This window comes from Bos javanicus, chromosome 2, assembly GCF_032452875.1.
Source record: "Bos javanicus breed banteng chromosome 2, ARS-OSU_banteng_1.0, whole genome shotgun sequence".
NCBI classification, from domain to species: Eukaryota; Metazoa; Chordata; class Mammalia; order Artiodactyla; family Bovidae; genus Bos; species Bos javanicus.
This window is the reverse complement of record NC_083869.1, coordinates 16,418,810-16,562,988: the sequence shown is the minus strand read 5'-3', so window position 1 is coordinate 16,562,988 and position 144,179 is coordinate 16,418,810. Positions and strand designations below refer to the sequence as shown.

The 144,179-nt window shown below is 38.6% G+C and overlaps 1 long non-coding RNA gene across 1 annotated transcript; it reads left to right on the top strand.

Annotated features, from left to right (window-relative positions):
- Positions 1–27,827: 27,827 nt before the first annotated feature.
- LOC133257673 (uncharacterized) lies at positions 27,828–142,205 on the top strand. Its single transcript, XR_009739643.1, has 4 exons — positions 27,828–28,129; positions 75,796–75,908; positions 128,888–128,942; positions 140,525–142,205. It is a non-coding gene; the product is annotated as an uncharacterized LOC133257673 (long non-coding RNA).
- Positions 142,206–144,179: the final 1,974 nt, after the last annotated feature.

Genomic DNA, 144,179 nt, shown 5'->3' with positions numbered 1-144,179 from the left:
AAAAATACTGCTGTTTTATTGCTGCCTTTATCAACTAGAATTAGCCTCATTGTTCTAAATCACCTTTTGTTAGTAAAGAGAAACCTAATTATAAGATCTGCTAAGTTAAAGAGGATGTGTACATGTCAGATTGTATCTGAAGGTGTTGCTGGGAGTAAACCCACTGCCAATGTAAATTAAATAAAAACACTTACGATGCAAAAAAAGGACAATGATATAATAAGTTTTTGTTTATTTATCATACTTCAGACTCACTCTCAAGTGAGATTTTCTTTAAAAGTTGCATTAATGAGCAAGAACCATATGGCTTGAGATGGAGATATTGCAAGAGTGGCATAAATCCAGCTGTCCATTTCCAGCACATAAGCATATTTTATTTGCTGTTTAATTGTTTCTAGTAAAAGAATTTGCTTATGTGCTAAGTATACACAAAATATTTTATTTTCTTCTTATATTGTTAATAATGGATATTCCATCACCCTTATTATTTCACGTTTACACAGCACCTTTTGTTTGAGTAATTTGTGTAATTTATAACCAAATCATGAGACCATTTATGTAAATATTTTGTTTGCCTATTTAGCAACCTTGAAGCTTGCCATGTGTTCATATTTGTGGAGTCACAAATAATTTATAAGAGGCCAGTTATAATGAAAGGGATTTTATTAATTTCATTTTATGTTTATTCAAGTTGTAGAATTGGGAAGTGGAGGCAAAGGGGGCTAAGTAAGGGAGAAACATGTAACACGTCAACCTCATTTTTCTGCTAATTGTATGAAATATATTTGTTGGGGAGGGGAGGAAAACAAAGAGAATCTATGAAATATTTTAATGTGCTCTGAATAAAAATAATGAGTTAATGTGATACCTTTATTACTTTTAAAATCCCCAAATATTAAAAAAATTTTTTTTCAGCTACCTTTTATTCCAGTGTTTTCCTTTGTGTGAGTTCTCACTATCTGATACACCCTAGGGTTAGTTCTCTGGTAGTCTAGGGTCTTGGAGTCAGTGCTCCCACTCCAAAGGCTCAGGGTTTGATCTAGACATTTCCTGTACTGTCACAGCTGGTAAGAACATCTTCAACATTCAAAGATCCTCTATTATGCCTTAAGAAAATCCTGCATTCAGGATAGAAGATGCTTGCATATTGGACCCAGGCACCAGCTTCCTCTTCGGTTTCCCTTTTTCTGACATGTTTCTGAAAACAAATTAAATGATTCAAATCTTCTTACAGATATATGTCATAGATAGTCATACAGGTGTTTTTGTTTCAGAATCCTACTGGTGGGCAAGAAGAAAAGTCCCTCAGATACAGACTAATGTCTAGGAAAGAATCTTCTACTTCAATCGGAGTTTCCCAATATTCTCAGCTACCTTTTAAACTGAGATATTAATAACATTGTGCCCTGTTCTGTACATGTGCAAAAATCCTTTATTGAGGTCCACTGTAAGAGAGTTCCAGAAAAACATCTATTTCTGCTTTATTGACTATGCCAAAGCCTTTGACTGTGTGGATCACAATAAACTGTGGAAAATTCTGAAAGAGATGGGAATACCAGACCACCTGACCTCCCTCTTGAGAAATCTGTATGCAGGTCAGGAAGCAACAGTTAGAACTGGACATGGAACAACAGACTGGTTCCAAATAGGAAAAGGAGTATGTCAAGGCTGTATATTGTCACCCTGCTTATTTAACTTATATGCAGAGTACATCATGAGAAACGCTGGACTGGAAGAAACACAAGCTGCAATCAAGATTGCCGGGAGAAATATCAATAACCTCAGATATGCAGATGACACCACCCTTATGGCAGAAAGTGAAGAGGAACTCAAAAGCCTCTTGATGAAAGTGAAAGTGGAGAGTGAAAAAGTGGGCTTAAAGCTCAACATTCAGAAAACGAAGATCATGGCATCCGGTCCCACTACTTCATGGGAAATAGATGGGGAAACAGTGTCAGACTTTATTTTTGGGGGCTCCAAAATCACTGCAGATGGTAATTGCAGCCATGAAATTAAAAGATGCTTACTCCTTGGAAGGAAAGTTATGACCAACCTAGATAGCATATTCAAAAGCAGAGACATTACTTTGCCAACAAAGGTTGGTCTAGTCAAGGCTATGGTTTTTCCTGTGGTCATGTATGGATGTGAGAGTTGGACTGTGAAGAAGGCTGAGCGCCGAAGAATTGATGCTTTTGAACTGTGTTGTTGGAGAAGACTCTTGAGAGTCCCTTGGACTTCAAGGAGATCCAACCAGTCCATTCTGAAGGAGATCAGCCCTGGGATTTCTTTGGAAGGAATGATGCTAAAGCTGAAACTCCAATACTTTGGCCACCTCATGGGAAGAGTTGACTCATTGGAAAAGACTCTGATGCTGGGAGGGATTGGGGGCAGGAGGAGAAGGGGACGACAGAGGATGAGATGGCTGGATGGCATCACTGACTGGATGGATGTGAGTCTGAGTGAACTCTGGGAGTTGGTGATAGACAGGGAGGCCTGGCGTGCTGCGATTCATGGGGTCGCAAAGAGTCGGACACAACTGAGCGACTGAACTGAACTGAACTGAACTGTGTCTCAGATCTTTATTAGACATTAGAATTTGCTCTTAGAACAAGTGTTAGTTCAGGAATCACAAGCTTTTAGTCCACAAATAGTGTGAATCATATATGTATAGTTTGATTTGCAGAGTATTACACAATTTTTTAAAAAAAAATTTTATTGGAGGATACTTGCTTTACAATGTTGTGTTGGGTTTCTGCCATATGTCAACATGAATCAGCCACAGGTATACATATGTTCCCTCCCTCCTGAATCCCTCTTCCACATCCCAGCCCATCCTACCCCTCTAGATTGTCACAGAGCACTGTTGAGCTCCCTGAGTCATACTGCAAATGCCCACTGGATATCTGTTTTAAATATGGCAGCGTCTATGTTTCTATGCTATTCTCTCCATTCGTCCCACCCTCTCCTCCCCCTCCCCCCACTGTGTCCCCAAGTCTGGTCTCTGTCCACTGCTGCCCTGCAAGTAGCTTCCTCAGTACTATCTTTCTAGATTCCATGTATATGTGTTTAACATGTGATATTTGGTTTTCTGACTTGCTTCACCTTGTATAGTAGGCTCTAGGTTTGTCCAGCTCATTAGAACTGAGTCAAATGCATTCCTTTTCATAGCTGAGTAATATTCCATTGTGATTATGTACCACAACTTCTTTATCCATTCATCTGTCAAGGGACATCTATGCATGTCCTAGCTATTGTAAATAGTGCTACAATGAACATTAGAGTACATGTGTCTTTTAGAACTGTGGTTTTCTCAGAATATATGCCCAGTAGTGGGATTGCTGGGCCATATGGTAGTTTTATTCCTAGCTTTTTAAAGGAATATCCATAATGTTCTCCATAGTAGCTGTATCTATTTGCATTCTCACCAACAGTGCAAGAGAGTTCCCTTTTCTCCACACAGTTTCCAGCATTTATTTTTTGTAGACTTTTTGATGACGGCCATTCTGACTGGTTTGAGATGATACCTTGTTCTAGTTTTGATTTGCATTTATCTGATAATGAGGTATATTGGGCATCTTTTCATGTGTTTATAAGCCATCTGTATGTCTTCTTTGGAGTAATGTTTCTTTAGGTCTTTTTCCCAGTGTTTGATTGGGTTGTTTATTTCTCTGCTATTGAATTGCATGAGCTGCTTGTATATTTTGGAGTTTAATCTTTTGTCAGCTGTTTCATTTGCTTTTATTTTCTTCCATTCTGAGGGTTGTCTTTTTACCTTGTTCTTTGTTTCCTTTGCTATGAAAAGCTTTTAAGTTTATTTAGGTTCCATTTATTTATTTTTGTTTTTATTTCCATTACTCTAGGAGGTGGGTCATAGAGGATCTTGCTGTGATTTATGTCATGGAGTGTGCTGCTTATGTTTTCCTCTAAGAGTTTTAAAGTTTCTGGTCTTACATTTAAGTCTTTAATCTATTTTGAGTTTATCTTTGTGTATGCTATTAGAAAGTGTTCTAATTTCATTCTTTTTCATGTAACTGTCCAGTTTTCTCTGCACCACTTATTGAAGAGGCTATCTTTTCTCTATTATATATTCTTGACTTCTTTGGCAAAGATAAGGTATCCATAGGCATGTGGGTTTATCTCTGGGCTTTCTATCATGTTCCATTGGTCTATATTCCTGTTTTTGTGCCAGTACCATACTGTATTGATGACTGTAGCTGTGTATTATAGTCTGAAGTTAGGAAGATTGATTCTTCCAGCTCCATTCTTCTTTCTCAAGATTGCTTTGGCTATTCAGGGCCTTTTGTGTTTCCATATGAATTGTGAAATTTTTTGTTCAAGTTCTGTGAAAAACCGCCATTGGTAATTTGATAGGGATTGTATTTAATTTGTAGATTGCCTTTGGCAGTATAATCATTTTCACAATACCGATTCTTCTAACCCAGGAACATGAACTATTTCTCCATCTGTTTATGTAATCTTTGATTTCTTTCATCAGTGTCTTATAGTTTCCTGTATACAGCTCTTTTGTCTCCTTACGTAGGTTTATTCCTAGGTATTTTATTCATTTTATTGCAATGGTAAATGGGACTGATTCCTTAATATCTCTTTCTGATTTTTCATTGTTAATGTATAGGAATGCAAGTGATTTTTGTGTATTGATTTTGTATCTTGAGACTTTATTAAATTCATTAATTACCTCTAGTAATTTTCTGATAGTATCTTTAGGGTTTTCTATATATAATATCCTAAAGATACTATCAGAAAATTACTAGAAAACCCTAAAGATACTATCAGAAAATTACTAGAGGTAATTAATGAATTTAATAAAGTCTCAAGATCTGGAGAAGGTAATGGCAACCCACTCCAGTATTCTTGCCTAGAGAATCCTGTGGACAGAGGAGCCTGGTGGGCTGCTGTCCACAGGGTCGCCCAGAGTTGGACACGGCTGAAGGGACTTAGCATCCATGCAAGCATTGGAGAAGGAAATGGCAACCCACTCCAGTATTCTTGTCTGGAGAATCCCAGGGATAGAGCCTGGTGGGCTGCCGTCTATGGGGTCACACAGAGTTGGACACGACTGAAGCAACTTAGCAGCAGCAGCATATATAATATCACATTGTCTGCAAGCAGAAGAGTTTTACTTTTTTTCCAATCCAGATTCCTTTTATTTTTTTTTTCCTTCTCTGATTGCCATGACTAGGACTTCCAAAACTATGTTGAGTAATAGTGATGAGAGTGGGAACCCTTGTCTTGTTGCTGATCTTGGTTCCATTACATGAAGGTTTTAATGCTTTACTCCTAGTGTTGGTCAAATCTTCTGACTCCCATTCCTGGTGTATTGCTTCCATATATATTTTGTCATTTTGGATTTTGAACATATGTTAGATGAAACTTCACTGTTGGTATTCTACAAGTTTGGGGCTGATCTTGTATCATTCACAAGGATCTTATGTTTGATTTTGCTCAATATCAAGAGGTTTTACCAGGCTGTGACTACTTTTTTACATTAGTAGCAAGGCTTGGGGCTCATTACCCCTGTGGGTAGTACATAGTTTACCCAACTAACCTATCATTCAAGAGGGAAGGTTACATTACATTATCAAACACAGAGAAACCAGATATTCAAAAAGTTTGTCACTGAAGAAAAGAAGAATCTGGATAGGAACAAGAATGCAGGGTCTGAGAATAAATATTAAGATTGGACAAACTTGATAAAGTTGATAAATGAATGAAAGGAAGGAGATAGTCAAGTCACCAGTAACAGAAAAGGCAAAGGAGAGAGAGAGAAGCATTGTTAGAAGAATGTGGAAAGGTTATGAGGCAGGATGGAGTCAAGATTGTGAGAGAGTTAGGATGGATGAATACATGAGTATGTGGGAGAGGCAAAAGCAACTTTGAGAAACTGAGGGGAACAGGAAAGTAGACAGAGCTGACCAAAACCCAGTAAAATAACAGATAAAGAACGCTGAGAGCCCACTTAAAGTCTTAAATAATGAATTACTTACAGCGTGACTCTTACCTTTTCTACTTTTGAAATAAGGAAGAATTAGATTTCTAATACACAGCACTATATTAATTTGAGTGAAAACTAAAAGTCTCTGACAAGATTTTTAGCCATTCAGTCTTCCTACTCATGGATTTAGAAACCCAAAATCAGTGATTCCAAAAGAAATTTGGAATGTTTGGATTTCAAAAGAAGGTAGGAATGTTTGGAGTATTAAATGATTTATTCAGCTATCTAAAATATTACTTACTTTCATAGTTGGCAGATATTACAATATTAACTTATTTTTGCTTTATTTGGTAAGGCTTACAGACTGGCTGGGATGCTGGGCCTTGAGAAATAAGCACATAGGGGAACACTCAAGGTGGTTTGTGGAGAATGTGGGCCCAAAGACTAGGATGGGAGGTTGAAATTCAAAAGAGAGATGGCTTGGGGGCAGTGATATGTTATATTTAGTTTTAAAATTTACTTTACAGTCCTGTATCTAATTGTCAATCTACTTGTGCTTGGGAAACCAAAGCAAGTGATCAGTGTGTAGTCGTTGGGACCAAGGAGAACTAAAGAGAGCAGTAGCATCATTGAGAAGCAATTACAGAATGGCCAGAGGTGATGGGGCTGAGGGTTTCCCAAAGCATTGATCTGGAGCAAGGCATCTGATGAGGATGGCTTTGGGGAGAAAGTTCAGTTCAGTTGCTCAATTGTGTCCAACTCTTTGCAAACCCATGGACTGCAGCATGCCAGACCTTCCTATCCATTTACCAGTTCCTGGAACTTGCTCAAACTCATGTCCATCGAGTCGGTGATGCCATCCAGCTATCTCATCCTCTGTCATCCCCTTCTCCTCCTGCCTTCAATCTTAGCATCAGGGTCTTTTCCAATGAGTCAGTTCTTCGCCTCAGGTGGCCAGAGTATTGGAACTTCAGCTTCAGCAACAGTCCTTCCAATGTATATTCAGGACTGATTTTCTTTAGGATTAACTGGTTTGATCTCCTTGCAGTTCAGGGGGCTCTCAAGAGACTTCTCCAACACCACAGTTCAAAAACATCAGTTCTTCAGCTCTCAGCTTTCTTTATAGTCCTACTCTCATATCCATACATGACTACTGGAAAAACCATAGCTTTGACTAGATGGACCTTTACTTCCTATTCAACAGAGCTCAATATGAATTATAGCTGATCTGGAAATTGGAGAAAAAGATGACCTTAGAAAACTAGATACTTGATATCAGAGATTTCAGAATTATCTTTAAAACTGTTTCCATTTATATTAAAAATAATTTTTTCACATCCAGAAGACTTAGAACACATAGCATACTCTATGTAGTACCTTTTTTTGATACTTAATGAACTCCTTTAAATTATACTTAATTGTATCTTCTCAAATCCTTTCATCATTCCTCTGAGTGTGTGTGTAAATCATTCAGTTGTGTCCAGCTCTTTGTGACCCCATAGACTGTAGCCTGCCAGGCTTTTCTGTCTGTGGAATTCTCCAGGCAAGAATACTGGAGTGGGTAGCCATTCCCTTCTCCAGGAAATCTTCCTGACCCAGAGATCAAACCTGGGTCTCCTGCATTGCAGGTGGATTTTTTACCATCCTAGTTACCAGGGAAGCCCCTCATCACTCCAAGATTAAGCTCTAAAAGGAGAGAAATACATTTTACTTACCTTTTATTAACCTTTACTGTCAATGACAATATTACCAATACCAGAGTTCAACTCTTGAATCAGAGTCTGCTTTTCACATTATATGTTATTTCTTTTCAATTGATTTGTTTTCAAAAACTCCCAAGTCTGCTTCCAACTCATTTAGGTCATGTGATCTCTAGTCAAATCAAAGTATTTCAGCCACAGAAACCCTTACTCCCTTGAGCAGTGTCTCTCATTTTTCCTCTAACACCATCTACTCATTTCTACCTTGGTATTCCACTCCTTCTTTTCTTGTGTCTGGAATTCTCTCCCTGATTATTTGAGTCCTACATTCACTTACAACTTAATTCCCATGTCTTTCTCACCTACTGAATATTATATATCTGCAATCTTGGGCCTTAGTGGGGAGAAATATCTTAGTGCTTTCTGTGCATTTATTACCATACTGGTACTTACTAAGACCCCCGATGTACTTAACACTTAATTACTATTTGTTGAATTGAATCCAAATAATGTCCACCCAGGCAATTCCATGTTAATAAGGAAAGGATAGCATAGGAAAATACTAATATAGCATGAATAAGCTATAGTATTCATATCTCTAATTTTAGCCATTGGCACTGCAACTACTAGATCAGTATTCTTTTTTATTCTAAATCCTCATGGGCTTGACTAAAGAAGTTTAAATTACACCAGTGGATGTCAGTGGAATCACACAACAGGACTGAAACAATGAAATTAAATTTTGCATAATAGACTTCTTTGTTCCACATTATCTTTCAAGAGTTGTTTCAGTTCAAGTAGTTAAAATGGCCACTGAGTACAGTAACTGTGAGTTTTATTAGGATTTCTGTGTATTTCTCTCTCTCTCTCTCTCTATATATATATATATATCAGATCAGATCAGATCAGTCGCTCAGTCATGTCCGACTCTTTGCGACCCCATGACTCGCAGCACGCCAGGCCTCCCTGTCCATCACCAACTCCCAGAGTTCACTCAGACTACTCACATCCATCGAGTCAGTGATGCCATCCAGCTATCTCATCCTCTGTTGTCCCCTTCTCCTCCTGCCCCCAATCCCTCCCAGCATCAGAGTCTTGGGCTACAGTTCATAGGGTCACAAAGAGTTGGACTCGACTGAGCAACTAACACTATATATTATATAATATATATAATACACACACACATACACATACACACATGTATATGGTTTGTGTGTTTATCCAATGCCTACTTATCTGGTGTATCATCTTTAGCAATAACTTACTATTAGACTGTTTTTTCCTTATGAAAGTGAAGTGAAAGTGTTAGTTGCTCAGTCGAGTCCGACTCTTTGTGACCCCATGAACTGTAGCCCGCCAGGCTCCTCTGTCCATGGAGTTCTCCAAGTAAGAATACTGGAGCAGGTTGCCATTTCCTGCTCCAGGGGATCTTTAGAACCAGCAATCAAACTAGAGTTTCCCACATTACAGGCAGATTCTTTATCTCCTGTACCACCAGGAAGTCCCTCATAAATCATATTTACAATCCCTCTGCCCAGTATCCTTCTTAAGCTACATTTCTAATACTCTTGGTTTAGTCCCATCGCTTCAAAATCTTCCCAATTTCAAGTCTCAACTTAATTCTTTCCTTCTCCATCAAGTCCATAGTACTACCTTCCACTCCCCCATATTTATCACTCACTGATCCTACATCCTGTAGTAGGAATCACAAAATTCAGTGCTGAACTGCGTAGTGTTTTCCATAGCTTTTTACTTGCTATGAGTATTTCTGTTTTGTTTTTATTATCTTATACATTGTCAGTACTTCTAAAACTTAGCTTTTTATCCCTCATTTTTTTCAATCTGAATGAAAAGAATGCATGCAATTAAATTCCTGTTGGCTGATTATTAATTAGTACTTTCTTAGCTAATAAAAATAAAGTTTACCAAAGTTGAAAATAAATAGGAATGTAGTGATGCTGCTAGGAAACAAAAAAGATGTCATCATTCTGTTATTATTATAGTGCATTATGTAAATTATAGCATTTATTTGGAAAGAAAAACAATTGGTGATGATACTACCCGAAAATTTCTATTATTCATTGTGTATTTTTTCTTATATAATCACTAGTATTTAACTTATTTATTAACGGTCAGCTTTTATTTTATTAAAAAAACCCTCTATTGATGTGAGTTATAGTATTGATTTCTGCAAATAGACTAATCATCTATTTGAATTATGGAAGACTGCACTGATCTTGTCTTGTTCTGTTTACAAGCTTCTTTTAAATCAATCTTTCAGATACTCAGCAGTCATATTATTACCAATCTCACTTTAAAAGGATTTACACTCTTCTATGCCAATTTACATTCAGGTGTAAAATGTCAAAGACAAATTTGAGTAGAGAAATTGGTGGAAGCAATTCAATATTACTGTGTTTAAAAAGAGATTACTGGTTGTATTCATATTCATTGTATTTCAGCAGGATTCTGACTTGAAAATCAGGACATTAGTCAATTCTATAATGACATAGTACCTAGAGGACTATAAAGACAAATTCAGGGCAGATCAATAGTATTATGTAAACAACAAATTTCATTAATAATATAAATATAATATTTGGAAAACATTATCAAATCAAAGGTATTCCATGTTTCCGCTAGAGCACTAAAAGTATAATTAGAATTAAAAGTTTGATAAATGAATATTATGAGCATTGCATCCAATAGATTGGGAAAGAAGTGTATTTTTGAGCCTTATTAGATCCATCTGTGGAGAAGGAAATGGCAACCCACTCCAGTATTCTTGCCTAGAGGATCCTGTGGACAGAGGAGCCTGGTGGGTTGCTGTCCATGGGGTCACACAGAGTCGGACATGACTGAAGCAACTTAGCATGCATGCGTGCATTGGAGAAGGCAGTGGCAACCCACTCCAGTATTCCTGCCTGGAGAATCCCAGGGACAGAGGAGCCTGGTGGGCTGCCATCTATGGGGTTGCACAGAGTCGGACACGACTGAAGCGACTTAGCAGCAGCAGATACTTCTAAGATATAAATAGAGACTCTTAAGATAAAATTTAACTCTAGTCTATACCATCAAGTTATATCTGTGCCATTTAGAAAAACATTAATGTATAAAGAGGGTCAATGGTCATTTGAAAGGAATCATCACTAGGAAACCGAAATTGTCAACACAGAGCAACATGCTAGTCAAATATTCTTGACCTCAATAGAAGATTTTATGCAACTTGCTATTGATATTTGGACCATCTGTAAAGTAAGGTACAAATTAGAGTTGTTTTAAAGCTGCCAAGATTTTTATTACAGAAAATGTTTGTGATAAGTTTCAATAGCAGCCCTGCTTTATGACAGAAACTGAGGGAAGCAAAGGGAACTCTATATCCAAGGTCTGTATGTAGGTCTTGCTAGAGGGAAAAACATACTCTTGGCAGAGTGGTGGGCTATTAGGGGTCTCTCAGTAATAACAGAAACTTGGATGAGGTGGTCTATAATGGCATTTTCTTCAAGTTTTAATGCTTTATGTGGTGTCCTTTATAAGTCATCCCATGAGCTTAGTGCCTGGCATGGATCTAATCTCGGAAGTCAAGTTTCTATGCAATTATTCTTTTTTGAATAACGTATTTGTGGAGATAGTCTAGGGCTTATATTTACATGAAATATGGTAAAGGCTACATTGTATTTCAAGTGCTCTAGCATGTGTCTTCCTTAGGATATTATTTTACTTAGTACATAAGCTAACTGATCACTGGGGACTTTGTTTCCTCTGAGTAGTTGTTGCTTGGCAAAGAGACATATGGTTGCATGCATTTAAATTCTTCATTAAAAATGTTTACAGGAGGGAAAAAGTAATATTCTCCAAAATGGCAAACATTATAGACGGTTGCAGAACTCAGCTTCAAAGAGTTTTATATCATTATACTACTACTTAGAAATAAACATTATGCCTAAACAAGTTGTTTATACAAACAGCAAGTAACTCACTTCCCTGAATAAATATTTAGGTTGAAAGTATTCCCCAAGCATTCCATTACTCTAATTTACATGGGGTAGAAGGAGAGAGTGTATTTAATCATACAATTATACAGAATCTTAAGGAAGAGAGGATGTTTTATTGGTGTTTTATTGTTTTAGTTGAAAAGCTATAGATTATTTTGTTAGTTCTGTGGTTAAATGTGACTGTATTTGTTTTCAGCAATTAAATAATTTGATTTAGAGTTTGATCTTAGTTAATGTGCCGTCCACTTCAGCAGTCATAGTTGGCAACACAGTTTTCATTCTGAGGTTGGTATGAGTAATTGAAGTGTTCCTCCTACCATCTTCTGCTGGTCGCTCCTGTTCATACAAAAGAAGTCAGAATGCTAAGAATGAGTGACAAAGCTAGACCAATAAATAGGCCAATACAACAGCTCTTGGGGATGCTGAAACCCTGTCTTGTATAAAAAAATATACTTTAAAAGGAGCCAGTTTGTCTAGAGAACAATAAAAAGTAGTGGTTGAAATATTTGTGAAAGAAGGAGGTGGTATTACTCTTTTTTATCTCAAAAAAAAAAAAAAAAGAAGAAGAAGAAGAACTTCAGGTAAAGTCCCAGGCACGAAGCTAGATAAGCATTTGAATGAAGCACAGAGGGTGCTGGACACTGGAATACCAGAGGGAGCTCTAATCTGGTTAAGGGTCTAACTGACGTTCACATTAGCAGTGGAATCATAGCAGTAAGTTTCTTTCCTTTTGAAATTTATGGTCCAGTGAAGATACCAAATAGAGAAACATCTCCTAATAGTCAGGGACAGAAATTTAATCAAGAGTGTGCCATCAGTTGAACTCCAGTTTTTCCACTTAGATTGCCTATCCGCCTGCTTTAAAAATAATGGTACACACATTACCCTAGGCATGGTTCCTTTTTTTAGACTTCTTCGGCTTAATAAATACCTGTCAAATTTACTTCAGTCCCCAGATAAAGCTCAGTAGTCATGCCATGAGTTCTGATGTTATAGTTTAGAATATAGGTCATTACCAACTCAGCTCCTGATTTCTAAATATCTGCTTAGCATGGCATTCAAGGCCATTTATGACCTTTGAAATAAGACAAAACAAAACACCAGAGTATCTCTAATCTCAATTCCAATTACTCTCATTAATGTTTTCTACAATCCTGCCAAATAAGTGACTCAACTTTTTTCATTTTCAAGCTTTATATGAAGGTTATACAAGTCAATATTTTAAAAGGTAGGGAAAATGATCTGGAAATATATTATAAATAAATAGAAAATTAACAAGAGAATTCCCCATACTCTGCTCCAACACATATACACATACACACCTTTCCTTTAAATAAAATAGACAACAGAGAACAATAAATTCCCGTTATGTGGGAAAAGACTTTAAAGTTAAAATTAAACAGATACAAATCAAAACATTAGGGCTGTATTTTCACTTCAGATAGAAAATATTTTTATTATTTTCTATTGTTAACCAGGACATTAATTGCAACACAAGGAGACATTCTCACACTATTAATAGAAATGCAGTGGGGTATTTATTTGGTCAGCCACTTTGGGGGTATATTTTTAATCTTTAAAATTACCCTACACCCAGTTTATATGCAGAGTACATCATGAGAAATGCTGGACTGGAAGAAACACAAGCTGGAATCAAGATTGCCGGGAGAAATATCAGTAACCTCAGAAATGCAGATGACACCACCCTTATTGCAGAAAGTGAAGAGGAACTAAAAAGCTTCTTGATGAAAGTGAAAGTGGAGAGTGAAAACTTTGGCTTACAGCTCAACATTCAGAAAACGAAGATCATGGCATCTGGTCCCATCACTTCATGGCAAATAGATGGGGAAACAGTGGAAACAGTGTCAGACTTTATTTTTATGGGCTCCAAAATCACTGCAGATGGTGACTTCAGCCATGAAATTAAAAGACGCTTACTCCTTGGAAGGAACGTTATGACCAACCTAGATAGCATATTCAAAAGCAGAGACATTACTTTGCCAACAAAGGTCCGTCTAGTCAAGGCTATGGTTTTTCCTGTGGTCATGCATGGATGTGAGAGTTGGACTGTGAAGAAGGCTGAGCATTGAAGAATTGATGCTTTTGAACTGCGGTGTTGGAGAAGACTCTTGAGAGTCCCTTGGACTGCAAGGAGATCCAACCAGTCCATTCTGAAGGAGATCAGCCCTGGGATTTCTTTGGAAGGAATGATGCTGAAGCTGAAACTCCAGTACTTTGGCCACCTCATGTGAAGAGTTGACTCATTGGAAAAGACTCTGATGCTGGGAGGGATTGAGGGCAAGAGGAGAAGGGGACGACAGAGGATGAGATAGCTGGATGGCATCACTGACTGGATGGATGTGAGTCTGAGTGAACTCCGGGAGTTGGTGATGGACAGGGAGGCCTGGCGTGCTGCGATTCACGGGGTTGCAAAGAGTCGGACATGACTGAGTGACTGAACTGAACTGACACCCAGTTTGACGTTTGTGTATGTAGAGTTCTATGAATTATAACTTGTATGTTGGTTCTTAAACATAGCATCATATTCAGGGAAAAAATTAGTTCTAATTCTCTTCCCAAACTCCTTTATGCTATCATTTACAGTTACTCCTTTCCCCACTCATAACTCTGGGAAACATCAGCAGTTCTAGAATGTCATATAAATGGAATCATACAATATGTAACCTTTGAGATGGGCTTCCTTCACTTAGCATAATGTCTTTAAAATTCAACCAAACGTATATGACAATGCTACTCAGCAGTACTCTTTTGAAGAATGAGTTGTCAATTTTTATGAAGTCCAATTTATCAGTTGTTTTTAATGTTTCATAATTTAAATTTTCAAAGGAACTTTGTGTGTACTTCAAGAAAGCAATAATTTCCCCCATGTTTTCTTTTAAAGTTTTGTACTTTTAGATTTTGGTCTTTAATTCATTTTGAGTTAAGTTTTGTGTGTTGTGTGCGTTGTGTTCGCCACATCCTCCTGCCCTCACCATTTGGATACCCTGTTTATTTAGGGTTATTTTTTTCCCAAAAGAGTCTCCTTTCTCTATTTTAATTGCCTTGATTCTTTTGTCACAACTCAGTTGAACATACATGTGTTGATGTGTTTCTTGACTCTATTCTGTTGCACTGATCTATGGAACAGAATTTTAAGAATTCCAAACTGTCTTGGTTACATGATAGCTTTATAATAAGTCTTGAAATCAGGTATTCTAAACCTTTAAACTCAGTTGTATTCTAAGATTTCTATTTTTACTTTTAGCTGTTCCTTTTCTCCAGGAAATCCTCCCAAACCAGGGATCCACCCTGGGTCTCCTACATTGCAGGCAGATTCTTTACTATCTGGGCAACCAGGGAAGCCCCTTGTTTACTTTTGAAGCTTTTAAAAAACATTTTAGCAACTGTATTTTTCAGTTTTAAAATTCTGACTCTGTTTTTAATTTCAGTTTTTTTGATTTGAACACTTATCTTACAATTCTATTGGAGAAGCAAATGGCAACCCATTCCAGTATTCTTGGCTAGGAAATCCCATGGACAGAGTCTGAGCCTGGTGGCTACAGTCTGTGGGGTCACAGAGAGCCAGACATGACTTACCAACTGAGCACACATATACAATATAAACTCAATTATATATATAGATAGTATATATATGATCATTTTCTTTATCTACTCATCCATTGATGGACACTTAGATTGCTTCCAAATCTTGACTATTTTGAATAATACTATTATGAATATTGGAGTGAAATACCTCTTTGAGACTTTCTGGATTGGCAGGGCTTTTTTCAGTATTTTGAATACAGCATGTCACTCCCATCTGTCATTCAAAGTCTCTGCTGAAAACTCTTCTCATGATCTTATGGGGGTTCCCTTGTCATGTGACAAGTTGTTTTTAATTTTTCATAATTTTAATTGTGTGTCTTGGTGTGGGTCTCCTTGGGTTCTTATTTGGAACATTTAGGACTTTCTGGATTTGTATATCTGTGTTTTTCCCAGATTAGGGAAGTTTCCAGACATTATTTCTTTGAATAAACTTTCTGCCCATTTCTCTCTCTCTCTTATTCTGGAATTGATATAATGCAAATGTTGATCTGCTGGCTGATATACCATGATTTTCTTAAGCTGTCTTCACCCTTTTTTGCTGTTTTTTCTTTTACTCTTCTGACTGGATGAATTAAACTGCCCTGTCTGAGTTTGCTCATCGTTTCTTCCTGTCTGAGTTTGCTCATCGTTTCTTCCACTTCATGTAGTCTGCCATTGAATCCCTCTATTGAATTTTTCAGTTCAGTTATTGTGTTATTCAACTGTGTGACTTACGTTTGATTCTTTCTTACATTTCCTACTTCTTTGTTGAAATTCTCACTTAGTTCATGCATTGTTCTCCTGATCTTGGTAAGCACATTTATGACCATTATTTTGAACTCTTTATTAGGTAAATTGTGTGTCTCCATTTCATTAAACTCTGTTTCTGGAGTTTTATCTTATTCTTTTGTTTGGAAAATTTTCTCTCTTCTTCATTATCCTTGTTGCTCTTGGTTGGTTTCTGGCCTTAGATAAAACAGTCACCTTTCCCAGTCTTACTGGAGTCTTCCTGTGTAGAGATGAACTCTATTATTTAGCCCAGTCTGAGCTCTGGGCTGTCTCTCAAATCATTTCATTGTGTAAACTGCCTTTTTCTATTGTTGTTTTAGTGGCTCCCAGTAGTGGAAGGTGTGTCAAAACCTGTCATTGTCTTAAAATAGAGGATATCAGTCAGCACTGAAATGCAGGTTGATTGTAAAAGAGACCCTTAGGCAGCAGCTTTTAAAGTATTCAGTTCAGTTCAGTCTCTCAGTCATGTCCGACTCTTTGCTACCCTATGAATCACAGCACGCCAGGCCTCCCTGTCCATCAGAACTCCTGGAGTTCACTCAAACTCACGTCCATCGAGTCGGTGATGCCATCCAGCCATCTCATCCTCTGTGATCCCCTTCTCCTCCTGCCCCCAATCCCTCTCAGCATCAGAGTCTTATCCAATGAGTCAACTCTTCGCATGAGGTGGCCAAGGTACTGGAGTTTCAGCTTCAGCATCATTCCTTCCAAAGAACACCCAGGGCTGATCTCCTTTAGGATAGACTGGTTGGATCTCCTTGCAGTCCAAGGGACTCTCAAGAGTCTTCTCCAACACTACAGTTTAAAAGCATCAATTCTTCTGCTCTCAGCTTTCTTCACAGTCCAACTCTCACATCCATACATGACCACTGGAAAAACCATAGCCTTGACTAGACGGACCTTTGTTGGCAAAGTAATGTCTCTGCTTTTGAATATGCTATCTAGTTTGGTCATAACTTTTCTTCCAAGGAGTAAGCGTCTTTTGATTTCATGGCTGCAGTCACCATCTGCAATGATTTTGGAGCCCCAAAAATAGTCTGACACTGTTTCCTATTTCAGGGAAAGACTTGAAAATGGCCAGTTCTGTCTATTCCCTCTGCGTTGAGCCCTGGGAGATAGATGGTTAGTAACCATTTGTTATAGTCGTGTGGGACTATACTGAACACAGTTCTGCTTTGAGTGGGCCAGAGGGAGAATGTGGAGATGGCAACCTGCTGCCCATGGAGAAGCTGAGAACTCTGTGTCCTCTTCCGAATGTCATTACACTGGGTGTGGGGTTTTTGGTAAGTGTGTCTCAGCCTTTCCTATCCATATTGATGTAGATTTGTTTTCATTTGCCCAATGTGTAGGAGTCTCTTGGCTATCTTCTGGATTTCTTTCAGAGGAATTTGTTCCACATGTAGCTGTAGCTGTTGATTTCTTGTGTCCATGGGAAGAGGTAATTTCAAGAGCTTCCCATGTTACCATATTGGATCATAACTCCATATTTTCTGTTTTTAATGTCTATTATTCTGTTGAGGAGACTTCTTTTTTATTCACTTTAAATATTTTTCATTTATCTAATGAGACTCAGTTATAATGGACTATAAAGACTTTGACTAGTAGTTTTAACATCTGGGATATCTCAGGGTTTTTATCTCTTGATTATCTTTTCGCTTGAGATTTCCCTTGACATTTTCTGCTTCTTTTTATGTCACATGATTTTGGATTGTGTCTTGGATGTTGTTCAGACTCAGAGTCCTGTTGTAGGTCTCAGAATATATTGTTTGCGTGTTAACAGGCCATCAAGCTGTCTAGGGTTGACTATACATCTGTTTGTGTCTTCTGTGGGCAGTCAGTCAGATTTCAGTTAAAATCTCTTAAGTCTTCTGTATCATGGCTTAGGTCCATCTTGTAAATGCGTTATTGAGGGTTTAGGCTGAGCCTTGTAAGGATTCATATTGAGAATTAGGCAGTCTCCTGGAGATTTCTCTCTTTCAGACTTCTTAACACCCCCCGCCCCAAACTATCTGTTCATAGAGCTCTTTTCCTGATTCAGTTCAGTTCAGTCACTCAGTCATGTCCGACTCTTTGCGATCCCATGGACTGCAGCACGCCAGGCCTCCCTGTCTATCACCAACTCCTGGAGTCCACCCAAACCTATGTCCATCAAGTCAGTGATGCCATCCAACCATCTCATCCTCTGTCGTCCCCTTCTTCTCCTGCCCTCAATCTTTCCCAGCATCAGGGTCTTTTCCAATGAGTCAGCTCTTCACATCAGGTAGCTAAAGTATTGGAGTTTCAGCTTCAACATCAGTCCTTCCAATGTACACCCAGGACTGATCTCCTTTAGGATGGACTGGTTGGATCTCCTTGCAGTCCAAAGGAGTCTTTTCCAATACCACAGTTCAAAAGCATCAGTTCTTCAGCACTCAGCTTTCTTTGTAGTCCAACTCTCACATCCATACATGACTACTGGAAAAACCGTAGCTTTGACTAGATGGACCTTTGTCAGCAAAGTAATGTCTCTGCTTTTTAATATGTGGTCTAGGTTGGTCAAAACTTTTCTTCCAAGGAGTAAGTGTCTTTTAATTTCATGGCTGCAGTCACCATCTGCCATGATTAAAAAATAAAGTCTGTCACTGTTTCCCTATCTCTTTGCCATGAAGTGATGGGACCAGATACCATGATCTTAGTTTTCTGAATGTCGAATTTTAAGCCAACTTTTTCACTCTCCTCTTTCACTTTGAGCAAGAGGCTCTTTAGTTCTTCTTCACTTTCTGCCATAAGGGTAGTGTCATCTGCATATCTGAGGTTATTGATATTTCTCCTGGCAATCTTGATTCCAGCTTGTGCTTCCTCCAGCCAGCATTTCTCATGATGTACTCTGCATATAAGTTATATAAGCAGGGTGACAATATACAGCCTTGACATACTCCTTTCCCAATTTGGAACCAGTCTGTTGTTCCATGTCGAGTTCTAACTGTTGCTTTCTGACCTACATACAGATTTCTCAGGAGGCAGGTCAGGTGGTCTGGTATTCCCATCTCTTTAAGAATTTTCCAGAGTTTGTTGTGGTCCACACAGTCAAAGGCTTTGGCACAGTCAATAAAGCACAAGTAGATGTTTTTCTGGAACTCTCTTGCTTTTTTGATGATCCAACAGATATTGGCAATTTGATGATCTCTGGTTCCTCTGACTTTTCTAAATCCAGCTTGAACTTCTGGAAGTTCAGGTTTTTTAAAGCCCACAATGACACATTACTCTGTGACTAGGACCTTTCTTAAGGGGTTACCTAGTCATGCTCACTTTGCTTGCCACATGATAAGTCAGTGAATCCAAGATGCGGTATTGGGAAGAGAAAGGGACTTAATTTGGGAGCCAGCTGACTGAGAAGATAGCAGTCTCGTGCTTCAAAATAACCATCTTGTCAGGGCCTGGATGCCAGATTCTTTTAATGATCAGACATGGGGGGAGGTGAGGAAACAAAGTAAAAAGATCATTGGATTTCTGCAAATGTCTCCTAGAATGGCAAGCCTCGGATAGAGGATGTATTAGTTTCACTTCCTTACAGTCATTTCATGGGTGGTGTGAAATGGAATACCTCCTGTTATATCAACAAAGATGTCACATTTATCTGTGATTCTGGCCTCCCCACAAGTGAATTTATGGGCCATGCTGGTAAGTAGCAGAAGAGAAATGCAGGGCATTGTGCCATTTGCCACACAAAGAATTCAAGAGAGTTACGGTCCTTCACAGGGCTTCCCAGATGGCACTAGTGGTGAAGAAAAAGTGAAAGGGAAAGTAGCTCAGTTGTGTTTGACTCTTTGTGACCTAATGGACTATACAGTCCATGGAAATCTCTAGCCCAAAATACTGCAGTGGCTAGCCTTTGTCTTCTCTAGGAGATCTTCCCAACCCAGGGATCGGATCCTGGTCTCCCACGTTGCAGGTGGATTCTTTACCAGCTGAGCCACAAGGGGAGCCCACCTGCCAATGCAGGATATGTAAGAGACATGGGTTTAATCCATGAGTCAGGAAGATCCCCTGGAGGAGGGCATGGCAACCCACTCCAGTATTCTTGCCTGGAGAATCCCATTGACAGAGGAGCCTTGTGGGCTACAATCCATAGGGTCGAACAGAACCTGGAGGAGGGCGTGGCAGCCTACTCCAGTATTCTTGCCTGGAGAATCCCATGGAAACTGGTGGGCTACAGTCCATAGGGTAGCACAGAGTAGGACATAACTGAAGCAATTTAGCATGCATGCACACACAGTCCTTCACAGGTGGGCAGGGTCAGGTTATCTCCCTGAGGCAGGTCACTATGTATGCTTATAATAACAAAAGTGGAAAGATGGGGTTAAAGTCACAGAAGCAGATCCCGCATAAATTCAAAATTAACCCTTCCCAGTTACAAAGGTAAAGCTGGGAAAGAAAATAACAGATTGGTCATTTCTCTAAGGTTTTCATTCTCCTGAATGATCTCCCTCTGTTTATTGTAGAATTTTCAACCAGGTAGTTGACTAGGTAGCGACCCCATGGACTATACAGTCCATGGAATTCTCTAGGCCAGAATACTGAAGTGGGTAGGTGCTACCTTTTCCAGGGGTTCTTCCCAACCCAGGGATAGAATCCAGGTCTCCTGCATTGCAGGCGGATTCTTTACCAGCTGGGCCATCAGGGAAGCCCAACTAGGTAGTTAGATGTTGATTTTTGTGTTTTATACAGAATTTTTAATTTCAATAAGAGGAAAGGATGGGCATTAGGGTGCTTTGCCATCCTACTAGAACCAACTCCTTCCTCTTTGGATAATTATTTTTTAAAATAAATGATAAAAAATGTTTCTACAATTGAACCATTTAATTAAGGATACATCAGTTGAAATCTAGATGTATAGATTGTAAATCTATTTATTTTTCTGAAATGGCCACCTTTTTTTTTTTTTCTGTTTTAACCTGGATTTTAAATTTGGGGGAAAGTCAGAGCTATTTCAAAGCCCCTAAATGCATATTTCTGTGCAATTTCCTAATCTTTAAATATCAAGTTATCAAGCTGCTCTCTGATGAGGCTTTTGCTAATTCTTAATTCAGATTTGCTCTCTAGTGATTTACTGAGTACTAAATAGGAAAGATTCTACTAGTGTTTTGAACAAGGATTGCCTTTTTGCATTGTCTGCTATTTGCTCTGACTTTGACTTCAGTTACAGCCAGTTCACTAGTAGGGTCTGCCTCCTGTTCCTTCACACTTGATTGTGTTTATTGCCACTTACTGTGGGGTGTTCTTTCATTAAATCCTTGGTAGTATATTGATAGCTTACCTCCTCACAACCAAAACCTACTGTAAATGCTTCATCAGTTTTTCAGATACTTACATTCTGCCTTATAGCTTTTCAGTCCACCTTTTTGCTGTGGCTGTTACTGACTGCCCCAAATGTAACCTGATAAGCCCCCTATTTTCCCAAGCCCTTCAAGTGAGGAACAGCAGCTTCCTCAGCCTTTCTAGAAGTGAGCTGCTTCCCTTTGCTTGGAGACCTACAAACTATCCTGGAGTGATAGCTACCTCACAAATGATGCTTATTGGCAACATTGTCCCTTCCCCCAACAATTGACTCAATATCATTAATTAAAATCAGAGGATAGCACAGACCAGGAAACAATATACTGACCCAAAGGACTATAAGGTTTGGCTAATGTGTTCCAGCTGGAACTATGGTAACATATGTGGGAGACGATGTTGAGGGAATTGGACCAGAGCAGGGAGATACAAGGCTTGGAAGGGAGGACTGTATTGGCAGAATTCTTCTATGACTCATGGTCTAATATTCTGGCAAGGGCACTTGGAGTTGGCCCTAATATGCTGCTGGGACGGCTCCTTGAGGCATGGACACAATGGTGTGCAGTTAACTGGAGAGAGATGCTAGCACTGCCTTGGCAGAATATTAAGAAAGGGATTTGAAGGCTTGAGAAGGGAAGATTTTAGACTAGGTTTACTATATTGAGAAGGGAGTACCCTCTAGCTGACTAGATTCCTCACCAGGGCCAGGAAGAAACTTCCTTCATTAAGACATCAAGAAATAAAGACCTGGTGAGTGTTTGCATTTCTGAAAAGCTTACAGGGGGTTGTTATCTCCTACTGTCAAGCCAGTGTTGACAGTAGGGGTTATTGCCATTTAACTAGGCTCTTCAGTGTTAGTTGAATAAATAGCCTTCTAAAATAGAAAAGGATCAAATGACAGAATTTATTTAAGGGCAGCAAGATGTAAAATAGGCAGTAAAGTCAGAGTAGCAACCAGGATGCCTTGACTTGAGAGAAACTGTGTCGATGACTAATAGACCATTATGTTCTTAGAAATGAAATAGCAGCTGACTAGATAAGGCAATGGCACCCCACTCCAGTACTCCTGCCTGGAAAATCCCATGGACGGAGGAGCCTGGTAGGCTGCAGTCCATGGGGTCACTAAGAGTCGGACACGACTGAGCGACTTCACTTTCACTTTTCACTTTCATGCTTTGGGGAAGGAAATGGCAACCCACTCCAGTGTTCTTACCTGGAGAATCCCAGGGACGGGGGAGCCTGGTGGGCTGCCATCTATGGGGTCACACAGAGTCAGACACGACTGAAGCGACTTAGCAACAGCAGCAGCAGCAGAGCTTTGCCTGAAATGTTTACCTAAAAATAATAATAATAAAAATCCAGGGCCAAAAAACAGAAGGATGATGTCAACCACTGCAATGGAAAAATCTTATCAATTACCAACTTCTAGAAATAACTGAGTTCTCATAATCACAGCACATTGATTGAAGCAATGGCAAGTCCCTCATGACTGGCAATTAAAGTGAAATAAAATGAGGTATGACTGTCTAATGAAGGTCAAGTTATGGGGTCAGAATGACTACATGGCTTTTGACAAGATTTGATAGGTAAATTAAGGAAATAGTGTTGAGATGAACTAAGTTCAGGTGTGAGAATTTGTCACTAAAATGCTCAGTACTTCAAGTTAAACTTGGGATTTCTTTTATAGAGTTAAGCGTACTATTTATTTGTAACATAAAAACACTACCTCTGTACTTAGAATTTAATCACATTCTTTTTCATTTGATATTTATGGTTTGTTTATTCCTAGAAAAAACAACTCTTCAAAGTTGAGGAGAAGGCATATTATGATTTCTGTGCTCATGTAGGGGGAGGAACAAGCTATCAGATATCTCTGGATTTCTCTCTCCTTTTACTGAGTTTAATCTCTTACAACTTACTTGCAAAGATAATAACCAACTAAAAATATAATGGCAAAAATTAATAATTATAGAAATGGCATCAACAAAGGTTATGACAATATTTCAGAATAAACGTAACAAAAGTGGCCAGGGTCTATGTAAAAATGGTTGTAGAATTTGAGGCACAAAAGAAAACATTCCTTGATACAAAAGCCTCAATATTTCAAACATTTAAATCATCTGTAAATTATGCATTTAAGTACCTCTCATTCAAGACCCCAGGTTCTTTTTTTTTCCCCAAAGAAAACCTAATATTATAATAAATTTTGCCTAAAAGAATAGTGTAATCATGGCTTCCCTGGTGACTCAGACAGTAAAAAATCTGCCTACAAGGCAGGAGACATGAGTTCAGTCCTTGGGTCAGGAAGATTCCCTGGAGAAGGGAATGGCTATCCACTCCAGTATTCTTGCCTGAAGAATCCCATGGACAGAAGAACCTGGCAGGCTACAGTCCACAGGGTCACAAAGGGTCAGACACAACCAAGCAACTATCACTCACTCATGTATATTGTGGCTAAAAAACCAAGTATTTTATAGAACTTGTGCTCTTCCTCTGACTTGGCCCCTTCACCTCATCCTGTCTAGCAAGCATTATGTTTTCCATTCCTCATTTAGAGTTTTCCTGAGAGATCAATGACTTTTACTTCAATCCCAATGTGGCAGTCCTCCCCTGAGCCTCTGACCCCTGTCAGCACTTCTGTTTCTATGCGCAATTTTAGATCAACCCTGATAGAACAAATGGGTTCATGATTCTGCCCCACAGAGGTGAGAGCTATCCCCATTCAGGTCTCGCCAGGCATACCATCAAAAGGTTAAAGTGGTGGCTTGAAAGATATACATCAGATTGAAAGCTAATGTGGTTATTTGAAAGATATATGCCAGAAACCATGCTTTGTGATGAATATACTAATTAAAAAGGAGTGATCAGGAGCTTACTTATAACTAGAAATTGTTTCACAAGAATTTAGATCCACAACATCCATTACAGTTTTCTATTTGTGCAATATTTATTTGACTTTTTTGCTCTGAAGATTGTCACATCTTCAAAAAAGTTAGCATTTGGCTATATTTGCTTTATCTTTTTTCCTTTCTTGCTTCCTATTTCTTTTCCCTAGAATCTATCCCTGATTACTTTAGGGTACGTGTCCTAAGTATAAAGGCATTTTTGCACATAATTTTCAGTATTGTATCACACCTAAGAAAATAACGTCAGTCAGCATTTAGTGCAATCCAAACTTTCCCAATTTTGGGAAACATTGTTTTTCCTTCTCAAAAACTTTTGTTCAGAGAAATATGGGGAGGAAATAACATTTTTATCTTGGTGTTACCTTCTGATGTTGTCTGGAGCAGATCTCTTTACTTCTCTCTGGTGGTTTTAATTTCTTATTTCTACACAGAGTTAGGACTAGATGACTAGAAGACAGCCATGATGTGCGTTTCCCATCTTTTGTACAGGAATATCTCTGTGTGTTAACTATCTGTGTAGGGAGACTTGAGAAAATGATGCATGATGCCTGTCCTCTGACTCAAAAAAGAGGAAAGAATCTGATTTTTATTCCTAGTGCTCTGGGCAGATTTGAGTACTTATTTCAGATTTACCTTGATATAACAAATTGGTTACGCAATACCTCTCCACGGACTTTGAATCTCATCAAACTGCCAACAATAAACATTTTATATCTGGAGGCACTTTGGACATTTGTGGCGTTTTTCTTTATATAAATTGAGTAATATACAGCTTAACTCCTTCCCATGGCTGACTGCAATGTCTTTAAAGCTTATGTTATTTTTTTGCATCATTTTTTAGTTCAATTCTTACTTTTGAAAGTGTCATTTTCCCCCATACCTTTCTTTCCAGATGCTTTTTAGAAAGGGTGCATTTCCTCCTTGCTAGAATATTTTCCTGAAAATGATATTGATGTCTACTTTTGTGATATGTGAATTTTTATTTTCTATGTCTTTTAAAAGATTTTGGAATTAAAAAAAAAACACAAAGAAGGAGAATAATTGCTAATTTTAGAATAGAATCATTTGGAGAAATGTCAAGGTTAATTTGCAGGAGAAATTAATGGTGAGACCATTGGACTGTGAAAATAAAAGGAGAAAATTTGACTTGGTTAAATATTCAGCTATGACCTTGTAGAATAGCCTTTCAATTTGGCACCTAAAAGACAGATCAGTGACCCAAATTGGACTCTTCTTATAAAAATTTTCTTAGGACTAGTGGAGTTAAATTATGATTTTCCTGAGAACCAGCCTTTCCAACTTAAGGGCAATTATGTGATTTTTAAGTAGGCTCAGCTTTGGCTCGTGCAGCAACTGAGCCTCAAATTGAACTTTTTACTTTGAGTATGGTAATAGGATTAAGTGGGAAGCTCTTAAGAGAAGCAAATAGTAACAGCAAACATAAGCTTGAAATATAATGATGCACATTACATTTTAATACAATACTTTAATGATATTTGAGCTTTGGCAAATGTATTATAGCATTTCAGCATCTGAATGGATTGTTTGTTCTCGAGTGCTGTGTTTGTTACACAAAATCTTTATAAACCTTTATTAACTTTAATACTATAACTCGGAGTTCTACTAGAAAAAAGTACCTAATTTACACATGTAGAAAATGTGCTTCACATTTCAAAAGATCATGGCAGGACTGCAATTTGTCTTGTTGTTCATGAATTCGAGATTCTACAAGCCAACGAGTGGCATCCAGCTTCACCTAAGCGTACTGTTCTATGGCCTTCTAGGGATGATGTCATTCTTCTCCCATGGCATCCGCTCCACAGAAACTACACACCATTCATTGAAACCTTTGAAGTTCTTTGCACAACATGGACTAAGGGCTTTAGCATTTTTCTATTTTATTCAGTAAGCAGAGGTGAAGCATCTCTCTTCCTAGGTAGGGGGATAAGGAATAAAACCTCCATTATCCTCCTACTCTGCCCTTGGCATAATTGGGCACCAAAATATGTGTAATCTTAATGCATATACACAATTATAAAAGCTGGCTAATTATAGAGATTATAATGTACACTAGAATGTTCCACTCGAACATCCAGTGGCCAGCTGGCAGTTCCTTTGTGCAGCAGCTGGTTTCTGATGTCCCTTTCTCCTAGATCACTGAGTTCTCTACCTTGACTGATGCTTAAAGGAGAAGCCTCTCTTGTCTATAAAAAAATTTTCATTACACTAATATTTCCCTAGTAGAGGGCAACATATGGGCATGGAGGTAGAACTTTTGCTGTGCCTGCTGCTTAGATAGAAAACTTAACCACCTTGAGCTGCTAGTCTTGCATCTGAGATTATAAATCCATTTAAACTGGCATTTGCCTGTTGCTTCAATTCTTATTTCTTGAGATTGCAGGGTGGTCTGTGGTCCTTATCTGGGAATGTTGCTGGGAACCCACTAAATAAGGCTTCTCAGGCTGTGTGCTCTTATTTACATTCCCAGACCAGTGTTCTCTCCATGCAAGCACCAATCTTCCGTTGTGCTAAAGATGGGAACCTTTGCTTTCTCTAATAATAGGTTTTAAATCAGGAGTAAGAGAACTTTAACTCAGTCGGTGTGGAGGGCAGAGCAAACGGTGCAGTGAATAAACAAAGACCTAGAAGGCTTTTGTCAGCCTAAAATACTCCCTGCAATTGTTTGATAAAATAATAATAATTACAGCAACGGCTGACGCTTGTTACTGAAAACCCGTAATTTCTAACAGCTGTAGCACGACCATGACAGCCACCAGCACATGTAAAATAAAATGTGCATTTCTCTGAACTGAGATTGCCCATATATGCAAATACCCTTCTTATTGTACCTGCTTTATTAAACTAGTGATGTACCTGAAACACCATCAAGCTTTATACATTTTCAAAACTTTTATCTTTTGAGCTCTGAAGAAATTATGAAGCCAATGAATTATTTTAAGTAAATAAATTAATTGGGCTTGTCATAATATAGTTATATGATATTGGTTATTTCATGGTTCAAATTATACAGACACTGCAAACCTATTATTAACAGTTATTCAATAGGCAGAACTTTTCCCTTTCCCCCAGCATTAGTACTATTAAGTCATGATAGAAGGAGAGGGGGGTTGCATAGGTAATTTTCATAATAACCAACTAGTACATTACCAACTTTGCATTTCAACTGCCATTACAGTTTGTTAACGGAAAGAGGAGAACATCCACAGTTCACTTGTTAAATTTTGACAGATTTTATATTATTTAGCATCATTTGCTAAATAAAAACATACTAAGTGCAAGGAAGACTTGGGGAAAGTAAAATCAATCAGGTACTTACCACAAGGAACATTAACTTATTACATGTTAACTTGAAATAAGAACTTTGAGACTGGAATAAACATATAACTATAGGCATTCAGAGATGACAGTTTTCCCTTTGAGATAGGAAAAGCTTCCAAAGGAAGAACCTGGGACTTGTGTGATTGCAAGTGATGACAGAAATAAACCCGGGTTAGTTTAAAACAAGAAATGTGATTTGTTTTGAGGGAGTTGTTTAGATATTTGGGGGTCAGAGTGAGGAGGAGGACAGAGCTTGGATAGAAAGTGAGCAGTATTCCTCAGAATTACAATGAGGTGTTCAGGGCAGATAAGCACATGGGTGGGCATAGCAGACCTTGTATTTAGCTGGTTCTGGCTGATTTTAAGAGGCAGAAATACAGAGGGAGGGAGGGAATCTGGGCGAAAGAGTGGTAGGGGCAAGAGTGTGGACTTGGGAGGCTTTAGGTGAGAATACACGTTGTTCACTTGGGTGAGGCAATTACATGCATATTCTCAACATTCTCCAGTTTAGGGAAGAATGTGAATCTGGAGACAAAAGTAGTTCCATAGGTAAGTTTACATCAGAATATGGTTGTATTCCTTTAATTCTTTTTCCTCCAGGAGATTTTGATATTATTATATATGTAAATGTAAAATTGAGGACATCAATGAATTGAATTAAATCATTCCTAGGTTGGTGTGAAATCATAAATATGTTTGAAAACAATACTACATGCTGATTTTTTTCATAAACAATTTGATATCCCTTCATAACTGGGATGGAGCTACTTAGCTCAACAGGGAGGAAGAGAAAAAGCACAATGTTGTGGTCTCTGGTCCTGAGAAAAAATAGTGGTTGATTAAATGCCAGTTGGTTGTAAATGATAACCCGCATAAACAATGGGAAGTCATTATGCTTAAGCAGTGAATTCTAATTTAATTTTATGGCTTTTGGAATAAAATCCCCTTGGCCAGTCAGTAGAAGCTAAGGAATGGTGACTGAGCTGACTGTTTGGAGGGCTGTTTCTGGTGGCCAACTCTGATGTGACCTACCGCTGCAGCAAGTAACTGTCTATCTAGATTCTTTCCTCATTCTCCTGATGGAGTAATTTTCCTGTGTAATCATCAATGTATAGATCCTAAATTCATATAAAAGCCACACCACCAAATTTGTGTTTGATGTCCATGTGTTTCAGTTATCTACTGTGTTGCTGTACAGAAAAATTCTTCAAAACATAGTACCTTTATATATAAGAAGTTTGTATGTCAGGATTCTATCACGGCTTAGCTGTCTGATTCTTCTGCTTCATATGGTATTATGTGGGGTCCCCTGGTGGTACCCAGTTGCTGTCTTGGACATTCTGAAGGAATCAAGACTTCTTTACTCACAGGTTTGGTGTTTTGATGGTAGCAGTTGAAAGTCTGGGCTCAGCTGGGCTCCTCTTTTTCTCCATGTAGTTGTAGGACCTCTTCATGTAGTCTCTTCAGTGGGATTTCAAACCTCTTACAAGGAGGCTCGGGTCTCCAAGAGATCAATGTGGGAACTGCCAGTCATCCTAAAGATGAGGTCTAAGACTGGAATAGCGTGACTTCCACTGTGCACTTTTGGTTAAAATAGTCATAAGCCAGCCCAGATTGAAAAGGAAGGTAAATATAATTTATCTCTTGATGAGGATTTCCAAGCATCTGGCTCCTTTCAAGTACAAACAGAATATGCTAAGGAAAGGAATCTTCCCAAAATCCCAAACTGTGAATATGTGTAGTTACATGACCTTTTCAGGTCACTGGAAAATTATTACTTATGGTCAAACTATTCTTTCACCTCAGTGAACAAGTGCAGTCCTGCTGAACAAGCGCCGTCTAGAGAAGATTACTACTGGGTCAAATAACATTTTAAAAAGTAAGAGATCATTATAGATTTCTCCCTATGAAAATCTGATATACTGAACTGCTATTTCACTGGTACCTTGACCTCTGTTCCTTTTGTGAGCACTTGGATTGTGCTTGCCTTCTAAGGCAATTCCTCAACTATTTGCTTGATGTTCATGTTCTTGGCTTTTCTCAAACACTAAATTCTATAGTTTATTTGTTGAATGTTGTAGATGTGTATCCCAGGCAACAGATGCAATATACCCTGTTGTCCTGGCAGCACACAAACTTTAAGTACTTCAGTGCTTCTCCTAACCCTGTTAAGATGGTTTTTTTGGCACTTACTGACAGTAAGTGCAGTAACATGAAAGATGCCTTTTGGCATTGATTTGGCTTTACAGTCAGAAGACCAAAAGAGACTACCTTTCAACATTGTGTGCTGGGATTGTTGATCTAATCTGATCTATACAGGGGCTCATATAATGATGCAAGTTGTGTTAGGCAGGCATCTGGAACTGTCTGGCTGAATGAAAGTTATTGGAAATCAGAACACATCAGGCAAAATTAGCATAGCAGTTAAATGGCGCCAATACAGGTGCAATATTGGCTGACTGCTAGAATATGTCCCATGGCCACACAATCACACTCAGTAAAAGAAGAAAAAGTTACATAGGAGTGGTGTGAGAACAGGAAATGTCATAGACTACTGATGAAGTAGCCATGATAGGGTGGAATTTATTCAAGCACTTACAAAACCTACCAAGATACATTTCTAAGTATTTTGAAACATTTTGGGTCAGAAGAGGAAAGACAGAATGAGAAGTGAAATGTAGTTTCTAAATTTTACTTTGGAATTTCTTTCTCTGCTTCTGTACTTCAATTCAATAAGCATTTACTGGGAACCTTTCTACACTGCTAATGGGAACATAAATTGGTACAGCTGCTATGGAAAACAGTATGGAGGTTCCTTAAAAACTAAAAATAGAACGGTCACATGATCCAGCGATTCATATCTGGAGAATATCATATTTTGAAAAGATACACGCACTCCCAATGTTCCCTGTAGCACTATTCACGATAGCCAATGCATGGAAGCAGCCTAAATGTCTATCAAAGGATGAATGGGTAGAGAACATTGGTACATGTAGACAGTGGAATATTACTCAACCATGAAAAACAATGAAATAATGCCATTTGCAGCAACATGGATGGACCTAGAGGTTACCACACTAAGTGAAGTAAATCAAAGACAAATATCATACGATATTACTTATGTATGAAATCTAAAAAACGGATACAAATGAACTTATTTACAAAACAGAAACAGATACACAGAGTTTGAAAACAAACTTCTGGTTACCAAAGGGAAAAGTGGGGGAAAGGGAAAAAGTGGGGGAAAGTAAGAGGTTGGGGTTAACATATACACACTACTATATATACAATATACAATCAACAGGGACCTACTGTATAATAGCATAGGGAACTCTACTCAATAACTTGTAATCATCTATGTGGGAAAAGAAACTGAAAAAAAGAAACTGTAAAAAGTTACACGTATATGTATAACTGAATCACTTTGTACACCAAGTAACACAACATTGTTATAGTTCAGTTCAGTTCAGTTCAGTCGCTCAGTCCTGTCTGACTCTTTGCGATCCCATGAATCGCAGCACCCCAGGCCTCCCTGTCCATCACCAACTCCCGGAGTTCACTCAGACTCACGTCCATCCAGTCAGTGATGCCATCCAGTCATCTCATCCTCTGTTGTCCCCTTCTCCTCCTGCCCCCAATCCCTCCCAGCATCAGAGTCTTTTCCAATGGGTCAACTCTTCGCATGAGGTGGCCAAAGTACTGGAGTTTCAGCTTTAGAATCATTCCTTCCAAAGAACACCCAGGGCTGATCTCCTTCAGAATGGACTGGTTGGATCTCCTTGCAGTCCAAGGGACTCTCAAGAGTCTTCTCCAACACCACAGTTCAAAAGCATCAATTCTTCTGCTCTCAGCTTTCTTCACAGTCCAACTCTCACATCCATACATGACCATAGGAAAAACCATAGCCGTGACTAGACGGACCTTTGTTGGCAAAGTAATGTCTCTGCTTTTGAATATGCTATCTAGGTTGGTCATAACTTTCCTTCCAAGGAGTAAGTGTCTTTTAATTTCATGGCTGCAGTCACCATCTGCAGTGATTTTGGAGCCCCCCAAAATAGTCTGACACTGTTTCCCCATCAATTTCCCATGAAGTGATGGGACTGGATGCCATGATCTTAGTTTTCTGAATGTTGAGCTTTAAGCCAACTTTTTCACTCTCCGCTTTCACTTTCATCAAGAGGCTTTTTAGTTTCTCTTCACTTTCTGCCATAAGGGTGGTGTCATCTGCATATCTGAGGTTATTGATATTTCTCTCGGCAATCTTGATTCCAGCTTTTGCTTCTTCCAGCCCAGCATTTCTCATGATGTACTCTGCATATAAGTTAAATAAGCAGGGTGACAATATACAGCCTTGACGTACTCCTTTTCCTATTTGGAATCAGTCTGTTGTTCCATGTCCAGTTCTAACTGTTGCTTCTGGACCTGCATATAGGTTTCTCAAGAAGCAGGTCAGGTGGTCTGGTATTCCCATCTCTTTCAGAATTGTCCACAGTTTATTGTGATCCACACAGTCAAAGGCATAGGCAATAAAGCAGAAATAGATGTTTTTCTGGAACTCTCTTGCTTTTTCCATGATCCAGCGGATGTTGGCAATTTGATCTCTGGTTCCTCTGCCTTTTCTAAAACTAGCTTGAACATCTGAAAGTTCACAGTTCACGTATTACTGAAGCCTGGCTTGGAGAATTTTGAGCATTACTTTACTAGTGTGTGAGATGAGTGCAATTGTGTAGTAGTTTGAGCATTATTTGGCATTGCCTTTCTTTGGGAGTTAACACAATAAAAAACAAAAAATTAAAATAAGAAACAAGCATTTATTAACTTAACCAGTTGAACATGTTTTCCGTTATTTGTACATTCCATGGGATTTACTGAGACATTGCTACATATGAGGCACAGGGCCAGGAGCTAGACACTTGCTGGTGAGCAAAAGTAGGCACAGTTTCAGGCTCAAGGGAGCTTTTAGACTACTTAGGGAGATAAGTAAATAAATAGTATATAATTGCAATTGAGATAAGTGTTAGTAATATTAATGGGTACCTAAATGCTCATATTTTAAAATCTCCACATTTCAGAGTGTTTACATGATAAAAAGTTGGTTTCTTACTCATTCTATAGCTCAGCATGGTTGTTCCTGTATTACGCAGCAATCTAGGTAGCTCTTTATGTGCAACAACTCAGGAACAGAAGTACCATTCATCTTACAACTCAGCTCTTTTCCAGAACTTAACTTCAGTTCACATTCTGTTGTTCACAATTTGGTCACATGATCAAGGTGGGGGTGGGGACAGAAAATAGAATTTAGTTGTGTGTGCCAAGGAGGAGAATAACTTTTAACCATCTACCAAATTCTGTGAATGAAAAGAACATGTGCTTTCAGATGTGATAAAGAAAACAAGTATAAGACAATATCATCATGAAACTTACAGTTTTGTTGGTGAAATATGCTAATGAAATATTTAAATAATACTGCAAGGCAATCTGCATTGGAATGAAATAGAGTATCAGAGGAGAAATATTTTGCCATTTTTGAATATAATCCCATTCTTTACGTTAAAAAAAAAATGGAAGTCCAAGCTTTTGTGATCCAGGAACATGGGATATCTTTCCATTTGTTTGCATCTTTAATTTTTTAAAAATCAAAGTCTTATAGTTTTTATTGTATAGATTTTTCACTTCCTTGGGTAAATTTATTCTTAAGTATTTTATTGTCTTTTTTGCTTTTTAGAGTGAGATTATTTTCTTTGTCAGATATTTCATTGCTAGTTTATAGAACTATAATTGATTTCTGTATACTGATTTTATATTATGCAACTCAGCTGAGTTTATTAATTCCAACAGTTTTCTAGTAGAGTCTTTAGGATCTTCTATATATAAGAGCATATCATCTTCAAACAAAGGCAACTTTACTTCTTCCTTTCTGATTTGATTGCCTTTATTTTCTTGCTTTATGTCTCTAGCTAGGACTTCCAGTACAATGTTTAATAAGAGGAGTGATAGTGGGCACTCTTGTAAAAGTATTAAGTTGATGCAAAAGTAATAGTGGTTTCAGATCCTGAATTTTAAATCATTATAACTAGGCTTAAACACATCTTTATTAATCAAAATAGGAACCATTACAATCAACACATTTCTGCCAATGAGAACTAAGTTTGTTTATTTGTGTAGCATAAAAATCCTTGTTTTGAGATTCTTGGAAAGCATTTTTCTGTGACCTGATGGTTGTGAAAACATTTTCCCTGCAAAAATGCTGTTGAGATGCTTGAAGAAGTGGTAGCTGGTTCGAGAGAGGTCAGGTGCATATGGTAGATGAGGCAAAACTTTGTAGTCCAATCCATTAAACTTTCGAAGCATTGGTTGTGTGATGTGCGATCAGGCATTGCCATGGAGAAGTGGACCCTTCCTGTTGACCAATGCTTGCTGCAGGCATTGCAGTTTTCAGTGCATCTCATCTTCTTACTGAGCATTCCTCTCAGATATAATGCTTTCACCAGGATTCAGAAAACTGTAGTGGCTCAGGCTGGCTGCAGACCACCAACAGTGACCATGACCCTTTTCTTGGTGAAAGTTTGGCTTTCGGAAGTGCTTTGGAGCTTCTTCTTGGTCCAGCCTCTGAGCTGATCATTGCTGGTTGTCATATAAAATCCACTTTTCATCACACATCACAATCTGATTGAGAAATGGTCCATTGTTGTTGCGTAGAGTAAGATTACACTTCACAAAGATGATTTTTTTTCTTTGATTTCCAGTCAGCTCATGAGGCCCCTACTTACTGAGCCTTTTCACCTTTCTAACTTGCTTCAAATGCCAAATGACTATAGAATGATTAATGCTGAGTTCTTGGGCAACTTCTTGTTTAGTTGTAGGAGGATCAGCTTCAATGATGCTCTTGGCTGTTGTCAACTTCCAATGGCTGGTCACTGCGCTCCTCATCTTCAAGACTCTCATCTCCTTTGCAAAGCTTCTTGAACCACCCCTGTGCTGTACATTCATTAGCCTTTCCTGGGCCAAATGCATTGCTGATATTACAAGTTGTCTCCGTGGCTTTATGACCATTCTGAACTTGAATAAGAAAATCACTTGAATTTGCTTTTTGTCTAATATCATTTCCATAAATACATAGAAAATAAACAGCAAGTAATAAGGCCATTAGCAAAAACCACAAACAAAGAAATGCACATTAAAATGGTGTATAGCACAACCACATTTATTTAAGAATGTATTCCAATATAAAATGGCAGATTTCAACAACGTAAAACCACAATTGCTTTTACACCAACCTAGGCAATGGCACCCCACTCCAGTGTTTTTGCCTGGAAAATCTCATGGATGGAGGAGCCTGGTAGGCTGCAGTCCATGGGGTCGCTAACAGTCGGACACGACTGAGCGACTTCACTTTCACTTTTCACTTTCATGCATTGGAGAAGAAAATGGCAACCCACTCCAGTGTTCTTGCCTGGAGAATCCCAGGGACGGGGGAGCCTGGTGGGCTGCTGTCTGTGGGGTCGCACAGAGTTGGACACGACTGAAGCGACTTAGCAGCAGCAGCAGCAATACTTGAGTAGGTAAAATGGCTAGTATCACAACTGGGTTACGTATTTTTCAGAGAAATTTGTAATGCTCAGTGTTCATGTCCTTACCTACAAAATTGGTTCTTTTTTCTATTTACCAGCAGATAAGCCCACATTTCCACTTAGAGGTGCTTATTACCAATTCCCAGTGTTGAAACTTCTTTTGAGAAAGTCAATCAAACGGGCCTGGATACTCCATCAAATTTCACTGTCCACAGCTGGTGAATACTATGTGCCAGACAAACTCATGCATGAAGTCTGATCTTGCTCTATTGGTCTTTTAGTTTAGGGCCAAACTCTTACAAATACATTTTAGACCTATCTTTCTTGGATTCTTGGCAATGTGTCATTTGGCCATGGAGGCTGACAGAATTTAGCAGCTTGCACCATCAGGTATGCTGGGAGCTGAAGCTGGGCTAGCTTTAAAGTCACTCATTTAGGAGAGAGTAGTAACCTTCATTGTGTATCTCTATACATTATTAAAAATCTCTTATACTAAAAAAAGTCAAAGTTTGGCCAATTTTTTGGAGACAGTTTCTGAGATGAGAGAAGGAGTTGGAGGTAATCTAGTAGAGACTGTCATCACTAGACAATTTGGTACCTATGTGTTGTCCAGTCTTTATATTACGTTTTCTGAAAGTGATATGAATAGTATGTAATTTGCAAATCAGGGGGTTGGATAATTGAGGGTGGGCACAGTTTTAATATGAGTAACACTTAGTGGATTGATAGGATTAGGTAGTGCCTCTCAAAATATACATTGTAGATGTTTTGTTTCCTAATCCCCTAGAGAGTCTAATGAAACGAAGATTCCTGGGCCACTTCTAGATTAAGACTGAAACTTGGGTTTTTGACCTCTGAACCTGCATGTTAAACAGAATTCCCTTTATTTTAAAGAATGACTGCTTGAGAAGGATGGAGAAAAAGCTAAACAATGGTATTGGAATATAAAGCATCAAATTACTCTTGTACATTTCTTGTGCATGTTAATTTATCAAGTAAAAATTTACTTAGTAATTCCAGATTTGGATCTATTAAAAGGCTGTCTCTATATATGATCAGATCAAATATATTATTTATTCTTGCTTCTTTCAGACAAGTAGTCAAAAAAAATCATTTGTCTGCTCTGATTGCTGTTTGCTAGAATCAGCTGTCATGGATTATGTTAGGCATGTCAGAGGCCTTGTGAGAATCAGCTGTCAGGCATGAAATAGAATTGTACAGTTGCTATGGGTCAAAGAAGAGAGCGTTTTTGCTCTTGGAATTTTGACATTGTGTCAAGGGTTGTATAACTAGTTATATTTAACAAAGTGAGGTTCCCAGAAAGTCCCACGAAAAATTCTAAAGCACTGAAATATCTCTTGATTATGAAATACTCATATTATGAGTCTAATATTCCTTATGGTAATTAGGAGATACTAAGTAAACATTTTTCATGCTAAATCCTGATCCTAAGATATTTATGAAGGCTTTTAGGAGGACTCATACTTGAAACTGTGAATTGGACTTTCTTGAAATTATTATATATTCTAAGTAGATGCTACTGTTAATTATGTTGACTTTTTAACTGATAATATTAAAAACTATAGAAAGAGTTCAGTAAGTTCTTTTGGAATTAATGCTCAGTTAAGAATCCAGAAAGAAAAGTGAAAGTAAAAGTTGCTCTGCTATTGCTACTGCTAAGTCGTTTCAGTCGTGTCCGACTCTGTGCTACCCCATAGACGGCAGCCCACCAGGCTCCCTCATCCCTGGGATTCTCCAGGTAAGAACACTGGAGTGGGTTGCCATTTCCTTCTCCAATGCATGAAAGTGAAAAGTGAAAGTGAAGTCGCTCAGTCTTGTCCGACTATTAGCGACCCCATGGACTGCAGCCTACCAGGCTCCTCTGTCCATGGGATTTTCCAGGCAAGAGTACTGGAGTGGGGTGCCGTTGCCTTCTCCCAAAAGTCACTCAGTCATGTCCAACTCTTTTCGACCCCATGGACTATACAGTCCATGGAATTATCCAGGCCAGAATACTGGAGTGGGTAGCCTTTCCCTTCTCCAGGGGATCTTCCCAACCTAGGGATTGAACCCAGGTCTCCCACATTGCAAATGGATTTTTTACTAGCTAGGTCACCAGGGAAGCCCAAGAATACTGGAGTGGTTAGCCTATCCCTTTTCCAGCAGATCTTCCGGATCCAGAGTCCCCTGCATTACAGGCAGATTTTTCAACAGTGGAGCTACCAGGGAAGTCCTAGAATTCTTGGTTAATAAATGCCAAATTATGAAATTACCAATCTTGGCATGCGATCAGTAGTGGGGCATGCTAACGATGCTAAGACTCTCATTTCCTTCTCTTAGCTTCTACCTATTCAGAGGTCACATGATAGCCACACAGAATACATTTGGCTTGTGGATATATCTAATTTGGAAAACAGAGCTCGTTAACTTTTTTAATTAAATGAAACAATATGAAAATTGGATGATTCCACATAAAAACTCAGCTTTCTGGATTCTCATGAAAAGTCAGTTATAAGCCACGTTCCCCTGTGGCAGAGGTCAAGAATTGCCCTGAGTGGATGCACAAGTGCTCTCCAGCATGAACCTGTTTACTCATTTATACTAACCCGCTTCTGAGTTTGTGAAACTTCAAAGCCTTGAGGCTCTTTCTTGTTAAAGTGATCTGTCCATCCTTTTAAATTTCCAGTATGCTTCACTTAGGATCCTCTCAAGGGGACAACTTACTCTGTAAGGAAAAACAAGCCTCTTGATTACATTTAGTAAAGATGCATGTATATAAGAAATACACAAAAGTGCACAGAGGCACACAAAATCCATCTAGATTTATTAAGCTTAAAAGATGTATTCCTTTTTTCTGTTGGGATAAGAACCAGAGTCAGTAAAATGAAATATAATAGGGAGATATGTGAACTCCTAGATTTACTTAGGTATGGATACACAAATTCAAATGCATATGTACAAAGTCAATTAAGAAATGCAAAGCCATGGATATATACTTTGGCAGTATTTTTATGAAGATAGTATCAGTAAGTGAAAAGTTCAATGTGCATCAGTAGAGTGATATGACTACTTTTAAAAGGTTGCAAAAAGAGGCGTTTTAAGAGAAATGTACAAGGGATGGAAACTGTGGTCTTTGGACTCTGTATTTGGAAACTGGATATGGAGGGATATTTTCTCTGAAGTATTCAAAAGACATTGACCACAGAGTTTCAGGAAATGTGAGAACAGGTGACTGAGATGGAGAAGGGTCTAGCATTATGTCATATAAGGAATGATTGACAAAGCCATAGGTTTTAATCAGAGAAGATGGAAACAGGTTAGGGAAAATAGACAAGGCCTTTAAATATTTGAAGAGCTGTTATACATCTGAGGGTGTACACTTATACTCTATGACTCCAAGGAAGAGAAAATGAGAAAGACTCATGTAGTTTTTAAACTGTGGGAGAAGGCAAACTGCAGATTGTTCAGACAAGTAACACTGAAGACTGTGTATTGAGAACTAAAAAATCCATGTTAACAGATGGATTCAGACCACTTGGTAAAGACATCATGATACAAGGGCCAAGACAGACAAAGCAGAGTATTGAAAGGTAACTTTCTTTTTTATTAGAATTGTAGAAGTTCATAAAAGTTACAAAGACATCAGACAGAAAAAAGCCTAATTAAAACTACTTTGAGTCCTATCATTTAGATAAAGACTATTAACAATTTTGGTTATAGGCTTTCAAATTCCTTATAAGACATTATACATAAAAACTTCTTTATCAAAATTGAGATTCTACTATAGAAATTTTCCTGTAGTGTTTCTTTTGTTTTTTGAAGATGTTATTTATTTATTTGGCCACAAAACATGTGGGATCTTAGTTTCCACACTGGAGATTGAACCCACCCCCTCAGCAGTGGAAGGGTGAGCTTTAACCACAGGATTGCCAGGGAAGTCCCAAGTGGTGTTTCTTTTTCCGCTTCAAAATACATAAATGCCTTCTTCTTTCACATTTAAGTGTGTGTTTAAATTATCAGTAGCATGTTTTATTATACTATATTTCTATATAGTAATTAAAAGTTAAAAATTAATTTGTCATTGGAAATCTATACTGTTTCCTATTGTGAGAAACTATGAAAAATGATGAAATATATAATTATGTCTATAGGATATATTTCTCAAGTGGGATGATAGTGTCAAAGTACACATTCTTTTTAGGGACTATGACATATATTACAAGTATTCCTACAAAAAATGTTTCACAATTTATACTCCTACCAGCTGGTAATGATGGAGACATTTTCTGAACATTTATATTAAATTCAATGTTATCATTGAATTTAAAAGTTTTTTCCAAGTTTAAATTTTTCTGCAGTTATATATATATTTATTTATTATTAGAATTTTGTATATATTTAGCATGTTACATTTATATTTACTTTTTAAATAAATGTATATTCATATGTTTAGCCGATATTTTTAGATATTCATCTTTTTCTTATTTTCAGAAGTTTTTTTTTAGGCTATTAGCCCATTGTCTTCATATGGTTAAATAGGTCTTCTTGTTTATCATTTATATTTCAAGCTTATTTGCAATATATACACATATATCAATAACTGATGGATCTAAGATTTTATCCTACTTGGAAGCTAATGAGTTAGCTTGTCACAATATCATGGACACTGGCAAAAGACACGAGACTTCTGGATCAGAGAAAATGTACAGTTGAATACTTAAAGCAATAGTAGTCAACAGAATGTCAGCAGTTTTCTTAAGCTGATTTTACAAGCCCCAGTTCCCACAGGGCAACATGACAAGGGCCAGGTGATATTTGCACATGTAACATCCTTATTTTACAGGATAGTAACCCCAAACTTGGAGAAGGAAATGGCACCCAATTGCAGTATTCTTGCCTGGAAAATCCCATGGATGGAGGAGCCTGGTGGGCTGCAGTCCATGGGGTCGCTAACAGTTGGACACGACTGAGTGACTTCATTTTCGCTTTTCACTTTCATGCTTTGGAGAAGGAAATGGCAACCCTCTCCAGTGTTTTTGCCTGGAGAATCCCAGGGACGGGGGAGCCTAGTGGGCTGCCATCTATGGGGTCGCACAGAGTCGGACATGACTGAAGCGACTTAGCAGCAACCCCAAGCTTAGAAAACCCCAATATTTTATAATAGAAAGAATTCTGATCAGTATTTGCCCTAGAGGGAGACATACATGTTGGAGAGCAGACAAACATACCCTATCTCTATTTCCCAAGGCTGTTGCTGAATAAACATTCTTGAAAAGCTAATTCAGAAAAGCTTTTCAGTGTCTTGGTTCCCAAAACATGCAAGAATATTAGGGACTAATGGAGAACTGTATTCTGACAATATGTGCCACAAATAATTCCAAAACTATATAGTAGAATTTATCACTCTTAAATAGTTCCTTTTAAAATTAGACTGAAAAGGTTTCCCCCTTTTTTGAGATTGTTATTAAACTGCTGTCAGAGAATTCCCACTCTAGTACTTATCAGAAGTTACTACTAATGTGTTCCGACAGAAGAGATCTGCTTCATGAAGGGATTTCCAGGTCCTGCATTTTGTCTTGAATATTCAAACAAATGATTTTTTATATTATTAATAATAAACTATTTGTTTTACTATATAAATAATTCCCCAATTCACGTATAATTCATACAGGAAGATACGCCTTGTTCATCCTTTAGCTTTGATAATTCTGCCACACCACATTCCTTATAAAAATTTACTAATATATATTTAGTACCAACTGCCTGTCAGTAATTCTTCCAATTACTTCACATATATTAGTTGATTTCGTTCTTGCAATAATCTGAGATAGGTACTATTCTCCCAGTTTCACAAATGCATAACTGAGACTCAGAGGCAACAAGAAATTTATTCAAGATCAAATTCTTGAACTTGAGAATTATAGTCAGAGTTCATCTGATTTCAACAAGGAATTTTTCTATTGTCTCATGTCCTTGGAAGTAAAGGACAAATTTAGGTATACAATTCATCAGAGGTGATCCTATACAATGTTGACTTTTTGTGTATCTGTAACCCATCTAATAAAAGTTACAAACCACAAGGGAGAAGAAATGCTTTCTCACATATACACACACAGACACACACAGTGTATTGCATGTACTTTCAGTATTATTTTAAATGACATATTTGATATTAATTTATAGTGGTATAGGATGAGCTATACATTTTATGTTCAGTTATTTACTGTGTTTTTCTTTATCCTTTAGTTCTTTAAATCTTCTGGCAGCAGATATTTTTTAAAGTTAACTTATCATCAAATGCTTAGGGAAAATGCTCAGTGAGATAAAATTAGAGCATCTATAGTTGAATCACACTTGGGAGATGGGATTATTTGGCCTTACCTTTATCCATTAATGTGGAACCAGAATGGAATCTGCTTACAATGATGGACTGTGGAATCAGAGAGCTGGATTCCAAATCCTGGCTCCACACAATAGTTATTTTATAAATATTTAGCAACTGGTAATGAGGGCATTGTCCAGTCAGAATGGATGGAGGCCGTGAAGACCTGAGATAGCTGCACCAGCTTGTAACCAACTCTGGCTCTGTCGCTCCGCTAGCCATGCTTTTATCTGTAAAATGAGCAGGAGGTTTTTTATCTCACAGGGTTTTTATGAGTATTAGATGTGATAATATAAATAAAGTACTTAGGACAATGTTTGGTAGAAAGAGGTACTCACTGTCTATCATCAGTAGTAGAAGCAGCAGCATTATGACTAATAGTTGAAGAGCTCTGGAAGAACTTCAGAATTTTAGTTAAAATGTTTAAAACTCTCTGCCTAAGGGAAGACGGGGAAGACCTTGTTAAATTTGTGAATGGTGCAAGTCTCTGAAGAATATCATTTGGATTGAAGAATTAAGGATCAGAGAGATGTTGAAAAACCAGAAAGAAAGGAAGGAACTAATACAATGATATTCAGTAGGGATAAATACCAAGTTCTGCCTTTTAGTGATTCTATTAAAAAAAACCTACCTGTTTATAGAAATGGGGAGAAACAAGAATGAAGGGGATTCTAGTGAAAAATACTCCAGGATTTTAGCTAAACAGTCAATAGGAAATGTGTTATTGCCCCTAACTATGGTTGATAGGATTTCTGACACAGTGGCCACGTTAGTGCTATCACTCCCAGTGGACATATCACACCTGAAACATATTCAGTACCAGGCACTAGGCTGCAGATAGACACATGGATATATCAGATTTATTCAGAAAACTGTGAAGGAGGGTGAATACTGAAGATTCTCGAAACCAGGAAGGGTAACCAGGCATGTTTTGCTGAGTCAAGCAGAGACCTAAGGGAGAGCTGATGCTGATTTTCTAATGTTTGGCTAGCTTTCACATGGATGAGTTGACTGTGCTCTGTCAGGAAGGAATAGAACCAATCAGTGAAATTCATAGAAAGGCAAAGTTCAGCTCTACATAAAACATGCCTAAAATAGATCTCCCTGCTTACAGATGGGGGAACTTATTCTTTTTAAGTTGTGTTCAAAACCAGAGGGTGTAGCAGTTGGGTGAAGAATGCTGTAAAGGGAATGTTGTCATTGGTGAGAAGTTAGTAATCTCTTTATTTCCCTTCTAAAACTCTTTAAATGTATAATTTCAAGTTATGATCCAAGTTGTCTATGAATAATGAATGGAAAAATGAAGAAAGAGTATAAAAGGAGAATACAAATATTTTAGTTATCCCAGAAAGAAGATTTTAGCTCAACATAAGAATTTGCTAACAACTAGAATTGTGGAAGCACACAATAGGCAGCTTTCTGACAAAGTGAGTTTCTACCTTTGGAACTTTTACTGGATGATGTCGTTATTTATTCTTGGCAAGTGATGGGTACTTGGAAAATTTCATTCGCTTGAATGAATTATCTCCTGTCAGGAACGTTGTTTGAAGGATTCTTGAAATTTTGGAAGATGTACTAGGTGAAATTTCTAAGGTTTCCAGTTCTAAAGTTTATTTGTATTGTGTCTGTCTTGTATCCAAGTGTATTTTATCTTATTTGTTCCATATTGAATTCTCTCAATGCCCACATGAGAAATTACTCTGTTTACTAAAACCAAATCAATATTATATGTACCAAACATGATTGCTGTTCCAGAAGTTCTTTATTGCTTTTACAGAGTGGCTTAGTTTACTTTGATTTTATTATAAATACATTTTAGTGATGTTTGTTCGTTCTTAGATTTCTTCGCTTATCCCCAAATCTTGTAAATGTAGAAGATAGTATTGGGGCTTCAGATACTCATTAGTATTATAGAGTATGTTTGAAGACAGATTTTTCTCTGCAAAATATATGGATTAGAACTTTCAGTTCAAAAGAATATATAATTATCAGTTATTAGATATTTAATTATTAGGTCACAATATATCTTTGACTTTTATTATTATGAAAGTTATATTAATTTATAAAATAGAATAAAAACCATACACATGAAGAGGAAAATAAATATCACTTACTGTTTTAGTTTCCCAGGGCTGCCTGAACACATAACCTCAAATTTGGTGACTTAAAACAACAAAACAATGTGTTCTCTCACAGTTCTGTAGACAAGAAATCCAAAATCAAGGTGTCAACAAGGCTGTACTTCCTCTGAACACTCTGGGGAAGAATCCTGCCTTGCTTCTTCCTAGCTTCTGGAAGCTCCCAGCAATCATTGGTGTTCCTTTGTGACTGTATCACCCCAATCTGCCTTTGTCTTCACATGGCCTTCTTCTGCTTTGTCTTTGTGTATCATCTCTTTTTATAAGGGCACTAGTCATTGGATTTAAAGCCCACCCTAATCCAGTCTGGCCTCATCTTAGCTAATTACATATGCGTGAGTGCTTAGTCACTTCAGTAGAGTCTGACTCTCTGCAACCCTATGGATCACGGCCTGCCAGGCTCCTCTCTCCATAGGATTCTCCAGGCAGGAATACTGGAGTGGGTTGCCATTTCCTTCTCCAATAATATATGCAAAGGCTCTATTTCCAAATAAAGCCACATTCTGTGGTTTCACATGTATATGACTTTTGAGGGGACTCTATTCAATCCACTATACCTAAAATCTAATTTTAGGTATATAAAGTATTTTGATACACATGCTTTCATTTTTATTTCTTTCAGGTCTATTATGAAACTGGGATCTTGGTACACATACTGCTTTGGACCTGCTTACTTCATTTGATATTGTGAATTGGTACTGTGGCATTAATTAATTATCTACACTTCACATTTCCAGTGTACCAAGTATCAACCAATACTCTATTGATGAATTAGGTGGTATATTGCCCCCTCCTTTTTGTTATTATAAATAAGGTTATGAGAACTTCCTTGTATATAAATCTTTGGATAAATCAGTGATTGTTTCCTGTGATATGAAGTTCTATGCTACATGTACAATTGTTTGGTTCAAGAGTGTATATTTTTTACAAGACATTTTAATAATATTCAGCCTATACCATCTGATATTCTGAATGGCAGGTCAGTAGACTGTGTTTATGTCTTTTTGAAAAGAACTTAGTTCTGGGAAAAATTTTATTAAACTTCCAGCACGTCATCTTGTCAATGTTTACATCAATATTTAATATATTAATGCTATGAGTAGTTTATGTTCCAGGTTAGATCTTGAAATAGGTAGTTTTGACTTTGGGCAAATATTGTATATGACTAATGTCAGACTTTATTTTTTGGGGCTCCAAAATCACTACAGATGGTGACTGCAGCCATGAAATTAAAAGACGCTTACTCCTTGGAAGATAAGTTATGACCAACCTAGATAGCATATTGAAAAGCAGAGATATTACTTTGCCAACAAAAGTTTGTCTAGTCAAGGCTATGGTCTTTCCTGTGGTCATGTATGGATGTGAGAGTTGGACTGTGAAGAAAGCTGAGCGCCGAAGAATTGATGCTTTTGAACTGTGGTGTTGGAGAAGACTCTTGAGAGTCCCTTGGACTGCAAGGAGATCCAACCAGTCCATTCTGAAGGAGATCAGCCCTGGGATTTCTTTGGAAGGAATGATGCTCAAGCTGAAACTCCAGTACTTTGGCTACCTCATATGAAGAGTTGACTCATTGGAAAAGACTCTGATGCTGGAAGGGATTGGGGGCAAGAGGAGAAGGGAATGACAGAGGATGAGATGGCTGAATGGCATCACTGACTCGATGGACGTGAGTCTGAGTGAACTCGGGGAGTTGGTGATGGACAGGGAGGCCTGGCGTGCTGCGATTCATGAGATCGCAAAGAGTTGGACACAACTGAGCGACTGAACTGAACTCAATCTGAAAGGACTGCTTCCCTTTCTGTCTTCTCTAACCCCAGTCATTTCCATGTGTGTTTTGTCATCAGCCATAGTATGGATTCTAGAGATGGTTTTTAGTAAGCAGATAGTACAATGTACCTAAGGCTTTAAGGCTTCCTTTCCACTGTGCTTTGAAAGCTAGACGTATGACCAGAAATGTGTACAGTACTTCTAAAAAGTGATCAGAATCATTTTTTATGTCAAAATAAATGCATTGAAGATATACTTTTAGGATTTTAAACTTTTTGAAACCAAATCATTTGTTTATTCTTTTAATAGAAACATTATTTCTATTTTGGTAGGCGAGGCATAAATTTAGATGCTTAGAGGTATAGGTCATATGAATCAGGAAAGCTAAGAAATTATGAATGCTGTAAATCCTATAAACAGACTGAAAACAATTCTTCTGATGTTGTTGCTGTTCAGTTGCAAGTCGTGTCTGACTCTCTGAGACCCCATGGACTGCAGCAAGCCAGGCCTCCCTATCGCCCACCATCTCCTGGAGTTTGCCCAAGTTCATGTCCTTTGAATTAGAGATGCTTCTGATGTGCCCACATCTAAAAAAGCATGTTTTACTCATTTCTATTTTCTTGCTATGTGTGAAAAATGGGACTGTAGTTGCCAGGTAGGAATTTTTTAAGCAAAATCCAGATATTCAAAAATTTTTGTTAAAATCCCAATTTTTAATCATAGATAAATTAAAATTGTGGAAAAATTTTATAGGAAAAAAACATATTTTTGTGGATAATATTTGCCTTTATTGTTCTAAATTTTGACTTTTGTTTATTGAAGTGTTCACTTTTCTGATGAGTTTATTGTTGCATTTTTTTAAAGCCAGAGTTTTAGTTTGACACCCCTCACCCTTAATTAACTAACAGGCACTGCGCATAGGGGAAAAAGATATTCAGATTGTTGTGGTATACTTTCCAAGCATGCTAGCATGCAGCTGGTCAACCTTAAAATTGTAATGTCAACTTAAATCCCTTTTTTGGCAGTCAATTATTTTTGTCTTTCAAACACCTCAAAGGGTCAAAAAAGGAATTTTACTCTTCATACACAAAAGCCCTCAGTCTTAGTTATTGGAAAAAGATAGGAGTCTCAATAATTAGACATGGAGGAAATCAGGATATCCAACTAATAAGTCAATTGATTTCATTTACAATGAATGATATAGATGAACTATATTTAAAGGCATTGACTTACATAGTGGATTGTATATTGAAATTAAGGTCATCAGATCAGATCAGTCGCTCAGTCATGTCCAACTCTTTGCAACCCCATGAATCGCAGCACGCCAGGCCTCCCTGTCCATCACCAACTCCTGGAGTTCACTGTGACTCACGTCCATTGAGTCAGTGATGCCATTCAGCCATCTCATCCTCTGTCGCCCCCTTCTCCTCCTGCCCCCAATCCCTCCCAGCCTCAGAGTTTTTTCCAATGAGTCAACTCTTCACATGAGGTAGCCAAAGTATTGGAGTTTCAGCTTGAGCATCATTCCTTCCAAAGAAATCCCAGGGCTGATCTCCTTCAGAATGGACTGGTTGGATCTCCTTGCAGTCCAAGGGACTCTCAAGAGTCTTCTCCAACACCACAGTTCAAAAGCATCAATTCTTCGGTGCTCAGCCTTCTTCACAGTCCAACTCTCACATCCATACATGACCACTGGAAAAACCACAGCCTTGACTAGATGGACGTTTGTTAGCAAAGTAATATCTCTGCTTTTCAATATGCTAACTAGGTTGGTCATAACTTATCTTCCAAGGAGTAAGCGTCTTTTCATTTCATGACTGCAGTCACCACCTGCAGTGATTTTGGAGCCCCAAAAAAACAAAGTCTGACACTGTTTCCCCATCTATTTCCCATGAAGTGATGGGACCAGATGCCATGATCTTCGTTTCTGAATGTTGAGCTTTAAGCCAACTTTTTCACTCTCCTCTTTCACTTTCATCAAGAGGTTTTTTAGTTCCTCTTCACTTTCTGCCATAAGGGTAATGTCATCTGCATATCTGAGGTTATTGATATTTCTCTCGGCAATCTTGATTCCAGCTTGTGTTTCTTCCAGTCCAGCGTTTCTCATGATGTATCCTGCATATAAGTTAAATAAACAGGGTGACAATATACAGCCTTGACGTACTCCTTTTCCTATTTGGAACCAGTCTGTTGTTCCATGTCCAGTTCTAACTGCTGCTTCCAGACCTGCATAAAAATTTCTCAAGAGGCAGATCAGGTGGTCTGGTATCCCCATCTCTTTCAGAATTTTCCACAGTTTACTGTGATCCACACAGTCAAAGGCTTTGTCATAGTCAATAAAGCAGAAATAGATGTTTTTCTGAAACTCTCTTGGTTTATCCATGATCCAGAGGATGTTGACAATTTGATCTCTGGTTCCTCTGCCTTTTCTAAAACCAGCTTGAACATCAGGAAGTTCACAGTTCACATATTGCTGAAGCCTGACTTGGAGAATTTTGAGCATTACTTTACTAGCGTGTGAGATGAGTGCAATTGTGCGGTAGTTTGAGCATTGTTTGGCATTGCCTTTCTTTGGGATTGGAATGAAAACTGACCTCTTCCAGTCCTGTGGCCACTGCTGAGTTTTCCAAATTTGCTGGCATATTGAGTGCAGCACTTTCACAGCATCACCTTTCAGGATTTGGAATAGCTCAACTGGAATTCCATCACCTCCACTAGCTTTGTTCGTAGTCATGCTTTCCAAGGCCCACTTGACTTCACATTCCAGGATGTCTGGCTCTGGGTCAGTAATCACACCATCGTGATTATCTGGGTTGTGAACATCTTTTTTGTACAGTTCTTCTGTGTATTCTTGCCATCTCTTCTTAATATCTTCTGCTTCTGTTAGGTCCATACCATTTCTGTCCTTTATCGAGCCCATCTTTGCATGAAATGTTCCTTTGGTATCTCTGATTTTCTTGAAGAGATCTCTAATCTTTCCCATTCTGTTGTTTTCCTCTATTTCTTTGCATTGATTGCTGAAGAAGGCTTTCTTATCTCTTCTTGCTATTCTTTGGAACTCTGCATTCAGATGTTTATATCTTTCCTTTTTTTTTTTTTTTTTTTGCTCCTTTGCTTTTCGCTTCTCTTCTTTTCACAGCTATTTCTAAGGCCTCCCCAGACAGCCATTTTGCTTTTTTGCATTTCTTTTCCATTGGGATGATCTTGATCCCTGTCTCCTGTACAATGTCACGAACCTCATTCCATAGTTCATCAGGCACTCTATCTATCAGATCTAGGCCCTTAAATCTATTTCTCACTTCCACTGTATAATCATAAGGGATTTGATTTAGGTAATACCTGAATGGTCTAGTGGTTTTCCCTACTTTCTTCAATTTAAGTCTGAATTTGGCAATAAGGAGTTCATGGTCTGAGCCACAGTGAGTTCCTGGTCTTGTTTTTGCTGACTGTATAGAGCTTCTCCATCTTAGGCTGCAAAGAATATAATCAATCTGATTTTGGTGTTGACCATCTGGTGATGTCCATGTATAGAGTCTTCTCTTGTGTTGTTGGAAGAGGGTGTTTGTTATGACCAGTGCATTTTCCTGGCAAAACTCTATTAGACTTTGCCCTGCTTTATTCTATATTCCAAGGCCAAATTTGCCTGTTACTCCAGGTGTTTCTTGACTTCTTACTTTTGCATTCCAGTCGTCTATAATGAAAAGGACATCTTTTTTGGGTGTTAGTTCTAAAAGGTCTTGTAGGTCTTCATAGAACTGTTCAACTTCAGATTCTTCCTCGTTACTGGTTGGGGCATAGACTTGGATTACTGTGATATTTATAATTTTAGTATTTTACTTTCCTTTTATAAAGGGTTAGCTAATGATACTATCCCTAAATGGATTTACTTTTATAATAATCCTATTCATAAAAACTTTATATATAAAAATTTCCCAAAGTGATCTTTATTATAATAAAGTTTATGATTTGCCACTCATATAATGATGACAAGTCTTAATATTATGGAACATGATTGAAGTATTAGAATAAAGTTGATAGTTTATTCTAACACCTATAATAGTTCTTTAGAGTTAATATTAAAATATTTTAAATTATTCCGCTATACATTGCTGATTATATGACATGCATCACAAGATCCTAAATATTTTAATTAGTTGTGTACTATTTTCTCGTACAAAACTGACAATTTAATTTGTTGTCTTCAGTGTGTACTATGTCAATCCCAGTATTTACAAGCTAGTTTTCTTCCACTAGTTTAATTGTCAAGTAAAACAAACTGGTATATTTCTGACTATAATTGACTCTTTTGTCAATGGCCAGTCATGACTTGATTATCCTTACAGGGTCTCCTTATTTCTTGGTTCAGTCAAAAGCTACAAAAAGCTATTGACTAGAAAATGACTTGAACTCCAAGTGGTAATTGAACAAGGGAAAATTTAAAAGAAAATATGGACAGAAAGAGGTGTTAGAAAATTCACACATCTGTTGCTCATTTCATACTAGTGGTTTCTCAGAGAGAGCCTGTGTGAAATAGATAAGAAATTTGTAGAAGAGAAAAATAAGCATGACCTATAAAAGTGGATGAATTTACTGCTCGGCAGAAGTGATAATGCTGTCCAGATTGAGTTAATTTGGGGGGAAGGAATAACAGTGCAAATATTTTAATTTCAGCTTTTTTCACCTCTCATAGCTATATAACTAGTGGCATATGTTAAATGATATAAAGATATGCTTTTGGCTGACAAAGTTTAAATACTTAAAATTTTCATAAAATGGCATTGAGCTAATAGCAGACCACCTTACCTGCCTCCTGAGAAACCTGCATGCAGGTCGAGAAGCAACAGTTAGAACCATACATGGAACAACGTGTGTTAGTTGTTCAGTCGTAGCCAACTTTTGCAACCCCATGGACTGTAGCCTACCATGCTCCTCCATCCATGGGATTTCCCAGGCAAGAACACTGGAGTGGGTTGCCGTTTCCTTCTTCAGCAGATCTTCCCAACCCAAGGATTGAACTCAGGTCTCCAATATTGTAGGCAAACTTTACCATCTGATCACCAGGGATGCCCTACATGGAACAATGGACTGGTTCAAAAGGGGAAAAAGAGTAAATCAAACCTGTATATTGACACCCTGCTTATTTAACTTATATGCAAAGTACATTATGCAAAATGCCAAACTTGATATAGCTCAAGGTAGAATCAAGATTGCTGGAAGAAATGTCAGTAACCACAGACATGCAGATGATACCACCCTAATGGCAGAAAGTGAAGAAGAACTAAAGAGCCTTTTGATGAAGGTGAAAAAGGAGAGTGAAAAAGTTGGCTTAAAGCTCAGCATTCAGAAAACTAAGATCATGTCATCTGGTCCCATCACTTCATAGCAAATAGATGGGAAAAAAATGGAAATAATCACAGACTTTATTTCCCTGGGCTCCAAAATCACTTCAGATGGTGACTGCAGCCATGAAACTAAAAGACGCTGGCATCTTGGAAGAAAAACTATGACTAACCTAGACAGCATATTAAAAAGCAGAGATGTTACGTTGCCAACAAATGTCCATCTAGTCAAAGCTAAGGTTTTTCCAGTAGTCATGTATGGATGTGAGAGTCGGACCATAAAGAAGGTTGAGCACCAAAGAATTGATGCTTTCTAACTGTGTGAATCACAATAAACTGTGGAAAATTCTGAAAGAGATGGGAATACCAGACCACCTGACCTGCCTCTTGAGAAATCTGTATGCAGGTCAGGAAGCAACAGTTAGAACTGGACATGGAACAACAGACTAGTTCCAAATAGGAAAAGGAGTACGTCAAGGCTGTATATTGTCACCCTGCTTATTTAACTTCTATGCAGAGTACATCATGAGAAATGCTGGGCTGGAAGAAGCACAAGCTGGAATCAAGATTGCTGGGAGAAATATCAATAACCTCAGATATGCAGATGACACCACCCTTATGGCAGAAAATGATGAGGAACTAAAAAGCTTCTTGATGAAAGTGAAAGAGGAGAGTGAAAAAGTTGGCTTAAAGCTCAACATTCAGAAAACGAAGATCATGGCATCTGGTCCCATCACTTCATGGCAAATAGATGGGGAAACAGTGGAAACAGTGTCAGACTTTATTTTTGGGGCTCCAAAATTACAGATGGGCAGATGGTGATTGTAGCCATGAAATTAAAGGACGCTTACTCCTTGGAAGGAAAGTTATGACCAACCTAGATAGCATATTGAAAAGCAGAGATATTACTTTGCTAACAAAGGTCCATCTAGTCAAGGCTATGGTTTTTCCAATGGTCATGTATGGATGTGAGAGTTGGACTGCGAAGAAAGGTGAGCACCGAAGAATTGATACTTTTGAACTGTGGAGCTGGAGAAGACTCTTGAGAGTCCCTTGGACTGCAAGGAGGTCCAACCAGTCCATCCTAAAGGAGATCAGTCCTGGGTGTTCATTGGAAGGAATGATGCTGAAGCTGAAACTCCAATACTTTGGCCACCTCATGCAAAGAGTTGACTCATTGGAAAAGACTCTGATGCTGGGAGGGATTGGGGACAGGAGGAGAAGGGGACGACAGAGGATGAGATGGCTGGATGGCATCACTGACTCTATGGACATGAGTTTGAGTGAACTCCGGGAGTTGCTGATGGACAGGGAGGCCTGGCATGCTGTGATTCATGAGGTCACAAAGAGTCAGACACGACTGAGAGACTGAACTGAATTGTGGTGCTGGAGAAGACTCTTGAGAGTCCCTTGGGCCACAAGGAGATGAAATCAGTCAATCCTAAAGGAAATCAGTCCTGAATAGTGAAGCTCCAAAACTTTGACTACCTAATGTTAAGAGCTGACTCTTTGGGAAAAACCCTTTTGCTGGTAAAGATTGAGGACAGGAGGAGAAGGGGGCAACAGAGGATGAGATGGTTGCATGACATCATCAACTCAATAAACATGAGTCTGGGCAAACTTTGGGGAACAGTGAAGGGCAGGGAAGCCTGATGTGCTGCAGTCCATGGGGTCACAAAGAGTTGGATATGACTGAGCCACTGAACAAGAACCTTGGCCTAATAAAATTCAATATAACTTATTAATGTCATCTTAGTTTTGAAGGTATAGGAAGCCTTTCCAGGAATGATCCATATGCATGAGAGTATGTTGGATGAATACCAGAAATAGTCAAATAAGTTTTATGACAGTCCAGGGATCTATAGATGCACACAGAAATGACTGGCTGATTTTTAACACCAGAATATTTTTTTCATCAATTAGGAAAAGTCAGATATCCACATTTCCAAATCTTCATAAACCATGAACTTGGGTGTTCATGTATTTGTGTGGTTACAAGTGAAAATGTCCATTTTTTTAACAGAGTATACCTGAAATGAAAGATGACTCATTATCAGAGAAATGCAAATCAAAACCACTATGAGGTACCATTTCACACCAGTCAGAATGGCTGTGATCCAAAAGTCTACAAATAATAAATGCTGGAGAGGGTGTGGAGAAAAGGGAACCCTCTTACACTGTTGGTGGGAATGCAAACTAGTACAGCCACTATGGAGAACAGTGTGGAGATTCCTTAAAAAACTGGAAATAGAACTGCTTTATGATCCAGCAATCTCACTGCTGGGCATACACACTGAGGAAACCAGAAGGGAAAGAGACACGTGTACCCCAATGTTCATCGCAGCACTGTTTATAATAGCTAGGACATGGAAGCAACCTAGATGTCCATCAGCAGATGAATGGATAAGAAAGCAGTGGTACATATACACAATGGAGTATTACTCAGCCATTAAAAAGAATACATTTCAATCAGTTCTAATGAGGTGGATGAAACTGGATGAAACTGGAGCCTATTATACAGAGTGAAGTAAGCCAGAAGGAAAAACACCAATACAGTATAATAACACATATATATGGAATTTAGAAAGATGGTAACAATAACCCTGTATACGAGACAGCAAAAGAGACACTGATGTATAGAACAGTCTTATGGACTCTATGGGAGAGGGAAAGGGTGGGACGATTTGGGAGAATGGCATTGAAACATGTAAAATATCATGTATGAAATGAGATGCAGTCCAGGTTCGATGCACGATACTGGATGCTTGGGGCTAGTGCACTGGGACGACCCAGAGGGATGGTATGGGGAGGGAGGAGGGAGGAGGATTCAGGATGGGGAACACATGTATACCTGTGGCGGATTCATTTTGATATTTGGCAAAACAAATACAACTATGTAAAGTTTAAAAATAAAATAAAAATTTTTTTAAAAAGTTAAAAAAAAATGACTCAGACTGCTTTCCATAATAATAGCTTTATTGAAATATAATTCTCATACCATAAAATTCATGTTTTTGAAGCATGTAACTCAGATATTCACAGAGTTGAACAACCATTGCCACTAACTTTAAAACATTTAATCACCCTAAAAAAGAACTCGTGTATCCATTAACAATAACCCATTACTTGTTTATCCCAGGCCCTGGCAAAAGCTATTCTATTTTCTATTTCTGTGTATTTGTCTATTCTGAAATTTCATATAAATGGAATCATAGGCGTATGCCCATTTCTGTCTGACTTTTTTCATTTAGCACATTTTAAAAGTTTATCTACATTATGGCATGTATACCAGAACTTCATTTATTTTTATGACTGAATGATACTGTGTTTATGTATATACAATTTTGTTTATCCATTCACCAATTGGTAGACATTTGGATTGCTACCACCTTTTGGCTCTTGGGAATAATGTTGCTATGAACCTTCATGTATAAATTTTTGTGTAGAGGTATTTTTCTGTTTTCCCGTTCTCTTGGAATTGCTCGATAATAAGTAACTTTTTGTTCAGTATTTTAAGTAACCACCAAACTTGTTGTACCATTTTACATTATAGAGATTTGTTGAGGGGTCCAATTTCTCCATATCCTTGCCAACACTGGATATTCTCTGTCTTTTGTATGTTAGTCATTTTACTGATTGTGACCTTGTATCTCATTATATTTCTTTTTGTATTTCCGAACAGTGGAAACAGTGTCAGATTTTGTTTTTTGAGGCTCCAAAATCACTGCAGATGGTGATTGCAGCCATGAAATCAAAAGACGTTTACTCCTTGGAAGGAAAGCTATGACCAACCTAGATAGCATATTAAAAAGCAGAGATATTACTTTGCCAACAAAGTCTGTCTAGTCAAGGCTATGGTTTTTCCTGTGGTCATGTATGGATGTGAGAGTTGGACCGTGAAGAAAGCTGAGTGCCAAAGAATTGATGCTTTTTAACTGTGGTTTTGGAGAAGACTCTTGAGAGTCCCTTGGACTACAAGGAGATCCAACCAGTCCATCCTAAAGGAGATCAGTCCTGGGTATTTGGAAGAAATGACACTAAAGCTGGAACTCCAGTACTTTGGCCACCTCATGTGAAGAGTTGACTCATGGGAAAAGACTCTGATGCTGGGAGGGATTGAGGGCAAGAGGAGAAGGGGACGACAGAGGATGAGATGGCTGGATGGCATCACTCACTCGATGGACGTGAGTCTGAGTGAACTCAGGGAGTTGGTGATGGACAGGGAGGCCTGGCGTGCTGTGATTCATGGGGTTGCAAAGAGTTGGACATGACTGAGCGACTGAAATGAACTGAACTGAAGTGATAAATGATGAACATTTGTTCATATGCTCATTGGCCATTTATATGTCTACTTTGGAGAAATGTTAGTGTAAACCTTTTGCCTATGTTAATTAGGCTGTCTTTTTTAGTGTTTTAAGAGTCCTCTGTATTTTATGGATACAAACTGCTTTACAAGATATGACTTATATGATGTCCTTTATCAGATATAGTTTTTATCATTTACTTGAAGTTATTTTAATTTTTTATTTTTTTTAAATTTTATTTTATTTAACTTTACAATATTGTATTGGTTTTGCCATGTATCAAAATGAATCCGCCACAGGTATACCTGTGTTCCCCATCCTGAACCCTCCTCCCTCCTCCCTCCCCATACCATCCCTCTGGGTCGTCCCAGTGCACCAGCCCCAAGCAACCAGTATCGTGCATCGAACCTGGACTGGCAACTCGTTTCATATATGATATTATACGTATTTCAATGCCATTCTCCCAAATCATCCCACCCTCTCCCTCTCCCACAGAGTCCAAAAGACTGTTCTATACATCAGTGTCTCTTTTGCTGTCTCGTATACAGGGTTATTGTTACCATCTTTCTAAATTCCATATATATGCATTAGTATACTGTATTGGTGTTTTTCTTTCTGGCTTACTTCACTCTGTATAATAGGCTCCAGTTTCATCCACCTCATTAGAACTGATTCAAATGTATTCTTTTTAATGGCCAAGTAATACTCCATTGTGTATATGTACCACAGATTTCTTATCAGTTCATCTACTGATGGACATCTAGGTTGTTTCCATGTCCTGGCTATTATAAACAGTGCTGTGATGAACATTGGGGTACACGTGTCTCTTTCCCTTCTGGTTTCCTCAGTGTGTATGCCCAGCAGTGAGATTGCTGGATCATAAGGCAGTTCTATTTCCAGTTTTTTAAGGAATCTCCACACTGTTCTCCATAGTGGCTGTACTAGTTTGCATTCCCACCAAAGTGTAAGAGGGTTCCCTTTTCTCCACACCCTCTCCAGCATTTATTGCTTGTAGACTTTGGATTGCAGCCATTCTGACTGGCATGAAATGGTACCTCACAGTGGTTTTGATTTGCATTTCTCTGATAATGAGTGATGTTGAGCATCTTTTCATGTGTTTGTTAGCCATCTGAAGTTATTTTTTGAAACCCAAAAGTTTTTTTTTGTTTGTTTTAAACCATGATTCATTGTCTTTAATACTCTGAGAGGCAAGTCAAAAGCAGTAGTGTTTTTTTAAATTAAAAAAATTATTGAGGTGTAGCTGATGTACAATATTACATAAGCTTCAGGTGTGCAACCTAGTGATTCACAATTTTTAAAGGTTATGTACTCCAGTTATAGTTTCTAGAGAGTATTGACTGTATTCCCTATGCTGTACAATATATCCCTGTAGCTCATTTGTTTTATACATAATATTGGGTTGGCCAAGAAGTTCATTCAGCTTTTCCTACAATGCTATGAAAAGCCTGAATGGACTTTTTGGCCAATCCACTAGTTTGTACCTCTTAATTCTCTAGCCTTGTCTTGCATCTGCCCTTTTCCTTCTCCCTACTGGTAACCACACTCTGTTCTTTATATCTGTGAGTCTCCCTCTCTCTTTTTTTTTTTTTTTATTATATTCACTAGTTTGTCTTTTAGATTCCACATATAAGTGGTATCATACAGTACTTGTCTTTCTCTGACTTATTTCTCTTGGCATCAGTTCAGTTCAGTTCACTCAGTTGTGTCCAACTCTTTGCAGCCCCATGAACTGCAGCACACCAGGCCTCCCTATTCATCACCAACTCCCGGAGTCCACCCAAACTCATGTCCATTGAGTTGGTGATGTCATAATACCCTTCAAATCAATCCATGTTGTTACAAATGACAAAATTCATTCTTTTTATGATTGAGTGATATTCCGTTATATGGAATATATGCTATAAATATACCACATTTTTTATCCATTCATCTGTTGATGGCTGGATGGCGTCACTGACTCGATGGACATGAGTTTGGGTGAACTCTGGGAATTGTGATGGACAGGGAGGCCTGGTGTGCTGCAATTCATGGGGTCGCAAAGAGTTGGACACGACTGAGTGACTGAACTGAACTGAGGTCCCATTTGTTTATTTTTTTTTTCCTTTAGAAAGTAGTAATGGATTTTTAAAAGGACCACATCTAACAATACTCAGAGTAGGGAATGAGAGAAGTCAGGTAGCTAGCAGTAGTGCCATGCACATAGTAAGCACTACATTTGTTAAACTGAAATGACTTGCAATTCAGGATCATATTATATCTAGGACTGGATGAAAATTAGGTTAAACTTTGCTAAGCTTAACTTTTAACTGACTTCTATTAGTTGACCTTGTTCCCTCTGATTAGCACCTCTATATTTTAAAATACCTCTTCTCTTCTATTCACGTAGCTTTCTTTGATATATTTGGTCATTTTGAAATAATTTCAAAATAAATTACATTAAATTAGAGCTTTTCTTTCTGTTTTTTAAAAAATTTAGCAATTGTTTGTATTATGCTAGTTTCAAGTATACAGCTTCAGATTCTTTTCCATTAGAGGTTATTCCATTATAGCTTATCATATTGATCAAACTCTAAATTCTTGCTGATTATCTATTTTCTTTATAATGGTTTGTATCTGTTAATCCCAAACTCCTAGTTTATCTCTCTGCCTTTGGTAATCATAAATTTGTTTTCTAGTAAGTCTGTTTCTGTTTTGTAAATAAGTTGATTTGTATAACTTTTTTTAGATTCTACATGTAAGTGATATCATATTTGTCTTTGTCTGACTTACTTAATAATCTCTAGGTTCATCCGTGTTGCTGCAAGTGGCAATTTTTCATTCTCTGTATTATTTTTATTTGAAATATTAATATAGCTGGGAGATTGAAATAGACAGTCACATAATGAAAAAAACCTCAAGTGGACATAGGTCAGCTTCTGACAGACCTGCTGAAGCTTTGAGCATATTTCAAAAAAGACCAATTTAAGATAGGTAAATACTCTCTTTGTTCCTCTCTTTTTAAGAAGAAACAGCATTATTGTGGAGAATCCTTAACTTAGGGCTGTATATGGACATTTTGTCCTCAAGAAGGAGATTGTGCACTACAAACCTGACATTCTCAAGAACCTTTTCCATATGAAGGTACAGATATAAAATCCATTAATGCTCAGCAAGGAGTGTGGAATGCTTTTACAGGTCACTGAACTAGGTTCTCCCAATAGGTAAACTACTTTGGACATCTCTGCATTAAGCCTGTACTCTTTCAGATCACTAGAGTTTAGTGTAAGAACTGGAATTTCTAAAATAAGTTCTATATCTTGAAAAATATCCCAAATCACAGGCCATTTATTTAACACATTAATCTGTTTGACATGCATTTATTTAATCTTTACTATATGCCAGGTTCTGCTAACATACCCTAAAAGTCTCATTTAATCCTCACATATTGTTCAATAATAAAATGTATTTTGCAGATGAAAAATCTAAGCCTCTGAGAGGTTAAGTGACTTGCCTCAGGGCAAGTTTTTGAGAATTGGAACTTGAGTAGGGGGAGGGGGCACTTCTAATACTCACTTTTTCTTTCAAATCATGCTGTCTCCTGTTATGAGAAGGAGTTAACACATTTGCAGAAGTACCTGAATTATTCCCAAAAAGTAAACAATGAGGATCGAATCTAGAGGTTTGCTTCTTCACTCCTGGAAACATTAGTTCCATTCTTACTTAATGTTGCTCAGTCTAATAGTGTCTATGATGATTCTAGTAGTTTTAACTGCTTTATTTAGTAGACAGAGTTGATTACTTCCATTGTCTGTGTTTTCCTCTGTCAGTGGTTAATTACAACTATTTCTCATGTTGGGAGTTTCCATATATTTCAGAAAAGTTCTAAGAGCCAGAGTTAAATGGCTAGTAGCTGTTCACACTATTTCACAATTTTCACTCAAAAGTGTCTTGCTGTTTTTCTTTCTTTTCTTTTCCCAAAGAGTTAAAAAGTTCTCATCACACAAAAAAATAATTTTAAGATTTATTCCCTTTGAAACTTTCAAATATATGGAAGAGAATTGTCAGCTATAGTCACCATGATATCTATTACATTCCCAGGACATATTTATCTTATAACTGGAAGTTTGGATCTTTTGACCCCCTTTACTCATTTTGCCCACCCCTACCCCTACCTGTGTCAGCCACCAATCTGCTGTCTCTAAGTGAGTTTGATTTCTTTTTTCAGAGTGCACATATAAGTGGTATAATACAGTATTTGCTTTTCTATATCTGGCTTCATCTGTTTGAATGGCTGTAATCAAAAAGATATAACATGTGTTGGCAGGTGTACTTCCTCTCAGTATTTGATTTGTCTTCTCATTCTTTCAGTTTTTTTTTAACGGAGAAAGAAGTTTAGTTTTAATGAAGACCAGCTTATAAATTAGTTTTTTTTTTTTCCATGCAAAGTATCTTTTTTTGTATAATAAAACAAAGCTCATCCAGATTTCCTCCTATGTTGTCGTCTGAGGGTTTTTTTAGGTTAGAATTTTACATTTAGGTATATGATCCATTCTGAATTAATTTTTGTGAAGGCAGTAATATCTGTCTCTGTATTCACATACAAAATATGAACACTAGCATAATTTGTTGAAGAGACTATCATTATTTCATTTCATCACATTTGCTCTTTTGTCAAATATCAATAGATTGCATTTATGGGGTATATTTCTGGGCTCTTTTAAATTCTTTTTCCACTGATATATTTGTCCTTTCACCAGTGCCAAACTCTCTTCATTACTGTAGCTTTATAATATGTCTGGAAATTGGATAGTGTCAGTTCTCTAACTTTGTTCTTTTCTTTCCAGACTGTGTTGGTTCTGAGTTTTTTTTTTTTTTTTTTGCCTCCACACTGAAACTTTAAATTTGGTGTGTAATTATTTATAAAATTACTTGCTGGGATTTTTATTGGGATTTCACTGAATTTATAGACAAGTTGGGTACAACTAACATTTTGACCATATTGATTCTTCCTATCCATGAACATGGAATGTCTTACCAATTAATTCTTCTTTGATTTCATTCATTAGAGTTTTGTAATTTTCCTCGTATAAATCACACATTTATATTTATATTTATATCTAAGTACTTCATTCTGGGTGCTAATATAAATAATATTGTTTTAAATTCAATTTCTGCTTGTTTGTTGGTGCATAGCAACTGATTTCTCTATATTAACCTTGTATCCTGCAGTCTTGCTATAACTGCTTATCCGTTCCAAGGGTTTTTTGTCAGTTATTTTGTGTTTTCTATCTATGCCATCTGTGAAATAAGACAGTTTGTGTCTTCTTTCTTTATCTGTATACCTTTTATTTCCTTTTCTTACATCATTGCATTAGTAAAAACTTCTGGTTCAATGTTAAAAGGAGCCATGAAAGGAGACCTCCTTGTCCTGTACCCTATCATAATGGGAAGACTTCTAGTCTTTCACCATTGATATGATGTTAGCTGTAGGATTTTTGTCGATGGTTTTTATCAAATTGAGAAAATTCTCCTCTATTCCTTGTTAATTTGGAGGTTTTTTTTTTTAAAAAAATCATTAATGGGTGTTAGATTTTGTTGATTGTTTTTCCACATCTATTAATAAGATCATATGGTTTTCAGTTTTTAGTCTGTTGATGTGATGGATTACATTAATTGATTTTTTAATGTTGAAAGTAAACTTGCTTCAAATACTCCTTTTCTCTCTTCTTCTCTGGTCGTCCCATTAAAAATTATGTCACACTTTTTGTTAGACATTCCACCATCCCATAGTCCATGGACAATCTATTGTGGGTTTTCTTTTTTCCTGCCTTTTCTTTTTTCTTTGAGGATCCTATTGATATATCCTTTTTAGTTGAGAGAGTCTTTCTTTAGTCATGTGCAGAGTACTAAGTCCATTATAGACATTCTTCTTTTCTGCTGCAGTTTTTTGTTTGTTTGTTTTTCTTTTCAATCACTAGACTTTCTTTTGGGTGTGTACTTAGTGTCTTCATTCTCTCTGCTTACATTGCCCATATTTTCTTGCCTTCTGTATACATTATCCACTAGGGACTTTAGTATATTAATCACAGTTGTTTAAAATTCCAGTTTGATCATTCCACCAGCCCTGCAGTGCTTGGTTCTAGTGCTTGCCACTGTTACTGAGTCCAGGCTTGTAGCACTCACTGCCTGACGGACCAATAAATCAAGAGATTCGTTGCTGGGGCAAGGAAGAGCAACTTAATTCTAAAAGCCAGTAGACAGAGAAGATATTGGACTAGGGTCCCAAAGAACCATCTTACCTGAGTTACAATTCAGGCTTTTCTTTAATAGTAAGAGAGGATGGGCGCAATTGGTTGTTGCAAACTTCTTGGTTCCAAAATCCTTCGTTCTTGCCTCTGTCCATGTAGGTCCAGTCACAGTGTTCCTATAAACCTCCAAGACAAATATTATTCCCTGTTATGAAACTTTTTGTGTCTATTTGAATGGGATCATGTTATATCTTTAAGGGTCAGAGCTTTGGCTATCCTATATATTTCAGGCTATAGGCAACATTCTTGTTGTTCAGTCACTCAGTTGTGTCTGACTCTTTGCAACTCCATGGACTGTAGTACACCAGGATTCCCTATTATTCATTATTTTCTGGAGTTTGCTCAAACTTATGTCCATTGAGTCAATGATGCCATCCAACCATCTCATCCTATGTCATTCTCTTCGCCTCCTGCCCTCAATCTTTCCCAGCATCAGGGTCTTTTCCAATGAGTTGGGTTTTCACATCAGGTAGCCAAAGTATGGGAGAAGGCGATGGCACCCCACCCCAGTACTCTTGCCTGGAAAATCCCATGGACCAAGGAGCTTGGTAGGCTACAGTCCATGGTATCACTAAGAGTCGGACACAACTGAATGTCTTCACTTTCACTGTTCTCTTTCATGCACTGGAGAAGGAAATAGCAACCCACTCCAGTGTTCTTGCCTGGAGAGTCCCAGGGACGGGTGAGCCTGGTGGGCTGCCGTCTATGGGGTCGCACAGGGTCGGACATGACTGAAGCGACTTAGCAGCGGCAGCAACAGCCAAAGTATGGAGCTTAAGTTTCAGCATCAGTCCTTCCAATGAATATTCAAGGTTTATTTCCTTTAGGATTGACTGGTTTAATCTCCTTGCAGTCCAAGAGACTCTCAAGAGTCTTCTGCAGCACCAGTTCAAAAGCATCAATTCTTCAGTTTCTCTACTGGAAAAACCATATCTTTGACTATAGGGACCTTTGGCAGCAAAATGATGTCTCTGCTTTTTAATTCCCTGTCTAGGTTTTTCATAGCTTTTCTTCTAAGGAGCAATCATCTTTTAATTTCAAGGCTGCAGTCATCATCTGCAGTGATTTTGGAGCCCAAGAAAATAAAATCTATCATTGTTTCCTTTTTTTCCCTGTCTACTTGCCATGAAGTTATGGGACTGGTTGCCATGATCTTGCTTTTTTGAATGTCGAGTTTTAAGCCAGCTGTTTCACTCTCCTCTTTCCCATTCATCAAGAGGCTTTTTCTGCCATTAGGGTGGTATCATCTACATATCTGAGGTTATTGATATTTCTCCCAACAGTCTTGATTCCACCTTGTGCTTCATCCAGCCTGGCCTTTCCTATAATGAACTCTGCATATACATTAAATAAGCAGGATGACAATATACAGGCTTGAAGTACTCCTTTCCCAATTTTCAATTAGTATATTGTTCCATGTCTGGTTCTAACTGTTGCTTCTTACAGGATTCTGTTCTAACTGTTGCTTCTAACCTGCTTGCAGGTTTCTCAGGAGGCAGGTAAGGTGGTCTGGTATTCCTATCTCTTTAAGAATTTTCTACAGTTTGTTGTGATCTACACAGTCAGAGGCTTTAGTGTAGTCAATGAAGCAGAAGTAGATGGTTTTTTGGAATTCCCTTGCTTTTTCTATGATCCAGTGGATGTTGGCAATTTGATCTCTGCTGTCTCTTCCCTTTCTAATTTCAGCTTGTACATCTGGAGGTTCTCAGTTCACATACTGTGTTGGAGCCTAGCCTAAAGGATCTTGAGCATTACCTTGCTAGCATGTGAAGTGAGAGCAGTTGTGTGGTACTTTGAACATTCTTTGACATTTTGCCCTTCTTTGGGATTGGAATAAAAACTGACCTTTTCCAGTTCAGTGGCCACTGCTGAGTTTTCCAAATTTCCTTACATATTGAGGCAACATTCTTAACTTGCACCAAAAGCAATAGAATAAAGGTTAAAGTAAAAGAAACATCCATGATGGGGTCAGATTTGTTCTTCCCTATGACACTGTCTCTTTAAATTATTTTTTCTTGTTGTTGTTTGCCTTTCGGTGTGTCTTAAAATTGTTTCTGAGTAGCTAGGCAGTGGCACCCCACTCCAGTACTCTTGCCTGGAAAATCCCATGGACGGAGGAGCCTGGTAGGCCACAGTCCATGGGGTCGCTAGGAGTCGGACACGACTGAGTGACTTCACTTTCACTTTTCACTTTCATGCATTGGAGAAGGAAATGGCAACCCACTCCAGTGTTCTTGCCTGGAGAATCCCAGGGACGGGAAGCCTGGTGGGCTGCCATCTATGGGGTCACACAGAGTCGGACATGACTGAAGCGACTTAGCAGCAGAAGCAGCAGCTAGGCAAGGTGCCATTGCCTTCTCCAAGCTAGGCATTATGTACTGGGTAAAAGAAACCTCTCTAAATAAGCCTTTACTAATATGGTGGTGAGATATGGGAATAGGGAAAACATTCTCTAGTCTTTGATTGGGTCAGTCTTTTAATGTCTGTGCCTTTGAACTGTGAATTTAACATGTGTTTCTCAATTTCTTTTCACAGCTTAGATGGGACAGGACAGCAATAGTGAGTGTAAGTTGGGTGTTTTCCTTTCCTGGTTCAGTTAGACTCTGATAAAACCCCAGTAATATAGACTTTGGTTAAGTAGTTTCCCCTGAAGGCAGGCCTTGTTAAGAACAGCACAGTGCTTTGGCCTATTTAAAAATATTTCCCTTTTTCCCTCACCCTTCCAGAAGCAAGACAGAATATTTTTTTTTCTCTTATATTTATTGTGGGTATCTGGTTGATTTACTGAAGATAAACCTCATCATATCGTGGAGCACCCGCATCTCTCCCCATGACTCTCTGCTTCTGGAGTTTTTAACTCTGAGACTTCTTCACTTGTTCAAGCAGTTCGTAAGTTATCGTTCAGCTTGTCCTACCCCAGCACTGGTTCCTGTGGTAGTTATTACTCATCAGATTCTGTTCTAACAAGCCACAAATCTCTGTACTTCCCTGTTCATCTCTCCTGTCTTGAGAGCAGCTGTTGTGTCCTGCCCTTTCTTATAGATCATAGGAGAGTTACTGATTTTTCATTCTGGTTAGCATTTTACTCATTAGCATTGAATGGTGACTTCAAGTTCTTTGCATGCAGAACCAAAAACTGGAAGTTATTCTAGAGTCAGGTTTGAAATCAGGATATGTGATTTCTCCATTTTTTTCTATTTTTCAAGATGGTTTTGGCTACCTTTGACCCTTGAATTTCTATGTGAATTTTAGGATCAACTTGTCAATGTCTATAAATAAGCCAGGTGGAATTTTGGGGGGGGGGATTGTGTTGAATCGGAGAAGGCACTGGTGACCCACTCCAGTACTCTTACCTGGAAACTTCCATGGACGGAGGAGCCTGGTAGGCTGCAGTCCATGGGGTGGATAGGAGTCGGACATGACTGAGCGGCTTCACTTTCACTTTTCGCTTTGATGCATTGGAGAAGGAAATGGCAACCCACTCCAATGTTCTTGCCTGGAGAATCCCAGGGATGGGGGAGCCTGGTGGGCTGCCGTCTATGGGATCTCACAGAGTCGGACACGACTGATATGACTTAGCAGTGTGTTGAATCTGTATTTGGCAGGTATTGCCTTCTTTGGAGAAGGCAATGGCACCCCACTCCAGTACTCTTGCCTGGAAAATCCCATGGACCGAGGAGCCTGGTAGGCCGTAGTCCATGGGGTCACTAAGAGTCAGAGACAACTGAGCAACTTCACTTTCAGTTTTTACTTTCATGCATTGGAGGAGGAAATGGCAACCCACTCCAGTGTTCTTGCCTGGAGAATCCCAGAGACGGGGGAGCCTGGTGGGCTGCCGTCTATGGGGTCCCACAGAGTCAGACACGACTGAAGCAACTTAGCAGCAGCAGCAGCCTTCTTTGCAGTATTAATTCTGATCTGTGAAAATGGGATATCTTACCATTTATTTAGATCTTGAATACTTATTGGTATGTTTTCTACTAACTGAAATTATCATATACTTTTGTCTTTTAGTCTTTTGCCGTGGTGACTTACATTAATAGTTCTTGAATGTCAGCCCAATGTTGCCTCCCAAGGATAAATCCCATTAGGTCATCATGTATAATCTTTTTCATGTGTCTGAATTCAGTTTGTTAGTATTTTGAGAATTGTTGCATCTATAACAGATACTGGTCTATAGTTTTCTTGTTATGTCTTTGTTTTTGTTATCATTGTAGTTCTGGCCTTATAAAAGGGAATTGTGGCGTAGTCCCTTTTTTTCTACTTTTGGGAAGAATTTATGAAGGATTCATTTTAGTTATTGCTTACACGTTTGGTAGTCATTGCTAAAGCCATCTGGGCTCAGGCTTTCTTTGTGATATATTTTTTATCTTATTTAATCTCTTTACTTGTTAATACATCAATTGAGGTTTCCTCTTTCCTCTTGAATCTGTCGGTAGCTATTTCTTAATGAGAACTTCTACATTTCACTTGTTATGTAATGTGTTAACTGTTAATTTTGATTTTTCAAAGAAGAAATTTTTGGTTTTGGTGATCTTTCTCTGTTATTTCATTATTGTCTATTTTGTTTATCTCTGCTCTAAGTTTTATTGCCTCATTCCTTCTGCTTGCTTTGGATTTTGTTTCCTCTGCCTTTTCTAGATTCTTAAGATGTAAATTTAGGTTATTGATTTAAGGTTTTTCTTCTTTTCTTTGATAGATGCAACACAGTTATATCTATTAGAGAAATTTCTAGTATATCTGGGATGGTATTATTTCAGTAAATAGTAAAATAGTTCACCTTTTGTAATACACTTATGTATGAAAAACACAAAATGCAAGCATGGATGATTCTAAATCAACTATCCAAGTGATAGTTGGCTGGTCACATCTGCCTCCCCACTGCTCCTTTAGGTAACACAAACACAACCGGAACTTCCTGGTTTCTCCTTTATGATTCTCCCTTTATTATTCATAGTATTGGCACTTTAATACCAAAGCTACAGAAAAGAATGTCTTTTAAAAGTTTATTACTCTAGTATATTAAGTCAGCCATGTGAATTGGTAAGCTAGCAAAGTTTCAATGCCCTTGAGCACTGATGATAAAACCCTTGGTCTTCTTGCTGCTTTATCACAGCCGGCTTTTTCCTTCCTATAAAAAATAAATCAATTTTTACAGAATCAGAATATACAAAATTGTACAAGAGTATAAACCTGAATATTTTTTCCTCCACATATTCATCATGGCAATATATATAGTAACTGTGACTGATACAGGAGTAGAATTGATTCTTGCATCACCTATGACCATAAAAGACCTCATGTAAGTACACAAATTTTTAACATTAAATAACTGAAAGTGTGCTAATTTTAATCTGCTAAATGGGGTTTGGAAAACAGCTTATATTATTGAAAGAATGAAGTACAATTTCTCAGGTATGATTATTCACCATGTCAAAGTATTTGAGAATCAAACTGAAATATCAATTAAGTAGGTAGAGAAGACAAATCTCAATATTTGCAGTGAAATAGAATGGGAAGATACTATACATATATTTCAAATAAATAGTCTTGATTTAAATTTTAAGACAGCTAACCAAAAGGGTTCTTATGAGTGTAGTGCAGTAAATAAAAAGTGGTCATCCCTATAGGCATGCTTATAATTATACAACAGCAAAATGCATCTCATACATGTGTCAGTTTTGCTTTTAAAAATTCATTTAAAATTTTTTATTCTTCTTCTAAATTTTGAGCAGTGAAGCTAGCTAGCACTTACATATGAAATTGTTGAATTATAACATGATCACAAACATTCATGATAAAAAAAATTGATCTGATGAGTCTATGCTTTATTCAGGAATTAGTACAAGAGTTTGGAGAAGGCAGTAGCACCCTACTCCAGTACTCTTGCCTGGAAAATCCCATGGACGGAGAAGCCTGGTAGGCTGCAGTCTATGGGGTCGCTGAGTCGGACACGATTGAATGACTTCCCTTTCACTTTTCACTTTCATGCATTGGAGAAGGAAATGGCAACCCACTCCAGTGTTCTTGCCTGGAGAATCCCGGGGACGGGGAGCCTGGTGGGCTGCCGTCTATGGGGTCACATAGAGTCGAACACAACTGAAGCGACTTAGCAGCAGCAGCAGCAGCTGTTAACTCTTGTACTGCTGCTGCTGTCACTTCAGTAATGTCCAACTCTTGTGTGATCCCATAGACGGCAGCCCACCAGGCTCCCCCATCCCCGGGATTCTCCAGGCAAGAACACTGGAGTGGGTTGCCATTTCCTTCTCCAATGCATGAAAGTGAAAAGTGAAAGGGAAGTCGCTCAGTCGTGTCCAACTCTAGTGACCCCATGGACTGCAGCCCACCAGGCTCCTCCATCCATGGGATTCTCCAGGCAAAAGTACTGGAGTGGGGTGCCATTGCCTTCTCTGAGAGTTAACGGAGTTAATCACAATTGCTGGTACTCTCTCAAATGAAGGGTCAATAACTGAAATGAAGTCAGATTTATGAAGAACAATGAATTTGGTTTATAAATCCTTGACAAATAAGAGAAACCGAAGGACTATACAATGCATATACTTTGTTTTACACCTTTCTTATTTTTAAATATGACTATTACAGCTGTAAGTTTTCCACTAAATGCTGCTTTCACAATCTGCTCTTAATTTAGTATGTTATGTTTTTGTTTTCAATCATACCTACATAGTTTCTAATTGTGTTTCTCTCTTTGACCCACTGAGTGTTAATTTTCAAATATTTGTGACTTTTCTAAGTTCTCATTGGATAATGATTTCTAGTTTGATTCTATTTTTGTAGTCAGATATTAAATAACATATTTTGAATAATTCTCAGCAGTTTACATTTATTATGGCTTTTTTATGGCCTCATAAACATTCTTTACTGGAGTATAGCCATGTGGGCTTGAGAAAAATGTGTACTGTTTTGTAGTTATGTGGAATATTTTAAATACATATATACCTGTTAAGTTTAGTTGATTTGTGGTGTTGTTCAAGTTTTATATTCCTTATTTCTTCTGATATAATCATGTAGTAGAAGACTTACTTGAAATGGAGTCTTGAATTCTCTATTCCTGTCGAATTGTCTATTTCTCTTATTAAATTCATACATTTTTGTTAACATATTTTGAGTTTCTGTTGTCTGATATATATTGGTTATAATATGCCTTCCTAATATATTGCCTATCTTATTATAAAATATCTTCCTTTTTTTGTAGTAACAACTTTTGTCTTTAAGTTTTTTTTGTTTGATATTAACATAGCCATGATACCTCTTTTGCTATTTGCATGGTATATATTTTTCCATCCTTTTAATTTTCATAATTTTAACTTGTCTTTTAAAGTGTGTTTCTTTTAAACAGCATGTAGCTGGAGATTGTTTCTTATCCACTTTGCTAACTTGTTTTTTGAGTTTTTATATGTCATTTGTATGTTTTTTCTCCCTTCGCTCATCCATTCTTTTGTGTTAAATATTTTCTAATATTTCATTTTCATTCCCTCATTTATTTTATGGACAGAGAAGCCTGTTAGGCTACAGTCGATGGGGTCACAAAGAGTAAGGACATGACTGAGTGACTTCACTTCACTTCATTTATTTTAATATATTTTTGATTATATGTAATCCCCAAGTACCCCTGAGTGTTACAATCAAACATGTTGACACCAATGATCTAGTTCAAATTCATACCTGCTTAAATTCAATTGAAGGCAGGAATTTTGCACCAACATATCTATATTTCCTCTCCTTCATTTATGCTATTATTATAATCTTTATACATTAGTATTTTTATATTACATATTTGTGCATTACAAGCATCAACATAGTTTTATAATTATTGCTTTATTCAACTGTTGTTAAACAAGGTAAGAGAATATAAAAGATACTTAGTCTCTTTTATCTATATCTATATAGTTAACTTCTCTTTTCTTATTTTTGTGGATTCAAATTTCTTGCTGCTGCTGCTAAGTAGCTTCAGTCGTGTCCGACTCTGTTCGACCCCATAAACGGCAGCCCACTTGGCTCCTCTGTCCTTGGGATTCTCCAGGCAAGAATACTGGAGTGGGTTGCCATTTCCTTCTCCAATGCATGAAAGTGAAAAGTGAAAGTGAAGTCGCTCAGTCGTGCCCGACTCTTAGCAACTCCATGGACTGCAGCCTACCAGGCTCCTCCGTCCATGGGATTTTCCAGGCAAGAGTACTGGAGTGGGGTGCCATTGCCTTCTCCGAATTTCTTGCTAGTGTCCTTTTATTTCAGTTTGAAATACTCCTTGGGTTAATTCTTGTGGGACACATCTGTTATCAATTAATTCTGTTTTTATTTGTCCATAATATATCTTAACGTCTTCATTCTTGAAGAATAGTTTTGCTGAGTATGGAATTATTGATTTCCGCACTTTGAAAATGTCATCACACTGCCTTTTGGACTTCATAGCTGAAGATGAAAAATCATCTGTTAATTTTATTGATTGTCCCTTGTACATGTTTGGTCATGTCTTTCTTGCTACACTGAAAATTATTGTCTTAGGCTTCCAAAATGTTTACTGTTATGTGTGCAGCTGTGGATCTCTTTGAGTTTATTACTTGGAATTTATTGAGCTTCTTGGATAGGTAGATGAATATTTTTTATCATTTCAGGAGTTTTATGTCATTGATTCTTCACATATTCTTTCTGCCCCTTTCTTTCTCTTCACTCCTTCAGAACTCTCATTTTTTATGTGTTATCCCACAAGTCTGAGTTTCTGCTCATTTTTCTTCATTCTTTTTTATTTTCGATGCCTCAGACTACATATTCTTAACTGATCTATCTTCAGGTTTGCTAATTTTTCCTTTGTTCAGCTCATAGCTGCTGTTGATACTTTCTGGTACTTTTTTTTTTTCTCACTTAAATTGTTTGACTTTAATGCCAGTATTTCTATTTCACTCTTAAAAAAAAATTACATCTCTTTTTTTGTTATTTTCTATTTGGGACATCTTTCCTCTTATATCCATTCATTTTTCAGACATTGTTTCCTTTAGTTCTTTCAACATATTTATAATGAATGGTTTAATATCTTTTTCTATTAAGTAACATCTGGGCTTCTTTAGGGACAGTTTCTATTAATCTCTCCTGCATATGCAATATACTTTAGTGTTTCATTTCATGTCTCATGATTTTTTATTGAAAACTGGACATCTTTAGTAATATGTGGTTGCTCTGGAAATCACATCCCACCCACTCTTGTCATCTTCACAAAGAATTGTCTTTCTGTTTGAACTGAACCAATTCTGTACTCTTTGTCACTTGTAGCCTCTGATGTCTCTGTTCAGTTACCTCAGTGGTCAGCTGATGATTGGATAGAGATTTCCTCAAATATAATGAATCAATAATTCTCCCAGTGTTTTCTAAGGGGGTTTGTGTGCATGTTTGGACACAAATGCTCTGGCAATTTACACTATGTCTCAACTTTCACTTCCTGATTATGCAGAGCTATCAGTAAGAGCTTAGGACTTTTTTGAGGCTTTCCTCAGTACTTACACAGTCCTGAATACAGTCTTTCCTGAGTGCAGCCCTGCATATATGAGTGGCCTTCTTTTCCAAGAAAATGTCAGAACTTTTAAAAGCCCCATATGGACATCTAATTTCTAGTGTTTCCTTTTATATTTTCTGGTAAGCCTCTTGATTTCTCCAACTGTTAACACTACTTCAGGCAGCTGCAGTCTTAAACAATTGCCCCTAATCATTTTAGACAAATACCACCCCTCCCAAAGGGCTTTTCTCATTGAGTAAGTTCTGAATCAGGTGAAATAAATACAAGTCCTTTAAGTGGTGGTTTTCAGGCAGCTGTCAGGCAGATCAACTAACAGTAATTCTCTGACTTGTGGGGAGCCCTGAATTCATTCTGCTCCACCAAGTGACTGCTAAACTGAAGATTTTCACAGTAGACTGCAGAGCTGTTGGTTTTCAAAGATATCACAGAGGTAGTAAGAGCAGATGGGGACAGGGCAAGTTAAGACACCACAAAGCTAACTGCTTTTTACCAAAATTGAGCCAATTTTATCGAATGAATGTTCCTTGGATTATTACAGACCATTGGTTAATTTTTGAGTTTTGAAGGAACTGATTTTGGGGGGTTTTCCTATTGTTATAATTGACTTTATGGAAAAATTTTATGCCATGGATATATTTTATATCTTTGTCCATGTTAAAAGGCACAAAAATGATCTTACATTCAGTATAATCTGTAGAACTGCCAATAACTGGCTTTGTGGTTTATATTGCAAATTGGCCTCAAGTAGAAGATACAAAGAATTATTTTATCTCACTCCCCTCACCTGTTACTAATGATAAAAATGGGGAAATTGGGGCTCAAGGCCATACTACTTCTTAGGGGGTGAGGAAAAATTAGAAGCCTGTTCCTCTTTCCTCCCAACCCTGTGCTTTAATATATTGCATTAAGTATGTTTATTTACCTTTGTAATGTGAAATAAGAAGTGTCAGAATCTTTATTCTCAACAAGATTGAGGCAAGCAGCTCTTCACTCCTTCATTGGAAGTTTGACAATTAATCTAAGTCTGCTCAGGAACAGTGGGAACATCAATCTCTTTATCTCTGCAGATTATGACTCGATACCATTATTCAGATTTTTTTTTTTTTTAGGTTACACAGTTATTAGGCTACTTTTCAAGTACATGTTTCATTTGTCACTAAGAAAGCAAAGTTTTAGTATTGTTAGCTCATCGAACTTCAAATCCTAGATGTCAGGGAACACATCAAAACCTAATTCAGGAAACACAGACATTGATTCTTGTATCAAATATCTAAGACCAGCCACAAGATATACTACAATTCTCTTTGACAGTGAAAGTGTCAGTCCTGTCCAATTGTTTGTGATTGTAGCCCACCAGGCTCCTCTGTCCATGGAATTGTCCAAGCAAGAATACTAGGTGGGTTCCCATGCCCTCCTTTTTGAAGAGCTCAAATTGCACCCATCTCTAGAATGGAATCTTGGGTCATCTTGTTTCATCCCTTAAATATACAAACTTCTAATATATATAAATATAATTTTTCCTAATTACTAAATATATTTTTCCTAATTACTAAAATTATTAAAAATTAGATTATTTAAAATAATGTGATTGTCTTGGTAATTATTTTAATCACTTATTTGTACTTAATTGATGTGCTGTGGAATGTTGTATTCACTGTATCATATATTGTTTGATTTCCACCTCAGGGTAAGATGTGCCCAAATATAGAAAGTATTACAAATGAAAGCTTATTTCCAGTTACCTATAAACAACATAGGGTTAGTATACTGCTTCCAAAAGTATAAGCTTGGTAAATAAGAGAAATGAACAAAGTTTACAAAAGTTAGGAAAGCGTGTACCAGGTGCTATCTCGCTGAATATGGAGACTAGTTCATTCAGTAGTTAAATGAATATTTGAGTGCCCAAGATACTCCAAGGACAGTTCTTAGCTCTAGGGATAGAGTTGCTATGCTATGCTAAGTCACTTCAGTCGTGTCCGACTCTGTGTGACCCCATAGACGGCAGCCACCAGGCTCCCCCATCCCTGAGATCCTCCAGGCAAGAACACTGGAGTGGGTTGCCATTTCCTTCTCCAGGGATAGAGTTGAGAACAAAACAAAAATCCTGTGGCTATGGCATTTATATAATAGTGGAATAAACAGTAAATATACAAACAAGTAAATTAGAATGCAAATCAGGTGGTGATAAATGCTAGAAAAAATTATAACAAGGTATGGAGAAGGCAATGGCACCCCACTCCAGTACTCTTGCTTGGAAAATCCCATGGACGGAGGAGCCTGGTAGGCTGCAATCCATAGGGTCGCTAAGAGTCGGACACGACTTCACTTTCACTTTCACTTTTCACTTTCATGCATTGGAGAAGGAAATGGCAACCCACTCCAGTGTTCTTGCCTGGAGAATCCCAGGGACGGGGGAGCCTGGTGGGCTGCCGTCTAGGGAGTCGCACAGAGTCGGACACGACTGAAGCGACTTAGCATAGCATAGCATAGCATGGGGTTAGAGAAGAGTTGATATTAAGAGGGTTGTCTCTTAGGAAATGATATTTGGGTAGTACATGAACATAGTAAGGAATGAGCCATGTGATTTCCTGGAGAAAAATTGTTTCAGGAAGTAGTTACAGTGATTATAAAGATTCTGAGGTAAAAAGGTGAAACTTGCAAAAAGGCCGACAGAGTGTCATGAGCAAGGAGAAAATGACAGGAAATGGAAGTGAGAATTTACATTAAGCCTGATAAGGTAAAGACTATGATTTTATTCTGAATGTTGGAAAACTATCACACAGTGTCCAGGAGCTGGGTTCAGTTCAGCCGCTTAGTCGTGTCCAACTCTTTGCAACCCCATGAACCTCAGCATGCCGGTCTTTCCTGTCCATCACCAGCTCCCAAAGCTTGCTCAAACTCATGTCCATCGAGTCAGTGATGCCATCAACCATCTCACCCTCTGTTGTCCCCTTCTTCTCCTGCCTTCAATCTTTCCCAGCATCAGGGTCTTTTCCAATGAGTCAATTCTTCACATCAGGTAGCCAAAGTATTGGAGTTTCAGCTTTAGCATCAGTCCCTCCAATGAACACCCAGGACTGATCTCCTTTAGAATGGTTGGACCTCCTTGCAGTCCAAGGGACCCTCAAGAGTCTTCTCCAACACCACAGTTCAAAAGCATCAATTCTTCAGCACTCAGCTTTCTTCACAGTCCAACTCTCACATCCATACATGACTACTGGAAAAACCATAACTTTGACTAGATGGATCTTTGTTGGCAAAGTAACATCTCTGCTTTTTAATATGCTGTCTAGGTTGGCCACAACTTTTCTTTCAAGGAGCAAGCGTCTTTTAAATTCATGGCTGCAGTCACCATCTGCAGTGATTTTGGAGCCCAAGAAAATAAAGTCTGTCACTGTTTCCATTGTTTCCCCATCTATTTGCCATGAAGTGATGGGACTGGATGCCATGATCTTCGTTTCTGACTGTTGAGTTTTAAGCCAACTTTTTTACTCTCCTCTTTCACTTTCATCAAGAGGCTCTTTATTTATTCTTTGTGTTCTGTCATAAGGACTTGGGTGATGTGATATAATTTTCATTTAAAAATATTTTTCTCTGGCTACTATGGGGAGAACTGGCTGTTGATTTACCAGAGCAGAGACTTCTTGGAGTACCAGGTGATGAACCCAAGAGAGAGACATTAGGTTAGGGCAGGCTACTATTCAAATCTAATTCTATCAATATTCATTTGAAGAAAAGTTATGACACCAGATTTTTGACATAAGATGCTTTATGGCAGTAACTACTGTGATAAGAATCTCTAGAGGAAAAACATGTTTGGCAAGTGGTAGGGAGGTGAATCAAGGGCCCAGTTTCAGATTTGCAAGGATTGAAACGCCCATTAGACATCCTAGTACAAAGTATTACAATTCAGAGGAAAGATTCATTCTGGAAATAGAAATCTGAGGGTCATCAGCACATAGAATGTGTTGAAGGCCATTGGAGTGGATAGGATCATCTAAGAGTAAGGGATCTATAGCATTTCAAGGTTGGGGAGATGAAGTTCCAGCAGAGAAGACTGAGAAGTAGCAACCATATAGGTAAGAAAAAAATCAGAAATATATGGTGTACAAAATTCCGAGTTAAAAAAATATATATGTATTTTAAGGAGGAGACAGAGATGATCTGTATCAAAGGACACTGATAGTTTGAGCTAAGAGGGTGAAAGGAGATCAGAAGGAGGTGAGGGTATAGAGATGAGACTGAGACTTATAGATAGTACAGCATGCTTTTATGATGATATCAGTGATACAGAAAAGAGGAGCGAAACATGATGTAATGAGAGAAAAGAGAAAGGAGATAATTACCTGAGGAAAGTCACTGATTAGACAGAGGTGGGACCCAGTGTGTGAGAGAAGTTGGTCTATGCAGAACATGGACAGTGAATCCACTGAGTCACCGCACAGGCAGAGCATACAGTTTTAGAGATGCTGGTGGGTTGGAAGATTTGGTGGCAGAAGTTGAAGAATGACTCTTCTGAGTCATCTTTTTGATGGAACAGGAATGTCATCTGCTCTGAGAACAGTTTATATTTCTCTCTCCCTCAGCAGACTCTTTGTCAAAGTTAGAGATTTTGTTTTCTCTCATATCATTAGCATCTGACCCAGCACCCAGCACACATTAAATACCTCATGAATGACTGTAAAATGCAAATGAATTAAAGTGGGCTTCATCTTTACTTCGTAGGCAATTTAAATGTGTTTAATGTCTATTTTATTGTAGTAGAGTTAAAGATAGTGTTTATAGAAGGCTGATTTTGAATATCTTACCTCCAAGTCAGATTCTCATGTGCTGACATTTGTTTTATTTTATTTTTGTTCTTTTTGTTTGTTTTGTTTTAGAAGTCAAGGGCAAATGATTCTCTCAGACCAGTTGGAGACTATGTACAGACAAAACATTCAACAGAATATGTCCAAAGAACCAGAATTTTCCCCTTTTCCACTGAGATAAACATGTAAGTAGCTTATAACATTGTCAGTGATGATCCTAACTTGTAAAAATATGTTTTAACAATTTTCCAGGCGAAAGGTGACATGGAATGTGAAAATTTTGCCTGTTTTGAAAGGAATCTCAAGGAAGAGTGAGTAGCAAGTAAATCATTGTACACATTTTTCTATATTGACTTGAGGTTTTCTAACAAAGTTTTCTTAGCCTCAACACTTGACAGTTTAGTCTGGATAATTCTTTAATTCTTTGTTGTAGGGATGAAAGGGGAAGGTGGGGCGACATTCTGGGCATTGCAGGATGTTTGTGTGTTGGCATCTGTCCACAAAAGACAGTGGCGCCCCTCTCAAGTGTAGGCACTATTAGTGTCTCTGCCTGCCAAGTCACTTCAGTCGTGTCCGACTCTATGCGACCCCATGGACTGCAGCCTACCAGGCTTCTCTGTCCATGGGATTCTCCAGGCAAGAACACTGGAGTGGGTTGCCATTTCCTTCTCCAATTAGTGTCTCTAGACATTGTCAAATGTTCCCTATTGTCAGAGTGGGAGGTGGGGGAGAAAACTGCCCTGGTTTGAGAACCACTATTGAAACAATGACAGCTCAGCTAGCAAATCTGCCTGCAATGCAGGAGACACAGAGATGCAGGTTTGATCACTGGGTCAGGAGGATTCCCTGGAGGAGGGCATGACAATCCACTCCAGTATTCTTGCCTGGAGAATTCCATGGACAGAGGAGCCTGGTGGGTTACAGTCCACGCGGTGGCAAAGATTCGGACATGACTAAAGTGATTGAGCATGCACACATTGAACAGCGCAAACAAAAACTTTTATGAGGACAGTTTTGTTGGAGTTTTTATCTAATGAGGGCATGGTTAGGAATATATATAATCATAGGGATGGCAATTGAGACAATTCTCATTTCACGTGCACAGAATACATTATAAAACATGCAAAGCTAAAGACTTATCAGTTAGAATATAGCCATAGCTGTCATGTGGAAGAGGAACTCAATTACCTGAAGTATATTACCAGAAGGCAGACCTATGAGCAATGGTGCTAATTATAGAGAGATATAGTTTGATATGTGATAAGGACCATGGTTTTGATGATTAGCAGTGTTTAAAAAGAGAGAAGTGCCCCAGAGTTCCCTTTCAATTGCCAATCAAGCCAAAATCACATGGTAACATTTTAGGAATGTCACAGAGGGACAGAATATCACTGAGCGTAGGTTGGATTTGAGATTCCATTCAATCTAGTGAGTCCAGAAAGCACAGGAGGACCATGGGAACATCCAAATGAAGTTGTATCTGTCAAAAGAGGGAGAGAATGAAAGCAAAGGAGCCATAATGGGAAACAGCAAAGTCAAATTGGTGTCGCAAAGAGTAAGGCATTAATCTTCAGCAAGCATAGCTCATTCAAATGTGAGTATCTCCACTTTGGAATTCTCTGTGACTCTGGTCATGTAATTTGAGGCAATTCCTTGAACTGTTTGATGGTGGCTAAGGATCCTTCCTTCAATCCATCCTCACTCCTTGATGGCAGCCTTTGCCACTTTTCAGGTGTTGGTGCAAAAGTTGTAAAAATTCACTGGGATGTTTGTCAGCCATGCATGTTTGTGAGACCCATATGCAGAGTTTGCATTTCCTTAAGTCTCTGTGAGCTGGTGATTTTTTCATTTTAAACCAGCACCCTTAGAAGTTCTGATACAGGTGAACCTCGGGTCATCCCTTTGAAGAACATTGTTTCAGTGGAAGGGGGTGTGTAGTTCCGGTTGCTCTCTGACTCCTACCTGAACCCTGTAAAGTTTTGTAGTTTTCCCAGGAAAGATTATTTTAAGAAGAGCAGTTAGACTACCCACACTAAGTATTGGGCCTCTAGTCTAAACTTCACTACTGGAATCCCCTTCCCAGATTTGACATTAAACTCAAAGAGCATGGCGATGTTTTTCTGGAAATGTAGGGTGTTTTTTGGCAGGGGAGGGTGGTTAGGGAAGATTGCTTACTTTTGGGTAATAAAAAGATTCTCTCTGATGGTGCCAACCCTAACCCTCCATACCCAGTGACTGTAAATTCCCAAGCTCAAAAATGTCTGATAGTCCTAAAAGAAAATGTTTAGAAATTCTTAACATAAGTCAGTGCCATTACTAATAGACCCATATAAGCACTAATTTCCTCAGCTGAATTACTCATTCAGAGTAACGCATCTGAAAGAAACTCCTCTGAAAACCACTAGAGTGTCAACCAAATCAGGGTGATTAGAGATGTATGTCACTGTTTAACCGCTTAGACTAACACCTTCTCTTTCATATTCTGGGAGTGGACAAGTTCTTATATTGAATGCCTTTGGCTGTATCCAGGTGTTACCAGAAAACTAGGTATCAATGGAGAGGGCATCTCTGGGTGTAGTGGCTTCTGTGGTTTCATTTGGTAATCCTGAACACTGACACTCATTTTCATATTCCCATCTCTTTCATCTGATACTTCCTACCTCTTCATTAGAATCTCAACTCTGTCATCCTATTTTCCTGCTCAAGTTTCTTTTTTGTATCTGCTTAATTTCACACCCTAATCCTTGCTCAAGCCTGAAGAAGTATAATTTGACTATCACTAATCTCCACCTGACATTATTCTCCTGTGATACTCATGAAAAAGGCCAACAAAGTGAATATTTGTTCCTTGGTTTCATACATCATTGATTCAGAGACAGACTTACTATGAGGCTAATTGATCTTAAGCTCAGAGCCCTCTTTTGCTTGGGTTGCTTCCAAGGACCAAGATGACATTAGCAGTGTATTCATATGGCATATGGTTTTTAAATATTTGCAGACAAAGGCATTTTGACTATTCTCAGTGAAGAATTCTATCTCCTACTAGGATCCTAAATCTATCCTGTCCTGTATCACAAGATTTGTGTGACTATAGAAATTTTGAGGATGTAGACACGGGAAGTAAACTCAGGGATACATTTAGTTTGGGTGGACATATTTCTGTTTGTAGTTTAGGAGATATATTTATGAAATATGCTATCACATCTGTGAATCGAAGTAGGGCTTGCTTATAGAAGTTTTCCACCGTACCACCTCACCTGATGTCTTCTCAGAAATGTGCAGGATTGGAGGTCATGTTTTGATATGAACTCATCCCAGAGATCCTGTTGTGGGATATATGTGGGAAGACAAGAGAAACAAGGGTAGAAATGTACAGGGTCAGAGTTATCTGTGGTAAATCCTTCCACAAAGCTGATGTGTGCAATTGTAAGCAGAAGATACAGCTCTTACTGATATCAGGTCTAAATAGAAGCTTCTCTCCCATCATAAATATTTTCAAAAATGAGTATCAATAATTACAAATGTACTATGCATATTGGCCTTCCCAGGTGGCTTTAGAGATAAAGAATCCACCTGCCAATGCAAGAGACATAAGTGGTATAGCTTTGATCCTTTGATTGGGAAGGTCCCCTGGAGGTAGGCATGGCAACCCATTCCAGTATTCTTGCCTGAAGAATCCCATGGACAGAAGAGACTGGTGGGCTATAGTCCATGGAGTCACAAAGAGTTGGACACAACTAAAGCAACTTAGCGTGCACATACATACCATGCATATAATATTTTAAAGAAACCATTAAATTTATTAGAATTGCTAGTATGGAAAGCACAAACCTGAGATATCAAAAAAGGTACATGTAAATGTGAAGATAAGATAATCATGATGGTGTGGTCACTCACCTAGAGCCAGACATCCTGGAATGTGAAGTCAAGTGGGCTTTAGAAAGCATCACTATGAACAAAGCTAGTGGAGGTGATGGAATTCCACTTGAGCTATTTCAAATCCTGAAAGATGATGCTGTGAAAGTGCTACACTGAATATGCCAGCAAATTTGGAAAACTCAGCAGTGGCCAAAGGACTGGAAAAGGTCAGTTTTCATTCTAATCCCAAAGAAAGGCAATGCCAAAGAATGCTCAAACTACCGCACAATTGCACTCATCTCACATGCTAGTAAAGTAATGCTCAAAATTCTTCAAGCCAGGCTTCAGCAACACATGAACCGTGCACTTCCAGATGTTCAAGCTGGATTTAGAAAAGGCAGAGGAACCAGAGCTCAAACTGCCAACATCTGCTGGATCATCGAAAAAGTAAGAGAGTTCCAGAAAAACATCTATTTCTGCTTTATTGACTATGCCAAAGCCATTGACTGTGTGGATCACAATAAACTGTGGAAAATTCTGAAAGAGATGGGAATACCAGACCACCTGACCTGTCTCTTGAGAAACCTATATGCAGGTCAGGCAGCAACAGTTAGAACTGGACATGGAACAACAGACTGGTTCCAAATAGGAAAAGGAGTACGTCAAGGCTGTATATTGTCATCCTACTTATTTAACTTATATGCAGAGTACATCATGAGAAATGCTGGACTGGAAGAAGCACAAATGGGAATCAAGAATCCTGGGAGAAATATCAACAACCTCAGATATGCAGATGACACCACCCTTATGGCAGAAAGCAAAGAAGAACTAAAGAGCCTCTTGATGAAAGTGAAAGAGGAGAGTGAAAAAGTTGGCTTAAAGTTCAGCATTCAGAAAACTAAGATCATGGCATCCGGTCCCATTACTTCATGGGAAATAGATGGGGAAACAGTGGAAACAGTGTCAGACTTTATTTTTTGGGGCTCCGAAATCACTGCAGATGGTGATTGCAGCCATGAAATTAAAAGTCGCTTACTCCTTGGAAGGAAAGTCATGACCAACCTAGATAGCATATTCAAAAGCAGAGACATTACTTTGCCAACAAAGGTTCGTCTAGTCAAGGCTATGGTTTTTCCAATGGTCATGTATGGATGTGAGAGTTGGACTGTGAAGAAAGCTGAGCGCTGAAGAATTGATGCTTTTGAACTGTGGTGTTGGAGAAGACTCTTGAGAGTCTCTTGGACTGCAAGGAGATCCAACAAGTCCATTCTGAAGGAGATCAGTCCTGGGTGTTCATTGGAAGGACTGATGCTAAAGCTGAAACTCCAATACTTTGGCCACCTCACGTGAAGAGTTGACTCATTTGAAAAGACCCTGATGCTGGGAGGGATTGGGGGCAGGAGGAGAAGGGGACAACAGAGGATGAGATGGCTGGATGGCATCTCCGACTCAATGGACATGAGTTTGAGCGAACTCCGGAAGTTGGTGGTGGATGGGGAGGCCTGGCGTGCTGTGACTCATGGGGTCACAAAGAGTAGGACACGACTGAGCGACTGAACTGAACTGAACTGAACTGTGAAGAACCATATTTTATACATTTCAATTTTCAATAATTAAAAAAATAGTTTTCAATCTATTATATTAAAAACTAAATTGTCATTTTGCTTTCTCTATGGAAAATGGTATCACAAAATTATGGTTATATGAAAAGGTAATAAAAGTATAAACTGAAAATTTTATGAAAAATCTCTTTAGATTGCATGTTATATGTTTATTAAATATTTATTATTATCCTAGAATTTGTATTTTTGAGCTATTTGTCAGTCTTTTAAAATTTGTGATTGTTGTTTCTTTCCTCATTGTAAGTGCATGTTCATTCTTTTCTGCCAAATTATGTATTTACGATTTTTATTTTTCCCATAAAATGTCATTAAACTGTAAGCATTAGGTCAGATAAAACCTGTGTGTGTCCTTTGGATATATTTTCTAACAATTTTCAGGCTTAGTTTCTTGTGAGGGAAAACTGCTTGCTGGCCCCTGGATGGTCATCGTGCAGTTGGTAAATAGGGGCTGGGTCATAGAGAAAATCTGGATGCCTCAGGCATTACAGCCATTTCTAATATCCTTCTCCAAAGTTCACCAACACCAGAATTCAAGTGCCATAGGAAATTATGGAATCTTTTGTATAATAGTATAAGAGCTTTCATTTATATATGCCTTTGCAGTTTATGGATATTTATATTTACTTTGCTACACTATATATTCAAAACACTTCTGCAGGATATCACAAACTCAGTAATATAGAGACCACTCCTAGAATCCTGATTTCTAGCCTAAGTGATTATTCCCACCACATTATCTGGTAAGGGGCACAGTGAAATTTTGAACAAATGTGCCAGTTTTAGTTGCAAAATATTAAATTCTTTCTAAATTATTTCAGGTAGACCTACTTCTCAGTGTGTGATCTACTTTCCTGGCACAAAAACAAATTACTGTGAACCCTTGACTCACATTCTATCTCTAATTATAACTGAATCTGTTGATATTTTGTAGGCAAAATCAAAATTACACGATTCTGCCTTAAAGAACTGAGAGGTATGAAAATGCATGAAAAGATATACTTCATAGGGATATGAGAGCTTGTCACGGTGGTAAAGAATTCCCCTGTCAACACACAATATGTAAGAGACACAAATTTGATCGCTGGGTTGGGAAGATCCCATGGAGGAGCAAATGGCACCCTACTCCAGGATTCTTGCTGGGAGAATCCAATGGACAGAGGAGCCTAGAGGGCTACAGTCCATGGGGTTGCAAAAGAGCTGAACATGACTGAGCTTCTGAGCACATATGGGGATTTGGCGTTGAATAATATTTCATGCTAAATTATCTTTCCAGTTGAATCCATCACTTCTAAGTAAGAATGACTATGACAATAAGAGCAAGATGGAAGTGAAAGTAGGGGACCAAGAAATTCATAGTTGATATGAAACCCCTCAGTAAACCATGCTCCCTACCAAGGTCTCTGTCTTTAATACCCTGCTATCTTCCCAAACCTCATGGTAATTCTGCAGCCTTTTGACTCTCTTTGGGCATGAAGATACTGCACAGCATCACCACCTGACATCAACCACCTCATCATTCTCTCCTCATTTGTGATTTTTCCCCTTACTCTCTGGGGAGCAATCCCTTGGTGCTCTTTACACGCACACACACACACACACACAGGTAGTTAGTGGTAACTTTGCATGTTTTGTCACTTGTACTTCCTTATTTTGATATTTTAAGGAAGTTGCATACCCCTTAAAATTAATTGACTTTCCTTTGCTTTGGTGAAATTGTACAGTGTCTATGATTTTATGGGGCTTTAATCCACCTGCTATTATAAAGAAAGCTGAGTGCCAAAGAATTGGTGCTTTTGAACTGTAGTGTTGGAGAAGACTCTTGAGAGTCCCTTGGACTGCAAGGAGATCCAACCAGTCCATCCTAAAGGAGATCAGTCCTGGGTGTTCATTGGAAAGACTGATGTTGAAGCTGAAACTCCAATACTTTGGCCACCTGATGCAAAGAGCTGACTCATTTGAAAAGCCCCTGATGCTGGTAAAGATTGAGGGAAGGAGGAGAAGGGACGATAGAGGATGAGGTGGATGGATGGCATAACTGCCTCAATGAACATGGGTTTGGGTGGACTCTGGGAGTTGGTGATGGACAGGGAGGACTGGCATGCTGCGGTTCAGGGGGTCACAAAGAGTCAGACACAACTGAGCAACTGAACTGAACTGAACTATCAAAGCTAAGTAAGCTAGCAGACACACTTGACATGTGAAGTCACAGAAGGGGGGAGAGAGAGCACTAGGGCAGTGGTTAATATAATATGGTAAAAAAAAAAGAGAGAGAGAATGTATAAATCAACATGATAACATCCTACAAATAAAATAATTTGCCCTTTCGGATCTCAAAGCTGCAAGATTCTCAGAAATTTGTCATCTTCTTTCTCCCTGGACCTCCCATTTCTGTCATGACATTAAATCCTGTAAGGAGATCTGAAAGTGACGTTTTCACCTCCATACCTAACAGGATGCTTTGTGTACTCTATTGAAGTCCTAACCTGGCCTCAAAGTACTTTCCCATCTCTTTCCCTTATTCTACATACTTCTTTCAGGGTAACTTCCCAACATTACTTCTCTGTTCAGTCTATTCCCCTGAAGAATGTCTCCTCATTGACTATACTGCCTTAATGTTTTTACACTTGGCAGGAGTGCAAAGATCTCAGTGATGTCATGCCACCACTTTTCTTGCTCATTCTCTTTAATTTTCCTGTATCTTCCAAGTAAAGTTGGACTACTTTCTGTTTCTGGCAAGTTTCTGTTCTCCAGGGCTTTGCCCTTTCAATCTGCCTGGAACACTTTCCCTGTGTCTACAATGTAGGCAACCTCATTGTTCAGGTATCACCTTAAATGCTACTCCCTCTAAGAAACATTTCTACTTTAAACTTAAATAACTGTCTATTGCTCTCTCATGCCACTAGGCATAGTCTAACCAATACTGGAGATATCTGTGTACTAGTTTTATTTCTATAAGTGAAGTGAAATGAAAGTCACTCAGTCGTGTCTGACTCTTTGTTACCAGTCAAGTGGGCCTTAGAAAGTATCACTACGAACAAAGCTAGTGGAGGTGATGGAATTCCACTTGAGCTATTCCAAATCCTGAAAGATGATGCTCTGAAAGTGCTGCACTGAATATGCCAGCAAATTTGGAAAACTCAGCAGTGGCCACAGGACTGGAAGAGGTCAGTTTTCATTCCAATCCCAAAGAAAGGCAATGCCAAAGAATGCTCAAACTACCACACAACTGCACTCATCTCACACGCTAGTAAAGTAATGCTCAAAATTCTCCAAGCCAGGCTTCAGCAATATGTGAACGTGAACTTCCAGATGTTCAAGCTGGTTTTAGAAAAGGCAGAGGAACCAGAGATCAAATTGCCAACATGCACTGGATCATGGAAAAAGCAAGAGAGTTCCAGAAAAACATCTATTTCTGCTTTATTGACTATGCCAAAGCCATTAACTGTGTGGATCACAATAAACTGTGGAAAATTCTGAAAGAGATGGGAATACCAGACCACCTGACCTGCCTCTTGAGAAATCTGTATGCAGGTCAGGGAGCAACAGTTAGAACTGGACATGGGACAACAGACTGGTTCCAAATAGGAAAAGGAGTTCATCAAGGCTGTATATTGTCACCCTGCTTCTTTAATTTATATGCAGAGTACATCATGAGAAACGCTGGGCTGGAAGAAGCACAAGCTGGAATCAATATTGCCAGGAGAAATATCAATAACCTCAAATATGCAGATGATACCACCCTTATGGCAGAAAGTGAAGAGGAACTCAAAAGCCTGTTGATGAAAGTGAAAGAGGAGAGTGAAAAAGTTGGCTTAAAGCTCAACATTCAGAAAACTAAGATCATGGCATCCGGTCCCATCACTTCACGGGAAATAGATGGGGAAACAGTGGAAACAGTGTCAGACTTTATTTTTGGGGGCTCCAAAATCACTGCAGATGGTGACTGCAACTATGAGATTAAAAGACACTTACTCCTTGGAAGAAAAGTTATGACCAACCTAGACAGCATATTGAAAAGCAGAGACATTACTTTGCCAACAAAGGTCCGTCTAGTCAAGGCTATGGTTTTTCCTGTGGTCATGTATGGATGTGAGAGTTGGACTATGAAGAAAGCTCAGCGCCAAAGAATTGATGCTTTTGAACTGTGGTGTTGGAGAAGACTCTTGAGAGTCCCTTGGACTGCAAGGAGATCCAACCAGTCCATTCTGAAGGAGATAAGCCCTGGGATTTCTTTGCAAGGAGTGATGCTAAAGCTGAAACTCCAGTACTTTGGCCACCTCATGCGACAAGTTTACTCATTGGAAAAGACTGATGCTGGGAGGGATTGGGGGCAGGAGGAGAAGGGGACAACAGAGGATGAGATGGCTGGATGACATCACTGACTCGATGGACATGAGTCTGAGTGAACTCTGGGAGTTGGTGATGGACAGGGAGGCCTGGCATGCTGGGATTCATGGGGTCACAAACAGTCGGACACGACTGAGCAACTGAACTGAACTGAAGTATATAGTCCATGGAATTCTCCAGGCCAGGATACTGGAGTAGGTATCCATTCCCTTCTCCAGAAGATCTTTCCAACCCAGGGACTGAACCCAGGTCTCCTGCATTGCAGGTGGATTCTTTCCCAACTGAACCACCATGGAAGCCCTTATTTCTATAAGAAGACTGTAAGCTTTATAAAACTTGGGCATGCATGCTAAGTTGCTTTAGTCATGTCTGACCCTGTGCAACTCTATGGACTGTAGCCAGTCAGGTTCCTCTGTCCATGGGATTCTCCAGGCAAGAATACTGAAGTGGGTTGCCATTGGGAGTGTTATAATAATTTTTATGTGTTTATGGTTTATAGAATACCATGTACATATTAGGCATTCAACCAATATTATTTATGTTTTACAGCTAACTGTAAAACATGAACCAAGTGACTGGAGCAACTCAGAGAAAAAGAGACAGCTAGGCCAATTGTTGTTGTATTAAGATATATACATATACATATATATATATATATATATATATATATGTATGTATGGAAACATAAAGACATACAGGAAGAACTAAGCTTGTCTGAAAATACTTCATCCCAGTTCACTTCATGCACATTCCTAAAGGTCACTCCGTATATTCTGGTACTTCTGAAACTCTCTGCTTGCCTTCCAAATCCATTTAGCACAGCTTTTAGCACACTTACAAACTGTTGAGAGGTCACAGGAAGGCACCTGTAGGATGAAATGCTTTAGGATCCACTCCTGTCCCCCCTGCCCTCCAGTACTAAGGTAATTCTGCTGGATCTGATGTGATTATTTTGCACCCAGTGAATATATTCCACAAAACCTCATTCACCGTGGACTGAAGTTCACCATAATATGAGGGCAGAAAGGGCAGAGACTGTGGAAAGTTTTCTATGAGGGATCAAAGCTACATACTTAGCTGAGCCATAAAGCAGTACTATGGCCCAGAAAAGCAAAAACTTCATCTTGTGATTGGTTTCAACTTTCTTTTTCATATCTTTTACCAGATAGAGCAGATTTACTGTGAATCTGAACGAGATTGGCTAACACTTCAGAACTTCACATTTGTACAGGCCAGAGTGATGTATTTGTAATTTTGTGTTTTCGTACTTCAAATACCACTTCAAGTGTCACAAAACATTGATCTGCTTCAGTATCTATTTCTTCTTCTGTGCATGATTCTAATATTGCTAATCGTTTGAATTTGTGGCAGTTTAGTTGATAGAAAGGAGTTAGTAACCTTAAGTCCTTATTTTGATGGGGCAAAAGTCCACATGGGCTTCCCTTTCTATGCCTTTTATTCCACATTTATCAGTACAAAAACAGAAATAACGGACATGTAAATTGGCAGCTTTCATAAAGTGGCAATTAGAAAATAATCTGTTTTCATTTAAACCAGGAAGAAAGCAATAATTTGTACCAAAATTAGGGATATCGTTTCAATATGCAGATGACACCACCTTAATGGCAGAAAGTGAAGAGGAGCTAAAGAGCCTCCTGATGAAGGTGAAAGAGGAGAGTAAAAAAGCTGACTTAAAAGTCAACATTCAAAAAACTAAAATTATGGCATCAAGTCCCATCACTTCATGGCAAATAGATGGGGAAACAATGGAAACAGTGACAGACTTTATATTCTTGGGCTTCAAAATCACTGTGGATGGTAATGGTAGCCATGAAATTAAAAGACATTTGCTCCTTGAAAGAAAGCTATGACAAACCTGTCTAGACAGGGTATTAAAAAGCAGAGACATTGCTTTGCTGACAAAGGTCCATATAATCAAAGCTATGGTTTTTCCAGTAGTCATCTATGGATGTGAGTTGGACCATAAAGACGGCTAAGTGCTAAAGAATTGATGCTTTTGAATCGTGGTGTTGAGAAGACTCTTGAGAATCTTCTCCCTTTGACTGCAATGAGATCCAACCAGTCAATCCTAAAGGAAATCAACCCTGAATATTCATTGGAAGGATTGATGGTGAAGCTGCATCTTCAATACTTTGGCCACCTGATGCAAAGAGCTGACTCATTGGAAAAGACTCTGATGCTGGGAAACATTATAGGCAGGAAGAGAAGGGGACAGCAGAGGATGAGATGGTTAGATGGCATTACTGACCCAATGTTCATGAGTTTGAGCAAACTCTGGGAGATGATGAAGGACATAAAGCCTGGTGTGCTGCAGTCCATGGGGTTGCAAAGATTTGGACACAACTGAGTAACTGAACAAGAACAACACTTCTAAATCTAACATGAAAATAGTATGCATAGCAGACCAAGGACCACAGGAAGGAGGAGAGACATCGACAAAATACAAATGCTATTATAGGTAGTGATTGAGACAAAAAGTGTGCAATATACTTGATCAAAGGCTGATTCCACTAATAGCTGGGGGCCTATTTTCCTTGGGTCTTTTGTGTTTCTGCCAGTCTTATGAACGAGGCATTAACTGTGTTTTGTTCAGGACTAATTTTTTCAAAGATGTATGACTAGCAAATATCCTTGGAAGATATAGTGTCTCCCTCCAAGGCAAAGAACAGGCATGCTTATGGCCAGGTTTCTTTCCTGTAGTACAACCCACTGTATGTGCAGGCATCATCTGGCACCCTGAAGGGATTTGGAGGCAGGGGACTGACACAAATATGCTGACACTCATCAGGCCTCCTGTGATATGAGAAACAGTGCCCTTTGTCTCTGATCCAGGTATCTTGTGTCTTCTTCCAGCATCCACAGAACTACAGTAGACTACCTGTTTGCTTGTAAATAGGACAAAATCTCAGATCTTCACAGCCCTTAACAGTACCACACTGTGAGTTTATACAACTTAACAAAAACACAGCTGAATAGAAAACTGGACAACTTTATAATGAAGACATAGTAGAAAATCGTAAAATGTAACTATACTTTAATATCTTTGTGTGCTCAGTTGGTCAGTTGATTCTTTGCGACCCCATAGACTGTAGCCCACCAGGCTCCTCTGTGCATGTGATTCCCCAGGCAAGAATATTGGAGTGGATTGCCATTATCTCCTCCAGTGGATTTTCCTGACCTAGGGATCAAACCTGCCTCTCCTGCGTTGACAGGAGGATTTTTTATCACAGAGCTACCTGGGAACATCTTGACTAATCAGGAAATATAAAAATAATATTGAAGTCACTTTTTAACAACCAGATTGTCAAAACCCCAAAATAGGAATAAGTCAGATGTAGAGAAGGAATGGAGAAACATACATGCATTTGTGATGGATATAAAACGTAATTAAACAGTTCAGAAAAAATTGTACCTATGTGGCCAGTCATTCTACATTTGGAAGCTATCAATGGGAATACAGTCTCGAATGTATTTGTCTATGTGTGTATGCATACACACACACACACAAACACATATACATATAAATAAATAAAAATATATGTATGTATGTGTCTGTGTGTGTGTGTGTGTGTATCTTGTATACACATATAGAGACTCTTTATACTAGCATTGTTTGTCAAAGTAAAATCTGGAAACAACCTGGATGCTGTCTAATAGAGGAATGTTCAGATGCAAATAGTTTATTCTACTACGAAGTGCAATGAAGTTATGAGAAAAATACGTGGATCAGTATGTGCTAACTTGAAAGAATGCACTGAAATGCTGTTATAAGAAGAAAAATTACATATGTAATATAAAAAGTGACCCCATTTTTATTTAAAAAATTATATATATATATATATATATATATATACACACATACAGTTACTTTATTGTGAGCTGCCACAATAGGCAAGTAAGGTTTGGGTGTATTCAGTTCAGTTTAGTCACTCAGTCATGTCCAACTCTTTGCAACCCCACAAGTGAAGCATGCCAGGATTCCTTGTCCATCACCAATTTCTGGAGCTTGCTCAAATTCATGTCCATCTAGTCGATGATGCCGTCCAACCATGTTATACTCTGTTGTCCCCTTCTCCTCCTGCCTTCAATCTTTCCCAGCATCAGGGTCTTTTACAATGAGTCAGTTCTTTGCATCAGGTGGCCAAACTATTGGAGTTTCAGCTTCAGCATCAGTCCTTCCAATGAATATTCAGGACTGATCTCCTTTAGGATGGACTGGTTGGATCTCCTTGCAGTCCAATGGACTCTTAAGAGTCTTTTCCAACACCACATTTCAAAAGCATCTATTCTTTGGTGCTCAGCTTTCTTTATAGTCCTACTCTTACATCCATACATGACTAGGAAAAACCATAGCTTTGACTAGACGGACCTTTGTTGACAAAGTAATGTCTCTGCATTTTAATATGCTGACTAGATTGGTCATAGCATTTCTTCCAAGGAGCAAGCGTCTTTTAATTTATTGGCTACAGTTACCATCTGCAGTGATTTTGGATGCCCTAAAAGTAAAGTTAGTCACTGTTTCCACTGTTTCCCCATCTATTTAGCATGAAGTGATGGCACTGGATGCCATGTTCTTAGTTTTCTGAATGTTGAGCTTTAAGCCAACTTTTTCACTCTCCTCTTTCACTTTCATCAAGAGGCTCTTTAGTTCTTCTTCACTTTCTGCCACAAGGGTGATGTCATCTGCATATCTGAGGTTATTGATATTTCTCCTGTCAATCTTGATTCCAGCCTATGCTCCATCCAGCCTGACATTTCACATGATGTACCCTGCATATAAATTAAATAAGCAGGGTGACAATATGTAGCCTTGACTTACTCCTTTCCCAATTTGGAACCAGTCTGTTGTTCCATGTCCAGTTCTAACTGTTGCTTCTTGACCTGCATACAGATTTCTCAGGAGGCAGGTCAGGTGGTCTGGTATTCCCATCTCTAGAATTTTCCACAGTTTGTTGTGATCCACACAGTTAAAGGCTTTGGTATAGGCAATAAAACAGAAATAGATGTTTTTCTGGAACTCTCGCTTTTTCGATGATCCAGTGGATGTTGGCAATTTGATCTCTGGTTTCTCTGCCTTCTCTAAATCCAACCTGAACATCTGGAGTTTCAAGGTTCATGTAATGTTGAATCCTAGCTTGGAGAATTTTGAGCATTACTTTGTGAGATGAGTGCAATCGTGTGGTAATTTGAGCATTCTTTGGCATTGCCTTTCTTTGGGATTGGAATGATAACTGACCTTTTCCAGTCCTGGGTCCATTTTTGAGTTTTCCAAATTTGCTGGCATATTGAGTGCATCACTTTCACAGCACCATCTTTTAGGACTTGAAATAGCTTAACTGGAATTCCATCACCTCCACTAGCTTTGTTCATAGTGATGCTTCCTAAGGCCCACTTGACTTCGCATTCAAGGATGTCTGGCTCTAGGTGAGTGACCACACCATCATGGTTATCTGGATCATGAAGATATTTTTGTACAGTTCTTCTGTGTATTCTTGCCACCTCTACTTAATATCTTCTGCTTCTGTTAGGTCCGTACCATTTCTGTCCTTTACTGTGCCCATCTTTGCTTGAAGTGCTCCCTTGGTATCTCTAATTTTCTTGGATGTATTGGATCTCTAATTTTCTTGGGTGTATTATTTAACCCCAAAGTGACTGAAAATTGACTTTCTATGCTATGCAAGAAACTAACAAGTTATACTGAATTAGTATTTCATTGTCAATAGCAGCCTGATCCAGGTTAGAGTTTTGCTTTGGAATCAGACTGGAGTTCCCATTTTGTTTGGATCGCTGACTAGCTGAGTGAACTTAAATCATTTGGTCTTTCTTAGACTCAGTTTTTTTAATCTGTAAATGGAACCAACCATAGTACTTATTTCACGTATTTGTAAAAAGTGATTTTTGTAGAGTCTATAATGTAGTAGCACACTTCTGTTAGAGTCAGTAACAGTGTCAACAATGAAATCGCATACTTACTGAGCATTTATGTGTCTGGGCTCAGTACATGGCACCTGTTTGTTTGTTTGTTTGTTTTCCTTTTCTCTTGCCTTTTTTAAATAGCATTTTCCTCACCTAGTTGTCTGTAAAGGTACCTCAGATTTTTATATTATTTCTTCACACCAGCCTAGTCAAATAATAATGGAATCAGAGCCTTAGGGTGATCATAAAGCTGTGTGTATGTTGAGTTGCCCTACCTTCAGTGAGGGATATTAGAACTGCAGCCAGTAGATGACCTAATGGGTGAGGAGAACCTCTAACAGTGCAGCTAGGGAAACATTAGCTTGTTTACAATTTGACAACTAACACAGTGGTTATATTTTACGAATGAAGAAAAAATCACCCCACACCTTCCTTCGGTAAAAGCTACTGTTTCATATCAAACTGAATGCAACAAAGCCTTAAAAAAATTTTAAAAGGCAGTCAGCCAAGTCTTTATTGCAAGAACATCAGAGAAATGAACCAGCTGAGCTATTTACTGTCTGCTTAAATTTCTCAACTATCGATCCTTGCAGCAGAGAAGCTATGTATAGATCCTATGTCTCCTTTAAATTCTTACCTCATAGGAATCTAGCTAGATTGGGAAAAGCCCCATTTTGTTCAGGATTGCATAGTCTGCCTGAAGAACACAGTTTTGAATTAATCAGGAGTCTGATTACACTCCCTGCAACTATTCAAGCATTAATGGTTTCCATGTCAGCATTTAATGAGCATTTCCTTTGGATTGATAGTCTCCACTGCTTCATTCATTTACTTACAGTTTTTGATCACCAGTTTAGGCCAAGATGTAGGTATTTGTTTCCGAGGCCATTGGGATGACAGTTAGAGAGAACAATGGAACAATTAATGTGACTTAAAATTTGAGCTTGGGAAGCTGGCAGCCTAAAATATGAAAATAAATCTGCCCCTGGAAACGATGTGTCTCAGGGAGCTGAAATTGCTGTAGAAACCAATTGAAATCCTGGAGAGCAGGGATGATACCATAGGCACTGTCTCTGTGCTTTTGGTACCCAGACCAATGCTGGGCTCCTAGTGCCAGGGGAGAAGAAGGAAAGAAGAAAATGCCCAACCAAAATGTAGCAGAGTAAGACATTAATTAAAACATCCCTTTCATGTTGGAAACCAAGCTGTAGATTCGTTTAAGTGCCAGAGCTTTCTTTAAACTTTTTCTAAAACCAACACGTTTGATGCTTTATTTCATCTGAGATAGAATTGTCACTGTCTGGGGATGGAATTAGTGCAAGTGTCCTTTCTGTTTTATTCAGAAGCCTTCTCAATCCCTCATCAAGTGACAACTTCAATAGCGACTGAAAGGAAAGTTGCATGTGCACAGAACTAGAACATTTCTTACAAGGAGCTGAGAAGGTCAGCAGGGATTTCAAGGTTAGATGTGCCTTCTCCCATTTTCTTAGGACCCTAGGGTAGAAAGTAATTTATAAACTATAACACTTCTCAATAAATTGCTTGGCTTTGGGAGTATATCACCTAAGCATTCTAAGGGAAAATATTTTAACTATTAAGGCCAGCTTTTAGATACTCTTTCAGATTGTCAAATACAGTAAGATAAAGTCTCAAGGCTTTTAATTTCAGGATAAATTGTTTAATTAGCTTATTTTTCAGTACATGAGGCTAACTATACAAGATGTCTAGGGAACCTAGAAATTTTGAGTGTTCTGGTCCTCTGCCTGGAAATACAGGCAGAGGAAGAGCAAGTGGGCAGAGAAATTAGGAAATGAAAAAGCATCACATGGCAGTTCAAATCCCAGACTCAACAGCAAGATGATACCATATATCTGCTCTTTAAAAATTTCCCAGTCTCTCTAGGGCTTGATTTGCTCATTTATAAAATGTGGATAATAGTAGTATCTTCTTAGAGTTGTTTTTAGGATTAAGTTATTTACTTAACCAATGTAAAGCTGTTAAAAATATACCTCATACACATTAAATACATTGTAGCTATTATTGGAAGACATAAAAATGTTGGAAATAAAGACAAACATCAAAATGGCTGCTGCTGCTGCTAAATTGCTTCAGTCATGTCCAACTCTGTGCGACCCCATAGATAGCAGCCCACCAGGCTCCCCCGCCCCTGGGATTCTCAAGGCAAGAACACTAGAGTGGGTTGCCATTTCCCACTCCAGTGCATGAAAGTGAAAAGTGAAAGCAAAGACGCTCAGTCGTGTCCAACTCTTAGCAACTCCATTGACTGCAGCCTACCAGATTCCTCTGCCCATGGGATTTTCCAGACAAGAGTATTGGAGTGGGGTGCCATTGCCTTCTCCGATCAAAATGGCTGTCACTTGTGAGATGTGATGAATTTGTGTTGCCTCTAAATTCACATAAACGAAAGACGGGACTCCTGTAGCTCTTCCATTCAGGAAGACCCTAGTTGGGTAATTGCTAGTGCAGATTTAGGGACATCAGAAAAAGGTCCAGGATGCAGAAATCATAGTCATCTCCAGGGCCTGCATGTTTCAGTTCAACAGGTAGTCATGCGAAATGCTTGCCCATTCCCAAGAGTCACCGGGCAAGCAGCAGAGATGGGCTCAACTGGGGAAGGAATGGAGCAGTAGTTCTTAATCCTTGTTTTGCAGCTGTTGCTTATCATCTCCCCTTTACAATTGTGTTTCCAAAATGACAGAGTGTAACATGTCTTTGTGTTCAATCGATGATGGCTTTGGTCAACGTCTGCCAGAGTGAGGGTGGGACTGAGAGTACCCTATGACCTGGCAGAGAGCAGAGTTGATGTTTCCAGTTCAGAGGCATGGGTGGCAGCCCCACAGGGAGGTCAGCTAGTTGCTGTACCTGGTCTTCTGAGGAAAGCGTAAAGGGGGCCAGTTTCAAACAGTGACAGAGCTGAAGAGCAGCATGGTGCTTTCATAAAGCATGTGAGATCTAGCTATCTGGTAGTTGTGATGGTTCATTGTGGTTGACTTCCTTGACTTTGGAAATTTTGAATCCCCCTCCAAAACATTTCCCCCTCATCCACACCCTCAACTGTAGTTCCTCAGAGGGCCAGGAACAGAGTTAGCAATCACCAGACTCCTTGCCAAGGCTGCAGGTGTGGTTTGTAGGTCACTAGGCAATCTTTGGGCTTCCCTGGTGGCTCAGCTGGTAAAGAATCTGCCTGCAATGCAGGAGACCTGGTTTGATCCCTCGGTTAGGAAGATTCCCCTAGAGAAGGGAATGGCTACCCACTCCAGTATTCTGGCCTGGAGAATTCCATGGGCTATATAGGGAATCTTTAGTATGCGAATGCAGTCTTTGTGCAGATAAATTGGCATATTTGTTATGTTTTGTGTCAAAACAACTATGAGCCCTTTCCCGATGTCTATTCTCTCCTCTAAATCATTTACAGAAGGGGTTGAAAAAAGGAAAATAATTATAAATTATTTTATTACTATAGAGATGTAGAGACTTGGAGATATAGAAGGGGTGGGAAGGTGAGCATTTTCCTAAAATTTTCACGTGAAACTTTTGTCTTAAGTAATTACTGGTTAATAGATTACTCTTTTGTAACTGTACCTGTGCTCAACTGCTGAATTGCTATTAATTCTGATGGACTATGCCATTAATGGAAATTAATATCTTCACTTAGGAGCTATTTTCTTGAATGGTATTTATGGCAAGCATCCATTAGAAAAACCAGAGGCCTTGCACTTGCCATGATTTTGGAAAAAAAAAAACTTTTTTGCTGAACATAATTACAGTTATTTTTTTCTTAAGTGGAAAGCTTAGTATTAAAATTTTTGTGAATGTTCCTGTATCTATTTATGTCTAAGAAATTCTATGAAGTGATTGATCTGTTTGATTAATATAAAACTGTGACTATATTGATAACTTGAAATATATACTCTGTGTGTGGGTATATATATATATCAGAAGTACTTAAAATGAAAAAAAGAGTTTTGTAGCAAACATAAGGACAGTAAGAATATATTTGCTGTTGATGTTTTCAGAGCAGAAAATGAAGAAGAGAGTAGGGCTTACTTAAGGCAACTGAAGCCTCAATCATGCTGGAAGACTCAGGCTCTTAGTCCTAACTTAGGAACTTAACTGAAAACTTAGCCATGTCTCTGAGCCTCATTAAATTTCAGACTTTACCTATGTAAGTGAGAATGCTATCTCATTCAATCATCCCACCAAGTGTCTGTGAGGGTTTAGCTATACAGTATATATGAAAGCACTCCATAAATACACGGCGTTGTTGATCTAACTGTGGCCTTTGCGGCCCTATTTTCTTCTTGATATCAATATTTAGGTTTCTCTGTTTTAAAATTTACTTTTTTATTACACAAGGAATATATGAATATATTATGATGGAAATCCAAGTATTATCATAATATATAGAAAAGAAAATGGAAGATCCTTGACTTACCTATCTCCAAATCTCCTTTTCTCTTTACTGGTGTCACTATTAACAGTTTGAATTTCCTTTCAGAAACTTTCTAAACATACACATACACATGTACACACACACACACGTATATGCATGCATATGGCATACAATTTTAGTTCACGTGATTTGGATCAAAAGTTTATTTCTAACTCACAAATTTACCTTATTAAAATAAAAGTTTTTTTCCCCCCTAACATAAAATGTGACATAATTAGCTCACAGTTGTTTCAGGTAGAAGATTTATTGTGGATGGTTAAAGGAGTACTTCAAAGGTGGAATGGGTTTGGTAACTGTAAATACAAAACCCATACACAAATGAATGTATTTCAGTTGTTGTCATGAAACCCCATTGTGTTAACAAATGGGAAATAACACTTCATGGCAGCCGATCTAAAATAATCTCTATGTGATGAGTAGCGCTGGCGGGTCTGCCAAGACGCACCGATTCTCAGTGTGATCACATAGATTTCATTGGTCACAAACAGAGAAAAGCACATGATTGCTCTGAAAACGATGACGGCTTTGCCAGCCCAGAAATCACAGCTCAGGCTCTGTGATAGCAGACTATCACACCTGCCAGTTGACAGGTGTGCACTAAAATTTATGAAAAGCTTTTCTAGCCAAGCCATCGGCTGCTGAAAAGAATGGTGGATGCCTTGAGCCTTGACATTTATTACAACTTTGCCAGCATATCTGTCTTGTAGAGTGTGATTTGAAAAACGATATGTCTAAGCATGATCTTAATAAGCTCATTTGTTCTGGGATCTCATTGTACTGTGCTTGCTGATAGAAGAGGAGAGGGCCAACAATATAAATAAGGGAGGCTTCCTCGGGAAGCAGCTCTAGCTATTTCAATATGGAGACAGTCTGATGTTGAACATTGCCAGCTCCCTGTACCTAAGGGAGGAATTACAACGCTGCTTTGAGATGAGAGGCTGCAGTTCTTTAATAACCTTGATTTCATTTAGTTTGGTCAAAAACAAATTAAAGCACATGATAAATATTCTGGTCAAGATCCAAATATATTAATGTTAGCCAGGAAAGATATGTCTTTAAATATATTTTTTTTAAACAACTTTGCATTTTCTTATTAACCACCTATTTATACAAATTCAAAATACTTTGTATATTTCCTTCCTCATTGTCAAAATACCCTTGGAGGCTGAAGATGGGGCCAGGATCATCCCCTATTGGTACAGGATGAACAAGAAGAAGCTAAAATGCTTAAAACAGTTTTCCCAGCCTTGTATCATGACCAGCCAACACATTTCTTGATTTTCAGTGTACTTTTTTCTGGACAAATATAAGCCTTAGTCCATATTGCCTATATTTGAAGATATTTTGTTTGATAAATATACTTGCCTATTAATATACAATAGTTATTTAAATGGGGATAATGCAATATTAAAAACATTATTATGTAAACAATACTGACAATATTTCTCATCCACAGAAAACCCAATCTTGTTTTTCTCTTACTACTAAAGAAGTATTTCATTTAATAAAAATACTATTTTTCTTTTTCAACAGAGCACTGTTTACAATAGCTAGGACATGGAAGCAATCTAGATGTCCATCAGCAGAAGAATGGATAAGAAAGTTGTGGTACATATACACAATGGAATATTCAGTTCAGTTTAGTCACTCAGTCATGTCTGACTGTGCGACCCCATGGACTGCAGCCTCCCTGTCCATCACCAACTCCCAGAGTTTACCCAAACTCATGTCCATTGAGTCAGTGATGCCATCCAACCATCTCATCATCTGTCGTCCCCTTCTCCTCCTGCCTTCAATCTTTCCCAGCATCAGGGTCTTTTCCAATGAATCATTTCTTACTCAGCTATTAAAAAGAACGCATTTGAATTAGTCCTAATGAGGTGGTGAAACTGGAGCCTATTATACAGAGTGGAGTAAGACAAAGAAAAACACTAATACAGTATACTAACACATATATATGGGATTTAGAAAGAATGTAATGACGACCTTATATGAAAGACAGCAAAAGAGACATAGATATAAAGAACAGACTTTTGGACTCTGTGGGAGAGGGGAGGGTGGGATGATTTGAGAGCATAGCATTGAAAATGTATATTACCATATGTGACTAGATGACCAGTCCAAGTTTGATGCATGAAACAGGGCGCTCAAAGCTGGCGCATTGGGACAACCCAGAGGGATGGGATGGGGAGGGAGTGGGGACGGGGGTTCTGAGAGAGTCATTTCCTAGGCAGGTTGATAGAGAGTCTAGGGGTCCCCAAGGAGAGAGGGATCTGGAATTCTCAAGGAGGAAGAAAGGACAAACTTTTCTTTCTTTCTCCACATTCCTTAGGATTATATAACAATAATGTATCCTGCTTAAGGACAGTCTTTGGATTAAACCTTCTGTTATCTTAAAATGTAAATTATGGGAGTAGACCTGGTCTTTACAAGGATGTATCCTGTCTGAGGACAGTGTTATCTTAAAATGTAAATTATGGGAGTCGGTCTGATGAGGTCTTTACAACCTCCAGACATTCTTTGGATTATATAACCTCATTGTTAACACTAACAAGCGTGTACTCTTTCTACCCCCTTCTGATGCCTATGTCAGAAGCTTTCTCTATCTCCTTTATACTTTAATAAAACTTTATTACACAAAAGCTCTGAGTGATCAAGCCTCGTCTCTGGCCCCGGATTGAATTCTTCTCCTCTGGGGGCCAAGAATCCCGGTGTCTTCGTGTGATTCAACAACAACCTTTCAGTTCGAGATGGGGGACACATGCACACCCGTGGCTGATTCATGTCAATGTATGGCAAAAACCACCACAATATTATAAAAGAATTACCCTCCAATTAAAATACATTAATTTTTAAAATGTTTTTCTTTTTGCTTCCTCTAATGTCTTTATTACAATGCAATTAGCATATCCTTCCCTGCCCACATTTGTACCTTACAATCTCAGACATCTAGAAGACCAGCCCTTCTGGTGAAAATAGATAACTTTTTAAAAGACTCAATTAACAAAATTAGAGAAAGAACAGAGTTACAGAGACAGAAAAGAAGTCTGTTAAAAGACTGCAAGGGGGAAGAAAACTAAAATTCTATGAAAATGAATTCTAAAATCTCAGTAATTTTCTATAGAATATTGATTACTGCAATGAGCTTAGAAAAAAATAACAAACATGAACAGTGTTATTGGTGTGCCTGTAGCAATGGAGGAAACTGAAAACTCCATAAGAGTTTCCTAAAGGAAAATGGGTCCAAGCAGGATGTGCTTATTAGGATCATTTCTTATTTTCCAAGGGACTATGATCCCCATGATAAATTCTTCCAGCGCATGGAAAATGATGGGGTGCTACATGATTTATGTTAACCTGATAATAAAATTTGATAAAGATGGTACATAGAAAGAAAACCCCATCAGTCTCCTGGAATATATGTAAATCTGTACAGATGTTCAAAATAAAATACGAGTAAGTTGAATCCAGCATATTTTAAAATGTATTTTTCCTTACAGGGATATATACAGATGACTCACTAATAAGAAATTATTAAATAAGCTATATAAATTTGTCAAAACAGAAAAAAACATTATTTTAACCTCACTTAAATACTAAACAGGTATATAATATGTTTCAAAGTTCATTTTTAAGCCTAGTTGAAATGCTGCCTCTTTCAAAAAGTTGTGCTTGATTCCTTTGGCTGAAAGTAACCGCTGCTTTGAACTTTTGTGTCTGCATTTATTTCTTGCGCTTTTCAGATATAATCCTGTATTACGGAAATTATGTATACATTCCATATGGCTTACTCCATACTAACCACCTACTGGTAGAGATTCTATTTGTTCTTATTTCTCATTTCTCATAGAAACTGAGAGTAGCTTCCTTAAAAATGCTTGACAAATAAATAAATGTTTGAAATTAGGTACATCCTAGTTAAAGTTATAAATGCCAGGATGTATATAGATAAGAATAAAAATTACTTGTATAAGCATTTTCTTATGATATCGTATAATAATTGGGAACATCAGTATATACCCAAGGTCAGAATGTAGCCTTTCTAACTACTTTGTCTTTATGATACTTCTCAATACAAAGTGAAGTGAAAGTCGCTCAGTCGCTTCCGACTCTTTGTCACCCCATGGACTATACAGTCCATGGAATTCTCCTGACCAGAATACTGGAGTGGGTAGCCTGTCTTTTCTCCAGGGCATCTTCCCAACCCAGGGATTAAACCCAGGTCTCCCACATTGCAGGCAGATTCTTTACCAGCTGAGCCACAAGGGAAGCCCTCAATACAAAACCATGGTGTGTGTTACTCTGTGATGAGAGTTACAGCAATATTTACCCTGGGAAGATTATTTTTCTCTTTTTTCCATGTTTGTAAATTCTAGGCAATATGTTGCAAATTTTCTAAGCGTATGATAATGCAACAAGGGAAATTAATTTCTGTAAGTATTTGAAAATTATGGTTACAATAGTTATATTAGAAAATTCTATAGTAAATGGAAGTTCTCATTAAAATAATTACATTTCCTCTAAATAATTCAAAATGCTTTTATTGAAATTACATCATATGATTTTAGTTATACATGTACTCGGGCTTCTCTAGTGCCTCAGAGAGTAAAGAATCTTCCTTCAATGTGGGAGACCCAGGTTCGATCAATGGGTTGCGAAGATCCCTTGGAGTAGGAAATGGCATCCCAGTCCTTACCTGGAGAATTCCATGAACAGAGGAGCCTGGCGGGCCACAGTCCATGAGGTTGCAAAGAGTCGGACATGACTTTGTGACTAACACTTTCATTTTCACACAGGCACTCATTTTTTTATGGGTCTTTAGTAGGGAATTTTTGGAGAAGGAAATGGTAATCCACTCTAGTATTCTTGCCTGGAGAATTCCATGAACAGAGGAGCCAGGTGGGCTACAGTCCATGGGGTCGCAAAGAGTAGACTTGACTGAGTGAAAACATACACACATAGTAGGGAATTATACCTTAAGGATAAAATCCCAAACGACTTCATATTATATGGAATTTTCTCTATAACGTTCACAAGTATTGTGGTCCCGTATGCTCTAATCCCCAAATTGTAAATTATAGATATCTCTTCTGCATATTCAGTTTATTTCTATGTTGCTATTTCATAGAGAAGCCATTTGATTGTAGTCGAAAAAAACACAGAGTTTGGAACCAGATACGTGGTGTCTTATTACTGCTCTGGCATTTATACGGCTGAGTGAACTTGGGCAGATCAGATCAGATCAATCACTGAGTTGTGTCCGACTCTTTGCGGCCCCATGAATTGCAGCACACCAGGCCTCCCTGTCCATCACCAACTCCCAAGTTCACTCAGACTCACATCCATCGGGTCTGTGAGGCCATCCAGCCATCTCATCCTCTGTCGCCCCCTTCTCCTCTTGCCCCCAGTCCCTCCTAGCATCAGAGTCTTTTCCAATGAGTCAACCCTTCGCATGAGGTGGCCAAAGTACTGGAGTTTCAGCTTTAGCATCACTCCTTCCAAAGAAATCCCAGGGCTGATCTCCTTCAAATGGACTGGTTGGATCTCCTTCCCGTCCAAGGGACTCTCAACAGTCTTCTCCAACACCACAGTTCAAAAGCATCAATTCTTTGGCGCTCAGCCTTCTTCACAGTCCAACTCTCACATCCATACATGACCACATGTATGGAAAAACCATAGCCTTGACTAGACGAACCTTTGTTGGCAAAGTAATGTCTCTGCTTTTGAATATGCTGTCTAGGTTGGTCATAACTTTCCTTTCAAGGTGTAAGCGTCTTTTAATTTCATGACTGCAGTCACCATCTGCAGTGATTTTGGAGCCCAGAAAAATAAAGTCTGACACTGTTTCCACTGTTTCCCCATCTATTCCCATGAAGTGATGGGACCAGATGCCATGATCTTCGTTTTCTGAATGTTGAGCTTTAAGCCAACTTTTTCACTGTCCACTTTTACTTTCATTGAGAGGCTTTTGTGTTCCTCTTCACTTTCTGCCATAAGGGTGGTGTCATCTGCATATCTGAGGTTATTGATATTTCTCCCGGCAATCTTGATTCCAGCTTGTGCTTCTTCCAGTCCAGCATTTCTCAGGATGTACTCTGCATATAAGTTAAATAAGCAGGGTGACAATATACAGCCTTGACATACTCCTTTTCCTATTTGGAATCAGTCTGTTGTCCCATGTCCAGTTCTAACTGTTGCTTCCTGACCTGCATACAGATTTCTCAAGAGGCACATCAGGTGGTCTGGTATTCCCATCTCTTTCAGAATTTTCCACAGTTTATTGTGATCCACACAGTCAATGGCTTTGGCATAGTCAATAAAGCAGAAATAGATGTTTTTCTGGAACTCTCTTGCTTTTTCCATGATCCAGCAGATGTTGGCAATTTGATCTCTGGTTCCTCTGTCTTTTCTAAAACCAGCTTGAACATCAGGAAGTTCACAGTTCACATATTGCTGAAGCCTGGCTTGGAGAATTTTGAGCATTACTTTGCTAGCGTGTGAGATGAGTGCAATTGTGCAGTAGTTTGAGCATTCTTTGGCATTGCCTTTATTTGGGATTGGAATGAAAACTGACCTCTTCCAGTTCTGTGGCTACTGCTGAGTTTTCCAAATTTGCTGGCATATTGAGTGCAGCACTCTCACAGCATCATCTTTCAGGATTTGGAATAGCTCAACTGGAATTCTATCACCTCCACTAGCTTTGTTCGTAGTGATGCTTTCTAAGGCCCACTTGACTTCACATTCCAGGATGTCTGGCTCTAGGTCAGCCATCACACCATAGTGATTATCTGGGTCGTGAAGATCTTTTTGTACAGTTCTTCTGTGTATTCTTGCCATCTCTTCTTAATATCTTCTGCTTCTGTTAGGTCCATACCATTTCTGTCCTTTATCGAGCCCATCTTTGCATGAAATGTTCCTTTGGTATCTCTGATTTCTTGAAGAGATCTCTAATCTTTCCCATTCTGTTGTTTTCCTCTATTTCTTTGCATTGATTGCTGAAGAAGGCTTTCTTATCTCTTCTTGCTATTCTTTGGAACTCTGCATTCAGATGTTTATATCTTTCCTTTTCTCCTTTGCTTTTCACTTCTCTTCTTTTCCCAGCTATTTGTAAGGCCTCCCTAGACAGCCATTTTGCTTTTTTGCATTTCTTTTCCATGGGGATGGTCTTGATCCCTGTCTCCTGTACAATGTCACGAACCTCATTCCATAGTTCATCAGGCACTCTATCTATCAGATCTAGGCCCTTAAATCTATTTCTCACTTCCACTGTATAATCATAAGGGATTTGATTTAGGTCATACCTGAATGGTCTAGTGGTTTTCCCTACTTTCTTCAATTTAAGTCTGAATTTGGCAATAAGGAGTTCATAGTCTGAGCCACAGTCAACTCCTGGTCTTGTTTTTGCTGACTGTATAGAGTTTCTCCATCTTTGGCTGCTAAGAATATAATCAATCTGATTTCAGTGTTGACCATCTGGCGATGTCCATGTGTAGAGTCTTCTCTTGTGTTGTTGGAAGAGGGTGTTTGTTATGACCAGTGCATTTTCTTGGCAAAACTCTATTAGTCTTTGCCCTGCTTCATTCTGTATTCCAAGGCCAAATTTGCCTGTTACTCCAGGTGTTTCTTGACTTCCTACTTTTACATTCCAGTCCCCTATAATGAAAAGGACATCTTTTTTGGGTGTTAGTTCTAGAAGGTCTTGTAGGTCTTCATAGAACCGTTCAACTTTAGCTTCTTCAGCATTACTGGTTGGGGCATAGACTTGGATTACTGTGATATTGAATGGCTTGCCTTGGAAACGAAGATAGATCATTCTGTCGTTTTTGAGATTGCATCCAAGTACTGCATTTCAGACTCTTTTGTTGACCATGATGGCTACTCCATTTCTTCTGAGTGATTCCTGACCGTAGTAGTAGATATAATGGTCATCTGAGTTAAATTCACCCATTCCAGTCCATTTTAGTTTGCTGATTCCTAGGATGTCAACATTCACTCTTGCCATCTCTTGTTTGACCACTTCCAATTTGCCTTGATTCATGGACCTGACATTCCAGGTTCCTATGCAAGATTGTTCTTTACAGCATCAGACCTTGCTTCTATCACCAGTCACATCCACAGCTGGGTATTGTTTTTGCTTTGGCTCCATCCCTTCATTCTTTCTGGAGTTATTTCTCAACTGATCTCCAGTAGCATATTGGGCACCTACTGACCTTGGGAGTTTCTCTTTCAGTATCCTATCATTTTGCCTTTTCATACTGTTCATGGGGTTCTCAAGGCAAGAATACTGAAGTGGTTTGCCATTCTCTTCTCCAGTGGACCACATTCTGTCAGATCTCTCCACCATGACCCACCCATCTTGAGTTGCCCCACGGGCATGGCTTAGTTTCCTTGAGTTAGACAAGGCTGTGGTCCTAGTGTGATTAGATTGACTAGTTTTCTGTGAGTATGGGTTCAGTGTGTCTGCCCTTTGATGCCCTCTTGCAACACATACCATCTTACCTTGGATGTCGAGTATCTCTTCACGGCTGCTCCAGCAAAGTGCAGCCATTGCTCCTTACCTTGGATGAGGGGTATCTCCTCACTGCTGCCTTTCCTGACCTTCAATGTGGGATAGCTCCTCTAGGCCCTCCTGAGCCTGTGCAGCCACGGCTCCTTGGACGTGGGGTTGGTCCTCCCAGCCACTGCCCTTGAACCTGGGCAAGTTACTTAATAATTCTGAGCCTCAATCTGTTCATTCCCTACATGGGAACAAATACTTGTACACCAAAGATTAAATTATGCAGTGATCATAAAAATATCTAGTACATAGCAAGTACTTAGACATTCTTTCTTCTCTCACATGAAAGATCATCGATCCTAGAGATTTCTTTGCCCCTGTTAAGTGTCCTGAGAAGTTTTTTCTTTTGAGCATCTCAAAGGAAAAAAAAAAGTTTCAGGAGAACAGGAGGAGATGTGTTATGCCTCAGTGAATTAACCAATGTTTGGTACACAAGATGTTCAATCATTTGAAGAAAAGAATGTGAAAATATTTCTGAGGCTTTTTTCAATTTCTGACAACCAAAAGCTGATTTCTAAGAATCATGATATAAAATTCTTCATTGGCGATTTTAAATTGTTAAAATTCTTCACTCTTTTGACATCCTTGCCTATATCCTTATTATTCAAAAGGAAAAAAAAAAACACCCAAATTCATCTATATTCTTTTCTCTTTGGTCTTATAAAGTTATATTATTATTCTACATTTATTCCTCATAATAGGATAAACCTAAAAGGATATGAACATAATAATACTTGTTTAATCCTTTCCTCCAGTTGTTGTCCCAACTGGACCATGCAGATTTACCCGCTATCATCCCCCAAAGCTATCTCAGATGGATCCTTTAACTCTGATCATTATTTAAAAAGTTATTTTTGGTTGAACCAAGTTTAAAAGCATCTACCTCATATTCAATTTCATTATCACCTCTTCCCCTCTTCCCAAGAATACCTGAGCTTCATCTTGAAGTAGGAAGGACGAACAGTCTTCTCCATTCATTTCCCCACTCTCCCTTCTAGATCAATATCTCTTTGAAGCTGGAGTCTGGTAAGAGGGAATATGAAAGGTGGAAAAGGACAAATGTCTCTTTCTTAGGTGGTGTTGTGGTCTTCTCTCTGCTATTGCTGCTCTTCTGGAGAGTCCTGACTGGCCACTGATGTTTTGCCAGCAGACACATAAACGCTATCACTTTCATTGAAGTCATGGTTGAGTTCTTCACTTGCCCTATGGAGATATCCTCATTCCTGCCAAGATTTTTTCACTTCTGCTTTTTCATATATACCCCAGCAGAGTACCCATAGCTACTTGTTACTGAGGTTGTTTTTCCAGCAGGTGATAATCTTGGATAAAGGTCAGGCTAACTTTCTTTGTATCTAATTGAGCCACAGACTAGACATGCCAAGTGATGGAAGTGAAGATTGCTACATGGTTGAACTCATCACTGCCCTGCTGTCTCTATTTCTTTTCTCTCTAGTTCAAATAAATGCAGAGAGAAGATCAGAAAATTTGATGCTTCAGAAGTATTCTAATAGAGGAATGAAATGCTAGTCTGCTTTATTCACTGGCATCCTCAGCTGTTATGAGTGATTCTTCAGGATCTCTTTCCCCTTGACTCTCTGTGGACTCTTCCTTTGAACACAATCAATGCCTTGGGACACTTGTGACTCCTCCTCTCTCACAAATCTCTCCTATTTAGTTTTAAATGTATATAGACTGGGGTTAGGAAGCTCAGGGATAAGAGTAGAAGGTAATAGAAATCATTTGTCTGTCTTCTAATGAATTCAGAAGTGTCTTTCTTTTTTCCTCCCTAATTTTGCTATCTTCAGAAAATCAGGTACTTGGCAAAGTTTTGTCCTCAACTCTGGATTTTAGTAATCAGTTCTGGTGAAATAGGAAAAAAAATGATTACCATTTTGTTAATTTCTAAAAAATAGTGCTGTGTTTTTTCTTCAAAATTTCAAATCAAAATGATGAAATTTTAACTTATTGTACAGCTATTATTTTGTCTTTACTCTGCTGCTGCTGCTAAGTCGCGTCAGTCGTGTCCGATCTGTGCGACCCCATAGACCGCAGCCCACCAGGCTCCCCTGTCCCTGGGATTCTCCAGGCAAGAATACTGGAGTGGGTTGCCATTTCTTTCTCCAATGCATGAAAGTGAAAAGTGAAAGTGAAGTCGCTCAGTAAGTGTCTGACTCTTCATGACCCCATGGACTGCAGCCTACCAGGCTCCTCCGTCCATGGGATTTTCCAGGCAAGAGTACTGGAGTGGGGTGCCATTGGACAATTAAAAATTGCAGAAATAAAGGGAAGTCTAAGAGAAACTTCTAAAAGTTTCCTCCAATAAAAGACTACAATTATCAAAGAGTGGTGGGGAGGGCAGGGTAAACAATATTTTTTGAAACTAATTGCTGAAGCAAGCAAAAAAAATCCCACTAATATTGCATTGTTAACTTTAATATGGCTAGGTAAATACAGGTGAAATCAGCTTAACTCCAGTTCTTCTTCCAGATACAGCCATGTGCTGTTGTGAGTAATAAGAAATGGAAATCTAAGCAAACTCTGTACATGGAAAGGTGCATAGAGTCCATAGGAGGGATAAAAGCCCTCTAGTGTAAACTCTCATCCTGTCAAAAGTCCACAACAGCACTCAGATTTTTCAGTAGGAAAAGATTAAATACATGGCTAACCCAAATAGGAAGACTGTTAATGGTGGGCTTTTCTCCCTTTTTTTTTTTTTTTGCAATGGTTGGTTCACCTGAATACAGGAAAATGCTTCCTGAATCTAAAGGATCTCTCTCCAAAGAGTTGGTGAAGGATGGGGAAGCCTAGTGTACTGTATTTCATGGGGTTGCAAAGAGTTGGGCACAACGTAGTCATGGAATAAGACTATATGTATAAATATATATATACTCACATACACACATATGTATATACACAGATTGATATATATGGCAATTGCATGGCATAGATCTATTGATCTTACTGGATTTAATCAGAGCTTCAAACCTAACATTTCCCAACTTTTTCCTGAACACTGCCAGATGGTTTGGTAGACTAAGGCAATTGGTAAGCAACACTGCTGTGACTCAGCAGTAGAGAATCCACCTGCCAAAGCAGGAGATACAGGTTCGATCCCTGGTTTGGGAAGATTCCCTGGGGATGGAAATTACAACCCACTCCGGTATTCTTGCCTGGGAAATCTCAGGGACATAGAGGAGCCTGGCAGGGTACAGTTCATGAGATTGCAAAGAGCCAGACATGACTTAGTGACTAAAAAACAAGAGACTTATAAGTAGTTCATAGCAGAAAACAAGTCCAGAAGTTATTTCTATCACTCAGATATCAACAGTTTCAGCATATACTTTCAAACATGAAATAGATTAAGAACAAATTTCCATCATACTTTCAAAAGGGAAGGTTCTGAAAACCTTCCCCCTTCTCCCCCACGCCAAACAACAATCTTCATTACCTACTGAAATATTTTACTCCCATCAAAAAAGTGGGATTGAACCAAAAAGAGGAACCTAGGATCAGGAATCAGAGGGTGAGAGGTAAGAAGAATTCTCTTAGTGATAATTAAGGTAAATAAAAGGATGAAAGATGTGTGCTAGTGATGTATCAATACAGATTGGAGCCAACGTATATAGAGAGGTACTCTTGCCTGGCAAATCCCATGGACGGAGGAGCCTGGTGGGCTGCAGTCCATGGGGTCGCTAGGAGTTGGACAAGACTGAGCGACTTCACTTTCACTTTTCATTTTCATGCATTGGAGAAGGCAATGGCAACCCACTCCAGTGTTTTTGCCTGGAGAATCCCAGGGACGGGAGAGCCTGGTGGGCTGCTGTCTCTGGGGTTGAACAGAGTCGCACACAACTGAAGCGACTTAGCAGCAACTGAAACTCCAGTACTTTGGCCACGTCATGCGAAGAGTTGACTCATTGGAAAAGACTCTGATGCTGGGAGGGATTGGGGGCAAGAGGAGAAGGGGACGACAGAGGATGAAATGGCTGGATGGCATCACTGACTCGATGGACATAAGTCTGGGTGAACTCTGGGAGTTGGTGATGGACAGGGAGGCCTGGCGTGCTGCGATTCATGGGGTCGCAAAGAGTCGGACATGACTGAGCGACTGATCTGATCTGAAGAAGATTAAATTGAGAGAATGACTGACAACAGATAACATAGAGAAAAACTAGAAAACTAGTAAAACAAAACAATTAGTTGGGAGAAGTTGTAAAAGAAAAATGTAATCATTTTACACTACATGGCTCAGCTTTAAATATTTACCTATTCATAATTACATGAAAAATGAATGTTGATCTAACTAAGAATTATAATTCCTGATATACCTAAGCTGATAATTACTGATATAAGCTGATATAACTAAGAATAAACTGGGTCCTAGATGGATGGGAAATATGTGGTTGGGGAAAGTGGTGGTGAAAACACTAAATCCTTATCATTTATAGTAAAAACAAACATTTTTTAAATGGCAGCATAAACCTAATGTTTTGTAAAAATATTTTTTTAATGTAATACTAAAAGATTTGATAGTGGTTGCCTCTAAGGAGGATATAGAGAGAATCCTTGGGACAGTAAAAAAAAAATAATAATAATTTCTGGTACATTCTTCTATAACAAATATGAAAAACATGATATCTAGATCTATCCATGTTGCTGCAAATGGCATTATTTCATTCTTATTTATGGCTGAGTAATATTCTATTATGTATATATACCACAGTGTTTTTATCCATTCATCTATTGATGGACACTTAGGTTGCTTTCATGGAGAAGGCAATGGCACCCCACTTCAGTACTCCTGCCTGGAAAATCCCATGGACGGAGGATCCTGGTAGGCTGCAGTCCATGTGGTCGCTAAGAGTCAGGCAAGACTGAGCGACTTCACTTTCACTTTTCACTTGCGTGCATTGGAGAAGGAAATGGCAACCCACTCCAGTGTTCTTGCCTGGAGAATCCCAGGGACGGCAGAGCCTGGTGGGCTGCCATCTATGGGGTCGCACAGAGTCAGACACGACTGAAGTGACTTAGCAGCAGCAGGTTGCTTTCAAGTCTTGATTATCATAAATAGTGTTGCTACGGACATTGGTGTGCATGTATCTTTCCAAATTATAGTTTTCTCCAGCTAGATGCCATGAATGCTACTGCTGAATCATATGGTAAAAATATTTTAGTTTTTTAAGGAACCTCCATACTGTTCTCCAAAGTGGACATATCAGTTTACATTGCCACCAGCAGTTGAGGAGTATTCCTTTTTTAACACAGCCTCTCCAGCATTTTTTATTTGCAGACTTTTGATGATGGACATCCTGACTGGTGTGAGGTGACAACTTCACCTCATATTTGCCTTCCTCTAATTTGCCTCACCTCTCATTTGCCTTCCTCTAATAATTAGCAATGTTGAGCATCTTTCCATGTGCCTGTTGGCCATCTGTATTTCTTTGGAGAAATATCTATCTATATCTTCCCACTTTATCATCGGGTTGTTTCTTTTTTGATGTTGAATTATGAGTTTTTGATATATTTTGGAAATAAGCTCTTGTAAGTTGCATTCTTTGCAAATATTTTCTCCCATTCCTTAAGCTGTCTTTTTGTTTCCTTTGCTGTGCAAAAACTTTAGAGATTATCTTACTAAGCGAAGAAAGTCAGACAGAGAAAGACAAATATTGTATATTATCCCTTATGTGGAATCTAAAAAAATGATACAAATAAACTTATTTACAAAACACAAATATACTCTCTGATATAGAAAACAAATTTATGGTTACCAAAGGAGAAGGGGGGAATGAATAAATTAGGAGTTTGGGATTAAAATATACACATTTCTATATATAAAATAGGTAACCAAAGAGGACCTGCTTACAGCACAGGGAACCATATCAATATCTTGTAATACCTATAAAGGAAAAGAATCTAAACATATATATGACTGAATCATTTTACTCTATATCTGAATCTGTTAATAGCACAACATTGTAAATTAACTATTTCAATCAAAATGTATTAAACAAATACAAGACAGAAAAAATTGATACCAATGAAAGGAAAAAATAAATTTTACAAAAGAATTGGAGGAGAGACATTGGGTACCTTACTATAGGGTCTACTAGTTGATCCCATATTTCTAAAAACCTCTTCCTCCATGGTAATGGAATTTTTAGCTCAGCTCATAGGAGGCTAGAATAAAAACCGTATTTATCAGCCTTCCGTGCAAGTAGGTATAGCTACGTGACATCTCTAGTCAATGAGATGTAAGCTTATAGTGTCCTACAAGCATCTCAAAACCTTCCTTAAGAAAAGCATTTATGTGCTCTTTGCTCTCTGCTTCATCTTTATCCCTTCTTTAGCCTTCATTTCTCTCCCTATCCTGCAGCTGGGAACATGGTTGCACCTATCCAGGACCATAAACTTCAGTCTACTCACAACTGAGTAATAAAGACAGGAGGCACCTGTTCCCTGACACAGAAAGCACCCTCTCCTAGACCACTAACCTTCCAGAATAGTTAAACAAGAGTCATTTGGGGTTTCTCATACTCATAGTTGAAGTTAATCCTAACTGATAAGCACATTTTGCAATATTAATATTAAAATTAAAATTCAAGATAAAAAAATGAAAAGAATCAGACATTAGAATGAGGAAGAGAATATTGTGTCTCTTTTTTTTTTTAATTTTTCTGAGGGATCTCTACACTGTTTTCTTTTTTATTTTATTTTATTTTTAAACTTTACAATATTGTATTGGTTCTGCCATATATCGAAATGAATCAGTCACAGGCATACATGTGTTCCCCATCCTGAACCCTCTTCCCTCCTCCCTCCCCATACCATCCCTCTGGGTCATCCCAGTGCACCAGCCCCAAGCATCCAGTATCGTGTATCGAATCTGGACTGGTGACTCGTTTCATATATGATATTATACATATTTCAATGCCATTCTCCCAAATCATCCCACCCTCTCCCTCTCCCACAGAGTCCAAAAGACTGTTCTATACATCAGTGTCTCTTTTTGCTGTCTCGTATATTGTGTCTCTTTTAAAATCAGAATTCTGGAGCCACTATGATCAGAAAGGTTATCAAGATAAAATAAAAAGAAGTGTTCAAATATATATAGAAATATGATTAATAATACATTTCAGATTAGTGTGTTAAAGAATGACCAATAGATTGTTATTAAATATATACATATACAAATATGTATATTAAATATAGAAAGACTAAAAGCTTTTCTGGGGCTGAAAGAATGAAAATCATCTTGTACAGAAAAAGAAATGCAGTTTTTCATGAGGGTTTTGGGTACAGACACAGGAAAAACCTATTCCAAAGTTGACAGGAACCACTGTTTCTTCTGAGGTGATACAGCAACTGAAAAGTGTCAAAACAATACTCTGCGTAACTATCATTTTTGTACTAATGATGCCCCTGGACCACTTTGCTGCACTCATCTGTTACTGGGGATACACAATTTCTAAGCCATCCTTGTCTGGTGACAGCATCCAATCCAAATTAACCCAGCTTCTCCAGTCCCACCTCAGAAATAGTAACCAATTCATAACTGATCCCAGAGCCACTTACCTCCTCTTCATAATACTTATGTGAGAACTCAAAGCTTACAAAAGACATTTCTCTCCTCTCTCTCTGGTAAAAGGTAGCAATCCATGGTTCCTCTGGGGTGTCTCATCTCACTAGGTCAATAAATCTGATTCTGTTGAATTATAAACTTGTTCCTGTGCTAGTCTCTGGCTGATTGGAGTTTAACAATATAATTATGTATGCAAAGTTGGAATTTTTTATATATAAAACAACTTTCCTTGAGATAAATTTCAGAGACTAAAAATGAAATATTTAATGAAGTGAAATCAGAAATGTACTAGAATAAAATTACATAATTATCAATGTAATATTTTAAGCAGGCGGATTTTTTTTTATCACTGATATCAGAGCTCCCAAAGAAAAATGTTTCTAGGTTTGATTAAATAAGCTTTTTAACTTTTATGTAATGAAAGAGAAAAATAATAAGGAAAATTAAAGGGCAAATGACAAATGGGAAAACATTTACAACATTTAAAGTATAAAAAAACTAAAAGGTCTCATTTATGAAAAGATTTTTCCAGTAAACTTTTAAAAATGCAAAAGTCAGCAATGACCACACTGGAAAAGGTCAGTTTTCATTTCCGTCCCAAAGAAGGGCAATGCCAGAAAATGTTCAAACTACCGCACAATTGCACTCATCTCACACGCTAGCAAAGTAATGCTCAAAATTTTCCAAGCCAGGCTTCAACAGTACATGAACCGTGAAATTCCAGATGTTCAAGCTGGATTTAGAAAAGGCAAAGGAACCAGAGATCAAATTGCCAATATCCATTGGATCATCAAAAAGCAAGAGAATTCCAGAAAAACGTCTACTTCTGCTTTATTGATTATGCCAAAGCCTTTGATTGTGTGGATCACAACAAAGTGGAAAATTCTTCAACAAATGGGAATACCAGACTACCTGACCTGCCTCCTGAGAAATCTGTATGCAGCTCAAGAAGCAACAGTTAGAACTGGACTGAAACAACAGACTGGTTCCAAATTAGGAAAGGAGCACATCAAAGCTGTATATTGTCATCCTGCTTATTTATATGCAGAGAATGTCATGTGAAATGCTGGGCTGGATGAAGCATAAGCTAGAATCAAGAATGTGGGGAGAAATATCAGTAACCTCAGATATGCAGATGACACTACCCTTATGCCACAAAGTGAAGAGGAACTGTAATTCTCTGTAGAGCATTTTGATGAAGGTGAAAGAGGAGAGTGAAAATGCAGGCTTGAAGCTCAACATTCAGAAAACTAAGATCATGGCATCTGGTCCTATCACTTCATGCCAAGTAGATGGGGAAACAATGGAAACCGTGACAGACTTAATTTTCTTGGTCTCCAAAATCACTGCAGATGGTGACTGCATCTCTGAAATTAAAAGACATTTGCTCCTTGGAAGAAAAGCTATGACAAACCTAGAGAGCATATTAAAAAGCACAGACATTACTTTGCTGACAAAGGTACTTCTAGTCAAAACTATGGTTCGTCCAGTAGTCATGTATGGATGTGAGAGTTGGATCATAAAGAAGGCTGAGCACTGAAGAATTGATGCTTTTGAACTATGGTATTGGAGAAGACTCTTGAGAGTCCCTTGTGCAACAAGGAGATCAAATCAGTCAATCCTAAAGGAAATCAGTCCTGAATACTCATTGGAAGGACAGATGCTGAAGCTGAAGCTCTGATACTTTGGCCACCTGATGGGATGAGTCAACTCATTAGAAAAGACCCTGATGCTGGGAAAGATTGAAGGAAGGAGGAGAAGGGGACAACAGAGAACAAAATGGTTGGATGGTATCACCAATTCAATGGACATGAGTTTGAGCAAACTCTAGATGGTAAAGGACAGGGATGCCTGGCATGTTGCAGTCCATGGAGGTCATAAAGAGTCAGACACAACTGAGAGACTGAATGACAACAACATGCAACTCAATATCAGAAAAACAAACAGCCCAATCAAAAATGGGCAGAAGACCTGAACAGACATTTTTGCAAAGAAGACATAATGATAGCTAATAAACACATGAAATAATGCTCAATATTGTTTATTGTTAGAGAAATGCAAATCAAAACTACAGTGAGGTATCACCTCAACCCAGTCAGAATGGCCATCATCAAAAAATCTACAAAAAATAAATGCTGGAGAGAATGTGAAGAAAAGGGACTCCTCCTACACTGTCAGTGGGATTGTACATTGATACAGCCACTATGGAGAAAAGTATGAAGATTCCTTAAAAAAAACTATGAATAAAACCACCATATGATCCAGCAATCCCACTACTGGGCATCAGTTCATTTCAGTTCAGTTGCTTAGTCGTGTCCAGTTCTTTGCAACCTCATGAACCAGGCCTCCCTGTCCATCACCAACTCCAGGAGTTTACTCAAACTCATGTCCTTTGAGTCACTGATGCCATCCATCCATCTCATCCTCTGTCATCCCCTTCTCCTCCCACTTTCAATCTTTCCCAGCATCAGGGTCTTTTCAAATGAATCAGTTTTTCACATCAGGTGGCCAAAGTATTGAAGTTTCAGCTTCAACATCAGTCCTTCCAATGAACATTCAGGACTGATTTCCTTTAGGATGGACTGGTTGGATCCCCTTGCAGTCCAAGGGACTCTCAAGAGTCTTCTCTAACATCACAGTTCAAAAGCATCAATTCTTCGGTGCTCAGCTTTCTTTATAGTCCAACTCTCACATCCATACATGACCACTGGAAAAACCATAGCCTTGACTAGAAGCACCTTTGTTGGCAAAGTAATGTCTCTGCTTTTTAATATGCTGTCTAGGTTGGTCATAACTTTTCTTCCAAGGAGTAAGTGTCTTTTAATTTCATGACTGCAGTCACCATCTGCAGTGATTTTCGAGCCTAAGAAAATAAAGTCACCCACCGTTTCCACTGTTTCCCCATCTATTTGCCATGATGTGATGGGACCAGATGCCATGACCTTAGTTTTCTGAATATTGAGTTTTAAGCCAACTTTTTCACTCTCCTCTTTCACTTTCATCAAGAGGCTCTTTAGTTCTTCTTTGTTTTCTACCATAAGGGTGGTGTCACCTGCACATCTGAAGTTATTGATATTTCTCCCAGCAATCTTGATTCCAGATTGTGTTTCATCCAGCCCAATGTTTCTCATGATGTATTCTACATATAAATTAAATAAGCTGGGTGACAATATACTTGGTGTACTCCTTTCCCTATTTGGAACCAATCTGTTGTTCCAACTCCAGTTCTAACTGTTGCTTTCTGACTTGCATACAGATTTCTCAAGAGGCAGATTAGCTGGTCTGGTATTCCCAATTCTTAAAGAATTTTCCACTGTTTGTGGTGATCCCATAGTCAAAGATTTTGGCATAGTCAATAAAGCAGAAATAGATGTTTTTCTAGAATTCTCTCTCTCACTACTGGGCATATACCCTGAGAAAACCACAATTCTTAAAGGCCATGCACCCCAATGTTCATTGCAGCACTGTTTACAATAGACAGGACCTGGAAGCAACCTAGGTGTTCATTGATAGATGAATGGATAAAGAAGTGTGGTACATATGTAAAATGGAATATTACTCCACCATAAAAATGAACAAATTTGAGTCAGTTCTAGTGAGGTAGATGACCCTTGAGCCTGTTATACAGAATAAAGTAAGTCAGAAAGAGAAAACACAAATATCATATACTAACTTATATATATGGAAACTAGAAAAATGGTATTGATGAACGTATTTTCCGGCAGGACTAGAGACACAGATACAGAGAACAGACTTGCAGGTAGAGTGGGGGAAGAAGGGAGTGGGACGAAGTTAGAGAGTAGCATGGAACCATACACACTAACACATGTAAAATAGATAGCCAGTGGGAATTTGCTGTATGATGCAGAGCTCAGCCTGATGCTCTGTGATAACCTAGTAGGGTGGCAGGGCATGGAATGTGGGAGAGAGAGAGGTTCAGGAAGGATGGGGCATATCTATACCTATGGAGGATTCATGTTGATGTGTGGCAGAAACCAATACAATATTGTAAAGCAATTATCCTCCAATTAAAAATAAATTTTTAAAGAGTCACAAAAATTTTAAAAGTTATATTTATTAATATGGAAATGATACATTTTTAGTAGAAAAAATATTCAGAGGTTTTATCTATGAAATATTTGAAAAGATGCAATCCAAAGTGCTATTATAGTGGTTATTAGCTGTAAGATAGAATGCAATTATTTTTCTTTTGTTTTTCTTCTATGCATTTCCTCAGTTTGTAAAATAACAAATGTGCACTTTTTTATTACATGCCAATTATTGATTCATTATTTTAATGAATGGAAACAGTAGCTTAAATCATATGCTTTTCCTTTAGAGTCAATTTGAATTTTTTCATTTTTTTTCCAGTTAAGTTACTTTAGGCTAATTATGTTTTCTGTGGGGATATTAAGATTAAACCAAGTAAGTAAATGTGACCAATACATTGAACAAGCAGTTTTCACGTGGTATAATTGCAAAGCAATTTCATTTTGTCCCTCATAGTCTCTTTAAATCTGATCAGTGGGTATTACCCCTACCTTGACAACTGGATAATATATTTTCTGGTTACTCTTAGTTACTCTTAGAAATCACACACACATACACACACACACATGTGTGCACACACGCACCCACACACACATCATATGTCAATTCAGTAATTAAGACAGTCCTGTCTCAGATAATAATCAAACTTTTGAGACTGACAGGCAGAACCTAAATACAGGAAAATTGATCTTTCCTCTCTCTTTCCATATTGTTATAGAGTTTCTATTTTCTCTCAGGTGGCTAATGGGAGAAATTTGCAGGTAGAAGAAAGAGAGAGGGGATGGGGCAGGAGGACAGGGAAGCTATTACCTAAGATCATTGGTGCTCTGTGAGCCTCCAGATTTTGAAGTTGCCCCTTTCTGGGAACACATTCAGGGTTTTCTCAGACACTAAGAAGATCCCCTTGTAGCTTCCTGGGATGCAGGCTACATTTCCCTCAGACTGAAGCTTTGCTACAGCTTTTCTTATGACCCTTGGGTTTTGGGGCAGAACACTCCTCAAAAAGTGTCTTTTGTTGGGGTCCCATTATCTCACATCATCTAACGGGTTCTAGGTCATGATGAGTAATACTCACCCAGGGATAGAGCATCCATTATCTTCTTGTTCAGCTGCAGGAAGCAGGAAGGATCTCATTCTAATATTCTGTCACATGTGGTTTTTATTTTTTCAACATATGTAAGTTGTTTATGAAGGGAGGTGATCTAGTTCATGGCTAATGGCAAATTGCCAGCTTGGGAATCATTGTCACTACCAATAATGTGAGAACATTTCACATTCTTTGTATTTTTAAACACTTTAGCCTGTGTTTCCCCCCACACTATGAAAAGTATCCTCAATCGAATTATCATTTATTTTATCTTTCTTCCAAATACCATTCTCACATTCTTTTCTTTAAATTGTAGACTCACGGATTTTGTAAATACTTATTTACCTTAATTCTTTCATGATACACCTCTCACTCCCCTTTCCAAAACTCACTTTGTATTTTCTTACAAAAAACACCACATTGTCATAAGAAACAACGTCTTATACTTCCTAGGAGGAAGATGCTAAAGCAGTTGGCCAGGATCCATGGGATTCATGGTCTTCCTTCACCAAATGGGAAAAGAAGGCAGATGACCATTTTAGTCTCCTTGCCAAATGGACCTCTGGGTAAATAGACTAATATTATTTTTCTAGGAGGTATAGACCTTATTTTTTAAGTGACCATAGAGGGATATCTTTAAGGATTACATACAATAAATGAAACCCAGTAAAAATGACATGGCTCTTTGGAGAATGTCACATAGGGTACAGAAAGCTGCTGAGTATTAAATTGAGACATTTCATAATTTAAACATGGCCTGCTACATGAGGAATCCAAGAGCCACCCTCTCAGACTTTATCTGTTATCCTAGGCTGGAGGTGCACGTCTCCCATATGTTTCTTCGTGTGGGAAGAAAGGACCTAGAGAATCACTGTTAATGTCCTGGAACTCACTCTGCTTCATCTGAGCTTCTTGAATGCCTAATATTCTTACAATTATATAGTAAAATTTCATATTGAGTAAAACCTGAGTCCTATGAATCTAGTTTGACAATCTGATCCTGTGTATTGACTCATTACTTCGACTTCTCTTTAAGAGGTTCATTTTAGATTGAACTAATAACAATGAACTCTTCCCAAGACTTTAGTGACTACCTCCAAAATATGTCATACTGATATATTCTTGACCTTGATTTCAACTTATTCATGACTGGGATTATATTTCTATTTTGGGAAAGGCATCTATAGTTTCCACTTTTATAGCTGCCTGATTATAAATGTTTCCAACATACATTTGATTTGTTATTCCTATAGTTGTTTAAACAATAAATGAGCTTCTCCTGATGGACTGTGTATGATATATCCATTTTTTTGCAGGTTTGTGTCATCATCTTATATCTTTAGAATCATTTTAATTCTATTTGTTTTAATTTTCCCTTCATGAGTTTTGAATTTTATTTGATTTTTCTGGTATGAAGTCCTATATGCAAGGTCCTTTCCAATTTTTGCTTCTGTCTCTAGTCCAAATCTTACACTGTGCTCTTGTCTAGAGACCCGATTATATTACTTAGGTGGTATCCATGGCTACATCACTTTATTCTTCTCTCTTTAGTCTTCTTTTACCTGCCCTTTTAAGATGCTAATAATTTGGCTTTCTTTACCTAGGGAAAAAAAATCACAGAGCTAATTTAATACAATTGATATCAGTATCCCTAACAACCATGGCAATGCCAGGTATATAAAGAATTGGCCTTCATTTTTTGGCTAGGTCTAATTATAAACAAATGCCCATTAGATATGAAGTAATTTCAAGAAACATCCGCAACACTGTTCAGGAAACTGGAAGGTACAGAGATGGTATTCTAATGGTTGTGATAAGGATTGTACTGTGGTACAATGCCAAAGGGAGAAATGAGAGATGTAGAAAGACACTGTGGTTGGAGCAAAGAGGAATTAATTTCTTTTTAGTTGTAAAAAATAAGAAAGTTGTAATATAAGAAGAATCACTTCCATAATGAGTCTTGATACATGGGATTGAGTAGTATATTAATAGTCAGAGAAATACAACAAACTGGAGACAGATAAATAGGTAAGAATATTAAATGGGATTTTTTTATAAGAAACTGACTCATGAAATTATTGAAACTGAGAAATCCCACATTGAAGCTGGAGACCCAAAAAACTGGTGATATAAATTCTAGTTTGAGTCTGTAGGCCTGAGTACCAAGAGTGTAAAGTGCCAGTCCAAGAGCAGGAAGCCATTGTCTCAACTCAACAGTCATGCAGAGAGAGAATTCACTTGCATTCTCTTTTTTATTCCATTTGAGTACTCAGTGGCTTGGATGGTGCCCACCTCCATTGGGGAGGTCAATCTACTTTCCTCAGTCCAGTAATCCAAGTACTAATCTCTTCCAGAAATACTCTACAGACACACCAAAAATAATGCTTGACTAAAATACCTGGGCATCTTCTGGGCCAGTCAAGTTAATACAAAAATTTAACCATTGTAAATAGAGTTCAAGGGTAGGATAGGGAAAGAGGAAGGGACAGAAAAAGCGTGACAGATTAAGAGAGTAACAGAAGCAGCTAGGAGAAAAAGACTGAATATTGAAGGGCTCTTGGGTCACTCTACTAAGGTTGTCCTAGGTTGTCACATGTATTGGTTCTTTTGAAACAGACTTCCCTGGTGGCTCTAATGGTAAAGCGTCTGCCTACAATGCGGGGACCCAGGTTTAATCCCTGGGTCGGGAAGATCTCTTGGAGAAGGAAATGGCAACCTACTCCAGTATTCTTGCCTGGAAAATCCCATAGACAGAAGAGCCTGGTAGGCTACAGTCCATGGGGTCGCAAAGAGTCAAACATGACTGACTGACTTCACTTTCACTTTTGTATATGACAAAGATTACAGAGTAAAGTAAAATGTTCTGAGTATTTGAAGTCCTCACTAAATGAAAAATTCTACCTGAGAAAGTGATCACTTCTCACCAGCTCTGCTGCCATCACTTTGCCGACAAAGGTCTGTATAGTCAAAGCTTTGGTTTTTCCAGGAGTTATGTATGGATGTGAGAGTTGGATCATGAAGCAGGCTGAGTGCTGAAGAAGTGATGCTTTTGAATTGTGGTGCCAGAAAAGATTCTTGAGAGTCCTTTGGACTGCAAGGAGTTTAAACCAGTCAATCCTAAAGCAGATCCACCCTGAGTATTCATTCGAAGGACTGATGCTGAAGCTGAAACTCCAAAACTTTGGCTACCTGATGTGAAGAGCTGACTCATTGGAAAAAACCCTGATGCTGGGAAAGATGGAGGGCAGGAGGAGAAGGGGGACGACAGAAGATGAAATGGTTGGATGGCATCACTAACTCAATGGACATGTGTTTGAGCAAACTCTGGGAGATATGAAAGACAGGGAAGCCTGGTGTGCTGCCATTCATGGGGTGTCAAAGAGTCAGAAACAACTTATCAACTGAACAACAACTGATGCCATCATCCTGGACAAATCCCCATCACCTCCCTCCTTGGTGTAGCTCTGAACTTGGGTCCCCATTTCCAACTTTGCTTCATTTACGACTCCCCAGGACAGCTGGAGTAATTCTGTTAAAACTCAGTGAGATCCTGCCATGTCACCTGTGCTCAAAATTCTTCATCTTTCTCAGAGTAAAGCCCAAGTCTCCCTTGTGCCCCTCAGTCCATACGTCTGCCCTCCCCATCTCAAACCTCATCCCTGGTATTATGCCCTCCTTCACTCTTCGATGGCAGTACTGGCCACCTTGCTGTTTCTTACTCACACCAGACTGAACCCTGCCTCAGGGATTTCGCAATTGCTGTCTCCACTTGTAGGCGTTCTTTCCCTAAGATGTGTGTGAGGCTCATCGCCTCACTTCCTTTAGGTCTTCACTCAAGTCAGTGTCTCAGTGGGGTCTTTCCTCAACACAGAATCTAAACTTTCAACTCTCATTCCCCACCCCTCAGTCACATTTCACATCACTCTTCTCTGCTTTTATTTTTATAACTTTTAACTAATTTAAAGTACTATGTATTTTATTTATTTACTTTACTCTGTGTCTCCTGGGGTAGAATGCAGACGCCATGAAGGCAGGGAATCTTGTCTGCTTCGGTTATTACTGTATCTGCCCAATACCTGGAACAGTTTCAGGCACAGTATGGATGCTAATAAATATGTCTTAGATGAATTAATGTTATTCTTTACAGAATCCCTATTGCTACATATTTTGTATGCTGAATTATGAATATAGTGTTTAAGTTTTCTATTCATTACACAGCATGGGAAATAATTATTCAAAAAAAATTCTAACTTTTGTATTTACAAGGTTTGCAGTGCTCCATGGTATTAAAAAATGTTTCAGAGCTGGAAACTATTTCTTGAAATTTAATTAAAATTTTAAAAATATTATAAGACAGCAGATATTAAATATTAAAAGGCAGCAGATTTTTTTCTCCATCTTGTCTTCTGACTGGGGTGCTGATGCTATAACAATTAAGAACTTCATTAGCAACCAGATGGCTGAATGATCTCACTATGGACCTTTGAATTAATTTGCATTTTCATTATAACTCTGCTTCTAAATTGTATGTATTACATTTGGTCTTTTATGTTCTCTCCAAAGAATTAAGAGACTTATTTCACTGAAGAATAATATATCTTGAGAGATGGAACCTAAGTAGTATGTACATTCTAAATTTTAAAAAATCCATTACTAATTTATTTACAAAAGTAAAAACAAAACTGAGTTGTGCTTTATTTCATTGCCTCCTGCCATTCTTCCACATATCTCAATGAGAGAACCTCTCATATGGTAACCATTATTTGTTTACTAAGTAGATTTGGTGAAATTAAAAAAAAAAGTCATTTGAAAGTTAGTTTTTTCTCTAGCTTTAATTTCTAAGCAGATCTCTTAATTTAAGAAAATCCTCTGAGAACGTCTCCTAACTCCTCTACCATCTTTACAACCAAAACCATATGAAGTACAAGACCAGGTGGTAGCTGCTACCTTGGGAAAAATATATTACAAGACCATTATGGCTTAGGGGTGATTGGACTTTCCAGTCCACTGTGCTAGAGCCATGGTCAGTGGGGAGGAAGTAGTGAATTAGAAAAGGAGACTTAGAGTTTCCTGGGAGGAAAACACTCAGGAAGAACAAGAAAGGACATAATATCACCTTCTCCCACCATGCACACAAAGAAGATGAAGTTCGGAGTACAAAATGTTTATTAGGGATCAACTCTTAAGAGAGGAAGGAGGGGTAAGTAGGATTGGCCAGAGGAAAAGTTTGAACTGTGATTCAGGCCTGACGGTGTCCAGGCCAGTCTGGCACAGAGCCTGGAGGTGTGTTGCCTGTCAACCACCCATGTTAAAGTGAAATGGTTGGGCCTTTTTGTTCTGTTCCTCATTCTGTCACCAAGTGTGGCTACCCCTGGGGTGATGGTCCTTCTCACACTTTCTCTTGAGCCACTCACCCTGGGGAAACCAGCTATCATGTTGTGAGATAGCCCTCTAGAAAGGGTCACTTGTAAGGTACTGAAGGACCATGTCATTAAGCTTGGAAGTGACCCTCCAAATACCCCACATAGTAGAATCTTCAGACACAGGTGCAGCCCCAGCCAGCAGCTTGATACAACCTCATGAATGACCTTGAGCATGAGGCACCCAGCTAAGCCATATATGAATTGATAGCCTACAAGAATCTGAGATAAATTCTTAAGCTTCTAAGTTTGGTGGATAACTTGATAGCAGCAATAGATAACTCATACAACTGTAACAAATCCTGAAGGCAGCTAGTCCTTTCCTGAAGGAGAATCTGAGTAGCACATCTTAATATTCATTATAGCCCTCTCCCCTTTTGTCCTATGTATCTGCTGCTGCTGCTGCTGCTGCTAAGTTGATTCAGTCATGTCCAACTCTGTGCGACCCCACAGACGGCAGCCCACCAGGCTCCCCGTCCCTGGGATTCTCCAGGCAAGAACATTGGAGTGGATTGCCATTTCCTTCTCCAGTGCATAAAAGTGAAAAGTGAAAGTAAAGTCGCTCAGTAGTGTCCGACTCCTAGCGACCCCATGGACTACAGCCCACTAGGCTCCTCCGTCCATGGGATTTTCCAGGCAAGAGTACTGGAGTGGGGTGCCATTGCCTTCTCCGCCTATGTATCTACTTTTCTGTGTATATTTAAGGGGCTGCTCCTCCAGGATTCTTGTGGGCCTGAAAATGGAGGTTAACAGAATTAATTCCAGCCCTGCTGCTGCAGTTGATCTTAGGGCCACAATTGCTTTCTTTCCCCTGTACTATTCTTTTTAGTTTTCTTGCACCATTACCACCACTTCTGCTGATTGTGGCTCATCTGGTAGCATTACCTAGAGTGTTGTTCTTCAGCCATCCAATCCCTTGGTCACCATGTTCTTCTTGTACCTGCATTGCTATATCTGTCTATTTACACTTAGCTTGGCAACAGAGTACCACAAGGTCCCAAACTGGGTCAGCTGGATCCCATAGGTATCTCTTCTAGCCCCATTCTGTAACAGCAATTCTGTCTCTTCCTGATGATCTAATTCCTACCAAGATGATGATTCCTTTTCTTGCCCCAAATCCCTAGACAGACATCATAGCTTGTATGTTTTCCTCTGATAAAATTGTCACCCTTCTGTAGATAGGACTTTAAACCCTTCAGAGTTGTAGGGACAAGGAGCACAAAGTTCTCATGGATCTTTGATTATGATTTTAAGTTGGGCAATGAAGACTCAGTTGCCAACTGAATGTGGATAAATGATGGTCGTCCCCACATTAGGGAGTCCCCTTAAGGGCATTCCCTTCTTTTTCATGTAGAAAAAGGGGGGAAAAAAGGGAATCTGATAATTGGGATGCCTAAGTTCTTCATTCAGTTCTTCCCATAAAATTAGTCTGGGGTTGTTGCTGAGTAAAACATACAGAGGCTTGGCCATAAGAGAGAAATTTGGGATCCAATTTCAGCAACCACCAATTGGCCTCAGAAAACCTGGTAGCTGGTGCTAAATTTTGGGTTTGGGAACACTTAGAACACCATGAAGTCTATCAGGATCTAGGAATAATTCCTATCCTGATATCTAATATCAGATGCCCTAAATATCAATCCTGAGTTTGGGAAAACAGCAATTTTGGGGGCAAACTTTTGTCCCTTTAAGGCTAAAGCCTTAGCAAGTAGATGCTTTCTTCCTGGGAGGAGGCTTGAGAAGAGGAGCAAAAAAGCAAATCATCCACATGTTATAACGAAGTAACACTCTAGGGAACTTTATGTCATCCAGTTCAGCCTTTAGAATTTGCAAAAAAAAATAAGGACTATCAACAGCTTTGAGGCATTATTGTCCAGGTGAATTGTTTTTCCTCCCAGGTGAAAATAAAAAGGTATTGGCTAGCTTCATCAGCTGAAATACTAAAAAACACACTGCATAAATCAATTATAGTAAAGAATTTACTTCTGGTGGGAATGGATGTTAGTAATGTATGAGGGCTAGGAACAGCAGGGTGTTGAGGGATAACAATGCTGGTTACTGTTTATCGTTCAGAGGGCTTGAGTAAATCATCACCCTTGGCCTTTAGGTTTTCTCACTGGTAAAATGAGAATGTTACAGGGGCCAGTAAAAGGAATCATGAAGACTTGAAACTTGTAATCTTTTATTATGAGTTTTATGCCTTGAAGGGCTTCTTCACTTATAGGATATGGATTAATTCTGGGGAGAGGTTTGTGGGGTGTTTTTGAATTTTAATGGGAAGTGCACTCTGAGTTTTGCCAACATCTGTTGGAGATTTTGCCCATAAGGAAGTGGTAGGTGATTTATTAAGGTCAAATGATTAGTCTTTCCAGAATCTGCTCTAGTACCATCAGAGATGAAATAAATAAAAGATATTGAAATGTCTTTTAATTCACCTGATTGTTTTCTTTGATAACTACTGTCAAAATCTAGAATTACTTCCCCCTTTTGGGAGAATGCCAATATTTTCCTCCCTCTAAAAAATCTTGATGTAATAAATGGATAAAGGCAGAGGAACTAAGGAGAAAAGGGTGTATATCTCCCAAAGAGCCTTAAAAAAAAGGAAATACATTCTGAGACAGGAACCTCTTGATGTTCATCAGAAATCCCAATTATTTGAAATGAGTTAGTACTATGAAACAGAGGCTGTTTTATAGTAGTAGAGTTGAGTACCAAGGGTGTGGTTCTAGTCAATTATACATAGAGGAGATTCATCCCCAATCAGGAGAAATGTTTCTCTAAACTGTTAAGAAGAAGGATTAGAAAGAACCCCTGTGTTTCCTCAGAGCCCTTTCATTAAAAATTGGGAGGATACAGAAAAGGCTGGTTGGAGGGCTGAAGTTAACTAAAACTCTTAAATTTGTAACAATCTCTAAAACCGTGGCTATTTGCTGTAATGGCATACACTAGGAGGATTTTGGTTTCATTTAGAAGCCTTCATTTACAGGAGTTGAAGATTAAGAATTTTATCTATCTTCCTTGGAGGTGGCACATTTAGAGTATTGTAGAATTGGCTTGCTCAATTAACTAAATCTGGAGTGGACATAATTTCCCATTTCATCCCAGTCCTTTTTATTAAAAGGGAAACATCCTGGTTGAGCCCATTAATAAAATGTTTGAAGCTACCCAGGTAGAATTAATGTCTTAAGGAAGATCAGAATTTTCATTAAAAACATTCTGAAATTGATTTTAATAATTATAGACAGATTAGTCAGATTTTTATGTGCAACATGAATTTTGTTCTAATCAACAGAATTTGGAAAGCCCCTAGAAATTGCTAGATGAAGTTGCCTAGAGATTGTCTAAGCCTAATCACATCATAAGTTAATTGGATGGTTTCCCAGTTTTAATTCTAGATACCTTTCAGAATTTTCCCCATGCTGATCCTGGCCTTCATTGACAGTCATATGAACTAGCTGATATAAATCAGAGGAACTAGATTGATAAGTGCAAATGACATATTGAACTACTTGGAAAATCTGTGAGAATCTTTGATTACTTTGGGAGAATCTTTGATGGTGGTTTGCAGTTCAACTTTAGTGCAGGGAATATAAGAATTTAAGAGTCTAGCTTCTGGATCATCAGTTCAGTTCAGTTCAGTCGCTCAGTCGTGAAAGACTCTTTGCGACCCCATGAACTGCAGCACGCCAGGCCTCCCTGTCCATCACCAACTTCCGGAGTTATCAGAAGGCTTAATTTTAAAGGAAGACATTCTGATAAGTTCAGAAGAAAAGAGAGTGGGGATAGTTTCAGTAAAAAGGGGAAACTTGGTGAAATAATTAGTGTGGGGACTTGAAGTTATAGTGGAGGCATGGGGGTAGAAGGGATGGAGAAGATGGAAAGGAGGGGAAGTCTTGCTATGATGAGCTGAGTAAGAGAGACAAGATGGCACCAGAGGTAGAACCCAAGGGGGAAAAAAAAGCCATGGAAGAAGAGCCTGGGGCTTAAGGGGTCATTTTATCATTTGTTTGCCTCAAACAGTTTTAAAATAGTGTTTTGCAGAGTGGTAGTCTTAGATTCCTGATGAGATTCAGTTCAGTCACTCAGTCATGTCCGACTCTTTGTGACCCCGTGAACTGCAGCACACCAGGCCTCCCTGTCCATCACCAACTCCTGGAGTTCACTCAAACTCACGTCTATCGAGTCAGTGATGCCATCCAGCCATCTCATCCTCTGTCGTCCCCTTCTCCTCCTGCCCCCAATCCCTCCCAACATCAGAGTCTTTTCCAATGGGTCAACTCTTTGCATGAGGTAAGATTGAGAAACCTCCAATTACTATTTGAAATACGCATTCCACTCAGTTCTGGAAATTTTTGAACTATTATAATCCAATTCAGTTTTAAGGAAATTAAGCTCAGGGATTTCAGAAGTTCTCTATAATGGTATTCTAAACTGCCTTTGGTCAGGTTGGTCCATTTGGTTAGAAATGCACATAAGGAAGTATTGCAGTTCTTAAACATAAAACAGGCTGCAGTCCATGTGCCGGGGGATCCCTCATTATATTTAGATAATTGGGATCCCATTCCCTAGAGGCCTTTCCTCTACAGTAAAGAACAATTTTGAAACAATTTAAGCAGCTTACAGCACAGTCAGCTCAGTTCAAACAGCTTGCAAGCCTGAATACCAGTCAGTTCAAAGGAAACAGCTTAGTTCTGGAAGAGCTAGGTCAAAGGCTTTTTCAACTAGTTTCCAAAGAATAGCCTTTCCAAAAGAGGGGTTGAATTGGCACAGTTTCATTTAAAGTAGCCCCTTTCCAAAGGAGCTAGGCTGAAGGCATTTTCAGCCAGCTTTAGTTGAAACGATCTGATCAGACTGAAGTCTCAAACTGTTTCTCACATACAGAACAAGGCCTTAGTAAGAAAGATGAAAGTTTTAAATCTTGAATAAAACCTAGAGGGCTTCAAATACAAGGAGATCATGGGATCAATTCCAAGGAAAAACATCTCTTCAAATTTCAAGGTCAGAGATAAAAACAGTGAGCAACAATGGACTCAATTGGGGTACCACAACTGTTTGCTCACTAGCCCCAGAACCACTGGGAGTCTTCTCCGGTCACACCAAAATCTTGACCTAAAACAACAGGTTGTCATATGTTACTCCAGGAAATATGCATGTATTCATGATCAGCAGAGAATTGCAGTTTGGGATCTGCAACCATGTTGAACCATATGCAAGTTCCCCCACAGCAAGGGAAGAAGAATGCTTTTTATAGAGAGGAAAAAGGAGTTAAGGAGCTGTAGAAAACAGTCTATGGCTTTTCACTGGCTGAGTCTTTTCCAGGAAAGAAGAGGATTCTTTCTTCTTCCTGTGTTGGACTCAGCTATCATCATGGAGCATGAGAGCTTCAAATTCTGGTCTTCTATATCTATTTAGTTGAGGTTTCTGTTTATTAATTATTTTTTTAATAGGTTCCATACTTTGGCTCAAGCTTTTCATAATCTCTTATCTAGAGTGCTGGCTGAGGCCTTTGGACAAAAAAATAAAATAAAATCAAACCCATGCCTGGAATACATTGTTCTATTTAGTCCTATGAACATAAACTAATGGTCCCTCTCAGATGGAGATGGTTCGTGTAGTTAGATGCACTCCTTGAATAGTGCCATATCAGGGCTCCACACTCATGTCTACTGTTGACAGGTTGGAAATCCAGTAGCTCAACTGGCCTTGATAGGTGGGAGTCCATGGTGTTGGTGCATTCATGTTCTTTTCTGCCACTTCATTCATCTGTTCCTCAGGCCAACACTGAGTTGACTGATAACAGAGGCTGGCTGACATTAATTGGTTGAGTTATTTTGCCTACTTGGTTGATTACTGCATCTTCTATGGTAGATATTTTTTAGTGAATATTGACTCATGATACTTAGATCTTCATACTTTATGCCCATTTACATATGCCTATCTCGTAGATAATCCACATGCTTAATCCAGTCTCCTACTGAAACTTAGTCTTTTTCTTTCCATATCCCCGAAGAGTTAGTTGGGCTTTTACCATTGTCTATAATTCTGAGTGTGTTATAAACTCACTGATTTTATCCAAAATGAAAAAAAAGGTACACTGAACCTAAACTGTCCATTTAGAGGATTTTCTTCCTCCTCTAGCTCATTATTTGAGATTCATCATACAGATGTAAGAATGAGCTGAGAAGGGACATGGTGTAACAGTGGTTGATTCCAATTCTGTTTGTGCTCTGTTGCAGATCTACAATTTTCACTATAAAGGATTGTTTCTGAGTTCACAGTACTTTATCATTGGTAAGTCTTATAGGACTCAACTCATGATGGACAGTTTAGCCATATGTTCATTTTGTGATTCATGGTCAGATATTCCATTTTTACTGAAGTCCAGTAACACACCAGGAATTATTTTTCAAAAGATGTATAATTTTATACCGCAAGTGGCAATACCTTGCCCTCAAACTTCAAGAGACCCACTTTATGAATCTTTAATTGGAACTTGCCATATGTTATGTCTTCCCACCAGTGGTACCTCCCACACCACAAGGTGGACCAGATCATATGGTCCAAGTGTGAGGGCTGCTTGTACTATAGCCAAGACCTACAGCAGAGCTCTTTCCTGCTTTGCGACTCACTTAGAGCTGACAGTCTTATCCTGGATATTGATGTGAAATGCACTGATTCCAAAGATGGAAGAAGCCCACCAGCACAGTGATTCTTTATCTAAATATTACATCTTGAGCATCATGATAAGATGTACTGCTGCTGCTGCTAAGTCGCTTCAGTCGTGTCCGACTCTGTGCCACCCCATAGACGGCAGCCCACCAGGCTCCCCTATCCCTGGGATTCTCTGTGCAAGAACACTGGAGTGGGTCGCCATTTCCTTCTCCAATGCATGAAAGTGAAAAGTGAAAGGGAAGTCGCTCAGTCGTGTCCAACTCTTCGTGACCCCATGGACTGCAGCCTACCAGGCTCCTCCATCCATGGGATTTTCCAGGCAAGAGTGCTAGAGTGGGGTGCCATTGCCTTCTCCAGATAAGATGTACACAATGTGATAATTTGTTCTTTACTTTGAAGAGGGTGTCATGACAGACCTTGACCATTTAGCTACTAAAATTTTATGGTTATGATGGGTCCCTGAATCTTAAAAAAGTTTATTTCCTTCCCTCTGGAGTACATGTGACTTACTGAGACCTCCAAAGTGCTGGTCATCTCTTCCTCATCTGGAAGGTCACCAGTAAAATGGATCAAGTAGTGGTTTGTATGATATCCAGATCATCCCACATGCATGAAAGGAAGCAAGAGAAATGACATAGATCTAGGGCAAAACTCACTCTTTTCTTACTCCCATTTTTTCTTTGTCTGTTAGAGGAGTTTCTTCCAATAAATCTCTCTCATTTCTATCCCAATTTAGCATCTATTTCTCAGAGCACCTGATCTGGCACACTTCAGTTCAGTCACTCAGTCATATCTGATTTTACAACACCATGGGCTGCAGCATGCCAGGCTTACCTGTCCATCGCCAACTCCCGTAGCATGCTCAAAGTCATGTCCATTGAGTTGGTGACGCCATCCAACCATCTCATCCTCTGTCATCCCCTTCTCCTCCTGTCTTCAATATTTCCAAGCATCAAGGTCTTTGCCAATGACTCAGTTCTTTCCATTAGGTGGCCAAAGTATTGGAATTCAGCTGCCTCATTAGTCCATTCAATGAATATTCAGGACTGATTTCCTATAGGATTGACTGATATGATCTCCTTGCAGTCCAAGGGACTCTCAAGAGTCTTCCAAAGTTCAAAAGCATCAATTCTTTGGTTCTTACCTTTCCTGATAGTCCAACTCTCACATCCATATGTGACTACTAGAAAAACAATAGCTTTGACTAGATAGATCTTTGTCAGCAAAGTAATGTCTTGGCTTTCTAATATGATGTCTAGGTAAGTCAAAGCTTTTCATCCAAGGGACAAGTGTCTTTTAATTTCATGGATGCAGTCACCATCTGCAGTGATTTTGGAACACAAGAAAGTAAAGTATCTCACTATTTCCATTGTTTCCTCATCTATTTGTCATGAAGTAGTGGGACCAGATGCCATGATCTTCAGTTTTTGAATGTTCAGTTTTAAGCCAGCTTTTTCATTCACCTCTTTCACTTTCATCAAGGGGCTCTTTATTTCCTCTTCACTTTCTACCATAAGAGTGGTATCATCTGTGTATTTGAGGTTATTGATTTTTCTCCTGACAATCCTGATTCCAGCTTGTGCTTCATCCAACCTGGCATTTTGCATAATGTACTCTGGAAAGAAGTTAAATAATCAGGGTGACAATACACAGCCTTGACGTACTCCTTTCCCAATTTGGAACCAGTTTATTGTTCCATGTCCAGTTCTAATTGTTGCTTTTTGATCTGCATACAGATTTCTCAAGAGGCAGGTCAGGTGGTCTGGTATTCCCATCTCTTGAAGAGTTTTCCACAGTTTGTTGTGATTTACAAAGTCAAAGGCTTTGGCGTAATCAATAGAGCAGAAGTAGATGTTTTTCTGGAATTCTCTTGCCTTTTCTATTATCTAATGGATGTTGGCAATTTGATTTCTGGTTCCTCTGCCTTTTCTAAATCCAGTTTGAACTTCTGGAATTTCACAATTCATGTACTGTTGAAGCCTGGCTTGGAGAATTTTGAGCATTACTTTACTAGTGTGTGAGATGAATGCAACTGTGCAGTAGTTTGAAAAATCTTTGGTATTGCCTTTCTTTGAGACTGGAATGAAATCCAATCAAGGACTGGACTCAAGGACTGGACCTTTTACAGTCTTGTGGCCACTGATGAGTTTTCCAAATTTGCTGACATACTGAGTGTAGTACTTTCACAACATCATCATTCAGGATTTGAAATAGCTCAATTGGAATTCCATCACCTCCACTAGCTTTGTTCTGGTGATGCTTCCTAAGGCCCACATGACTTCACATTCCAGGATGTGTGACTCTAGGTGAGTGATCATACCATCGTGATTATGTGGGTCATGAAGATTTTTTGGTACAGTTCTTCTGTGTGTTCTTGGCACTTCTTCTTAATATGTTCTGCTTCTGTTTGGTCCATACCATCTGTCCTTTATTGTGCCCAACTTTGCATGAAATGTTCCCTTGGTATCACTAATTTTTTTGAAGAGATCTCTAGTCTTTCCCATTCTATTGTTTTTCCCTGTTTCTTTGCATTGATCACTGAGGAAGGCTTTCTTATCTCTCCTTGCTATTCTTTGGAATTCTGCCTTCAAATGGGTATATCTTTCCTTCTCTCCTTTGCCTTTCACTTCTCTTCTTTTGTCAGTATTTGTAAGGCCTCCTCAGACAACCATTTTGCCATTTTGCATTTCTTTTTCTTAGGGATGGTCTTGATCCCTGCCTCCTATCAATGTCACAAACTTCCATCCATAATTCTTCAGGCAATCTATCAGATTTAATCCCTTGCATCTATTTGTCACTTCCACTGTATAATCATAAGGGATTTGGTTTAGGTCATACCTGAATAGTCTAATGGTTTTCCCTACTTTCTTCAATTTCAGTCTGAATTTGGCAATAAGGAGTTGATGATCTGATTGATCCACAGTCAGCTCCCAGTCTTGTTTTTGCTGACTGTATAGAGTTTCTCAATCTTTGGCTACCAAGAATATAATCAATCTGATTTCAGTATTGACCATCTGGTGAAGTCCACGTGTAGAGTCTTCTCTTGTGTTGTTGGAAGAGAGTGTTCGCTATGACCAGTGCATTTTCCTGGCAAAACTCTGTTATCCTTTACCCTGCTTCATTTTGTACTCCAAGGCCAAACTTGCCTGTTATTCCAAGTATCTGACCTCCTACCTTTGCATTCCAGTCCCCTATGATGATAAGGACATCTTTTTTGGGGGGGTATTAGTTCTAGAAAGCCTTGTAGGTCTTCATAGAACCATTCAACTTCAGCTTCTTCAGCATTACTGATTGGGGCATAGACTTGGATTACTGTGATATTGAATGGTTTGCCTTGGAAATGAACAGAGATCTTTCTGTTGTTTTTGAGACTGCACCCAAGTACTGCATTTCAGACTCTTTTGTTGAGTGTGAGGGCTACTCCATTTCTTCTAAGGGATTCTTGCCCACAGTGTAGATATAATGGTCTACATGTAGGTATAACATGTAGGTATAACTCATTATACCTACATTATATACCTATAATGTAGGTATAATGAGTTAAATTCATCCATTCCAGTCCATTTTACTTCACTGATTCCTAAAATGTCAATGTTCACTCTTGCCATCTCCTGTTTGACCACTTCTAATTTACGTTGAATTCGTGGATGTAACTTTCCTGGTTCCTATGCAATATTGCTCTTTACAGCATCAGACTTTACTTTCATCACCAGTCCCATCCACAACTGGGCATTGTTTTCACTGTGGCTCGATCTCTTCATTCTTTCTGGAGTTAATTCTCTACTCTTATCCAGTAGCATTTTGGGCATCTACTAACCTGGGGAGTTTATCTTTCAGTGTCATATTTTTTGCCTTTTCATACTGTTTACTGAGCTTTCCAAGGCAGAAATACTGAAGTGGTTTGCCATTCCCTTCTCCAGTGGACCATGTTTGTGAGAACTCTCCACCATGATCCGTCTGTCTTGGTGGCCCCACACAGCATGGCTCATGGCATGATCTGATGCATGTCCCCACTATTCCAGAGATTCCTTGAGATTTAAGTTCTCCAGGTATGGATGTCAACTCTGACCTTTTGTGTGGTTGTCCTTAAAATGTCTGCATATATCTTATTTTCTACAAATGACAATTGTCTGAGTAGATGATCATAGATTCTTATAGGGAAGGAGTGGAGGGATCATTATTGTGTAAACTTGATGTAGTTTGTAAGATCCTCCCCTCTAAGAAAGCAACCACGTCTTCAGTCATTGTGTTATGTGCCTAAGAAAGAGCTCAAGTCTGGAAAATGAGTTAAGAATTGTAACCTTTCACTGGGACAACAGTTTTCAGCCCTCTGATCGTTCATGCTTGAGTTCCTCTGCTATTACAAGTTGAGAGACATCCTTATTGGTACATACTCCTTTCATACTGGATTTCAACAGGCTGTCACTTACCCTTTGCTACACAATATCTTTCTTTAGAGCATCAGTGGCACTTAGAAACAGCCATCTAAATATGTTATAGCTACTATAATTTTAAGTGCAAGCATAATCTGGTAGCCCAGTCATTAAAACTTTGATTGGTAGTGAATTAGGTGGGTGAACCAGTGCACAGGGTACAGGCTATCAGGTATTTGAGACATACAGAATAAATAGTAGTTATAATACAATTGGATGACTACAATTAGACGACTGAGTGTCATAGCAGAGGGCCTGCTATTTTTGACAAAAAAGGTTTTCCTGCAATTGTAAGTATTAAAACAGATACAATAATTTATATACCAGGCTAGAAAGAGGATCAACCAAATACACGTACTTTATGTTAATCTATTTAAAGAACTTTTTTGGTAAGATGTTTCTTTTCCAGAACAATTTCTAAGGACTTACTCTAAGCTCCTTGAAGGTAATGAGAACATTGACTGGTGCTTTAAGATTGTTGATTCAGTCTTTCAGTTGGCATTTATTCAAAAATTAATTTTGTGTCTCTACTAAATGGTGGACAAATTATGCTGGCCACTATGAATAGACAATTGATTGGGATAGTCCCTGCCTTCATAGAAGGGAAGATAATGAAAGCTTAAAGTTGTAATATATTTGATTGTACCGTTGTAGTAGATGCATGGGAACAAAAAGTAGAGTAAGACCTTTTTTGATGTTTTGTTTAAATCACTTGTAGTAATATTTGTACTTGCAAAAACTGAATTTGGTTTACAAAACTTGAATGGTTTCTTAACAGTATTTACTCTTCTTTCCCTTTTTCTTACTTGTCCTTTCCAGTTTCCTTCTGGGTTCTTTTAGCTTTTCTTAAGAAACACAAAATCTGCTTATAGAGAAATACACCAACCTAGGTACACACTATCACAGAAACAATAAACTAAGTAACCAAATGGAGAGGATTTAGTAACTGCTTCTGATTCAACTATTCACTGGACTGTTGTGATCTTTAGGAGAATATGCATGCAAACATTTCAAGAGCTGGGTACATCTAGTGGGGAAGTGTTGTGATGGTGGGGAGGGGGCAGATTCTGTTTTCTGAGATGTGCCTGGAGGTATTGAGAATTAAAAAGTGTTCAAAAGAAATTGTACAGATATACCATCATTTGTAATCTAAGAAACACCCTCTTCCTAACTGAGGCTGAGGACTTATTGCATGGGACACAGTATTTGAAATGTGGAAGGGCAATGGCTCTACCATACATACACACTGGTGACCCTTGCACCCAGGTATAGAGATGCTATGATCCAGACTGACATCACAGCAGATGGCCAGGGCTAGCAGTGGAAGCAAGTCTTATTAGGGATTTTACAAAATGACTCTGACCTGGCCAAAACCAGAAATATCTAATTCCCATTTCAATGTGATTTGTGATCTAAAACTTTGCATAAAAATTGCATCAATTGCTTCAACACTAAGGAATTATTAATAGCTTTTTAGATATATGTTGAAGCACTCTTCTTGTGGAGTACACGTAGGATTTATTTCTTTTTTTCCTTATCAAATATGACCTGTATTTAATAAAATCTATTTCTCCTCCAGTTGTGGACCACAGATGCAATACTTGCATAATGCAGTGTAATGTGGCTGGCAGCTGCCAAGGGCCATAAATAATGTACCTCAGTAAAGCACTGTGATCAGGTTGCCTGTTGCATATGGCTTCTGGGAGCCAATCTGACACCAGCTGCAGGCTATTTCTACTCAGTGGTTCAGCGTACTGAGAACAAGATGCCAAGGGTTCCTTGGGCAAACCACCAGGTCAAAGCTAGGCTCTGTCGCCAAAAAGTCATTATTTATTATGAAAGTGTAATGAACAACAACAAAAAAAAAAGTGAGAAGAGAACACTAGTTAACAAACATCATTTCAGAAATTAATATTATCCTAGTTACCAAAATTTTATGAAAGGATTTTATGTTCTGCTTTAAGATTTTGAAAATAGCTCTTGTCAATTGCCTTAGGTAGCGAGGGCAAAATTGGGTCCATATTTAACCTCTATCTGAATTCACAAAAATCCTAAGATAACTCATATAAGGGCAAAAAAACAAAGTTTTTTTTTCTTTTGTTATCATTATTATCAGATATTATTAGACATTATTATAAGAGCTAGTAATTGGTATTAGAAAGTACACAATGTAAAAATATCACAACATATTGAGGACAGACTTTATGAAACCAATTCTTCTGATATTTTGAGTCTTACCTTGGAATCAACATAGTCATCAATTATAAGATTCATAGTTGTGAGGTATGATTTTCTCTCCTTTGTTTAATCACTTGGTTAACCTGGCTAGGGAAAAATCTGTTACAAAATGTAATGGTGACTTGACATTTTTGCAACATACTCCCTTTGGGAAGTAAATGAAGTAAGTGAAGTCACTCAGTCGTGTCTGACTCTTTGCGACCCCATGGACTGTAGCCTACCAGGCTCCTCTGTCCATGGGATTTTCCAAGCAATAGTACTGGAGTGGATTGCCATTTCCTTCTCCAACTCCCTCTGGGAAAGATGGCTATATTTTTGTATGTGAACAGTGACTTCCTTTAAAATGATAATATTACATTGAAGGAAGAAAATTCACACTTTTTCATAACTTTTAAATGATCACTCTCCTAAGCATTTAAGAAGTAGATTATTAAAAGCGTTGTTACACAAATATGCTTTGCACACCTTTCTGGTTTACTGGAAGTATTTTTATTACATGAAGTATTTTCTGTTTCAGTTAATCATTAGAAGATGTAAAGAAGTTGTTTTGTCATGTGTTTTTATCTGGCTGGAACTTTAAAATATAAACATTATAAATGATGTGATAGGACTTCCACTATCTGAACTGTTCTGGAGAGAGAGAGTAATCAAGGTATTAGATAGTCTGGAATCCTTTAAACAATTTGTCATGATCTCACTTTTATGTTTCCACTTTCAATATATCTTCAACCTCTTCCATTAGACAAAGTCTTCTGTCTTGCTCTGGCTTCAGCCCCAATTTGTTTTGACTTCTGTCTCTCTCCTGCTGCCCTACATTCATTTCCCTTTGGCCTCAGCCCTAATTCCAACTCTATTCTTAACCCTTTGTCTTCTATCTCCCTGTCTGGCCTCAGTCACAATCCAAAAATTTTCAGGATTAAGCAGACATCAAAAATGCTGGACAACCAAGATTGAGAGTATCTCCTTTATCCTTGCTTTAAAATTAAGCCGGTAGAACTTGGGCAAAGGAAAAAGAACATTTATTTTTCGTCCAATGTGTATGCCATTTTTATCCATTTTCATGTCACCTTGCTCAAATATAGTGAAAAATTCATACTGCTCTTAGAAAAACAGCTGGGAAATACTGTTTCAATTTTTCTACCTGTTAAATTTGAAATCCAAGTTATGTGAGTTTCTACTGAAATGATAAAATAACCTCAAGCATACAATTATTTAGAAGTGAGTATTTTGTGGTTGTCATGTTGTTTGGAGGCTATTAACTGCAAATCATTCTTTGACTTTCTTGTAATATATTAGTGTACTGCTGCAATATGAACTAATTAAAACAATTTTGTTTTAAACTGTAATGTAGGTAAAATTTTAATTCTCACAAAAAAGACACAGTGGCAAATCAAATTTTTCCAGTATTAATTAAATATGAATTCCTCAAAAATGATAATAGGAGATCATTTTTCAAAAGATTATATGACCCAGTTGTTTAGAAACCTAGATATATATTTAGAGATAACTGTGATACTAGGAATTGAAGTAGTCATGTAGGGATGTGAGAGTTGGACTGTGAAGAAGGCTGAGCACCAAAGAATTGATGCTTTTGAACTGTGGTGTTGGAGAAGACTCTTGAGAATCCCTTGGACTGCAAGGAGATCCAACCAGGCCATTCTAAAGGAGATCAGCCCTGGGATTTCTTTGGAAGGAATGATGCTAAAGCTGAAACTCCAGTACTTTGGCCACCTCACGTGAAGAGTTGACTCATTGGAAAAGACTGATGCTGGGAGGGATTGAGGGCAAGAGGAGAAGGGGACGACAGAGGATGAGATGGCTGGATGGCATCACTGACTCGATAGACGTAAGTCTGAGTGAACTCCAGGAGATGGTGATGAACAGGGAGGCCTGGCGTGCTGCGATTCGTGGGGTCGCAAAGAGTCGGACACGACTGAGCGACTGAACTGAACTGAACTGATGGTTAATTAAAAAACAAAACGTCAGTGTTGCCATAAAAATCTTAAGAATCAAAAGGTGAGGACTTTCATTTGAAAAATATTTACTATGAGGATTAATAGCTTTTATTTATCATTGTATGTTTCTAGGCTGTTTTTATAGATGGTATATTTATAGGCTTTGATGTGAATGAGGTAAAATGACACCCCAATTGTGGGCTAACCTTTTAGAATATGTATTACTTAATTCTTATTCTTAAATGTCACAACAGTTGATCATTTACCCTACTGACATTTTATTAACATTTACAGTCATTTATTTTAAAAAAGATTTTATTTTGTTGTTTTTTCAACTGCGAAGCGAAGATTTTTTCTGACTGCTCTTTTTCTTTATCTTGAGTCCCATACATCAGGCCACAGTGTGGCTGAGGAGACTAGATAAATCCAGGTTTTCACTCTAATTTTTAGGTTCTTTTAAAACTCCTCCCACATCAGCTGCCTATTACTAAAATATTCAAACCATTCTTTGCATGATGGTCACTCAGAGTCCTGATTTAAGTTAAAGCCAAGCTTGTGTAATAATGGCAAAAATTAATATAAAGTATGTTAACAATATTCTGAATTTATCATAGAAATGGGACATACTAGCCAACCACTAACATATTTTTTCCTGAAGCATCATGCCTAAAGGGTCAAATTTGCATATGATAAAAGAACAGGAGGCTAGTTACAGAATCCATGATCTTTTGATTTTCTGGATCCTAAAATCACACCAATCTGGCAACTATTCATTCGGTAATGGGACCACAGGGGCACTGGAAAGTCTTGCATATGTGGTATGTATTTGTCATGCTCATGAGCACCTGTATCTTATGGCTGAAGGGTTCCATTGATGTTCCATTGCTACTAATGAATGCAGGAAGAGTAGGAGAAACTGAGCAATGTGGGTAGACTCATGTTTTGGAGCCAGACAGAACAAGTTCTCTGGCTCTAATACCTTAGACATCAATTTTCTAGTCTTGATTTGATTAACTGTGAATTAGAAATAACCGCATCTTACAAGGCTAATACTAAATGAGATAATTCAGGGAAAGTACATAGTACAGTACTGTGCCTATAGTAAATATTAAGTAAATATGAATTGTTATTACTAGTAATATTATATTGATATAATATTATATGTTTCTACTTTAACTATAGCATGAGTTTTCTTAGGTAATAAGACTCCTAATTAAATTGTCTAGACTCCAGGTATGGAAACACACCTCCTTATCATCTCACAATAGGAATTCAGGGATATTTTTAAAAGTAACTATGATGCAGGTTTTAGGGCCAACTTGTTCAATATTTAGTTGGAAAATACACAAGAATATATATGTAGTTTCTTAATCATTATATAAAATCTATATAAGTATTTCGTCTGTCAGATAGGAGTGGAGAGAGATTTCTTCAGTGATTTTCAAAGTGTGGTTTTGTTGCCAGCCAAAATCTTGGCCTTTTCTGCCCACTGAAGCTGAATGAAAAATACAGAGACAGAGTTTGGAGGAAATAGAAAGATGGCTTTTATTTTCAGCTGGTGGAGAGGGGAACCCAGTAGGCTCATGCCTTAAGAACTGGATCTCCCCTTCATGAAGAGTCTAGGGGCTTATATAAGGCAAGGGTTCACAGTCAGGCGGAGAAGGCGATGGCACCCCACTCCAGTACTCTTGCCTGGAAAACCCCATGGATGGAGGGGCCTGGTTGGCTGCAGTCCATGGGGTCGCAAAGAGTCGGACACGACTGAGTGACTTCACTTTCACTTCTCACTTTCATGCATTGGAGAAGGAAATGGCAACCCACTCCAGTGTTCTTGCCTGGAGAATCCCAGGGATGGCAGAGCCTGGTGGGCTGCTGTTTATGGGGTGGCACAGAGTTGGACACGACTGAAGCGACTTAGCAGCAGCAGCAGCAGCAGCACAGTCAGGAGTCGGTGATGAGGAACGAAGGTGATAGGAACTTGATTTCTTCCTCTTGGATTGTTTCAAAGACAGTAAAAAACTGGCGTCAGTAACCCAGTAATTGAGTCTGGCAGTTAGGTGGCTCTGCCTTCATTCTGATATGTAACTACAAGGGGAAGGGTGTTGTAAGGATAAACACCAGAGAGCAGATGTATTTGGGCTTCCCTGGTAGCTCAGCTGGTAAAGAATCCACCTGCAATGCAGGAGACCCCAGTTAGATTCCTGGGTCAGGGAAGATCCCCCTGAGAAGGGCATGGCAACCCACTCCAGTCTTCTTGCCTGGAGAATCCTCATGGACAAAGAAGCCTGATAGGTTACAGTTCATGGGGTTGCAGAGTTGGACAGGACTGAGCAACTAAGCACAGAGGATGCATTTAGCACAGAGTCAAAGGAGAAAATGTGAACTGTAGCTCCTGCTGAGTTAGGGGGCAGAAAAGCAAACTTCAGTTACAGACATGCAATGTTAGGAACAGTTAAAGTAAAAAAAGAAAAACTAGAAATGTTCAGGCCTGCACACTGTTCCCTTTACCTTCTTGGTTCTCAGGAAAGAAGAAGAGAAAAACTCATTCCTGTTTTTTTCCTTCTCACTTCAACAGTTTCAAGATCAGCAGCAGCAGTGGAATCTGGGAATTTGTTAGAACTTGGCCCTCACACTTGACCTCCTGAATCAGAAACTCTAGGGTGGAGCCCAGCGACCTGTATTTGAAGCTTTCCTCATGATTCCAGAACCCATGTTAAAAGTTTAGGATCCACTGCTTTAGTGTTTCTAGGAACAGGGGGCCAGAAATACTACTGGTTGTTATGTAGAAATTACATGAGGAAACTCCTATAAATTAATGAGATAATCCCTGCTGTATAGTCTTTTACTATGAGAATAAATTTGACAAGTGAGTGTTAATCTACAGGGTGGGCCAAAGTGAAGAACCTGAGGGTGGGTAGATTTAGAAGAAAGAAAGGTGACGATTGGGACTTCCCTGGTGGTCCAGTGGTTAAGACTTTGCCTTCCAATGCAGGGGATATAGGTTCGATCCCTAGTCAGGGAGCTAAGATCTCACATGCCTTGTGGCCAAAAAGTCAAAGCATAAAATAGAAGCAATATTGTAACACATTCAATCAAGATTTAAAAAAATAGTCCACATCAAAAAAAAAAAAAGATGATGATGATTGCATCTGAAAGGGTTCAGTGTCTGTTTAAAGAACTTTTGCTATTGAAAGCTCCCCCTGGAATTATGTTAGATTAGCAAAAGAAACTCTTATGTTACATAAAACAGGACTAAAGTAGTTGGTTTCATTTCATAGGTCATATTCTTCATTTTCTTTAATTTTTTAAGGGATTATGGTCAATTTAAATTGTTTTAAAATCAAAATACAAATTAGAAACCTAAATGAGAAAATGAGCAGATAGTGGAAGTGCTAAAGAGGCTAAAGAATTTTCCTGCTCAAGGCTGAATAGAGACAGAAATTTCTATAATATGAGTCTAGGCACTGTTGAGTCCTCATTTCAGCCCTACCTAATTCAGTTACCTGTGCATTTTCTAAATGGAAGAATAATTGGCCTAAGAGGTCAGTGTGGTGTAATGAGAAAAGCCCATTCTTCAGAAACAAAATAGTCATAGGTCAGAATCTCACTCACTAGCTATTTACTTTAGGCAAATTATTCAGATTTCCATGAATCAGTTTTTAAATTTATAGAGTAAGGCAATGATTCCTACCCTTTAGGATGGTGGTTCTTCAAATGGGAAGCAGAATTTTCCCTTGGAGGGAGTTTTTTGTGGTCACAGGACTGGAAGAAACAGTAGCATTCAGTGGGCAGAGACTGGAAGAAACAGCATTCAGTGGCAGGGACCAGGGATACTAGGCTCCTGCAGTATCTGAGACAGTCCCAGCATGAAGGACTGTATCATGTCCTGCACAGATTTGCAGTGTCCCCAAGATGTTCATGTAAGTGAAAATCTTCGTAATTATCTAAGCCTAGAATCTAAATGTGTTTACACATAAACATTTTTGCATCATTTTAAAATACACTGTGTTCCAAGGAATGTAAATTACTGTCATGTAAATTGAGGGGAGATGATACATTGTTTAGTTCTTATTCCCTTATCAAAATTTGCTCATCCTTTTGGGAAAAAAAAATCACATAGCCAGCAGCAAATCTCTGCATAATATTTGATTTCTAGTAAAATGCCTTATCAGATTGTTTTTGAGGAGGATCACAATGCTATTACATATGGGTGTAAACAACTGACTATTTCATTGTGTCTTCTAATAATTACGCCTGGCAAGTCTTCATTCAAATAAACTAATTGAAATGTATTAGTGAAAAATAGTATTTTAATATAAATCACTTCTTTTTTTCTCCTTTCAGTTCAGTTCAGTAGCCCAGTCATGTCCAGCTCTTTGCAACCCCATGGACTGCAGCATACCAGGCTTCCCTGTCTATCACCAACTCCTGGAACTTGCTCAAACTCATGTCCATCAAGTTGATGATGCCATCTAACCATCCCATTCTCTGTCATCGCCTTCCCCTCCTGCCTTCAATCTTTTCCAGCATCAGGGTCTTTTCTAGTGAGTCAGTTCTTCACATCAGGTGGCCAAAGTATTGGAGTTTCAGCTTCAGCATCAGTCCTTCCAATGAATACTCAGGAATGATTTCCTTTAGGATGGACTGGTTGGATCTCCTTGCAGTCCAAGGGATTCTCAAGAGTCTTTTCCAACACCACAGTGCAGAAGCATGAATACTTCAGTGCTCAGCTTTCTTTATAGTCCAACTCTCACATCCATGCATGACTACTGGAAAAACCATAGCTTTGACTAGACAGACCTTTGTTGGCAAAGTAGAATGTCTCTGCATTTTAATATGCTGTCTAGATTGGTCATAGCTTTTCTTCTAAGGAGCAAGCCTCTTTTAATTTCACGGCTGCAGTTGCCATCTGCAGTTATTTTGGAGCCCCCCAAAATAAAGTCTGTCACTGTTTCCAATGTTTCCCCATCTATTTGTCATGAGCTAAAATATTACATTAATTTTTTAAAACTATGTGTGCAGGTAGGTTATATCAGCTATGAATTGTATTTCAAGATAGTAAATGTGGAATGATACAATATTGTTCTGAAAGGAGATGTTAGTTCTGAAGACTGGGTCTGCTTTAAACTTGAGAGGATTGGATGAGGCAGTGCTAGCAAGTGATTAACATAATATCTAGTACATGGTAAGTGCTCATGTATAGTAACTATTCTTACCATAAGTAAGGACTGGTTGGATTGGATACCAGTGTTAAGTCAAGGCAAATAGATGTTCTGAGACCAGTAAGTCTGTTTCTTACCTGGGAATGCAAATCTGGGCCAGCCCCATGCTTCAGGATGATGCATCCCATCTACTTCAGGATGATGGTGAGAGCAGCCTGGAAGTTCTGAACTTAACCTTGAAACCTTAAGAGAAGAGGGAGATGGAGGAGATAGGAGCCAACCTGATCTGGGAATATTGGGAAGATTAGGAATTAGATTTAACACATTGCTTCTCAGTCCACATTGGGTAAATAGTAGTGCAGTGGGTGTTTCTGTTGCTAACTACTATTACTCTTATTCTCTGAGTGTCTGGTTTAGCCATCTGGTTGCTGTGCAAATCCCTTAAGTGTTTTAGTTCCTGTGTTACTAGAGTTCATTATTAAAGGAGAGGAAGCTTCAAGCAGCATTTAGAAAACAAGCTGACCTGTCCATTTGGGGGATGACTACAGTGGACCTGAAGTCTGTGCCATGTAACTGGTATATAACTGTAATGCACCAGAGCTGTTCAGCAGGAACCCTACCACTACACCCACTACCAAATTCCCATTTGGCTCTTGTGACTGCTTCTCAGGACTAATATATCAGCAGTACTTTTGGCCAATGAAAGAAACAGGTGAATGCTTGAATAAGAATTCTGAGACATTTCGTGGGCTAGATGACATTCCGAGATATGGTGACTTTCTTCCTGTACGCTAACCCCAGGTATTATAAAACAATTTCGTAAGAACTAGTTATGTACCAAGTGTAATAATAGACATATGTTTTGGTCAGTGTAAGAAAAACATCTCTTTCTATACCCAATCTTGTTGCTGCTACTGCTGCTAAGTCACTTCAGTCGTGTCTGACTCTGTGCGACCCTATAGACAGCAGCCCACCAGGCTCCCCTGTCCCTGGGATTCTCCAGGGAAGAACACTGGAGTGGGTGTTAGAACATATTAAAACCCTCATTTAAGAAGTCTTCTGCGACTT